This window comes from Salmo trutta, chromosome 9 (assembly GCF_901001165.1).
Source record: "Salmo trutta chromosome 9, fSalTru1.1, whole genome shotgun sequence".
NCBI classification, from domain to species: Eukaryota; Metazoa; Chordata; class Actinopteri; order Salmoniformes; family Salmonidae; genus Salmo; species Salmo trutta.
The window spans coordinates 10,407,621-10,515,559 of NC_042965.1; the positions used below are offsets into that span (position 1 = coordinate 10,407,621).

The window sequence follows — 107,939 nt, forward strand, 5'->3', positions numbered from 1 at the left end:
GAAAAGGTCTAGGGGTGTGAAGGCACTGTATGTCTATGTAAGTAAGCAGTCAGATAAACATTCTCTTCAATCAACGTGTTTGCAGCTTTTTTTTCTTTTGGCATTGAGACGATGGGAAGAATTAGTGCTCGGCTGGACGAGAAGAACCTTGCTGAGTGATGTGTGTGTGTCGTTACAGCATCTGTGTTTATTTATAAATGTGTATGAATACACTTGCATGCTTTGGGTGTTTCGGTAATATGCATGTGAGTGCATGTGTAATGCGTGTGTGTATGCACTGTATGTCTACTGTCTGGCTGGGGGCTAGGTTTTGTTCTGGGGGGACATTGCCTGCAGGGTGTTAATGGAGGACCCTGAACAGCAGAATGAGGCCCACAGGGGCCCCCGGAGGACCAGCGGGGCAGTTAGGGAATTAGGGTTCGCTTGGCAGGTAGAGGCCCGTGCTGAACTGCCCATGACAAGCCATTGTCACGCAGTCAGAACCCATAGCAGGGAACAGACAGGGTCACACTCATACACGCAAAGGTCAGTAGTGTTGGTTTTGTTGGGTTGGGGGGGGGGGCCTGGTCACTAACTGGCACTTTCTAAAAAACTGTATTCCACTGGTTTCCCTTCCACTTGTTTCTCTTTCAGTTATGTCTTCTGGTGTTAAATATGTTGAATATACAGTACAGTGTGTCCCAGCAGCTGTCAATAAAAAATATTTTAAATACAAATTCAGATCCAAAATGCGCTTCTCTGCTGTTGAGTGTGAGAAGGTAATTTTGTTCCCCCTAGGTTATGAACTTATTTTTATATACCAATTTTTATGCTTGTATTCTATTTTGATACAGCGTGATCTTAGAGTGGACTGGGTCAATCAGGCACTTTATGGGTTATTCTATTTCTAAATTAATATTCTACTGGTGTTGTTGCTTTATTATTTTACCACTTCATTATTTTATCACTTTATTATTTTATCATCATTTTTGGTTGTCTTATTTCTCAAATAAATATAAATCTGTCGTGTCATCTGAGTTTAGCAGAGCTGGTTCAAGAAAATATGACGATCAAGACTAGAATGGTTATGTCCCATGAGCCCGTTGGTGCTACGTGTTCTGTTTTCTTTTCCTCCATTCTTCTCAGTCCTCTATATGTTGTTCTGCTCCGCTAATTCTTTTAGAAGTGTTTAAAATATCACCCTAGCTGTAAAGTATGTTCTCTGTTTCAAACTTTATTAATTGAGTCGGAGTTCTGGTTGTTTTAGAATGTTATCTCCCACTCCTCTTTCTATTCTGGTTAGAGACAGTTTGCTCTGTTCTGTGAAGGGAGTAGTACACAGCGTTGTACGAGATCTTCAGTTTCTTGGCAATGTCTCGCATGGAATAGCCTTCATTTCTCAGAACAAGAGTAGACTGACAAGTTGAAGAAAGTTCTTTGTTTCTGGCCATTTTGAGCCTGTAATCAAACCCACAAATGCTGATGCTCCAGATTCTCAACTAGTCTAAAGAAGGACAGTTTTATTGCTTCTTTAATCAGACAACAGTTTTCAGCTGTGCTAACATAATTGTAAAAGGGTTTTCTAATGATCAATTAGCCTTTTAAAATGATAAACTTGGATTAGCTAACACAACGTGCCATTGGAACACAGGAGTGATGGTTGCTGATAATGGGCCTCTGTACGCCTATGTAGATATTCCATAAAAAATCAGCTGTTTCCAGCTACAATAGTCATTTACAACATTAACAATATCTACACTGTATTTCTGATCAATTTGATGTTATTTTAATGGACACATTTATTTATTTTTTATTCAAAAACAAGGTCATTTCTAAGTGACCCAAAACTTTTGAATGGCAGTGTATGTATATATAATCATGAAACAAAACCCTTTGCCTTTCTATTTCCAAGAGACTTCTTTCTTCCTGTCTGCTTGATAGACGGGGATCCCCGCTTGCTGAATGGATGAAGACAATATATCCGGAGAGGGCCATGATTCCGTAAAATAGAGTATGTTACACTCCAGGATGTCTCTCTGGAAGGAGATCCTTGCCCTAAGCTTGTCTACTTTATTGTCCAGGTACTGAACGTTAGCGAGTAATATACTCGGAAGCGGTGGATGGTATGCACGCCACCTGAGTCTGACTTGGACCCCATTTCTTCTTCCTCTTCTCCAGCGTCGGTGTTTTGGTGGAACACCCGGGATGAATAAAGCTGCCTCAGGAAGTTCAAACAAACAAAGTTTCTCCTCGTATTTCTGCTCGTACATTTCGTATGAGTTTCTGCTTGTACATCAAAGAGGAAAACACAAAGCATGAATATGTTGGCTACATGAAGTAGCTAAAAGAAAACATTCAATGTAGCCAAAGAGAATAGGGTCCCCTAGGAAACATTTATCAACACTTTTGTTCCTACCCTGTCACAATAACTCCTCACTGGCATTTTAATTCGTTGTCATGTCAAACAACACTGTATTCAAAGTGCCCACTATTATATTCTAACTATTTAGAAAAATCATTATATTTTCATGATTCCGTGTGTAACGTCCAGGGCACGTTTACAGAGCACGTGCAAAGCAGCTGGCAGGCATACTCACGGTAATTGTTCAAATCTCCTTGGCCCAGTCTGTAATTTCCACGTTTTAAAATGACTACCATCATTCCTGTCCCCAATAACTCCAAGGCTTCATGCCACAATGACTACCACCCTGTAGCCCTCACTTTTGTAATCATGAAGTGCTTTGAGAGGCTGGTTATGGCACACATTAACTCCACCATCCCAGCCCCCATAGACCCACTACAATTTGCCTACTGCCCCAACAGATCCATAGATGACGCAATCTCAAATGTTCTCCACACTGCCCTCACCCTCCTAGATAAGAGGAATACCTATGTGAGAATGCTGTTCAATGATTACAGCTCAGCGTTCAACACCATTGTCCCCTCCAAACTCGTCACCAAGCTTAGGACTCTGTGTCTGAACACCTCCCTCTGCAACTGGATCCTGGACTTCCTGAGAGGCCACTTTGAAGAATTTCAAATATAAAATATATTTTGATTTGTTTAAACTTTTTTGGTTACTACATGATTTCATATGTATTATTTCATAGTTTTGATGTATCACTATTATTCTTTAATGTAGAAAACAATAAAAATAAAGAAAAACCCTTGAATGAGTAGGTGTGTCCAAACTTTTAACTGGTACTGTACACTGAACAGAAATAGAAACAACATGTAAATTGTTGGTCCCATGATTTTTATGGGCTGAAATAAAAGATCCCAGACATTTTACATACTCCCAAAAACTGTATTTCTCTGAAATGTTGTGCAGAAATTAGTTTACATCCCGGAAGTATTTCTCCTTTGCTAAAATAATCAATCTGCAATCTCCATAGACAAACATTGGCAGTGGAATGGCCTTACTGAAGAGCTCAGTGACTTTCATAGTGGCACCGTCATAGGATGCCACCTTTCCAACAAGTCAGTTCGTCAAATTTCAGCCCTGCTATAGCTTCCCCGGTCAACTATAAGTGCTGTTATTGTAAAGTGGAAAGGTCTAGGGGCAATAACGGCTCAGCCGTGAAGTGGTAGGCCACACAAGCTCATATAATGGGACCACCGAATGCTGATGCGCGTAGTGTGTAAAAATAGTCTGTCCTCGGCTGCAACACTCACTACTGAATTCCAAACTGCCTCTGGAAGCAACTTCAGCACAAGAACTGTTTGTCGGGAGCTTCATTAAATGGGTTTCCATGACCGAGCAGCCGCACACAAGCCTAAGATCACCATGCGCAATTCCAAGCGTCGGCTGGAGTGGTGTAAGGCTCACTGCCATTGAACTCTGGAGCAGTAAAAACGCGTTCTCTGGAGTGATGAATCACACTTCACCATCTGGCAGTCCGACGGACAAATCTGGATTTGGCAGATGCCAGGAGAACACTAGCTGCCCGAATGCATAGTGCCAACTGTAAAGTTTGATGGAGGAGGAATAATGGTCTGGGGCTGTTTTTCAGGGTTTGGGCCAGGCCCATTCCAATGAAAGGAAACAACGCTATAGCATACAATGCCATTCTATACTATTCTGTGCTTCAAACTTTGTGGCAACAGTTTGAGGAAGGCCCTTTCTTGTTTCAGCATGACAATGCCCCCGTGCACAAAGCAAGGTCCATACAGAAATGGTTTGTCGAGATCGGTGTGGAAGAACTTGACTGGCCTGCGCAGAGCCAGAATGCTGCAGAGATGGTTGTCCTTCTGGAAGTTTCTCTCATCTCCACAGAGGAACTCTAGAGCTCAGTCAGAGTGACCATCAAGTTCTTGGTCACCTCCCTGACCAAGGCCTTTCTCAACTCATTGCTCAGTCTGGCCGGGCGGCCAGCTCTAGGAAGATTCTTGGTGGTTCCAAACTTCTTCCATTTAAGAATGATGGAGGCCACTGTGTTCTTGGGGACCTTAATGCTGCAGACATTTTCTGGTACCCTTCCCCAGATCTGTGCCACAATACTGTCTCGGAGCTCTACGGCCTATTCCTTCGACCTCATGGCTTTGTTTTTTGCTTTGACATGCACTGTCAACTGTGGGACCTTATATAGACAGGTGTGTGCCTTTCCAAATCATGTTCAATCAATTGAATTTACCACAGGTGGACTCCAATCAAGTTGTAGAAACATCTCAAAGAGAAAGCAAAGCAAAGAGAAACGACAGTCCATCATTACTTTAAGACATGAAGGTCAGTCAATCCGGAAAATGTCAAGAACTTTGCAGTCACAACAACCATCAAGCGCTATGATGAAACTGGCTCTCATGAGGACCGCCACAGGAAAGGAAGACCCAGAGTTACCTCTGCTGCAGAGGATAAGTTCATTGGAGTTACCAGCCTCAGAAATTGCAGCCCAAATAAATTATTCACAGAGTTCAAGTAACAGACACATCTGAACATCAACTGTTCAGAGGAGACTGTGTGAATCAGACCTTCAAGGTTGAATTGCTGCAAAGAAACCACTACTAAAGGACACCAATAAGAAGAAGAGACTTGCTTGGGCCAAGAAACAGGAGCAATGGACAATAGACAGGTGGAAATCTGTCCTTTGGTCTGATGAGTCCAAATTTGAGATTTTTGTTCCAACCGCCATGTCTTTGTGAGACGCAGAGTAGGTGAACAGATGATCTGTGTTGTTCCCACCATGAAGCATGGAGGAGGAGGTGTGATGGTGTGGGGGTGATTTGCTGGTGACACTGTTGGTGATTTATTTAGAATTCCAGGCACACCTAACCAGCATGGCTACCACAGCATTCTGCAGCGATATACCATCCTATCTGGTTTGTGCTAAGTGGGACTATAATTTGTTTTTCAACAGGACAGTGACCCAACACACCTCCAGGCTGTGTAAGGGCTATTTGACCAAGAAGGAGAGTGATGGAGTGCTGCATCAGATGACCTGGCCTCCACAATCACCCGACCTCAACCCAATGGAGATGGTTTGGGATGAGTTGAAATGCAGAGTGAAGGAAAAGCAGCCAACAAGCGCTCAGCATATGTGGGAACTCCTTCAAGACTGTTGGAAAGCATTCCAGGTGAAGCTTGTTGAGAGAATGCCAAGAGTGTGCAAAGCTGTCATCAAGGAAAAGGGTGGCTACTTTGAATAATACGTTTTTTGGTTACTACATGATTCCATATGTGTTATTTCATAGTTTTGATGTCTTCACAATTATTCTACAATGTAGAACTAGTAAAAATAAAGAAAAACCCTTAAATGAGGAGGTGTGTCCAAACTTTTGACTGGTACTGTACATATATATTTTTGCCCGTTTTGCATGTTATTTTGGCATTAATACATGTCATATATCAGTTTGCAAACAATGTAAAAAACTTGTTGAGTTAAATAAGCCGCATACAAACTTGGTCTCTTTTTTTCTTGAGTGAGTGAGGCAGCTCCAAAACGCAGGTGTTTCAGCCTAGTTTAGTGCTTTCTGTGGAGGTGAATCAGCCAGCTGAAAATACGGAGCATAGAGTTTGGTAATGTTTTCTAGTTGCGCAGTGATTGTCTCAGTGTTCTGTCACTCATGGGGACCCTACGTCACATCAAAATCTATGGGGAGACCTCGAAAATTCAAGCCCCTTGGGTGCTGCCGTAGAGTTACATTAGAAGTGCCCATTCAAGAAGGCTCAAAGTCATTGGCCACAGATAAAATTACGTCAAATCACGTTATGTCTACAGTAGCTTTGATTGGACTGATCATGTCAACGTCATACTTTCAAAATCCTAGTTAGCATGCTAGCAGTCATCGTCATGAATCAAGTTGACAATCTACTGGCAAATCCTTTTCAATATTTGTCATATGAAGAGAAATTCTGAAGAGAAATTATTATAGATTATAGATAAAACGTATCGGTGCTCATCAACCATTGGACATAAACATTACACAACAAGTTGGAAATGGCAAATTCAACAGAGTGGCTTGGAAGGATTCAGTGGTAACTAGAGAGTGCAAAACAATCACTAGCCTGCTATTCAGTGGAGTGGATGTGTGGTCCAAGTCTGGGTTTAAGGGTCTCTTTTCCAAAAGGGACCAATATATATATATATATATATATATATATATATATTAGCTCTGCCCCACATGCCCTGAATGATGGGTCGCCACTGCTCATTATCCTATTCCAGCAGGCTATTGGGCAACGGAAGCACTTCTTACCTTGAAATCACCTCGCTGTTCTTGTTAAATATATGAGTCTGTCAAGCAAGCTGCTAAATCGTTCATTTTACATTTTGTCTACTGTAGGCTATCTGAAATTAGATGTAGGCCAATCCGTGGCTATAGGCTACCTGCATCTAACTAACCATACCATGGCAAAGTTGAATTACAATCAAAAACCCTGATTTTAGTCAGCAGGCCTAGCCTATGCCTATTGAAATAAAAAGTAAATCTTGCAAATAGGCCATTTATAACGGTTTGTAGTCTTACCATCTGGCACATAATACCTCATCATTTGCTCAATAACATTCTGGAAAAAGGGTTAATTGGCTAAATGTGGCAACTCCTTTCTTGCTGCAAAAAAACCAAGACATTTTTGGGCTAGTTTTCAGATCTTGTGGCAGGGTTTTGAGTAGTCATTGGGCTAGAAATTTTAGCTAGACCTGGCAACCCTGCAAGAGGCCACCATTCTAAAAGCATAGATGTCTGATCTTAACTGCTGATGGTCATTAGTAGCCTGCCAAACTTTCGAACTGTTCCCCTTAAGGGTTTACCAACTTCTTCGGGATCGGTGTCCCTTCCAATGGACGGTTGAGCTAACGTAGGCTAATGTGATTAGCATGAGGTTGTAAGTAACAATACAATTTACCAGGACATAGACATATCTGATATTGGCAGAAAGCTTAAATTCTTGTTAATCTAACTGCACTGTCCGATTTACCGTAGCTATTGCAGTGAAAGAATAGCATAATATTGTTTGAGGAGAGTGCACAGTTTTGAACATGAAAAGTTATTAATAAACAAATTAAGCACATTTCGGCAGTCTTGATACAACATTTTGAACAGAAATGCAATGGTTCATTGGATCAGTCTAATACTTTGTACATACACTGCTGCCATCTAGTGGCCAAAATCTAAATTTCAGCTGGGCTGGAATAATGCATTATGGCCTTTCTCTTGCTGTCACGGTTGTCGTCGGTGAAGGAGGACCAAAACGCAGCAGGCATGCGGTTGTTCATTTTGAACATTTATTAAATCAAAACGAACATTCCAAAACAACAAAACGAAACCACGAACAACAAAACAGTCTGGCTAGGCCCAAGGCTAAGCACAAAACAATCTCCCACAAAATACAAGACAAACACACCCAACTAATATAGGACTTCCAATCAAAGGCAACACCAAACAGCTGCCTTCAATTGGAAGTCCAACCCCAATTAACTCAACATAGAAACACACACACTAGACTAACCATAGAATACATGAAAACCAAACAGTGCCCAAAAACCCTGGAATACTTAAATCAAATGCCCCTTCAACAAACACACCACCCCGAACCACATAAAACGAATACCCTCTGCCACGTCCTGACCAAACTACAATACCAATTAACCTTATACTGGCCAGGACGTGACAGTACCCCCCCCTTAAAGGTGCTAACCCCGGAAGCACCTTACAAAAACAAAAAACAAAAAACAAACCACAACCCCAAACAAAACAAAATGTCCCCTCTATTAAAAGGGAGGGAAGGGAGGGTGGCTGCCGTCAACGACGGCACTGTTCTACACCCCCCCTCCCCAACCCACCTATATCAGGAGGTGGCTCCGGTTCTGGCCGTTCGGGGCAGTCTGGCCAGTCTGGCAGCTCGGGACAGTCTGGGCAGTCCGGCAGCTCGGGACAGTCTGGGCAGTCCGGCAGCTCGGGACAGTCTGGGCAGTCCGGCAGCTCGGGACAGTCTGGGCAGTCCGGCAGCTCGGGACAGTCTGGGCAGTCCGGCAGCTCGGGACAGTCTGGGCAGTCCGGCAGCTCGGGGCAGTCTGGGCAGTCCGGCAGCTCGGGGCAGTCTGGGCAGTCCGGCAGCTCGGGGCAGTCTGGCCACTCCGGCAGTTCGGGGCAGTCTGGCCACTCCGGCAGTTCGGGGCAGTCTGGCCACTCCGGCAGTTCGGGGCAGTCTGGTCACTCCGGCAGTTCGGAGCAGTCTGGCCACTCCGGCAGTTCGGAGCAGTCTGGCCACTCCGGCAGTTCAGCGCAGTCTGGCCACTCCGGCGACTGTTGACTGGCGGGCAGCTCCGACGACTGTTGACTGGCGGGCAGCTCCGACGACTGTTGACTGGCGGGCAGCTCCGACGACTGTTGACTGGCGGGCAGCTCCGACGACTGTTGACTGGCGGGCAGCTCCGACGACTGTTGACTGGCGGGCAGCTCTGACGACTGTTGACTGGCGGGCAGCTCTGACGACTGTTGACTGGCGGGCAGCTCTGACGACTGTTGACTGGCGGGCAGCTCCGACGACTGTTGACTGGCGGGCAGCTCCGACGACTGTTGACTGGCGGGCAGCTCCGACGACTGTTGACTGGCGGGCAGCTCTGACGACTGTTGACTGGCGGGCAGCTCTGACGACTGTTGACTGGCGGGCAGCTCTGACGACTGTTGACTGGCGGGCAGCTCTGGTGACTGTTGACTGGCGGGCAGCTCCTGCCCCGTCAAACAGCCCTTGTGCCCCCCATAAAAAATTATTGGGGGTGCCTCTCGTGCTTCTCCCTCAGCGCGTCAATGGCCTCGTACCTCCGCCTCTCTGCCTTGGCTGCCTCAATTTCCCACTGCGGGCGGCGATAATCCCCAGCCTGGTGCCAAGGTCCGGCCCCGTCCAGAACTTCCTCCCAGGTCCATTTCTCCCGCCAGTCCAACTCGAAGTCCCTCTGCTCCTTCCTCTGCTGCTTGGTCCATAGTTGGTGGGAGATTCTGTCACGGTTGTCGTCGGTGAAGGAGGACCAAAACGCAGCAGGCATGCGGTTGTTCATTTTGAACATTTATTAAATCAAAACGAACATTCCAAAACAACAAAACGAAACCAAGAACAACAAAACAGTCTGGCTAGGCCCAAGGCTAAGCACAGAACAATCTCCCACAAAATACAAGACAAACACACCCAACTAATATAGGACTTCCAATCAAAGGCAACACCAAACAGCTGCCTTCAATTGGAAGTCCAACCCCAATTAACTCAACATAGAAACACACACACTAGACTAACCATAGAATACATGAAAACCAAACAGTGCCCAAAAACCCTGGAATACTTAAATCAAATGCCCCTTCAACAAACACACCACCCCGAACCACATAAAACGAATACCCTCTGCCACGTCCTGACCAAACTACAATACCAATTAACCTTTTACTGGCCAGGACGTGACACTTGCCTTTCAAAGATGATGGTACAAAAAAATACAAAAGAACAGTTGTTTTTTTCTTTGTATTATCTTTTACCAGATCTATTGTGTTATATTCTCCTACATTCCTTTTACATTTCCACAAACGTCAAAGTGTTTCCTTTCAAATGGTACCAAGAATATGCATATCCTTGTTTCAGGGCAGTTAGATTTGGGTATTTCATTTTAGGCGAGAATTGAAAAAAAGGGGCGTATCCTTAAGAGGTTTTTAAGGATTAACTTTCCCTTGACAAAGGGAATTGTTTTAAGGGTGTTGCTTAGAGCCCCTCAAATATTTCCATGGAGACGACCTGATTCACTGACTGAACATCTCTTCGAAGAGATCTCATTTATTTTGGAGGATCGCAATATAGAACTTCTACATTCAAGAGAGGAGAAACAAATTGATTCAGAAAATAATAAAAAAAGTTTATTTTAGTTACTTTTTTCTCAACTTGTTTCTATTACTTTCTAGCACGTCAAGCTAATTTACAGAGTAGGTAGCTAGCTAGCCAGCTAGCTTTGTAGCCATGGATTATGCACCTTCCATGGTGCACCTTCCATTGTAGCAAGCTAGCTACCTAGCTAGTTGGTGGATATTTTCCTTTTCCAGGGCAGAGGAAAGCAACAATCACCTCCACAATTACTGTTTACGTTGATATCCATACTGCATGAAGCACTTAAGGGACCTCATGGGCACCCTTAACTTTTTCCACTTAATTTAAGGGGGAAATTTGCCCTAAAATGTTTTGTGCAACTTACATAAGGGAAAAGATAAGGGTAAAATGAACTTAAGATGTTTTATGCAACTATTGTCCCTCTAATCACACTGACATCAATGCAAATGTAATCAAATCAAACACTTCATGAGAGCCCATGAGCTCATGTTGCACTACATTTCTATAGGCTATGCAATTGTGTGAGAAAACAGAGTTTTGATGGCCATTATTAAAAATAGGAGGATCCCATCAGCTTTCTATAGGCTAGGCCTACTATATTTATTTCTCAACTTTCCTAATATTAAGCACATGGCTTCGCTTTAAAACAGGATTATAGCCTATGTGTCTGGCATGAAAATGAGCCATGGGAAAAGCTTCCTCTATTCGCTATTTACTGTAAGTGGACAGACATGTATTTCGTTTCCCCTGCCCCTGTTCCAAGACAGGTGCACGGTCATGGTCCATTCTAAATCAAAACTAATTTCACACATATATTATTTAGTATATGTAAAGACCAGACTAAATGAAGAATAGTCTGATGGGGACAATATTAGCCACTTGTGAATGATGTATTATCACGCGTGAATGATGCCCAGCTTGTGTGCAGTAAGGCAAGAAACAGCGTATGCCTTTTTAAAGATTTTTTCAAATCATAGACGCACATCTCATGTAGCCTAGGCCTTAGGTCTATATGTTTTGATAAGGTTTGTATCACAACTAAAGTGGCCAAATAACTTCTCAAAATTAAGCACATTAATCCACTTTACAACCGGTGTAGAGCCTAACTGATGTACGCGGCACGTGAGTTTCAAGTTTGGAGAAGATCATATTCACCATAAATGCACCTTTATAGTAAAGCATTCCATGCATAATTGCATTCCCGCTAATTGATTGCAATTTGGAACATTCACACCAGGGGCGGAAATCCCGGGGGGGACGGGGGGGACACGACCCCCCCATCCTTGGAAAAATATGATTTGTCCCCCCCCAATATATCACTGAAACATAACTATGTAATTTAAATAATATTAATAATACGCAATGAAAGCAATTGTGCTGATTATAGACACTTAATAGCGCGTTTTTAAGTTTCAAAAGATTGCGACCCCCCCACCCTTTGCCTCACAATGTTTTGATCCACTGCCAGTTCCTTAGTTGGCAAGGTAACAGAGGGGTCGTATCTACTGTCTGAAAGGCACTCAATGAACGTAACTGAAGTGAGGTTAATCCAGTCAATCGCGCACACACACACTAGCTGACTATGCAGAGCTAGCGCGCAAATATTAACTATTAAGCTAGCTAGTACCTATTCCATTTATGTGGGCTCGTCAAAGATGGAATCTTTGCTATCGTCAATTTATTCCAAGATCAGCATGCAGATGATGTAAGTTAGTGCTTCAAAGTCCCTGCGATAAGGTTAGCGATAAACTGAAGTCCAAACTGAACAGAACTCTTCTACCATTGTCTTAAATATATTTAATGGTCTCGTTGCAAAAGCTAAATTGTCGCAAGGGAACTTTTATTTATTTATTTTATTTCACCTTTATTTAACCCGGGTAGCAAAGATTATAGCAAACACCACTGAAACGGAATTGGTGCTCGCTAGCTTCGCAAAATCAGCTATTGTTGGAAGCCAGCCAATATGAAACAAACGATTAAAATTACAAAAGGTTGCAGCATATGTTGTGTAAATGGTGAACTCATACAGCTGTCAACTCTTGTCATTTTAATCCGTTTCACATTTGCTAGCTACCTTTTAGATTGAAGCCCAAATAGAATGATAAAAGATAAGATGATAGAAGCCCATCTCCTACTGTAAATAACCTACACACTGTGTGTGTGTGTAGCCAGCCAGCCAGGTAGAAAAATGGCAGAAAAATAAAAGACGGACATCAGAGTATTTTTCAGTACACCAAAACGCAAAGTAAGAACCCTAGTAGCCTAATATCTCAAAGACTAGTTGATAAAATGTTCATAAGAAAGAAATGAAATTCTAATGGAAATGTTTCACAATGATGTCATTAGGCAGAGCAGGCAACAGATGGCACACAGACAGCAGAGTTGGGGACAGATATGCAGGGACAGACTGGCAGAGACAGGGAGTCTCAGGTAAGTTTGTTGAGTCTTTGTTTGGCAACATTATGAAAGGTTCTCCATTTTTTTGACTTGTAAAATAGGAACATAATTGGAAAATGCCATGGATACCCCCACTCTCAACTTAAACTGGTGACTGAACTAAGATTTGTTAAAGGCAATGGTATTGCTGTTGTGATTAGTTGTGTAGTTTTGGGTACCGGTAGTTAGGAGTACGGCAAACACCTTATTTCTTTGGTTCCTCAATATACATTTACCATATTACAATGTAGGCTATGTGTTACAGCACTACTTTTGGTGTCCCCCTCAGGAATTGCTCTTGAGAAAATTTAATGTAATTGTCCCCTCCAAAGTTGATATCAGATTTTCACCCCTGATTCACACTTATAGCCTGCTAGCGTGTGCGCATTTCTGCGCTTATAATGTGAAGAAATAGCCTAATGGTTTATCAACATTTTAAGCTAAACGTTCTGATCTGTTGCATCAGCCTTATTGCTTTCAAAAGGTTATTTGATGCGAGTGGTTGCATTAATTTAGGATCTATCACATCCCACAACTGTCCCAGAGTGTGTTTGGAATATTTATTTCTCGCACAGAAGGACAAGTTCACCAATAGAATAGGTCAACTTTTGTACTATGAGGGATAGTAGATGGACATAGGCTAGTGCTTCTGCTGTTCGTTAGGCCTACTCATCTTGTTGACTGACGAAAAGTAAATGCGGACAGTTCTTCTAACATCTTCAATATGCGCAGAAGCGTCCTCAATGTGGCTGTCTTCACTTGGCTGTCTGCACTTGTAGTCTACTTCGGGGCTGAGATGCCTGTGAGAAGGACCCAATCACGTGACTGCATTGGCTAATAAGAATTGAGATATCTGAGAGAGCCATGTGAGTAAGAGGTGCTTCGGTGCATGGCTGCAGGGAGAGGGGAATTATAATTATTATACTTTGGCCGCAAAAGGCCTGGATTTTTAAGGGGGTATTATGGCCACACAAGGGGGATGCCGCAGGAAATTCGAGGCCTGGTGAGAAATGTATGAAGTGCTTGTCAAATTGTGAAAGAGAGACTGATGATGTGTGTGTAGTCTGCACAATAAAACAAAGCAGAGCTCATGCCTTTCATGTGACTTAGAATGTATTAAAAATCAAAACACAGACCAACGTTTCTATCACAACTAAAGTTGCATAAATAACTCTAAATTAAGCATATAGGAGAACCTGTTTCTTTGTTAACACAGAATAGCCACATGTGTGCACTCCCTCAGGAATTGTTCTATTTTATTCAGTTAGGTTCTGTTGTATTCTTAATACTATAAAATAATTTAAAATAATGCTACGGAATTCTAAGCAAATCTTGTCTGCTTAATGAACTAGTTTAGCCCACAGCCATAACGGCATAGCCAGATCAGGGCCTAACATAAGGACAACTCAGAATATACTATTCTGTTCTTCTGAAAATAGACTACTTTTTCTTCATATCATGTTTCTTTAGACCTGTGTAAAATAACTAATGGATTTATTGTGATGGTGTAGACTATATTAAATGGATTTATTAGACTTTTTAAAATGTAGATGTTCCAAAGTGGCTTGTAGACTATGCACGGAAGCCAGGAGATGCTAAATGTGTTTATGTTAATAAGTTGTTCCGATGATTAAAAATCAGAGGGTGAACACATCTTGAAAGACTTTGGTTACAAGCAGGACTAATGCCGCGTTCACATGCTAGTTCACATGCTAGGAACTCGGAAACACTGAGAGTCGGACATTTCAGAGTTTCCTAGTTCCGATTAGCATGTGAATGAGGCATAGCGTAATGCCGACGTCATCTTTTAGGGAGAGGTAACCAATAATGTTTGCAATTGAGATCACCTGTGCAGGTGAATTTATTGCGTATTGCTGGTTTAATATGACATCATATGGCGATAATCCAGTGCCATCTATGGTTGCAATAGGCCCCTTGTTATTTGATTATATTCCAATGCAAACTGTTGGCTACCCGTTAGCCTATCCATTGTCACATCATAAAAGTTGTGAAAACCAGTAACAGGCTACTGCTTGTTTCCCTAGCTGAGTTGATGAGCTGATTTGGGCCATCAGTTGATTGACAGCTGATTGAACAGCTTGTTGAACAACTGATTTCACCATTCCCACTCCAGCAGTGCGCGCCATCCCTGTCTCTTTAATCATGCGACAATGACTGGATATTATTATTCAAGAATCTGTCTCTTTTCCGCACCCATGTGTTGTTACAATCCTCCCACTGTTAAATGACATATTATTAGACATAGCCTATATCGTCATTATATTATACAAGCCTATTATTATTCTTAAGGGTATTTTTTAAAGTAATGGGAAAGAGAGTGGAAAGAAGGGGAAGGTAAGGCAAAGGGCCAGATTCGAACCCATATCGACGCTGTTATATGTGTGCTGGGGTCAGCGGCTGTAACCACTGTACCACACAGGCACTGAGGCCACCAATAATGAATTCTGCTTATTGCTTTCTTGAACATATAACAGGGTCCCCCTCCTTTGATTTGAATCAGATGTGTAGTGCTAAAGCAAAAACAAAAATGTGCACCCTTTTGGGTCCCTACGGGACAAATTAATGAGTGCGGTGCCATGACTACAATGGTTCAAGCCCAGGACGACACAAAAATGGGTATGGAACTGAACTGGCAGCTGGAAGTCTCCCATGTACCATCTCCTGACATTGTGTCCTTGAGCAAGGCACTTTACCCCCTCAGAATTGCTCTCTACCTAGGGTTGCTGCACTGCATGGTGTTCGGAAAAGCAGAAGACACATTTCCTTTCTAACCCATGAACAAAAAAGTATCTATTCTCTCCATGTTCTTGTCACAAGATGACTCTTTCAATATCTCTACACCGACACCGCTGTTAACTATATTGCACTACTGTACAAGTATTCCTGGTATTCTACTACACTGCCATTACTGTATGTAGGGCTACTATTTAATTGTGCAATGTAAACTATCCTGTACTATGCCTACTTAAATATTTCACACTGTGAAAGACTAATGTCGCTATTACTATGCCTACTTTGAATATTATTGTGAATTACTTGTTTATTGTGAAATACCCTGATATTGTGAGATACTAATATGTCACATTATAACATGTTTACTTTGCCATCAATTGAGAGAGCTGAAATGAGAGGGATAAAACAATACCTTTGAACTTGAGATGGGTTAAATGGAATTCTAACTGAAATATGAACACTGACAGGCCTGTAACATCTCACATGTAACCTCATATGAAATTAACTCCTGCAGAATTAAGTATTTCTTGCAGTACAATGATACACCAAATGTTATTTTTGTCTCGGGAAAAAGGAGTGGAGCAATATGGTAAGATGTATTTCTTTCAGTATTTCGAGCAAATACGAATCCTTCAGAGGACGTGGGCTACTTGGCCTGGAAGGTGGTGAGAAGCAGCGGGCTGTTGTAATGCGATATATTCGTTTCTCACAATATCACAATCGTTCACAATAAACAAGTCATTCACAATATACTCAAAGTAGGCATTGTAATAGAGACATTATTCTTCACAGTGTGAAATATTTAAGTAGGCATATGTGGGTGTCTAATTCAGTGATTGATCATTTTACATAACAGCTGACAGTATTTCAACCACGTAAAATGTGCATCAGAAACATGGATTTTCGCTGGTTTTAATCTGAAAATGTTTGCAAGGGAAGAATATGTAGGCTACCCTGTTAGAGCCCATTTGTTTTCTCCCCGGGCCCATCGAGAGGAGTAACATTGAAAGAGAAAGCTTTACAGGTGTCAGCTAGATGATTGACGCGTTCATTCTAGTATTATCATTCATTTGTCTTCTAAGGCAAGAAGTTATGAGGGAAGAGAAGCTGCAGGCCTAGTGTAGGCATATTTGACTAGACAAGTTGACTAAAATAGCCTATCAAATTTTGGAAATTATAAGCAGATAAATATAAAAATGTGGCTTCAGAGTATATTTTTTCCTACAGCCCTATGAAAAAATGTGTCCCAACATCTCTGCCTGTCATACAAGGAGTCTAATATCTATGGAGGCGACAGTGTCCGCTGCACACCTTCCCAATACAGCCTGCTGCTTCTCGCCACTATCCAGGCCAATTGGCCCACATCCTTTAAAGTATCTGGCTAGCTAGCTCCGCCTCCAACTTCTCCACACACTGACTAAGCTACATGTAACCCTGCTTTTCTGTCTTTATATGTAGACCTTGTTTACTTCGCTGCTTGTAACATGCACTTGGCAGCTAGCTATCCGGAGGTAGAGTGCATTCTAGAGTGCATTCTAAATGAGTTTGTTATTCTTTACCTTCCCCAAAAGGTCTATAGCTTAACTCAGCTGCCCCCTGGCGGCGATTCTAAATATGAAATATTTATTAAAATCCTTCTGCTAAAGGATTATTTTCCTCCTGTGGTGAAATGGGTCAAATTAAGATCCGATATCTGTAGACCTCCCTTTGTCTTCAATGGGGCGATCCTAATTGCTCAGTATTTTTTAAACCATACTGTACCCCTCAAGTGTTTTCTGCCGCATTAGCCTTCTGATTCAGTTTGTGCATTCCTGTTGTATTGGCCCAATCAGATCAGAGCTGCTTCTACACATGCTCACCCTAGTTTGTTATTCTTAATAACTCCATAGTTTAATAGATACTGTGAGCTCTGCTGACTAGAACTAAGTGAGAGACAATTGGGTTGATCAGAGAGCAGAGGGAACAGGCAGAGAAATTGGGTAAGGGTAGGGGGGGTCGCGTTCCCTGGAGAGTATGGCAGCTATTTTGCTGATTAACAACCCTTATTTCACCCGCCCAAACGATCTCTCTGCTATAACAGACATAGTTGGAGTCTCCTATGACAGCACAGAGGCAAATTAATTACAAATGTGGGTAAGTCAAAACAATTCTAACTGCGTGACGGAATCGGAGGTACGAAAGCAGACGATGCTCCCTACTCCGGAACACACAAGCCCCTGTCTCTATGGGTTCAAGCCCTGTATCGGCCACTTCAGTCTATGCCCTTCTAAACTTTGTATTTTCCTCTCTCCATTTCCGGATGTCCTTTCAAATAAAATAAAAAAATGCTCCTAAACTGCCATGCTTGTACGTTTTGCAATTCAGAGAACATGCATTTCTCTGGCTGTTGGAACTCGGACAATGTGAGTGTTTGTTATGAGATCTAGCTGAATATCCCGGTGTGCCTATACTGAGGTCTGAGGAGTGGTTCAAAACGTTTTTTTTCCCCCAAACTACATATATTTACCTCGAACGTGGTCAAAAGTTGAGTTGCGTCCATGCTTCACTCCAACCATGTTCATTCATTTATCCTATGGCGCATATAACAGGATTTATCATGGAGAAGATAGCATGGAGCCTGAACATGAAACCAGTTCAATTTTGAGTTGTTTCTTGAAGAATATTATTCATAGATGACTTGTGCTTATACAGCTGTATTAAAGCTACAGTCTGGGTTTTGAAAAACAACAAAATGGCCGCCCTGCCACTTGTTTTGGTAAACAGCTTAGGGATTGGGTGGAGAGATTTAACCACTCAAATTCATAGACAGGGCTTTGGAAACAAGGACTGATCATCTATGACATTTTTTTAAGCTATAGAGTGTTTGTTAAAAATTACTGTTTTACAAATAATGGAGTAAAACAAGTTTATATTTTGAGGCAAGTTATCTTCTTAAAGAATTAGTCTTTGCAAACAAACAGTGCTTTAAAATATGTTCAAAAAATGTATCTCAATCTATGATTTTGAGTGGTCACATTTCTCCAGTCCCATCCCACTGCTTTATAGCAAAGCATGGTGTATACTGTTGTCTGAAAAAGGACATGTCTTTCAAATTTTACTTTATTTTATTTTATTTTATTTAATCTTTATTTTACTAGGCAAGTCATTCTTATTTACAATGACGGCCTACCCAGGCCAAAACCGGACGACGCTGGGCCAATTGTGCACCGCCCTATGGGACTCCCAATCACAGCCAGATGTGATACAGCCTGGATTTAAACCAGGAACTGTAGTGATGCCTTTAGCACTGAGACGCAGTGCCTTAGACCGCTGCGCCACTCGTGAGCCCCAAAATGGCTTCACTGCTGTGACATCCGTGAATTATTCTCTAAACATATACTGGAAATCAGATACTCATCTTATTCAAATGTACTGTCATGGCTTTTCAGTTCTAGTTTTCTCTAAAAAAATATATAATATTAAAATAGAACATCACATGATCCAAATTTGAATTTCTCAGACGTGTGTCTTCTGTCCTCTTAACCTCCCTGGAATAAGTCTGATAGATCCAAAGAGTGTGTCTAATCGGTCTGTCGGAGAGACGGGAGAGCATATGGTAAAAAGGCGCTTCTACTCTATCTATGAGTAGCCCCGGCAACTACTTCACATGGGGATTGGGGAGAGAAAGGGAGATAGAGAGATCTCTTTAAACCCCGGAGTTACAGATGGAGAGGAGGGGAAGAGTGAGTCGGGTAGGAATGAACCCTGAGTGAACGCTGCGTGGTGCCCAAGGCTCTGATCACTTATCTAAAACAACACTCCCTGTCTTCCTAAGCATTTAGTTGTGATTAAGAACCAGATAGGGGTTTAAATAAAAGGCATTTCTAAACTCATTCCACTTGATGAAGGTAGAAGGACCAATCACCATCCCTAATAGTCAAAATAATACTTGGGATGACCCTGTACAATACACTTTTCCAAATCTTGGAATGTATAGATATTCTAACATTGTATTCAGATATCATAAAAGTACTTAAGTTATATATAGAATAGGCCTATCCTAAACCACTACAATAGCACATAACATGCTTCTAGGTAAATATCAATATCAATCAATTTCATTACCAATGAGGAAATGGCTCTGGACAAATCCTTGGATATGGCTGCTCACTTTGTATCGGCTCAACTCTGTCTTGACTCTGACAGCTAGCAACTGTGTTTGCATTACAGTGACAATGACGCCACTGCCAGGTAGAGATGTTGTGTTCAGTCTGTATATTAGTTATGTTTTGGTGTCTGAGTAGCCATGGTTTCTGTGCGTTATGATGGTGTGGGCGAGGTGCTGCCCAGTCAAGCCAGTTTTGGCCTTATTGTAGTTGACGCCGTATGGCTTAAAACCGGTTGGAGTAAAACGACAACCAACCAGTGATGACCACCACAAGAGAGTTGTGTTCATTAGGGCACACAACGGAAAATGTTTTCCAACTTTGAAACAAAAATTTGCATTTCTTATTTTTTTATTTACTCCTTTTTATCCCCAATTTCGTGGTATCCAATTGGTAGTTACCGTCTTGTCTCATCGCTGCAAGTGTGTTTTGAGACGCATACAGATAACACTCACATGTCATGATTAACTTGATACTGATTGACGAAGACACGTGTCCTTAGGAATGAAGTATGCATTGAGTGTGACGTTTTCTGTGGTACTAAAGGGAGGAAAAGAAGGACAAAAGAGACCAACTGGGTGAATAGCAACATTCCATTCCCAGAGCTAACACTTTGATCTGCACATACTAGCAGACAGGCACCATGCAGAAATAAACATTACAAGTTGTTACTGTAACTGTTATCAGAGCCTCACCAGTGTGGTATGGTGAAGGGGACGTAGGATACGTGATGGAACACCTTGTAAATGAAGGCCTCGGTAAAAGGCATCTTGGTCTTGTCCACAAACCGATGGAGTCTGGCAGGGCCAATGTGGTCGCCTAAACCATACAAAGGCAACATACTGAATGTCTCAGGTGAAGACAACAAGATACTGTACCTGAAAGTGAAAATGCAGAGTAAAGGATCAGATACATAGCCGAGTCGATCAGGAAAAGTGAGACCCAAGAAGAAAGAAAGACTGTTGGATTAGTGCCATCTATTCTGGAATTTCCATCTTCAGATAAAGGGATGATTTGTGTGGTTGTGATTCACGTACGGTGCAATACCCCTGTGTGTGATCCCCTTTGTGTCTGTCTGAGTAGACTGTCCAAGTATCCAAAATCTCTCTCTCTCGCTCTCTCTCTCTGAATGCATCGTGCCTACTGAACAGACTGCACCAGTTTTCTCAGCCCACATCAAAACTAGCTTTGTCTTTAGCAAATTAGAGTGACCTTTTGCGTGTCACCCTGGCAAGCAATGGTCTCTAGCCATTGAGGACAGGATAGAACGGGGGGGGGGGGGGGGGGGGGGGTGTTCTGTCTATGAAAGATTAGATCGTTGTATGGAACTGCAAGGACAGCCCATCTACACCATCAAACTGTCAAACTGGGCGGTACTGCAGGAATCTCTGCTCATTAGGACATGCTGTTTGTCAGGAATGACCGTTCGTTCATAAAACAGCTGAACTCTCATCCATTTTTATAAAACAAAGGAATTATTCTTAGCAGGTAAAGTTGCAGGTAAAGCAGACACCCAAGCAGACATACAAAGAGACAAGGTATGATGAGACAATAAGACCATATAGCGCTACAAGGGCATAAGGTATTAAAGTTTTCTATAAGAAGTGCTGTTCAGTCAGGAGGAGTCAGGAGGTGTTGTTCCTATAAAGAGGATCTCCTGGTGTATTTTGACCTGGATGTCAGGAAACTTGATGAGGTAAAAGACGCTCCACTGCAAACCAGCTATGATGGTATCGAGTCCTGAAATGTAAAAGTTTAATAAAAATTGTAACATCAGTTACAATCGTCTTTATTACCATCATCATATCCATGGTATGATGAACGGCAACTTAAAGAGATTTCTGTAGTATTGGTCTGTTCAAAGGTATTCTTCAACCCATCCCTGCCAGGCATGGAGATCCTCCAGAAAAAAATGAACTCATCTGGATTTGAGGGAGTTGGACAGCACTGCTGTGTCCTCATCCTCCTGCCGCTCCTCACAGAGTGCAATCAGAGCATCTGTGATGTCACGGATACAGTCCTGGAAACACACATAATCATCAAAACGTTACATAACACTTTACTTTGACTGCAGCTATTAAGATTCCGATTAAATGCGCAGGACGAGTCCTAACCTTGCCACTCCAGGTTATATCCGGGTCCTATATACATCCATTACATTTCCATATACACTCACAATGAAATGTAATCCTTTCAAAACTTTAGCACACGACCCGCTAATCAAATGTACCCTCAAATTGTGAGAGTGAGACTGACTGTAAAATGGCAGCATCTTCTAGAAAACATGTGAGCACATGTCTTCCACCAGATTAATAATTCCTAATTAAAGAGTATGCGCGGGCGTTTTAGACACTGTGCACAAGAACAATGCCTCGTTCGGTATATATTAGCCTGGTCTGCCCTGTCCTAGAGTATAGGTCTCTTATACTGTAGCTTCGATTTCAGCTTCTAACTATTTCCATTTTTCACATATACAACCCGAAGAGGCAAAATCACAAGCAAAAATATGTTTTCCAATAAGTAACCTTGCTTTTTTCCACATGTACCTCTCCTCAAACTCTCTCTCCCTCCCTCTCTCCCATCTCTTCCTTTCTTTTACCCCTGCGTTATTCCTTTACTCTCTGTGTATCCCCCCCCAGCGAAATCAATCCCTCTGAAACAAATCCCTCAATGGCTGACTGGTTTTCTGTGCCTCTGTACCAGCATCTGATAGCACTGATCATATCTAATCTAACAGTTTACTAATCTACTAAATTCAGCCTAAAAGTCACACATGAAAGCTGAGATTTCTCTCCAGGTTGAGATGTCTGCAAAAACTATCCTCGTCAACTCGTTTTTTTCACTGTATACACATGATAGATTATCCAGCTGTAACAGTAGAATGGCTGAATCCCGTTGGATATGTTACCATACATCAATATTGCGATATATCATACTGTCTGTGTTCAGGGTCTGTTCATCCCAAAAAAGTTGATTTTAATATATAACAAGTATACTTAAATATACAAAATATTAAAATAATATACTTTAAATACGAAAGGTATTTTTGTTTAATTAGGAATTATTAATCTGGTGGAAGACATGTGCTCACATGTTTTCTAGAAGATGCTGCCATTTTACAGTCAGTCTCACTCTCACAATTTGAGGGTACATTTGATTAGCGGGTCGTGTGCTAAAGTTTTGAAAGGATTACATTTCATTGTGAGTGTATATGGAAATGTAATGGATGTATATAGGACCCGGATATAACCTGGAGTGGCAAGGTTAGGACTCGTCCTGCGCATTTAATCAGAATCTTAATAGCTGCAGGCAAAGTAAAGTGTTATGTAACGTTTTGATGATTATGTGTGTTTCCAGGACTGTATCCGTGACATCACAGATGCTCTGATTGCACTCTGTGAGGAGCGGCAGGAGGATGAGGACATAAAAGTGTACTTTAAATTCATTGTTTTTCAGTCTTTAAGTTCACTATCATTAAACTTATTGGGAGAAAACTGAGGATGGATCAACAACATTGTTGTGACTACAATAAAGTAATACTGCAAAAAAAACTTTTGGGGCCTAAATGCAAAGCTATATGTTTGGGGCAAATCCAACAGAACACATCACTGAGTAACTGCCTCCTTATTTCAAGCATAGTGGTGGCTGCATTATGGTATGGGTATGCTTTTCTCCGGGATAAAAAGAAACTGGATGGAGTTAAGCACAGGCAAAATCCTAGAGGAAACCCTGCTTCAGACACTGGGAGAGGAATTCACCTTTCAGCAGGACAATAACCTAAAACACAAGGCCAAATCTATACTGGAGTTGCTTACCAAGAAGACAGACTGTTCCTGAGTGGCCAAGTTACAGTTCTGACTTAAATTTGCATGAAAATCTATGGCAAGATTTGAAAATTGATGTATAGCCATGAACACCAACATATTGACAGAGCTTGAATAATTCTGAAAATAATAAAGGGCTAATGTTTCATAATCCAGGTGTGTAAACCTCTTAGAGACTTACCCATGAAGACGCTGTAATCGCTGCCAACTGTGTTTCTAGCATATTGACTCAGGGAGCTGAATACTTATGCAACGACTATATTTTAGTTATTTCATTTCTAGCAATCTTTTGAAAACAAATAAATATAAATCTTCCACTTTGACATTATAGCATTTTGTGTAGATTGTTGTCAAAAAATTACCAATTACAATTACAAATCCATTTTAATCTCACTTTGTAACAACAAAATGTGAATAAATCCAAGGGGTATGAATACTTTTGCAAGGCACTGTAGTTTCAGTGCCAATAATGAGTTTTGAAGTACTTTCTGAAATTCTGTTCAGAAAACTGCAGAGTTCACAATGATAACGATTGTTTATTGCACAGTGGAGGAACATGCTTCCAGAGAGTATAGTTTTTCATATTACAAAAAAATATACTTAAGTATACTTTCAAAAAGTATATTTAGCTTAAATGTCCACAAAATATATTTAAAGTATACTTTCAAAAACGCATTGGCACAGAAATTTGCATATCCCCCAGAATCCTTTTCTGTTGAAGTTTAGATTTATAATATGATATTTTTCCTCATATTTATCTCATTCAAATGTAACACATTACACATTTTATTTAAATGTTAATTTATTACCATTATGTGAACAACTAAAGTGTGAAATGTGAATGGTGCACAGTTCTCAAAAGTGTTACTTGTAAATTGCTGCTCCAGCCACAACTGCTTTGTAAATGGCATGTTAACGTTGGCTGAGAAGATGTCTTGGTCAATCAAGGTAACTTTTACATGGCTAATTACAATAGTTAATGTGGTTAATGAGTAGCAGTGTATTTGTAAAACTAAATTAAAAATACACTTTTTTGTAAAGAAAATACAGGAATTCTAATTCAAATACCATTTTAGTATATTTATCATTTATGAGAAATCTAAATAAAATGTCTTTAAGGTGTATTCAACGTATATTTGCTTTGCTCTTTATCTAATATACTAAAAATATACTTAAGTACAAAAAAGTGTCCCAATTTAGATAACTTTACATTTATTTAATATACTTAAATGCCAATAAAATTAAAATAAACTGGACATTAAATGTATTCAAAATTGTTCCAATTTAGATAATTGAAATATACTCATGAAGTATGATTTAAGCATATTTTTTAAAAAAAATTAAAAATCCTATTTGGGATTAGGCACCAAACAAAAGAAAACTGACTGGAACAGGGAGTGACTACAGGGAGTGATGCAAAAAGAAGCACTCGTGTTTTGTTTTCTGTTTTAAACAATTTCCGTGGCATGCTCTAATTTACATGACCCAGGTGTGGCTCATACCTTTTCAAAAGGTCTACAGGTGCTCCTCGATGTTGTGTTCCATGAAGCTGTTCATTCTCCTGATGTGCTCGACCGTCTTCCTCAGAGATGGGCTCGGCAGGTAGCGGGACACAGGAAAGAAGTCGGCCAGGTTTCCTGCAGCGAAGATCCGCAACACCTCGTTGTTGATGTGCACAATAGTGAGGAACTCTGTGTCATTGTAGTCATTCCTCTTCCACATTTGCCACCGACGTGACCAGCGGGACCACAGGGTCCAGACCTAGCCCCTCGCTCCCCTCTGAGCGCTCCCAAATGACCTCCACCATACCAGCCGCCTCGGCGCACATGTGCTCCTTTAGCAGACAGATGGTGCCAGGGCCCCGCGGCTCTGCCTGCAAGAAGGAGCGCAGGGTGTTCTTGCACAGCTTCTTGTGGAGCACGCAGGCAGCGCCGTACTCACTGAAGGTCATGCTGGTGCCATTGGCCACGGCAGAGAAGGTGAAGAGGTCAGGGTGTCTGGCGAAAGCCTCCCCATGCCGTACCGGCGCCTGTTTAATGGTGGCATAGCCTTGCAGCACCACCACCACAAGGGAGCCCACATGTATTTGGAAGACATCTCCGTACTGCAGACGGAGACACGTCAGTGACAGGTGGATCTGGTCTCCCATCTGGAACAGGTTACCCACCAGGGCAATGGGGTCGGCCCTGAAGGGCAGAGTGCCTTTTGGGGCCGCTCCCGCCTTCTCGCTTTCAGCCCCTGAGAGCCACTAGGAGCAGGGTGAGGGTACAGAGAGCCAAGGTGATTCCAGAGAAGGTTATACAGGAGCCATCCTTTGGGAATATCCCAAACGTCAGCCTCATATCGCAGTCTCCCAGCCAGGATACTGTATGTTACTCACCGGATTCCAGGAGTGGAAGTTCTCTAAAGTTGGAGACTGGTCTAATGAGTGCAGTTTGACCCGCAGCAAAGCAAATTGCCGCAGGGTCCGATGACTGGATATACTCTGCGAGAAGACTGGCACTAGGCAGGTCCAAGTACCATGAGAGGCAGTGACATATCAGCCTATTTAAGCATAGACTGCAAACCAGCGGGCAGTCGATTGAACAGCTACAAAGAGCTTGATCTAGCGTTCCATTTTCTTCTTGTTCTTTGCGTTGTTTTAACAGGATGAGACATTATTGTGCGTGCCCAATATGCATGTCAAGTGCTAACTATGTGGTCCACGGTAGCTTAATTCTCTCATCATTTTGTGTACCAGCGGCTGCAGACCGCACACATTTGGCAGTGGCCAAACATACACAATTATTGTAAATTGGTGTTTGAATTTGCTTACTCTAAAAATGTATGGACTGTCTGACTAACTGCAATCTAGCCTGCCCAACATGAAGATAGAAAATAACATGAGTAATCTAAACATCAAACTTTTGATATTTCAATTCATAACAATTGAATTCCAGAAAACAAAACATTTATGTAATTTGACAAACTAATGAATACTTTATAGCACACCATGGAACAGAGGCCCCAGGTGTTCATGAAATTCATTAAGTCACATACTATACTACTGTACATGCCACAAGGTGGCAGACTCAAAGTACGTATTGACTAGCACTTGCATTTCAACACTCCACACTAGCTTTCCCCTCATTTGGCTGCTTGCAAGCTAGCAAGCATGTTCGGTACTGCTAGGTTATCCCCAATCAATCCAGTAGGGTCTGGAAGCTATAGTGAGCTTTGATTGGTCAATAGCACAGCAATGTCACAGCGTATTTGCATAAAGTTCAGCTTTCCCAAACTTTGGTCACGCCCTGTTCACATCCCTCGCCCGTGCTCATATTGCCTAACAGTCCCCCTGCCCACTTCACTTCTTCCCATTGTAAATGAATGCTTTCCCAAGTTTCATCGCCCATGTCGTCTTCAGTTAATATGTTCTGTAAGTCAGTGAGATTCAGCTGTGTAGTAGTAGGCAATGACAGAGCCAGTAGTTTGAACCACTGGTTGTTTCGAGCCTACATGGCCCTTAGAGCTGGTCCAGCTCATGGTACTGATATGTACTTACTGACAACATGTAACTAATCCCGTGACACTGAGCAAGTGTGCGAAGTGAGTGTTGAAATCCATAGTTTTGGATTCAAAAAAAGATTTCTACGAGGTCTCTGCCAAAATTGCATCAAGGGAGCCGCAGAACAACCCAGGAAGTTGAGCTTACATAGCTACCTGCTCCACTGGGGGTGTAGCAAAATATAAGATACTATAACGACATTGCTGACCTGCAAAAAATACTAACCAAAATCAAAAATGATCCTAACCTTAACCAAACCCTTAACCCTGACCCTATCCCTGACCCTTACCCTTACCCTAACCCTACACCCCCAACTGTGGAAAAGGTCCCTGTTGATTGACAATGTTCTGTGTGTTGTGTAATACATAGGCACAGACACATGCATACAAACACACGATAACATACGCACTATACACACAGGTACACATGGATTTTGTGTTGTAGATATGTGGTAGTAGAGTAGTGGCCTGGGGCACACACTTAATGTGTTGTGAAATCTGTTGTAATGTTTAACTGCCTTAATTTGCTGAACCACAGGAAGAGTAGCTGCTACCTTGGCAAATACAAATATCTATGCTATGTGTTTTGTTTATTATACCTGCTTTTCATTGCTCATGTAAATGGTTGTTTCCTCCTTCAGAAGTAAAACAAGAGAAATTAAATATTAACTTAGCTGGCAGATCTGTATAATGTCACCCTAAACAATAAGCTGAAAGACTAAATGGCTTAAAATGTCAAGAGTTACCATGAAAAGACTGGCTCTGGGATCAAATGATTCAGTGACAGCAGCATATATGACCCTGGACTGAGTCTTGCAGCATAGAAACAGCACACATTTGGGAACATTTACGATTTGTTTTCAGATAAGGTACAGATGTAAGATCTTAATTTGACCAGTTTCACACAGCAGGAAAATAATCCTGCAGCAACAGGAAATGTGAAATATTGTGTAAATTACAATTACTTTACATTTTTGTAGGGGTCAATACATTTTTAGTTAGGGCAAATCAAGCCTGAAATGTTTGAGGAAATTATAAACTTTAGAAGCCTTTTTAAATATTGAATACACTAAGTTTCTATGTCCAGCTGTGCAGGATATTTGCTGCAACAACAGGGTGATCAAATTAAGATCCTACATCTGTATGTTCCTCTGGTAAATCTCAGGATCCTTGGAGTTGGAATATAATGTGTTGACCTTGAACAAAAGTTTTTGGTTAAGAACCAATAAGGAGTTATCTTAGACACACATACACTACCTTTCAAAAGTTTGGGGTCACTTAGAAAAGTCCTTGTTTGAAAGAAAAACAAATTTTTTGTCCATTAAAATAACATTAAATTGATCAGAAATACAGTGTAGACATTGTTAGTGTTGTAAATGACTATTGTAGCTGGAAATTGCTGATTTTTAATGTATATCTACATAGACGTACAGAGGCCCATTATCAGCAACCATCATTCCGGTGTTCCAATGGCACATTGTGTTAGCTAATCCAAGTTTATAATTTTAAAAGGGTAATTGATCATTAGAAAACCCTTTTGCAATTATGTTAGCACAGCTGGAAACTGTTGTCTGATTAAAGAAGCAATATAACTGGCCTTCTTTAGACTAGCCATTTTGAGCCTGTAATCAAACCCACAAATGCTGACGCTCCAGATACTCAACTGGTCAAAAGAAGGACAGTTTTATTGCTTCTTTAATCAGACAACAGTTTTCAGCTGTGCTAACATAATTGCAAAAGGGTTTTCTAATGATCAATTAGCCTTTTAAAATGATAAACTTGGATTAGCTAACACAACGTGCCATTGGAACACCGGAATGATGGTTGCTGATAATGGGCCTCTGTACGTCTATGTAGATATTCCATAAAAAAATCTGCCGTTTGCAGCAATAATAGTCATTTACAACATTAACAATGTCTACACTGTATTTCTGATCAATTTGATGTTATTTTAATGGACAAAAAAATGTGCTTTTCTTTCAAAAACAAGGACATTTATAAGTGACCCCAAACTTTTGAACGGTAGTGTGTACAATATCATACAAGAACGCCAGTCTACACAAGATAATGCAAAGAGGAAGACTGCAAGAAACAGTCTTTTCTATTTCATGATACAGTATCAACATTGAAAGCAGGCCACCAATCCAGACTCAGCATTTTGTCTCTATGCTGCATGTTTACTTTATTTGTAACTCTGACTTGCCTGTGCAAATCCTCTCTCTCCATATCCCTCCATATCCCTCTCTTCCTCTCTCCAATGGGTCGTCGGTTCCACTCAGGCTCAATTGTGGGACACCCGGTGCTGTCAGGCTGCGACGCCTCCTTTGACCGACCTAGGCCCAGTCCCAGTCCCAGTCCAGGCTGAGCGATCCGGCAGTCCCGCCACTCCTCCTCCCTCCCGTCATTAGCACAGCCACTGGGGCAACACGTGTCACGGAGCCATGGCGACAACCAACACAGACTAGACTCACTGGAGACACCGCCAAGGAACCTCCCAGGACCCTACCATACACACAGGCACGCACACACAAACATATACATTACAACACACAGCAGATACAGATGCACACATACTCACACACACATGCATGCACGCATGACATACATAGAGCTGATTAAATGTCTATTGGGTTGGGATGCGGTCATTAGTTGCAATTAGCACTGATGGGGCTTTTGTTGCTTCTTTCTGGCATACAGATGTTCAGTTTTATAAGACACCATCGAGCCTAATTTCATTGTCAAGGATGTCATCCTCATCATCATCCTCATCACCACTGCAATTGGCTCAAAGAATCAGCCTACTAAGTGAGTCCAAAATGTGTGCTGAGTTTGCGATAAGGAGAAAAATACATCAGCGTATGGCTCTTTTTCACGGCACATTACAACACTCCAAAACGCAGCTCCGCTGTGCTTTTCATTATTTAACTAGGGTTAATTACGAAGGTTATGTTGTCTAAGCCCAGGGGTAATTTTCAAAGGACTTTGCGTCTTTCCAGACAGGCTACACCAAAATAGAGCCGCACCAGACACAGTTATGCGATGGTATTGTTCCTGGGAGACAGCGGGCCAGCAGGGGGCCCTTATCAAAGCTAAAATCTTCCCAATTATTACGTTTACCGCCTCCAAATCGGGCGTGCAATAACCCAAAGTGGTGTAAAACTAGTCCCTTTTTTAAATTTCCCTTTCGGCAGAGATAAGTGGATTGGACCGATGCAAAGGTGACGGGGAAAGACAAGAGGTGACCCTCACATCAAAAATGACATGCTACGTTTCACGGTCATGGAAGCTGAGCGGTATGCGTGCTTGCCTCGCGGCCAGTGTACAACAAGCGTGGTGTGTAAAGTGGAAAATAGGGATTGGTTCTGTTTGAACAGTGATTAGCGTATGGGCCCAAAGGCGTGGGTCCCTGGTGGGTGCGACAGCTACGTGGTTCTCTGTTGGTCCCAGTAAGAAGTGGGGCTTTTTTTTACCAGTGAGTGCAACTATATAAGAAGGGTGGTGGGTCTGCGTTGGGTACTTTTGCCTTTCTCAAATTTGGGGCTGCAGTGAGGAGAGTTGAAGACATGCCGGTGATTGGAGTTGAGAACGTTCAATCTGCAGGTGCACCATCTGCATGCACAGGTAAGACAGCCAAACTCAGGTCCATATCCACTGCGTCCAGTCATTTATTTGTTTCTCACAGTCTGCTAATGCCATACGTCACAAGTCAAGGTTAATTAAGTTATAATAAATGTACATTATTCTTGTGTAAATAACCTGTTTTTCTTCTCATACCATAATTATGTTGGGTATAAAGTTTGGATTTAGAAACAATTTGGATTTCATTTTAAAATGAAACTAAAAATACTTTTCACATCAAGTGAAGACAGTAAAATAACGTTAACTTTATTCTTCAGGAGTACATGCAAATGGTTCCGTTTTTTGTATAGGTGACTTTGATTTTGTAAGAATGTCAGCCGATTATGAAAAAGGCTGCTGTGAAATATTATCTATTAAATATAATAGGCTAATACATTTTGAATTCTGTGTATTTCTCAAGTAGTGCTTCAAAATGCAGAATCAGTTAGAATCAGTTAGAATCAGAATAATGTTCATGTAAACACAATGTCAATATGATGCATTGTTTCTAAAGTATTTTTTCCAAGTAAACTTTTTTAAGACACAATTTTAACTGATGGTTAAATTGAAAATGTTACACACATGACTAGCAATGAAATCCCGGGTCACTAAAATAGTCAAATGTTATTGTGTTAAAAAAATGTAGGTTACAAAAAAAACAGCTCTATCAACATATTTGCCAACTACTGTCCGACAAGATACATTTGTCATTCATGTCCAATAACTAAACAGTGGTGTGTTCATTAGGAGACACAACAGGTAGTACCTCCCTGTTTCAGTCCATGTGATGCCAAAAGAACGCAACCCAGGTGACATGATAATGATGGTTGAAAAAGTGGACTGAAAACATTTTCAAAACATTTTGCAATGGAAAACAAAAATCAGCATTTTGTCCAGGTAGTTCCTCCATGTTTCACTCTGTTTTGTTTAGTTTAGTGCCTAATAAACATGACCCTGCTGTCCTCAGGTTCCCTCTGTAGCCTAATGAGATGAGATCAGGGCTCTGGAGCCGGCACCGCCAGCCCCGACTTTATGGTGCCAGTCGCGACCTCTGACCCCTTAGTGTGAGGCAGTAGCAGATGCCAATATCTCATTTGGCACAATTTTCATATGGTATATTCTGTTATGGAGACAATTATATAGGGATGACAACATTTGCAAACTTGCTCTTGCGAGTACTATGCGCGCTCACACGGGCACACACATTGCTTGTATTGCTTTTAGTAGATTTTACTGTGTCATTTTTACTTTCGTGTGTTGCCTTTCTCTTTTTGTAGTTTGGAAACTTGATTGGTCGGTTTGATTTACTTAAATGTCCACCAACCACGTCTCTTTGATAGAACCCGTCACTGTGAAGTTCTCACAGGTTCTCACCATCCCTCCAATCAGGTTGAACTATGCAAATCCCCCCCTTCCACAGGTTTGCCTATTGTCCAATCAGTGCCTCTCAATGAGAGGAAGGGGCAGGAGACGGTAGGTGGGATGGGAGAGGGGCATGTGTTCAGCCCAGTGTCATACAATTTCACCTATTGCTGTCCCAGTAGGAAAACAGGGCAACATGAGCTCCGAGCCAGGAAACTGCCAGAACCACCAGGACCATGATCCGGACCACGGAGACGCCGGGCCAGCCAAACAGACCATGCCCATGCCCGTCCCTGACCTGGAGGTCCAGTACACTAAGGTCAGCTGGAACAATCTTTATAGCTAATGTAGTATGTCATTATGTTTGTGTAGGTTATGTATTCTCTTTTGCTTTTTGTTTTAAATGTTGAATTTTGTGGAGTACTTTGCTGCTAAAATCATCTATGCATTATTAGTTTTAGGAGTATTTTGTAGTATATTTGCTGGTGAAAAAGCTTTTGCTACAGTGAATATTACACAGTATGTTGTGAAGTCCAGTCTTTTTCCAGATGTCCCCTCTCTAAATCTTCAGCTACAAAATGCTGTCTAAACTTCTACATGCTCTGATGCGTTTAATTTATAATGGCATATTTCATTAATAGTTCTTCATGAATACTTTATGTTTGTGTGTGTGTGTGTGTGTGTGTGTGTGTGTGTGTGTGTGTGTGTGTGTGTGTGTGTGTGTGTGTGTGTGTGTGTGTGTGTGTGTGTGTGTGTGTGTGTGTGTGTGTGTGTGTGTGTGTGTGTGTGTGTCTATTGGAGATGTAGTAGAATAAGTGTGGTATTTACATCCCTTTGGCAAGATGGTTCCCAGGAGCAGAGGAAGTCAGTAAACTGTTTACTGTGATCTTATCAGAAAGTTTATTACAGTAGAGCTACCACGATTTATTATTTTAATATATTGACTTACTAACAACACTCAGATGCATCTAATCAAGTGAAAGGATTTAATCAAAGGTTCATCTTTCTTTTACAATAAACAGAGATCTGGTCAGGACAAAGCTATAAAACATGCTCTACTGAGGATAAAAATCTAACTCATTGTTATGGAGTCTGTTCCCTGAAATGGAAAACTATGCTCTCTGCCAGAGGCCCGTGGTCATGGATGACGGGAGGGCGTTCATTAGCCTGGTCCCAGATCTGTTTTCTCTAGATAGCCAACTCCCATGGTCGCTGTTTTGTTATGTTTTGGCATGTCAATTCCCATAGTTGGCAAGACAACACAAACAGATCTAGGATCAGGTTAGGAGTTCATTGACACGGGAGTGTTTTTGTGTAGCGTACAGTATGCGCTGAGTGTACAAAACATTAAGGACACCTGCTCTTTCCATGACATTGACTGACCAGGTGAATCCAGGTGAAAGCTATGATCCCTTATTGATGTCACTTGTTAAATCCACTTCAATCAGTGTAGATGACGGGGAGGAGACCAGTTAAAGAAGGATTTTTAAGCCTTGAGACAAGTGAGAGATGGATTGTGTATGTGTGCCATTCAGAGGGTGAATGGGCAAAGGGGAGCTGCAACTCAATATTAGGAAGGTGTCCTTAATGTTTTGTACACTCAGTGTATAACACCAGCTTGGGGTTTGTTGGGTCTGTGTGCATGGCATATTCATTAGTGAGGTTTTTACTAACGCCATCTGTTTTGCTGTTGTGTCTTTATGTGATTTGGGGAGAACAGATATTCATTGATAACGAGTGGCATGAGTCCTGCAGCGGACGGAAGATGCCAGTTCACAACCCTGCCACTGGAGACCTGCTGTGTGAGGTAGAGGAGGCAGACACCGTGAGTGACATTGTCATTTAGTCAAACAATCAATCAATACATTTTTTTGTGTGGTTCTTTGAGTACGGTTGAGAAAGAGAGAGAGAAAGGGGGGGTGTGTTCGTGCGTTTGTATCTGTTTGCGTGCCTGTGTGACTTTCGTATGTGTGCCTGTCTGTGTGCATGTGTGTGTCTAACTTTACTTCCGTACCCAGGAAGATGTGGACAAGGCAGTCCAGAGTGCTAGGGCAGCCTTCCAGCTGGGGTCTCCATGGCGATGCATGGATGCGTCCGACAGAGGGCTGCTGCTCAACAGGCTGGCTGACCTGGTGGAGAGGGATCGTCTCCGACTGGCTGTGAGGAACACACACACACACCTTCTAACACTGCAAGTGCTCAACAGCCATATGTCCCACATGTCCCATACCTGGGCTCAATGTTTGTTATGCATTTGCTAGATGTTGCTGAGGAGTTCTTCATGAGTCTGTTTAATGTATATGTACTCAGACATTGGAGGCTCTTGACTCAGGGAAGATCTTCCTCATGGCGTACTTTGTGGATCTGATGGCCACCGTTAAAACCCTGCGTTATTATGGAGGATGGGCCGACAAGATACAAGGCAAAACCATTCCTGTGGGTGAGTTAATCCGCAAACACTTTAATTTGACCATCTCACAAATATGAGATCATATCCACCTGATTGACATGAATATATATCTATTGTATTAGATTATGTGTATTAACAATTGTATTTACATACAGTACCAGTCAAAAGTTTGGACACACCTTATCATTCAAGGTGTTTCTTTATTTTTATTATTTTCTACATTGTAGAATAATAGCGAAAACATCGAAACTATGAAATAACACACGGAACCATGTAGTAACCAAAAAAGTGTTAAATAAATCAAAATATATTTTAGATTCTTCAAAGTAGCCACCCTTTGCCTTGATGACAGCTTTGCACACTTGGCATTCTCTCAACCAGCTTCATGAGGAAGTCACCTGGAATGCATTTCAATTAACAGGTGTGCCTTGTTAAAAGTTAATTTGTGGAATTTCTTTCCTTCTTAATGCGTTTGAGCCAATCAGTTGTGTTGTGACATGGTAGGGGTGGTATACAGAAGATAGACATATTTTGTAAAATACCAAGTCCATATTATGGCAAGAACAGCTGAAATAAGCAAAGAGAAACAACAGTCCATCATTACTTTAAGACATGAAGGTCAGTCAATACGGAAAATTTCAAGAACTTTGAAAGTTTCTTAAAATGCAATCCATCAAGAGCAATGATGAAACTGGCTCTCATGGGGACCGCCACAGGAAAGGAAGACCCAGAGTTACATCTGCTGCAGAGGATAAGTTCATTAGAGTTGCCAGCATCAGAAATTGCAGCCCAAATAAATGCTTCGAAGAGTTTAAGTAACAGACACATCTTAACATCAACTTTTCAGAGGAGACTGCGTGAATCAGGCCTTCATAGTCAAATTGCTGCAAAGAAACCACTACTGAAGGACACCAATTTCAAGAAGAGACTTGCTTGGCCAAGAAACACGAGCAATGGACATTAGACCGGTGGAAATTTTGGAGTTTTGGTTCCAACCGCCATGTCTTTGTGAGACGCAGAGTAGGTGAACGGATGATCTCTGCACGTGTGGTTCCCACCATGATGCATGGAGGAGGAGGTGTGGGGGTGCTTTGCTGATGACACTGTCAGTGATTTATTTAGAATTCAAGGCACACTTAACCAGCATGGCTACCACAGCATTCTGCAGCGATACACCATCCCATCTGGTTTGCGCTTAGATGACCCAACACACCTCCAGGCTGTGTAAGGGCTATTTGATCAAGAAGGAGAGTGATGAAGTGCTGCATCATATGACCTGACCTCCACAATCACCCAACATCAACCCAATTGAGAAGGTTTGGGATGAATTGGACCGCAGAGTGAAGGAAAACCAGCCAACAAGTGCTCAGCATATGTGGGAACTCCTTCAAGACTGTTGGAAAAGCATTCTATGTGAAGCTGGTTGAGAGAATGCCAAGAGTGTGCAAAGCTGTCATCAAGGCAAAGGGTGGCTACTTTGAAAAAACTTAAATCAAAAATGTATTTTGATTTGTTTAACACTTTTTTGGTTACTACATGATTCCATATGTGTTATTTCATGGTTTTAATGTTTTCACTATTATTCTACAGTGTAAAAAATTGTAAAATAAATAAAAATCCTTGAATGAGTCGGTGTGTCCAAACCTTTGACTTGTACTGTAACAATGATGAAATACTTTCAAAGGACAGAACAGCAGACTTATTGTCTAAATTCCTTCATATGTCATTGTCTTCAGATGGAGAGTATTTTACCTACACACGGCACGAGCCCATAGGAGTGTGTGGACAAATCATTCCAGTAAGTAAATCCCCTTTGTGTGTGTGTGTGTGTGTGTGTGTGTGTGTGTGTGTGTGCGTGCACATGCACGTGTGTCCTCAGCTCTCATATAACCCATACCTTTGCTCCTCTGAATGCAGTGGAATTTCCCTGTGATGATGTTTGCCTGGAAGATTGCTCCAGCTCTGTGCTGTGGAAACACTGTAATCATCAAACCAGCTGAACAGACACCACTAACAGCCTTGCACATGGCCTGCCTTATCAAAGAGGTAGACTACACACACGTAAACACGCACATCCACCTCCAATACTTCAGAGGACTTCTCACAACACATTAGCCGTACCCTCAAGATATGTTTCGCTTACCTCAACTACTATTACTCACCCTCAACCTCAAGGATGAAGTGTGTTTTTTTCCCGTTTTAATCTGGCCCTGCTCTTTACCCTTATGTGAAACCTTTGAAGTTACGCCTAACTCTATCCCTAGAGGCTCCTGCGGTCATTGTAGTCATTGCCTTGACTAGCTCAGCCAGGTCCCCCATTATGTAAGTCAGTATTCGACGTCCATCCATGTCTGAGGACGTCGGGAGATGACGTGGAAACCGGCCACTAGGGCAACAGCGAGCGCTGTTATCTTCAAGTAGGTTTCGGCGTTATGGACGGGGATGGTGGATGGACATAAGCATCTGCCTCTGATTCCAAAGGTTGCAAGTTTCAATCAAGTGATAGAAAGTTGTTTTTGATATCCCAAACCAAACCTTAAACCTTACCTTAACCTTACCTTAGTTAATGCCTAACCTAAAGCATTTCCAGTTCATGTCTGAACTTAACCCTAACCTTAAAAATAATGCCTAAACTTAACCTTAAACACTTTGAAATTTAACATTTGGAAGTACTTCGGAATTTGACGATTGAGAAACATGGATGAACATCTAATTCTGAAGTGAGACTGTGAGAGCTGGTAGAACTAGCTAATGGCATAATGTTGATGAGGCACGTCCATAATGAATGATTCCAAAATCAGACATTTTAAAGTATAGACCTGAGTTAATAAGATCATGTTGTGTTGGTCTCTTTCATTCTGTCTGTGTGTGTGTGTGTGTGTGTGCCTGTGTGTGCCTCTGTGTGTGCGCCTGTGTGTGTGTGCCGGTGTGTGTGTCCAGGCTGGTTTTCCTCCGGGTGTGGTGAACGTGCTGCCAGGATACGGTCCAACAGCAGGCAGTGCCATTGCTCATCATATGGACATTGACAAAATAGCATTCACTGGATCAACTGCTGTACGTATTCAGAGAATGACCCATTCACTTTCAATCGTGACACATTTCACTGATCACCCAACCCTTAGTTCACAATCTCCTTTCTGTTAGACCAGATTCTGACGTAATCTGCTATCTCCTAAACCACCAGCCCAGTGCCCTCCCCATTTGGTGTGAATGGTTGCCAGATAGGATGGGGGTTTTGGTATTAGTTATGTTGTAAATTGAGCATTTTTCCCTGTGGTGGTTTCCAGGTAGGGAAACTCATCCAGAAGGCTGCTGGTGACAGCAACCTGAAACGTGTCACTCTGGAGCTGGGCGGCAAGAACCCCAATATTGTCTTCGCAGACTGTGACTGTGAGTGTGCGTGTGTTTGTGCATACGTATGCTTGTCTGTCTGTGTGTGTTTATGTTTCTATGTTTTTTGGGATGCGTTGAGTTTGTGTCTGTGTATACAAGTAAGTGTTCATGAACATGAGTGTGTATGTGTGTTGTAGTGGAGTATGCGGTGGAGCAGGCCCACAGTGGTCTCTTCTTCAACCAGGGCCAGTGCTGTCTGGCTGGCTCCAGGGTGTTTGTGGAGGACTCTATCTATGAGGAGTTTGTTTGTCGTAGCGCGGAAAAGGCCCGTAACAAGGTCTTGGGAAACCCACTGGTACCAGGAGTGGACCAGGGACCACAGGTAAGTTATTGTGGTAGAACACACTGTTATTCCTCAAATGGATAACAATAGCAGTACAGTTGCGGGGACCTGAAATATTCGTTTTCCTGCCACCCTCGCCTTGATGAAGGAGACGTGCCGTGTGGCAGCACGTACATCTGTAAATTTGAATATCATCGAACATTTCAGGACAGTCGAGTGAGTTTTAATATCAAAGTCGCAAGATGTGAGGCTTTCATATTAACACTTTTAGAATGACAGTCAAAGCTTGTGTGGTGATGATTTGTCGGATGTTCTCCTTGTTGGTGCAGATAGATCAGAAGCAGTTTGATAAGATCCTGGAGCTAATCGAGAGTGGGAAGAAGGAAGGGGCCACACTGGAGTGTGGGGGGGGGCCCTGGGACCGGAACAGCCTCTTCATCCAACCCACTGTCTTCTCTAATGTCACTGACGACATGCGTATTGCCAAAGAAGAGGTAAACACACACACACACACACAACATACTCTTTCTCGCACACACACACACATACATACGTGCACGCATGAGAATGCACAAATGATCTGTCTCACTCTCTTTCTCTCCCCCTCCTCTCTTTCTCTCTCTTCTCTCGCTCAGATCTTTGGACCGGTGCAGCAGATCATGCGTTTCCGCAGCGTGAATGAGGTAATTCAGAGGGCCAACGCCACCCATTACGGCCTGGCTGCCGGAGTTTTCACCAATGACATCGACAAAGCCCTCACCGTGTCCTCAGCTTTGCAGGCCGGCATGGTGTGGTATGTATGGACACCTCCAAAAGCTTTTGACCAGTTCGGGCAACATTTTCATCTGGCAAAAGAGCACAGGTCTGTGCAAATATTGTAAACCTCATAATAATCTGGCAGCGTGATTTCATATGAAACACCTCTTCAACACTGTAGGTTATAAGAAAGTGATTATTTATGGATTATTCACTTTACTCAAATGTAGTTCAATAATCACATCCTTAAAACGCACATTGTTGAAGGACTGTTTCAAATGAATTTACGCTGCCAGATTTTGTATTTCAAAGGTATTTGAACTGGTCCTTTTATTTCCTCTTTATCATAGGGTGAACTGCTACAATGCCATGAGTACCCAATGTCCCTTCGGAGGGTTTAAGATGTCCGGGAATGGGAGGGAACTGTGAGTGATACCAGATTTCCAGATTTCTCGAATAAGACCAACATTAATTTATTCAATTAGTTTATCTTAGTTTCCTTATTGTTTGTACCATGTGTCTGGGTTTCAGAGGGGAGTATGCCCTCCAGGAGTACACAGAGGTCAAGGCTGTAACTATCAAAGTCTCACAGAAGAACTCCTAAGATTTGCTGTACGGTACCATTCAAGTATTTCAGTAGGACTTCCACCGAAATTCTCTATGGACCAACTGGGAATTCTCAGCAATGACCCACAGACTATTGTATGCTATTAGACAAAACAGGGAGTCACTTTCTGTTTAAAACAGCTCTCACAGTGCTCAAGGTTGCCCAAAATTATCATCACTATTAGACGGGACAGCACTTAATCCGAAACAAGTTTGCATGCACAATCGGTTAACTTTGTCATCAATTTTAATCATTGATTTATCAGATAAACTGCATCCCACTGGTTATTGTGGTCCAATTCGACAGAAAGACAATGTTTTTGGTATAGTCTATCATTTGTACACTGTATGTGATCAATTTGAACAGTCCAGTAGTTTGAGATCCATTGGAATCATAATTGTGTGGTTTATAGTACATACTGTCTTGTCGTTGTTATTGTCAATGGATAGTGACTGTGTATTTCTGTACATGTGTGTGTGTTTGCTTTTGTAAATCTCCCATAAGTAAGCATATAAAACCTGATATATCTGGCATAGAGATTCGTAGACATATTTTGTAACTCTTGTATTTTATTGGTTGTAATACCAAAAAGGTAGCCCTTTACATTCCAGGTTGGTAAAAACAGCCTAATAACATGGCATCCAATCCTTTTCTAACTAGCCAATGGTTTTGTATCTGGAAACAGAGATGGTAGTTTCTATGTCATAACGCTGAATCCGTGCAGGAAAATGCAACATTAGACATTTCTCTTTAGTTCTACTATTATATCCATTCCGCATAAACGTGTCATGTGGCCTTATTTAGTGTAAAGTGACACCAAATTTCCGGCCAACCAATAGCTCAATAACTCATTCTTTGAGAAGTCTTTTTCCTATTAGTTAAGTTACAGCACGTCACCGAATGTCACTTGTCATATCTTGTGCATATCTTTTTTATCAATAAAGAAACCTCTGATTATGAACTGGGCTTTGTTTGTCACTTGAACACTTGAAGACACTACACTAAATAAGGCCACATGACAGTTTTATGGGGAATAGGTGTATCAGTACAGAACTAAAGACGAACAGGTAATGTTGCATTTTCCAGCACTGATTCGGCGTTATTACATAGAAACTTCCATCTTCCTATTAACAAACCATGGGCTAATTGGGAAGACAGGAAAGGATTGGGGGGAAACTACATTGGTAACTACTACTGTAGTTAAAACATAGTTATTACCCTGTTATTAGCAAGTGTGAATGTAAAGTGCTGGCACAAAAAAAAGTACTACAAATGGATATCTTACAAACTATTAACGTACGATTTCAGACTGAAATGAGTAGAAGTTTAGATCTCTGCTGAGACAAATAAAAAGAAATAAACGTTCCCTAAATTGGTCACAGAATATCTGATCATGTTTGTTTATAAATGGGTTTAGGATGCTGTTATGTCATGATTGTGAGGGTGTTACAAATACTACCTACAGGCTTTAGATCTTTGGCCAGATTCATATTGTCATGTTCATTAGGATATGGAACGCAAACTTTTTGCAATGGAAAACAAGGGACTTTTCTTATTGGAGTTTCGGTCTGTTTTCTTACGTTTGGTACCTAATGAACACAACCCTGCTTGTCTACAGCCTGATTTGTCAGGGTGGTATTGACATCCTAGCACCCTGGTTTTCACCTTTTTAGCGTCTAGAGGGAGGTGTGCCCCTCCCTCTGCCCCTCGCCGGCCCTGGGGGTGGTCCTCTGGCGTTTCCAGACGGCCCCCTTGGGCCTGGGGGATGGGTCACAGCTGCTTTGGGGTTTGATGTAGCCAACAAAACATCCTTCTGAAGATTAACCCCCTTGCCATTGGCTGCTGCTCCTGGACGTTTTGCCCCTTTGGGAGATTTGCTTCCCTTCTCGTGCACTTTCTCTGAAAAGGCGAAAAACGAAAAACAGAGTGGATGTGCATGTACACCTATATACATGTAGCTCTGCTGAGGGGCGATATTATGATACAATTCGCTCAAAACAAACTGTTTCTTAAGTTATGTTCATTAAGTGGGTCCACAGTTTTTGCGAACGCCCAAAAAACATTCAGCCACTAGGTGGCACTGAGTGGAAACGGTAGATAGGTAGGTAGGTAGGTAGAGTAGGCTATATGACCTGACCTGGTGGGGGCTTCTCCTCCTCTGCAGCAGCAGCAGCAGCAGGGGGGAGCAGAGAGCGGTTGGGCAGAAGGTCTTCCAGGTCCTGCATCACCTGGTTGGTGTTCTCTTTGTTGTTCCTCCGGTTCTTCTCCTCATCTCTAGCCTAATCACAACGCAGATAATACTGTTGGTGTTTCTACAATCACCACATCAGCATTGTGTGCAGGCATTGACCAAGTACTTAGTAGGATTACATTGTTTACAGTAAATCATTTAAGTCTTGAGAGACAGCAGTTTAGTTGATAATGCTCATTTACCATTTGCATCTTCTTCTTCAGTTCCAGGTTGGCATTTTGATAGTTTTTAGAGGTCGCATTCAGATAGTAGATGGCCAACCTGCCACAGGATCACAGAAAACTATTTAACCCATTTTAAACATGGCATGTATTATGATGAGCGTGTGTATTTTACTATGACCATATGTGGGTTGCTGTAATGTGTGTGTGTGTGTGTGTGTGTGTGTGTGTGTGTGTGTCTCTCTGTGTGTGTGTGTGTGTGTGTGTGTGTGTGTGTGTGTGTGTGTGTGTGTGTGTGTGTGTGTGTGTGTGTGTGTGTGTGTGTGTGCATACACCATCAGCAGCACTGCTGGTAAGATCAGCCCAGGATTAGTTGCGTAGGTGAAGATATTCCCAATGAATGCTGGTAGGTCGTTCTCTATAGTCTCCATGACGACATGATACATTTGCTCCCTTCCGCTGGTAGACAAGAGATCAGCATTAGATGTGTGCCTAGTGTGTGTGTGTGTGTCTGTGCGTGTGTATGAGAGAGACCTGAAGGGGCCACAGTCGAAGGAGGGCGGCAGGGTCATTATGGTGTAAACCACGGGCAGAAGGCTGAGGAAGAGCACCAGGAGGAGGAGGCCCATGTAGAAGTTGTTGGATTTAGAGGCCTTGAAGACCCTCTCATGGGGAACGTTACAGCTCATCACTGCCCAGCACTGGTAATACATGGAGGTGAGGAGACGCAAGACGTTCAACCCTACCAAGCCAGGGGCGTAGAACGCACCCATCCTGAAACAAACACAAATACAGAAATGTGACTCTTATCGCAGATCAACACAACTTACAGGGTTTGTGGAAATGCGTTGATGGTTTATGTGGTGTCTCATATTTACTCACCAAATCATTCCTTGATTGAAGATTAATCCAAGCACGTTGCCGCTGATGTCAAACTCTCCATAGGACGGCTAGAATCACATACAAAAAATATTGCAAATCATGTTAAATAATGTAAACGTAATTCTATTCTCTCTCCCTCTTCCTCTCCCATAGTAATTAACTTAACAGGGCAGTGTCCTGTGTCACTATGTGAAGGATCACCTATCTTACCGGATGTCACTGTGTGGTATCACTGTTCATTTTGTCAGCATTTTTGGGTTTTAGTCTTAGTCGTTTGACTAAAATACATTTTATTCTTAGTCCCATTTTAGTCCTTACATGCTTCGTAGTTTTAGTTTATCAGTCGATTAAAACTCAATTTTAGTCTTGTTTTAGTAAAATTTTACTCTGTGCATCTTTTGCCATTAAATAATTGATATTTACCTCTAATTTCCATCACGTGCACATAGCCTTGTCCAACTAGGCCTACTATCCCCTCATATAGCTGGCAACATTGCTGTTGTGGCAGATTTTAACCAATGCCAGCCATGATTTACTATACTGTATAGGCTACAAAGCCTTGGCTACAGGTTAAACAATTTAGGCCTAAAGCTCTGATTTTCTCCCCATCATAACCTTGTGATGGGGGGTAAATAACAGCGATTCCCTTAAAATGGGGAATCTTTCCAACAATGCCAGAATTATTACTGTACTCCCAATATTCAGCAAATAACATTAGCATTTCCAATAGCCGACCACGAGAGCGGCAACACAGATTAACAAAAGCGCACATAGTAATTGAGCTTCTGATGTGATCAAAGCAAAAATAGCCAATATGAAAGTAAGAAAGAGTTAACATCATTTTTTCTAGTTGAAGTTAGTTACAATCTGCATCCGTTCAAAGGTGAGACGAGTGACTGAAGTGACTGCCTGGTAGCTTTGTGCGTGGAGGAGGGCCAGAGGCAGTTTAGCTCATGCAGCCCGCGCAACTGAAAGACCAATGAGAGGATTGTATTATATTCTGCAAAGGCACGTCCATTAGTCTCACATGGAAGTCTCGTCTCGTTACAATGTCATCAACTAAAATGAAAAGTATTTTGTAATAGTTGTCTTTTTTTTCAGGGCATCATGTCTCGTTATCGTCATTAGTTTTCATAAGGAAAAATAGGTTGTTGCTGAATATTTTCTGTCATAGTTAGTGTTGACGAAATGAACACTGTGAGGTATCCAGTTTACTTGGAACAAACACATAATGTACTCACACTTACAATAAGCAAAGAAAAACACTAGTATTGAGTATTTACATATGCGGTGTATAACCTTGAAATAAGAATATAATTACTCACAAATGACGGGGTAACTGTGGAGAATGATGTATTGATATTGAGTAACTATACCTTGTTACCATACTATTACCATGTTATTACCACTTTATCCCATATTGTAATGTAAAAGGCAGCAGGTAGCCTAGCTGGTTCAAATCCCCAAGCCAACTAGTTGAAAAATCTGTTGATATGCCCTTGAGCAAGGCACTTAACTCTAATTAAGTGTCTGCTAAATGACTAAAATGTGAAAAATGTAACGCTCCCAAAAACGATTAAAATAAAATGGGAACACACACACACACAGCAGAATGTCAGTGTTCTGTTATGCTTTGATAGACTAGCACGTACAAATCCAGCCTCCAGGTCCCAGCACCAGCAGTAGTTGAGGAAACGCACAATCATGGCTCGCAGGAAGTCACCAATCAGGATGGTCATATACGTCACCTGGATGTCAGAGACGGTGAGCTTCACAAACTCCTAGAGATACAGCACAGAAAGAAAACTAAACATGAAACACACAGCACGTCACAGACAGCCTCAGTCATATCACTGATGCACAATGAAGGGAACTTTTTCTTTCTCAGGTCAGGTGGAGGAAAAACCAGGATGAAAAACTCAGTGACAAAGGGGAAACGGAGGAAGAACGCATGGAAGCCTCACTATGCCAACGGCGGTCTCCCAGCACGGCCCTCTGATGACATCAGCAGGGTGGATGTCTGGAGGGGGGATGTCAGTAGTGTTGTGGTAGGAGCTATAGTTGGAATAGTACTCATTCAGACCCCAGATAGTGGCATTCCTAATAGACTTCTCCTTTTCCAACTGTACACATGTTAACACACAAAGACAGGTTCAGGTGAGTACGTCAAATATACATGCATACAATATGTACTGAACACACCATCACACACACACAGTGGCAGTTCTAGCTTGTATGGCTAGAACCGCCTGCTTAGCTCACAAACTAGAATCAGGGCGCCCACTCCGACAAGGTTAAATGACCCACAGTCCCACACGGTGACATGATATCATTGACGTGCAAATGAGCACTAGAAAACCGATTGCGCAAATGTCACCATTCCGAATTTTGGGTGGGAGCCCATCTTGCCTATTCCTAAATCCGCCACTGCACACACACACATATACAGGTGAATAAACACACACATATGCATTTGCAGGTACATGCCACTGACATACTGTCTGGTACCTTTGCGTTGACTTCGTCAAAAAGGGCGAACAGAAAGGTGTAGAGGTTTCCGAGGAACAGGGCAAAGATGCGGCCCAGCTGCCACTTGAGGGCAATACGAGGGTGGTACTCCTCCAGCTCAGCAATGGTCTCAAAGAGAGGGGGGCACACCAGCCCCAGCAGTGACATCACAAACTCCACCTGGAAGGTAAAACACAACCAATCATTGGGATGAAGGCTGGAAAAACACTTTATTTGTAAAGAGATATTAGCATTCATTAGCATTTTAAGCCTTAAATTCATTAACATTTATAACATAGCCTATATCATTTAATTTATAAAGTATTTATAACATTTATATAAACATGTATAAGCATTTCAATGGCTTATTCATTAAAGATATTAAGTGTAACCGAAGCGTGGTAACACTTTACAGGGTAAAACTTCATTTTAAGTGGTCCTTATTTCAGTGTAATCACATATGTAATTTGAAATGCATGGAAGCTTATTGAGCGCTATGGCAAAAACGGGGGGTTTACATAAAACAACATTTTTAATTGTTAAATCATTTAACGGTACATTTGACCAGGATAGCAACAGTAGCTAATGAGGATGGGGCTTGACAATGGGTGAATGACTTCATTAACCACCAATCAAACATTTTTAACATATTAATAAACAGTTTTGGATTAAATTGTGAGAGTCATTCAGTGCTTTGTGAGCGTAATGACCCTTCACCATTCCCCGCCCCAGAATTCTTTCTAGCAATCACAGCGCTCCAATGGATAGCAACTGTTGTCAAGTCCAACACCTCAGACAAGCTCACGTTTCAAATGCATGAAAACTGGTGAGCACAATGGCAAAAACTGAGTTTTCTGTAAAATAATTGTTTAAATGGCTAAATAATTTTACCTTTCACCAGGGGTACTTGTTACTGTGATTCCTGAAATGCAGAGCCTGCTGATGGAGTATTTTTTTATATGAAATTATACTTTTGTTATATTGTTTGCTAGCTCAGCTAGCTCTTAGTCTCATTGACCACCAAACGTTGCTAATGCTAACTAGCTAGCCACTTAACATATATATTTTTTCTCAAAATGTATATTAGCTTGCTAAGTTACCCATGTTGTGAATACAACTCCCATCTACTGTTGACATCAGGATAAGATTTGAGAGCACTTGTTCACTCCAAAAGTGGTTAGTAGTGTAGCAACCCGCACAGACAGTTGTGGGTTATGTGTTAGGCTATGAGTGGGTTGTGTCGTACTTACCATTGTTCGCGGGTTCATGCCAATCAACCTGCTATCTGCCAATCACGGGAATGCCTGGAATGTTCTGATACCGGGCAGCCTGGTGGTTGGCGGAGTGGCGTGAAGGGGTGTTGGGCAGGGGGATGGAGCTTTGACTGCTTGATGACAGTGAATTCAGAGCCATTCAGTGGCTAGCCACACTACACACATAATGTAACCAGGTTCCCGTGAAGCAGTTGTAATGACAGTCATTAGCAAGGGGTAGTCTGTGTTCATTGGCGACCTGTCATTCAGGGCAGGTAGGGCAGAGACCCACATTTTTTTGCACAAAAAAAAATGTGCTAAATGTTATTTTGGCATTAATTCATGTCACATATCAGTTTGTAAATAATGTCAAATAAAATATATGTCATTGAGTTAATAAAGTCGCATACAAACATGGTCTCTTTTTTGTTTTCTTGAATAAGGCAGCTCCAAAATGCAGGTGTTTCAGCCTAGCTCAGTGCTTTCTATGGTGGTGGGGCAAGCCAGAAGAAAATACGGAGCGTTGCGTCGTGATTGGCTCAGTGTTCTTTCACTCATGGAAACACTACGTCACCGCCAAGTCTAAGGGTAGAGTTAAAAAATTCTAGCCCCCTAGGTGCTGCCATAGAGTTACATTAGAGGCGCCCATCCAAGAAGGCTCAAGGTCATTGGCAACAGATAAATGACGTCAAATCACGTTATATCTACAGTAGCTTTGATTGGACTGATCATGTCAGCATCATACCTTCAAAATCTTAGCTAGCAGTCATCATGAATCGAGACGACAATCTACTGGCAAATCCTTTTTAATCGTTGTCATATGAAGATAAATAATGAAGAGAAATTATAAATAAAACTTATTAGTGCTCATCGGCCATTGGACATAAACATTACACAATAAGTTGAGTGGTTTGGAAGTAATCAGTGGCTAACTGCAAGCACTGCAAAGCAATCATTAGCCTGCTATTCAGTGGAGTGGCTGTGTGGTCCCAAGTCTAAGATTAAGGGTCTCTTTTCCTAGTTTAAAATTATGCTGTCAATGAAGCAGGATTTGTGCCGCGCTCAAAACAGCTGTTAACTGCAAACTGCAAAATCTGACTTTAGTGCGTTCAAGACAACTGGGACCTCAGGAAAAACGAGCTCCGACTGGGAAAATACGTTTTGAACTTTCACCCAACTCGGAATTGTAAATCAGGAACCCGGGCCTCTTTCTAGAGGTACGACCTGAAGATCACTGACGTCATAATGATTCAACCTTTTTTTTCTTTGCATTCTCAGTTGTCTTGAAAGCACAATAAATCCAGGGAGTGCCAGACTTTGATGACAAAGTTTGATGACAAAATTTGCCCACGAAGGACCGCCACGCCACCTTCCTGTTCAAGTGAGCACAGCACAACAAGGTGAGTCCAAACATGTCTTGTATGCTGCTGCATAAATGATGTAATATGCCAGGGAAATATGTATACTGGAGCTAAGAAAGTAATACTAAATGTATGTTGTGTGGTAAGCTGTTAGTAGGCCATGTGCCTCACCCTAATAATTTGGTCTATTTTCACCTCATAATTTCGCCTACCGTTCTGACTTGGTGGTGCACTTGTAGCCTACAACCTGTTTTTGAGAAATGTAATCATTGAATATTGTAAGAGCTTCCATTGTCTGCTTATATGCCCCCTTTATTTATCCTACATTTCTGACTTGGTGTACAGGTAGAACACTGTAAGAATGGCCCATGTTCTGAATACTTTCGCTGTACATTTCAACAGTGCTGAACAAATAGTTATATTGACTACGTCAGTCCTAGCTCGCTCATTAATGTCTTAATCGAAATTACGGTTTGCCTCTTATCCGATTGTTGTCCCCTTATGCCATAGTTTGTACATCTCAATTGTCAGTAGAACCCACATTTGTTTAAGCAAGTCAGCCATATCAACTATGTTTTTTTAAAAGGCAGTAAATGATGCTGAATGAACTGTTTCACTGCCAGACAAGGCGCCGCTGATATCTAGGTGTAGCAGTGGTATAGTGCAATTAATGTATTATTTAGTGTTGTGTTGTGTAGTGGCTTTGCTGGCATGCATCCCACATTTAAAAATGTTTGCCCCACCAAGATTTACATGCTAAAATCACCACTGTCTGTGTTTCATTTGACTGTGTATTAGAAACACAGTTTGAGGTAATTGTGAAGGGATTTCGCCAGCGGTTTGAGTGTTGAATTGGGCTTCCCGGGAAAATCTTGTCCGAGGTTGCAACAGTAACCAAGGGGGAGGGGCTTAGCCAAGTGTCAATTAATACACTTAAAATTGTCAGAAGACAAAGCTTATTTCATCATGTAACCTTGCAATGGTTTCACGGTTGAAGAACATTCTAACTTTTGGACAGTATGCATTTGTGCACTTATTTATTTATCCCAGGAATTAAGGCATAATGTCAAGATCCATCTGCACAATGAGTTCGAAATAACGACGACCTCGAACATGCCCACAATTTGTGTTGACACGGACGCCATAGTAATAACCGTGCGCAAAGAACCTGAATCAAAATCCAAACATAAGCGATTGGCACAAACTAAAAAAAGTGTTGTAAACGAGATAAAAACACCCATACATGTTAGAGAAGGTAGGTTTTCCATGTTTGTTTAGCTTTTTGGATACAGAAATTGTGCTGGACGATTTAGTATAGGTAATCATCTAGGCTGGTAAGCTGGAAACTAGCTAGCTAAATTGTCCAGCAAAATACCAAGAACTAGCTAGCAAGCTAGCTAGCAAACGTTAGCTGCCATTTTTGGTAGGCCAACCAACTAGTCCAGCTAGCTAGCTAGCTTAGTTAAAATCTACAGAATAGACTAAAGTAGAAGCTCATATTCTCATAGGTAACTATATATGAAGGTAATATACTATGTATGTACACAATAATTACAAGTAAGTACCCCTCAAGATACACTTCATTTTAACTAGCTAAATCCTGTGTAACACCTAGTAATTACATTGTACTTAGGCAGATATTTGACACGTTTCACGCATCACTACTTTACAGGAGATGCATTTGAACGTAAACACTTATTTTTTATCAAAATGCATTTTTGGCCAGAATTACCTTCTGGAACATGTGAAATGTCATGTGCTTTAATAACAAACGTGTATGCAATCTGTAAATACGAATACAATTGTTAAATTATGAGCCTAGTTGACTTAGCCACGGAAAAAGACAGGAACCTTCCTGCCAGTCATGATTGGCTGAGATAATGGATGGGCTGGACATGCCGAGAGATGAGTTTGGATTGATTTGCTATGTAGCCCGCTTCCGCCTAGAACATGATGAGCTGCTCAGTATGTGTAGGTAACCCTTTCTAACGTGGATATTAAAGATATCACGAAGAAATGCATACGTGTTGCTAATACTCGCCACTTTCTTGAGGAGTTTTTAAATCAGTGGAATGCCTGGCGGAAGCAGAGTATGATAGCTAAGGAGATGGAGAAAATTCTGCCATTTGATTGCAAATAATGCGGAGGGAGTCGAAAAGAGAACACAGAGAAGAAGGCTGTTGTATAAAATATCTGTCTCCGGATTACATCTTCAAACTGAGGGCAACCATGGTATCCATGACAGAGAGGGAGTAGCGTTCATCAATGTATATGGGTAAGAGAGTTTAGCTAGCTCCATTTTCAGATATTATAATTTTCAAATTTTGTCAGAAAGTCGTTTTCATTGCAAGTTAACGTGTACTGTTAGCTAGCTAGCTAACTTTAGCTGGTTGACTCGCTAGCTAACGTTATGTGTATGATCTGTGTATTAATATCATTCATATCTCAGAGCCATTTGCATTGCTAGTTATAGCCTAATGTTATCTAGCTAGCTAACATTGAACCTAACTAGTTGGTTAGCTTTAGCTACCAGCAGAAACATGCAGTGTAGTAAAGTTATGAGTTGGGATAATGGTACATTGTTTAGATAGGTAGCTGCATGTCTAAACAAAAGACTCCACCATGTAAGTAACCATTTCACTTTACCTTTTACACCTTCTGTATCCTGTGCATGTGACAAATAAACTTGAGCGTGTGTTTACCAGAGACAGTAATGTGAAGAACAACATTACCTGCACCAAAGTCAAATTAGGATATACAGTAACGTTAGGTCAACTAGACAGTGTCCAAGTTCTAAAATTCTCCAGTAGAATGCCCTGCTTTTATTTCATCACACTCACAAGAGTAAGCTATTTTCTGTAATTAGCTCCAGGTCGGTCCCATATTACATGTACTTTGTGGTGTACTAGTGTGTTCATCCTCCCACTTTGATGGTGCTTCCGGAAGCCTTAAAATGAGGGCCAGGTTGTCAGGATGGGTAATGTACTATACACATTCATTACAATAAGTACCCATCAAGATGCACTTCATTTTAACTAGCTAATCCTGTGTAGCATCTTGTAATTACATTGTACTTAGGAAGTTATTACATGTACTCTGTGGTGTACTAGTGTGTTTATCTTCCCACTTGGATGGTGTTTCCGGAAGCCTAAAAATAAGGGCCAGGTTGTCAGGACGTCAGGACGAAGTTAACCCAGATGGTACACGTTTTGTTCCAGCAACAACATTTGAGTGGAGATCTAGAAGAGTGCATTCACAGATAGGTAATTAGAGCCTATTGAGCCTCCAGCATTAGTAATCTCGGTCATCTAGCACATCTGTCCACGAGAGATGTACAACCTTGTGACAGTTACTGAATCGGATGCAGCTGAGAAGAAGCGAAACATTAAATATGTAAATTTAGTGGAAACTTGCACATATGTAACAAGCACAGTAACAAGCATTTGTTGTTACACGTCTGTAATTACAGACAGCATTTACCACCAGTTATATGTTTTTATTAGGGTGTAACTTTGATTAATTACAGTTTACTACAATACTTGTTAGTGTAATTACACATGTAATTAAAATGAAATCTAGAATCGGCTTCCTATTTCGCAACAAAGCATCCTTAACTCATGCTGCCAAACATACCCTCGTAAAACTGACTATCCTACCGATCCTTGACTTCGGCGATGTCATTTACAAAATAGCCTCCAACACTTTACTTAGCAAATTGGATGCAGTCTATCACAGTGCCATCCGTTTTGTCACCAAAGCCCCATATACTTCCCACCACTGCGACCTGTATGCTCTCGTTGGCTGGCCCTCGCTTCATATTCGTCGCCAAACCCACTGGCTCCAGGTCATCTATAAGTCTTTGTTAGGTAAAGCCCCGCCTTATCTCAGCTCACTGGTCACCATAGCAGCACCCACCCATAGCACACGCTCCAGCAGGTATATTTCACTGGTCACCCCCAAAGCCAATTCCTCCTTTGGCTGCCTTTCCTTCCAGTTCTCTGCTGCCAATGACTGGAACGAATTGCAAAAATCACTGAAGCTGGAGACTCATATCTCCCTCTCTAACTTTAAGCACCAGCTGTCAGAGCAGCTCACAGATCACTGCACATGTACATAGCACATCTGTAAATATCCCATCAACTACCTCCTCCCCATACTGTTATTTTTTTTGCTCCTTTGCACCCCAGTATCTCTACTTGCACATTCATCATCTGCGCATCTATCACTCCAGTGTTTAATTGCTAAATTGTAATTATTTCGCCACTATGGCCTATTTATTGCCTTACCTCCCTTATCTTACCTCATTTGTACACACTGTATATAGACTTTTCTATTGTATTATTGACTGTATGTTTGTTTAATCCATGTGTAACTCTGTTGTTGTTTGTGTCGCACTGCTTTGCTTTATCTTGGCCAGGTCGCAGTTGTCAGTGAGAACTTGTTCACATAAAAAATAAAATTACACTGTAATAAGGAACACATAAAATGAAGCGTTACCCTTTATGGTATGATATATTTTGAACCTTTTGTTCTGAAAGGTTTTTCATCTGTTCCCATAGTTGAACCCTTTTTGGTTCCAGGTAGAACCCTGGGGTTATTCAAAGGTTTCAGCTATGGGTTCTAAATAGCACTTTTTTTCTAAGGCTGAAGAAAGCAGGACAAACACAAATGTACATTTCTGGCTCACTGCATTTGACGAGATGAACCATAACACAGCATGTACAGTGCTTGCAAACGTATTCAGACCCCTTTGATTTCTTCACATTTTATAGTGTTACAAAGTGGGATAAAAATTGATTGTAATTATTTTGTCAACAATCTACATTAAAAACACTGTAATGTCAAAGTGGGAGAAAAATTCCTGTGCTTAGCTCCACCGCGTTTTCTGAAAAACTCCTTAGTGTTTGCCGATGTCAAGTATACCCATACCATAATGCAGCCACCATCATACTTGAAAATAAGGAGGCAGTTACTCAGTGATGTGTTGTGTTGTATTTGCATTTATGCCAAAAAGTGTATTCCTTTGCTTTGATATGTTGCAGTATTACTTTAGTGCCTTTTGGAATATTTGTATTCTTCTTTTCACTCATTTAGGTCATTGTTGTGTCACTACAATGTTGTTGATCCATCCTCAGTTTTCTCTGATCACAGCCATTGAGCTCTGTATCTGTTTTAAAATCATCAATGTCCTCATGGTAGCATCCTTGAGCAATTTCATTCCTGTCCTGCAGCTCAGTTCAGACGGATGACTGTATCTTTGATGTGTCTGGGTGGTTTAATACATAATCCGCAGCATAATTATTAAATTGACCATGCTTAAAGAGATATTCAATGTCTGATTTGTTATTGTTACCCATCTACCAATCATTGCCTTTCTTTATGAGGGTTTTGAAAAGCTCCCTGGTCTTTGTAGTTGAATCTGTGATTGAAATTCAACTCTTCACTGAGGGACCTTACAAATGTTGTATGTATGGGGGACAGAGGAAAGGTTAGTAATTCAAAAATCATGTCAACCCCTATTATGTCACACAGAGTGAATCCACGTAACTTACAGTGGCAAGAAAAAGTATGTGAACCCTTTGGAATTTTCTGGATTTCTGCAAAAATTGGTCTTTAAAGTCACAACAAGAGATGAACACAGTCTGCTTAATGTAATAACACAGAAATTATTGTATTTTTCAGGTCTATATTGAATACATCATTTAAGCATTCGCAGTGTAGGTTGGAAAAAGTATGTGAACCCCTAGGCTATTGACTTCTCCAAAAGATAATTGGAGTCAGGAGCCAGTTAACCTAGAGTACAATCATTGAGACGAGATTGGAGATGTTGGTTAGAGCTGCCCTGCCCTATAAAAAACACTCACAAAATGTGGGTTTGCTATTCAAAAGAAGCATTGCCTGATGTGAACCATGCCTCAAACAAAAGACATCTCAGAAGACACAAGATTAAGAATTGTTGACTTGGAAAGGGTTACAAAAGTATCTCTAAAAGCCTTGATGTTCATCAGTCCACAGTACGACAAATTGTCTATAAATGGAGAAAGTTCAACACTGTTGCTACTCTCCCTAGGAGTGGCCGTCCTGCAAAGATGACTGCAAGAGCACAATGCAGAATGCTCATTGAGCTTAAGAAGAATCCTAGAGTGTCAACTAAAGACTTACAGAAATCTCTAGAACATGCTAACATCTCTGTTGACAAGTCTACGATACATAAAACACTAAACAAGAATGGTGTTCATGGGAGGACACCATGGAAGAAGTCTTCCCTGTGGCTCAGTTGGTAGAGCATGGTGTTTGCAATGCCAGCATGGTGTGTGCAACGCCAGGGTTGTGGGTTTGATTCCCATGGGGGGCCAGTACAAAAAAAAATGTATGAAATGTCTGCATTCACTACTGTAAGTTGCTCTGGATAAGAGTGTCTGCTAAATGACTAAAATGTAAAAGAGCATCTGGATGTTCCACAGCGATACTGGCAAAATATTCTGTGGACAGATGAAACTAAAGTTGAGTTGTTAGGAAGGAACACACAACAATATGTGTGGAGAAAAAAAGGCACATCAAAACCTCATCCCAACTGTAATGTATTGTGAAAGGAGCATCATGGTTTGGAGCTGTTTTGCTGCCTCAGGCCCTGGACAGCTTGCTTTCATTGATGGAAAAATGAATTCCCAAGTTTATCAAGATATTTTGCAGGAGAATGTTAGGCTATCTGCCAATTGAGGCTCAACAAAAGTTGGGTAATGCAACAGGACAACGACCCAAAACACAGAAGTAAATCAACAACCGAATGGCTTCAACAGAAGAAAATACACCTTCTGGAGTGGCCCAGTCCTGACCTCAACCCGATTCAGATGCTGTGGCATGACCTCAAGAGAGCGGTTCACACCAGACATCCCAAGAAAGTTGCTGAACAGACACAGTTTTGTAAAGAGGAATGTCCAAAATTCCTCCTGACCGTTGTGCAGGTCTGATCCACAGCTACAGAAAACATTTGGTTGAGGTTATTGCTGCCAAAGGAGGGTCAACCAGTTATTAAATCCAAGGGTTCACATACTTTTTCCACCCTGCAATGTGAATGTTTACACGGTGTATTCAATAAAGATGAAAATGTATAATTATTTGTGTGTAATTAGTTTAAGCACACTGTGTTTGTCTATTGTTGTGACTTAGATGAAGATCAGATAAAATGTTATGTCCAATTTATGCAGAAGTCCAGGTAATTCCAAAGGGTTCACATCATTTTTCTTGCCACTGTATGTGATTTGTTAAGCCATATTTTGCTTCTGAACTAATTTAGACTTGCCTAAACAAACAGGCTGAATACTTTATACTTTGCAAGCACTGTATCTGATCAAAACAACTGTACCTGCCTCATTCTTTTCAAACCAGGAAAGCTCATCCTGATCGAGGTTGGCAAACTCCTGAGACCTCCTGACCACAAAATAGATGAGGAAGCCGCTGCCCCCCAGGCTGCAGAGGATTAAAAAGTTGGCTAGAACCCGCAGGAACCTCCGCAAGTGGATGTTCTCATCCTTCTGGTTCTCCTGTTCGTCTACTATGGATTCCTACCAAGAACAGTCCGGTCAGTGAGAAACACAGAGAATACTTTGTTTGAAGATAGTAAGTGTGTAGGCTCCTACATGGAGTACATTTTATGTGCATATGATTCTTGGGAGATTGAAGATAAGAGCAGGAGAACGGATATTTGCAGAACAATGTTATGGGGAGATTCCATGCCAGGATAGCCCAAAAACATTTTAGGTATCTCAGATTGTTCTGGCAATTTTCACATATAAACTTCAATGCAGGAAGATGTTTGACATCATTGTTACATTTGTATCAAGAGTCATCTTTCAGAAAAGAATGATAAAAGTGTCAATTTTAGACCCTTTTCAGACCTATACATGCCTCCTGTAAGACCCTATGATCTGTGATCCGTACATGATACAGACAACTTTGTGGTGCCATTGTTCTCCTTATAGTGTGCTCTAACATATGGAGTATATCTAGATTATGAAATACAATTAATCACATTCTGTCATGACTTCCGCCGAAGTCGGTCCCTCTCCTTATTCGGGCGGCGTTCGGCGGTCGATGTCACCGGCCTTCTAGCCATCGCCGATCCACTTTTCATTTTCCATTTGTTTTATCCTTGTCTTACACACCTGGTTTCAATTCCCCAATTACTTGTTCATTATTTAACCCTCTGTTCCCCCATGTTTGTTTGTGAGTGATTGTTTATTGTATTGCGGTCCGTTATTGTGGCCTTGGATTTATTTGACGTGTATTGTGATTATTGTTGAGTAAAATTGCGTACATTACTCATATCTGCTGTCCTGCGCCTGACTCATCTACACCAGCTACACACAGACACATTCCTTTATTCAAAGTTGAAACTATTAATATTAATCTCAAAAGTAGCCTTTTTGATTTTGTTAATTTTAAGACACATTGTTTGGAACAATATACTCTACAAGTACATCACATTTCCAGAGTGGGCTCTCTGCTTATTTTGAAGTTATAATACATTTTATCAGCACCACCAACACAGTGTATGGGAAAATGTATTCAAATGGAACTCCTTCTGCTAGTGATTTGCTGAATGTGCAATCCTAAAGGAGGGCTGTGATTGGTTAGTTACATAAATGTCCATTTCTATGTATAAAATGGGTCATACATTTATTTTTTCAGAATGTTGACATACTCCATATGTTAGAGCACACTATAAGGAGTATAATGACACCAAGGTGTTGTCTGTGTCATGTACGGATCATATGGTCTTACAGGAGGCATATATAGGTCTAAAAAGGGCTTAAAATGCCCCCCCCCCCAAAGAAAAAAGGGATCTAAGATATCTAAGATCCTTCCTCCCAATGAAGTTTCTATTATAGCAATGTGAGATAGCCAAAATATTTCCAGGCTGTCCTGGTGTGGAATCGTCCTATGTCATAAACAACAGGGTCAAGATAGTAGAAGGTAGGCCTACTAGCTATGGATAAGAATTAGCTTCTGCTGTGTTTACCTTAAAGCTGGTGGTGATGGAGGCATACTTGTTGTCGGCTGTCTCTGGGTTGCCAATGAGGTAATCCCAGCTGGTGAACATCTTAAATGCGAAGGTGAACTGTCCGTCATCCCCACCGTCTCCTCCCTCGTCCGAGTTACGGGCCATCCTGAGGAACACAGAAGATGGATGTTACATACACTGTACTGGGGGGGGTTAGAGATGTGGGCAAGTAACTGGAGGGTTGCTGTTCGAATCCAAGTGCTGACTGGAAAAATGCGGAAGGAGTGAGCTGGCAGTGGGAGGGTTGTTAGCATCAATATTTTAGATACGGGGTGTGAATGTGGATTAGTATTTACTGTGTGCACGTGTGTGTGTGTGTGTGTGTGTGTGTGTGTGTGTGTGTGTGTGTGTGTGTGTGTGTGTGTGTGTGTTTTACCCACGTTCTAATGACCACCATCAGGCTGTAGCCGAAGATGCCTACACCAACTAGTAGGTAGGAGAGAGGCAGTCTGAACTGGAGGACACCGATGGTGCGCTCGTCATTATAGAAACCATAGAAGAGAATAGAGTACTTGCAGTAACCCTGTTGAAATAAACAAAAATAATTATGGATGTATGAAAGCAATCCATCTCAAAGAAAGCTGATGTAGATGCAAAATAATAGTGACAGGTTCTTATGCCTAGGGCCAGCCCTGCCAAACACATTACACACCAGCAAACCAAGCACATAGGCATATGACAAACCCAATCAAAGAATGGCAGGATCAGATGGCGATACAGTGGTCTATGTATAGTTAGCAGGACCCCGCTATTGTGTGGTGGATATGACTGGATTCCTTTCATCAACTGCAGGGCATAACATTGTGTTTAATATTCTAATCAGCAATACCTCTGTCATTACCAGCCGACAGAGATCTGAAATACAGGGAGAACCCAACCAACCAAACTGCCTGCAAAACCATCCCACTGAATAACTTATCAAGGGTCCATCAGAAAAGAGTCAAATACAGAGTTGCGTTCATTTGGACAACTTCCTCGACTTACTTTTCACTGCTGCCTGTTGTCAGTCGATGTTACTGGCACAGAGATAAGATAGCAATTAACATTAAGACTGGGCAGGTTTGCTATGTGCTCGGTTTGCTTGGCAGTTACCCTGACATGGTCCATTGTAGCTCAGTTGGTATAACATGGTGCTTGTTACGCCAGGGTAGTGGGTTTGATTCCCAGGACCACCACTATGTAAAATGAATGCCGCATGACTGTAAGTTGCTTTCGATAAAAGTGTCTGTTAAATGGCATATGTTCTTACTGAAAATGTGTAACACTTAACTTAAAGCCTGCAAGTACAGTGCATTATCATGCAGTTATTCATGAACATGTATGACACCTTATGTCTTAAAAGTACTGTATGACATCACATTTTATGTATGTTTTTTCATAGCTATAATCATGTCAAGTAAACCTGAACCTGAAGTAGTTTAAGTCTAAACAAGGTTTCTAAATGTGACATCACAAGGCAATTGCTTGGAAGGAAGTGTGTCACTCCAAAGGAAGTAGTAAGTCATTCCCAAGATACTCACACCAAAATCAAGGAGGACAGAGATGTCCATGGCTCTGTCCTGCTCTGCTCTGGGAACAGTTTTTCTGGGAATAGACCCATACGGAAGACCCATCATCACCTCCGGACAGTAGGAAAAGAGAAACAAAAAGAGAGGGAAGTGGGGATAGGGAGAATGAGACAGTGAGTCGTCCTTCGATATCTCTCCATATACTGACCAAATGTACTACAACAGTATTGCAAAACAATGGACTCTGCGCTTAAGGTAAAAAGCTGCTCACCTCTGGGAGAACCACAAGACCAAACATGAACGCAAACAGGACCAGGTTTAGACCGTACATCCACCGCAAGAAGATGAAGTAGGAAGCCACAGATGACCCAAAGTGACCTGAGGGTTAGAGGTCAAACCCCAAAAGTTACATGATGAATAGATAAAACTACATGACATGAGCAAGATAGTAACTCAAATAGCTTTAAATAACGGTACACACTCTCAACCTCTTTTATCTTTCTTTCCCACGGAATACAGGCCGTTTTGAAATTGTCAAAGTCACGGTTGAACTTGATCATTTTCTGAGGAAATAAAAAGGTTAGGAGAGAATATTTGAAAAGATAAGTTTATCACAGAAGTATAGTTCCTGACTAACATATCAGGTTGTAACTGATGAGGGCAACAAACATTCTGCTAATGATATGGTCATGAAAAGTTACCTTAGCCATCATGACTTTGTAGGCATAGAGCTTCCTCCCTTTGCCCTTTCCCAGAGCCCCCTCAAACTTCTCCACAAACGCCTGGCATTCCCTACAATTCCAACCCATAAAAAAGGATGACCCGTCAACCAACAAAAAAAAACCATATCAATCACTGGCATGAACAACACCAACCAATGAATGAACTTTTCAAATTTATAACAGGTGCATTTTATTTACCTTTATTTAACTAGGCAAGTCACTTAAGAAAAAAATCTTATTTTCAATGACGGCCTAGGAACAGTGGGTTAACTGCCTTGTTCAGGGGCAGAACAACAGATTTCTACCTTGTCAGCTCAGGGATTCGATCTTGCAACCTTTCAGTTACTATTCCAACGTTCTAACCAGTAGGCTACCTGCCGCCCCAATCATGAATTAGTCATGATTAAATTAAGTAGATGAGAAAACAACCAATCCATCAATCAAGACTGTAAATTACTAGTCAGGGAAATGTGGAGGAGGCCATGTGATGAAAGATTATCAACCTGGAAAGACCAGTGATGAGAGGGAATTGGCAAGCTACAGGCAGCTACAACTGCATGCATATTAGACAGTGTTGAGCTCATGAAAAAGTCAAGGCGTCTCATCTGTCTTAATACTGTACAGTGCTTGTGTCCTGACCTGTAAGTGACTGCCAGCTCACAACCCTGGCTGGAATACAGTGTTTCTTCAACACAGGTCCCAGAGGGCACAAGTCCAGCAGGCCTTGTTTGTTTTGAATGTAACCCAACACTGTTAGAAACAAAAAAAAAATTCTAAAAGGGTTTTGTGTTAAGTTAAAAGGATCTACCTGGAACCATAAAAGGGATCTGCTACTGGGACAAACTGAAGAACTTTAAATGGTTCCGGGTAGAACCCTTTTATGAGTGAATGATAGGTTAATACTGGTCAGTGGAGATACACTCACGTTGGTGGAGATACAAGTGAGAAACTGTCTAAATTCAAAGAACATCAATCAGCAAAGCCAATTCACGAAACTCCTAAAAACTTCAAAAGGTGATGGACAATCTAACTACTTTGTCGTTCCACAAAGTAGTTTAAAGGATTTCACACGCACTCAAAAAATAGGAAAATGTATCAGGCAATGTAGCATCAGAAACAATTAGGCTTTAATTAAATTAAACAAAAACATAAATATCACAAATAAGATGATAAATAACACACTGGTTGAATCAACGTTGTTTCCACGTCATTTCAATAAAATTACGTTGAAACAACGTGGAATAATGGCGCCGGAGGAGATGGCTGTCGTTTTACGATCCCCTAACCAATTGTGCTATTGTGTGTGTTTTCTTGCGTTATTTGTAACTTATTTTGTACATAATGTTTCTGCCACCATCTCTTATGATAGAAAAGAGCTTCTAGATATCAGGACAGCGATTACTCACCCCATACTGGAATAATTAATTTTTTTCCTTAACGAGTCTGACGCAAAAGATTTACTCCAGACACCCGACAAGGCCCTCATCCCCATCATTCGCAGGAGAAAGAGACGGAGATATCGGGGACGTAGGTCTGGGTGCCTTGTAAGGATCTGATAACGAGTGGGTAATCTGCCTTTACCATTGATCCTATTAGCCAACGTACAGTCATAGACGAGCTACAAGCACGTATATCTCACCAATGGGACATTCAAAACTGTAATATCTTATGCTTCACTGAGTCGTGGCTGAACGAGGACCTAAATAACATACAGTTGGCGGCTTTAAAACATTTTCGGCAGGATAGAACAGTTGCCTCTGGTAAGACAAGGGGTGGCGGTCTATGTATATTTGTAAACAAAAGCTGGTGCACGAAATCTAAGGAAGTCTCGAGGTTTTGCTCACCTGAGGTAGAGTATCTCATGATAAGCTGTAGACCACACTATTTACAAAGAGAGTTTTCATCTATATTCTTCTTAGCTGTCTATTTACCACCACAAATCGAGGATGGCACTAAGACAACACTCAATGAGCTGTATACGGCCATAAGCAAACAGGAAAATGCTCATACAGAGGCGGCGCTCCTAGTGGCCGGGGACTTTAATCCAGGGAAACTTACATCCGTTTTACCTAATTTCTACCAGAATGTTGAATGTGCAACCAGAGGGGGAAAAAACCTAGACCACCTTTACTCCACACACAGAGATGCGAACAAAGCTCTCCCTCACCCGACATTTGGCAAATCTGACCATTATTCTATCTTGCTGATTACTGCTTACAAGCAAAAACTAAAGCACCAGAGACTGGTCAATAAAAAAGTGGTCAGATGAAGCAGATGCTAAGCTACAGGACTGTTTTGCTAACACAGACAGGAATATGTTTTGTGATTCTTCCGATGGCATTGAGGAGTACACCACATCAGTCACTGCCTCATCAATAAGTGCTTTGATGATGTCATCCCCACAGTGACTGTACGTACATATACCAACCAGAAGCCATGGATTACAGGCAACATCCGCACTGAGCTAAAGGGTAGAGCTGCCGCTTTCAAGGAGCGGGACTCTAATCCGGAAGCTTATAAGAAATCCCGCAATGACATCAAACAGGCAAAGTGTCAATACAGTACTAAGATTGAATCGTACCACACTGGCTCCGACGCTCGTCGGATGTGGCAGGGCTTGCAAACTATTACAGGCTACAAAGGGAAGCACAGCCAAGAGCTGCCCAGTGACACGAGCCTACCAGACAAGCTAAATTACTTCTATGCTCGCTTCGAGGGAAGTAATACTGAAACATGCATAAGAGCATCAGCTGTTCCGGACGACTGTGTGATCACGCTCTCCATAGCCGATGTGAGTAAGACCTTTAAACAGGTCAACATTAGGAAGACAGCAGGGCCAGACGGTTTTACCGGGACGTGTACCTCGAGCATGCGCTGACCAACTGGCAAGTGTCTTCACTGACATTTTCAACCTGTCCTTGACTAAGTCTGTAATACCAACATGTTTCAAGCAGACCACCATAGTCCCTGTGCCCAAGAACAATTAGGTAACCTGCCTAAATGACTACCAACCCGTAGCACTCACGTCTGTAGCCATGAAGTGCTTTGAAAGGCTGGTCATGGCTCACATCAACACCATTATCCCAGAAACCCTAGACCCACTCCAATTTGCATACCGTCCCAACAGATCCACAGATGATGCAATCTCTTTTGCACTCAACACTGCCCTTTCCCACCTGGACAAAAGGAACGCCTATGTGAGAATGCCCTCAAAGTTCATCACTAAGCTAAGGACCTTGGGACTAAACACCTCCCTCTGCAACTGGATCCTGGACTTCCTGACGGGCCGCCCCCAGGTGGTAAGGGTAGGTAACAACACATCCGCCATGCTGATGCTCAACACGGGGGCCCCTCAGGGCTGCGTGTTCAGTCCTCTGCTGTACTCCCTGTTCACTCAGGACTGCATGGCCAGACACGACTCCAACACCATCATTAAGTTTGCCGATGACAAAACAGTGGTAGGCCTGATCACTGACAATGATGAGACAGCCTATAGGGAGGAGGTCAGAGACCTGGCCGTGTGGTGCCAGGACAGCAACCTCTCCCTCAACGTGATCAAGACAAAGGAGATGATTGTGGACTACAGAAAAAGGAGGACCGAGCACACCCCCATTCTCATCGACGGGGCTGTAGTGGAGCAGGTTGAGAGCTTCAAGTTCCTTGGTGTCCACATCACCAACAAACTATCATGGTCCAAACACACCAAGACAGTTGTGAAGAGGGCACGAGAAAGCCTATTCCTCCTCAGGAAACTGAAAAGATTTGGCATGGGTCCTGAGATCCTCAAAACGTTCTACAGCTGCACCATTGAGAGTATCCTGACTGGTTGCATCATTGCCTGGTATGGCAACTGCTCGGCCTCCGTCTGCAAGGCACTACAGAGGGTATTGCGTCCGGCCCAGAACATCACTGGGGCCAAGCTTCCTGCCATCCAGGACCTCTATACCAGACAGTGTCAGAGAAAGGCCCTGAAATTTGTCAAAGACTCCAGCCACCCTAGTCACAGAGTGTTCTCTCTGCTAACGCACGGCAAGCGGTACCAGAGCGCCAAGTCTAGGTCCAAAAGACTTCTTAACACTTATTTTACTTAAAACTGCATTGTTGATTTAGGGTTTGTAAGTAAGCATTTCATGGCACATGTGACAAATACAATTGTGTGCCAAGTGACGGTATAAACCTTCAGGAATGTGTAAAGTATTATAGGAAAGAGAAAAACAGCAAGAGCAAGTCCCTATGGGTCATGAAGGCAATCAACCAATGGGAAATTGGCAGAGGAATGCACATGTCATGTGAAATGCGTCCATTTTGTTTACTTGAGGAGTTTCAGCCTCCTCTTCATGCGCCACGGTTTGTTCCTGAGAGTGGCTATCAGCTTCTTCTTCTCCTCCACCTCCTCCTTCAGAGAAGCCATCTCCCCCTCCGACAGAGAATCCTCGTCCCCTGACTCGCCCGAAGAAGAAGAGCTGTCAGAAGAAAGAGCTGTCACCAAGTGCCAGGGGTCAAGTCAGGGTCAATCATGTGTCAACCAGAGTAGAGTTCTAGTTGAGGTGGCCAGTGGCTTTACACAGTGCCACATTATCATGGTACAAACTCAGAAGGACTTTGGACTTGTCACATAATGTTGAAAAGCATCTGGAAGACCAACAGAAAATACAAAAAGAGAACAGAGCGAGAAATGAAGCGACAAGAGGGGGTATACAGTATGCAAGTCAAATGACAGACATATCCTAGAATTATCCAGTAAGCATGTCTATCCATTGAAACAACCAGACATTAAAGCTAGAATCCTTAGTTGCGACATCTATTTTTGGACTTATAAATGAATGATGTTTACCCTCTGATTTTTTGAAGAAAATGTAAAAAGAATATAACTTATATACAGTGCATTCAGAAAGTATTCAGACCCCTTGACTTTTTCCCAAAAATTTTACGTTACAGCTTTATTCTAAAATGTATTAAATAGTTTTTTTCCCTCATCAATCTACATACAATACCCCATAATGACAAAACAAAAACAGGTTTTTAAAAATGTTTGCAAATGAAAATATTACATTTATGTAAGTATTCAGACCTTTTACTCAGAACTTTGTTGAAACATCTTTGGCAGTGATTACAGAGTCTTCTTGGGTATGACGCTACAAGCTTAGCACACCTGTATTTTGGGAGTTTCACCTATTCTTCTCTGCAGATCCTCTCAAGCTCTGTCAGGTTGGATGGGGACGTCGCTGCACAGCTATTTTCAGGTCTCTCCAGAGATGTTAGATCGAGTTCAAGTCCGGGCTCTGGCTGGGCCACTCAAGGACATTGAGAGACTTGTCCCGGAGCCACTCCTGCTTTGTCTTGGCTGTGTGCTTAGGGTCGTTGTCCTGATGGAAGGTGAACCTTCGCTCCAGTCTGAGGTGTTGGGCGCTCTGGAGCAGGTTTTCATTAAGAATCTCTCTGTACTTTGCTCCATTCATCTTTCCCTCGATCCTGACTAGTCTCCCAGTCCCTGCCGCTGAAAAACATCCTCACAGCATGATGCTGCCACCACCATGCTTCACCGTAGGGATGGTGTCAGGTTTCCTTCAGACTTGACGAGTTTAAAGTTTAATCTCAGATCAGAGAATCTTGTTTCTCATGGTCTGAGAGTCTTTAGGTGCCTTTTGGCAAATTCCAAGCGGGCTGTCATGTGCCTTTTACTGAGGAGTAGCTTCCGTCTGGCCAAGCTACCATGAAGGCCTGATTGGTGGAATGCTGCAGAGATGGTTGTCCTTCTGGAAGGTTCTCTTATCGCCACAGAGGAACTCTGGAGCTCTATCAGAGTGACCATCGGGTTCTTGGTCACCTCCCTGACCAAGGCCCTTCTCCCCGATTGCTCAGTTTGGCCGGTCGGCCAGCTCTAGGAAGAGTCTTGGTGGTTCAAAACTTATTCCATTTAAGAATGATGGAGGCCACTGTGTTTTTGGGAGCCTTCAATGATGCGGTACCCTTCCCCAGATCTGTGCCTCGACACAATCCTGTCTCGGAGCTCTATGGATAATTCGTTCGACCTCATGGCTTGGTTTTTGCTCTGACATGCACTCTCAACTGTGGGACGTTATACAGACAGGTGTGTGCCTTTCCAAATCATGTCCAATCAATTGAATTTACCACAGGTGGACTCCAGTCAAGGTGTAGAAACATCTGAAGGATGGTCAATGGAAACAGGATGCACCTGAGCTAAATTTTGAGTCTCATAGCAAAGGGTCTGAATACTTATGTAAATAAGGTATTTCTGCTTTTTATATTTTATACATTTGCAAACATTTCTAAAAACCTGTGTTCACTTTGTCATTATGCGGTATTGTATGTCAAGTGATGAAGTTTTTTTTTATTTAACACATTTTAGAATAAGGCTGTAATGTAACAAAATGTGGAAAATACTTTCAGAATGCACTGTAAATGCCCCATGAGCTTAGTTCAACTGTCATACCCCATCAGAACACAACATATAAGCTTGTTTTTACTCTTTTACTTTTTTAAACAATGCACATTTTAACCAAAACTGTATTGCCTCAAAACATGGTCAACACTTTAATTGTGATATCATAGATGGTCAGTCTTGCATCTAAGAATTTGGGTTCCGACTAGAGGGTGTACAACTACAACTGGAAGTGACTTTTTCGTAGCAGGTTAGGAGAATTTACACAGCAGGTTAACGTGGCAGGTTAGGAGAATTTACACAGCAGGTTAACGTGGCAGATTAGGAGACTAGCAAAACAGAGGCGGGGTACCGCTTTGTTATTGTTTCAATTAAGGAATCTAGCTTAAACTCCAACCCCATTCTGACCATGTTATCCCTCAACTCAGTGCTATGACCTAACACTACCCCATGTGTGAGCAAGCACAAATACCACTACAACCCAACTCTACTCTGGTAACAAATTCTGGTTGCCTGTCCCTTTCCAAAACTTTAGTTGTGACATTTTGATAATGTTGACACGTTTTTAACCAAGGTTCCCATGGATGTCCCTAGGGATGTTCCCATCACATGGCTATAACGATTTCTCCATAAACGTTTAGTTAACACATTCTAGAAATGTAAAAAAAACAACATCATTGGATAATTTCCCCAAATGTTCTTAGAACCATTACAGCATGTCCTTCTACTAATGTTTATCAAATACTGTTTTCCGGCGACATTTAAAAAATATGTCAGGGACGTTGTCATGCTAGTGTTAGCGGCAAACCATTGGACTCAATCAGGACTCAATCGAAACGTTACCTGACGTTATAGGATCGTTCACTGTGTGAAATGTATTTTTTTCTGCCGAGTGCCAAATAGTAAGCTTGGGTCATTGTCGTAGTATTTTGGAACACTTTAGCGCAACCCCATAACCCAATTTCATAACTCAACTCCCTGAAGCAATAACTCAATACAATGAAGGGGCATATACCAACAGAGTCTATCAGAGTCCTCCCTCATACATGAGGGTGCGTGGAGTGTGGAGATATGTGAGAGAGATGGCCCTCTCAAAGGATACTGCACCTGCTGTACTTTCCATTCTTCTTTTTCTTGTCTTTCCCTCCTTTGCCTTTGGCATCACCCTTCTTTTCCTTGTTCTGCTCGTCTTTCTGCTTCTTGCTAGTCACTTTTCCGCCTTTCTTTTTCTTCCCTCGTTCCTCCTCCTCCTCCTCCTCACTCTCCTCCTTGACTGCCTTTTTCTTTATGCCCGCAGCCTTTGTGCCCTTCCGCTTGACGCTTCTGTCATCTTCCTCCTCCTCTTCCTCGCTGTCCTGGGCACTGGCTTTCTTCTTACGAGCCCTCTTCCTCGGTGCCTCGTCCTGATCCTCTTCCTCTTCGTCCTCAGTGGTGGCCGGTTTGCCGTTCCGTCCCCCGGCTCGTGGAGAGGCTTTGGCTTTCCTGTTTCTGTCCCTCCACCTGGCCTCATCTGATACACACACACTCACGTATATATCTCACACAAATATTAACAGACAGACAAAGGCTTCATAGATCCGTAGATTGCATTCAAACCTGAACAATAAAACAAACATATAAATCAGGCAGGTCGGTAGCCTCCCACTTCCTTTTTGATGTTTGTTCCATAATTTTGACAACTAAATGTTATCATTTTGACAAGGTGTGTTTCCCCTTTGGAATGTCATATTTTTCAAAATAATATATTTTTAAATATCAACAATCAATCGAAGTGAGCTTGACTGTACATACACCCACTTGCAGGAAGTAAGCAAACTCACATAAACACACATCAAACACTTTCTCCATCTTCTGACTTACCCTCACTCCCACTGTCTAACTCTCCATCGATTTCAATTCCCACTATAAAATAAAAAAAACGTTGTGATGCAACACCACAGTCGTTCAGAATATCCACAAATGTTGTATTTTGTCTTTCAACCAACAAAAATCCCATAATCTTACTGTTCCTTTATGGTTTAACAGAATGGATTCTGTTACAGGTTATAGAACATCTAGTAGTACATCTATGTACTACTTCCATATTTACCACAAACACCTCAAAGAAAGTGAAGAACTGAATATTCTTCAGTATTCAAGAGAAATCCAAAATAAGAAAAAGGAACAGAATAAATCCAACCCACCATCTTCCATTTTAATTACAATGTCATTTTTCTTCTGAGAAGGCATTTTGTGTTGTGTTGTCCTCTTACTATCTTCTTTGGGTCAGCCTGCTCTCTCCCTCTCAGGCCATGGAGACCTCAGCTAAGCAGATAGCCATCACACCTGTGGAGGCACTCACATACTCCGACAGTTACACCTGTGTTTGGGCTACTTGACTGGCTGTTTCCCTGACAACCACCAATGATATTGCCCAAGAGATGATCATCTTTAAACCTGAAGGAGAAAGACAAAATCTAAAGGGACAATAAAGGGGTACAAAAGAGATGTCAATAAAAAGAAAACATCAGTTGATATGACTTACAGCATGCGTGTTGACACACATAAAGTACACACACCAACATGCACACACATATTCCAACTGAATGCTTTCATGGGTGCATTACAACCATTAGTCACCTGTTTTGCAGCGATAATTCGTTTTGACCAACAGTTGGAAAACTCACACCAATATATTCCATCATGTACTGTACGTAACTCTGACCCTGAAATTCGAAACCAGAGCACAAATGCTGAAATAAAGGACAGTTCTCATTAAAATTCAATGAACTCTTAAGTACTGTAAGCTTGAGGGGAAAGTGAAACAACAAGCAGCCTCTATGACATGATCGTGCTATACAAATACTATCATGGGCTCTTGACATGGTAATATCGCTAAAGTGAAGATGGAATTGGGCTGAAAAGAATGAGGGTTGCAACATAACCATTAGTGATACATCTTGGACAGAACTAGTTCATGCCATTGTAAGATTAGCGTAACATGTCTATAAATGCATTTCTACTTTTGATGCCAATAAGTCCATTCAGAACATCTTCTGGAAACGGTGCCTGAGGAAGGCAGGCAGCATCATCATGGACCCCACACACCCCAGCCACGAGCTGTTCTCTCACTTACCGTCGGCCAGACGTATCAGAGCATGAGGTCTGATACCAACAGGCTCAGAGTCAGTCTCTGTCTACAAGCCATCAGACTGCTGAACACTTGAACTGGACTGACCACCTGCACTGATTCCCCACACCTTAGCACACATTCACTCACTCATGCCCCCCCCCCACACCTTAGCACACATTCACTCACTCATGCCCCCCCCCACACCTTAGCACACATTCACTCACTCATGCCCCCCCCCCCCCCCACACACACACACACACAGTAGATACATTCATGCTACGCACACATAACAACTGCTGCTACCAGACTTGTTATACTGCTCAATTTATACACTTGCCCCATCCCCCAATACACGTGTATATATTGGACTATAAATGGTGCCTTGCTGTATTATACTTATGCTAAAATGTTTATTCTATTCTACTGAACCATTCACTTTCTGTTCATATTCTTATATTTTATTATTTATTATTGTTGTTGCATTGTCAAGAAGGAACCTGCAAGTAAGCATTTCGTTGGATGATGTACACCATGCGTATCCCATACATACGACTAAAAAACTTGAAATTGAAAATTGAAACTAAACAACGAATACACAATGCACTCGCGCATTAAGCTTCATCCTTCACTGTTAATAAGAATAGCTTGTGTGCTTATGGTGACATGTCAGGGATGACCTGGTGAATAATGCATGGCAACCGGAGACATGTAGCGAAAGCAGCTAATGCCACTCTTCCTGTGATTATGTGGGAATTAATAGGGCATGATGCTGAAACCTAAGCCCCGCTGTATCCCTCCTTCTCTGGGTAATTCTTCTTCTCCCATCCTCTGCACTTCTCAAGTTCCTGTCGAGACGCGCCACTGTAGAGGAACAGTACAAACCATACAGTGAGCCCTTTAAGATCAAAAGAGGACAGCAAAGCTGCTGCATAAATGATGTAATATGCCAGGGAGATATGTATACTGTAGCTAAGAAAGAAATATTAATGTGATGTCTGCTTCCAGCTCACGCTCTCAAACACCTAGATCCCCTGAACGCAGCTCACTCTCCAGATCGCAATCACCTGAATTCTAATCACTTGTTCACACACCTGTATGTCATTATCACACACTATTTAGTTCAGTTCTTTGCACCCAATCACTGTGAGGAATTGGTTGTTTTGTGACACACGTCTTTCGGTACGCTGGGTTTCCCTGTGATTTACTCCTCCCGTGTATGATAGTTTTGGCCTGCCTCACTAACGATGCCTTTGGCCTATTCCCTGCCTGTACTTTAGCCTATCGGATTTCCTGTTATCTACCTATTGCCTGATCTCCCGGACTACGTTACTCGCCTTTTCCCTGCCTGTACTGTTGCCCTTTTGGACCCCCTGTGTAGGATCTTCTGCCTGCCCCTGGACTCAGCTACCTGCCTCCTCCAGTGGTCTTTTGCAATAAACACCTGCTGCGCCCTGCGCTTGAAACCAGCTCTTTGTCTCCTCTCGTGTTCATTACAACTAAGTGTATTTTGTTAAGTAAGCTGCTAGTAGCACATGTGCATCACCCTAATCATTTGGTTCCTTTCCCCCTCATAATTTAGCCTACTGTTCTGACCTGGTGGTGTACATGTAGCCTATAGCCTGTTTTAGAGAAATGTCATCATCAAATATTGTAAGAGCTTTCATTGCCTGCATATATGCCCCCTATATTTATCCTACGGTTCTGACTTGGTGTACAGGGAGAATTCTGTAAGAACGGCCCATGTTCTGAATTCTGTCGCTGTATATTTCAAAAATGCTGAACAAATAGTTATATTGACTTTGTCCGTCCCAGCTCGCTCATTAAGCTCTTAATCCAAATTACAGATTGCCTCTTATCCACTTGTCGTCACCTTCTGCCAGAGTTTGTACATCTCAATTGTCAGTAGAAACTACATTTGTTTCAGAAAATCAGCCATATCAGCTATGTTTTTTTAAAAGGCAGTAAATGAGGCTGAATGAACTGTTTCACTGCCAGACAAGGCTCCGCTGATAGTCAGGTGTAGCAGTGGTAAGGATTCACTACATAGTGCTGAAAAGAAAGCTCTGCTGTTGGGACAGCTTTATGTAGGCCCTAACAGTTTGTGGGCACCATTTGGCACCGTTATAGTACAATTAATGTATTGTTTAGTGTTGTGTTGTGTAGTGGCTTTACTGGTATGCGTAAAAAAAAAATGGGGGAGTTTCCCCTACCAAGATTGACATGCTAAAATCGGCACTGGCCTTAAGTAACTACATAGGACACAATAAAGGAAATCAATTACTGGTCAAAATCTAAATACTGCTCATAGGTTGATCAAAGCTCAGAATACTTATAATCTTGATCTGACTGAGTTCTAATCACGTTTGCCTCTTTGTGAACCAGTTGAATCATGAACAATGGTTTGTTAGTTATGTTCGAATTTTCCTCCCGGATTTGCCTTTTTAGCAGTACATTCACCACTCTCTCAAACGGCTAACTCCGACCGCTCGCGGCTCAGGCCGAGGGCCTACGTGAAACAAACTACCCCAGCTCGTAGTTGGTTCAAAAAGGCAGCTAGAGATGCTGCTGACAGTGTGTCTACAGACATTACCCAAACAAACAAAAACCGACTCGGAGAATGAATGCACAACTGGGAAATAGTCACTTATAGATAATATGTCAGTCAGGTGGCTAGCTGCCGGCAGAGACTTCCATTGCAGTAAAGTTCAAGGGCTCTGTCTAGAAGGTTGAAGCTAGAAGGATGAAGAATGAAGCCAACTTTAAACGGAGCAGGAGCAAAAAATACACTACTAAGTTCTCATACACTGAACAAAAAATATAAATGCAACATGTAAAGTGTTAGTCCCATGTTTCATGAGCTGAAATAAAAAATCCCAGGCATTTTCCATGTTGTGCACAAATTTGTTTACATCCCTGTTAGTGAGCATTTCTCCTCTGCCAAGATAATCTATCCACCTGACAGGTGTGGCATATCAAGAAGCTGATTAAACAGCATGATTAGGAGTATGTCTGTCTGTAATAAAGACATTTTGTGGGGGAAAACTCATGCTGATTGGCTAGGCCTGGCTCCCCAGTGGGTGGGCCTATGCCCTCCAAAGCCCACCCATGGCTACAACCCTGCCCAGTCATGTGAAATCCATAGATTAGGGCCTAACACATTTATTTCAATTGACTGATTTCCTTATATGAATAGTAACTCAGTAAAATCGTTGAAATTGTTGCATGTTGCATCTATATTTTTGTTCAGTATAATAACTTTGCTTTACAGAGAGTAGGTTACTGAGGCAGACAGTGATGTAGCGCTCAGTGTTGATGAGGCTGAGGCAGGCTGCAATGCATGCAGGATGAAGCAGAGGAGCCAGAGAGAGAGAAAGAGGTTAGTACAATGGTTCCCAAACTTGGGGCCCATGTAGCATCCCCTGAGAAAATCTGTACTTATCTTATGAAAAAAGTTTGGGGGAAAAAATGACGTTTCCATATGAACATCTCCATATGGCCTATCTTCCCTATAGGCCCACATTAAAATGCAATCAACATGTAAACAATACAGTTCTAAAAATGTCAACTGTACGTGTCAGTGAATCATTTCTCATATTTCCCCCCTTTCAGGAGTATAACATCACAATTGTATAGCTAATAGGCTAAGTGTTTATAGATGGACTGAGGTGAATGAACCTACAGCAGCCAAGGTGATAATGGCTGGGGACACTTCCGGACCTGACTAAAACTCAAACCCTGGTTAGGGCCCTGTAAGGACAGTATCTATCATGTAAGGAGGAGGAGGATGATGATGATGAGCGCGAAACTAAGTAAGGTGTTTGCCAGTGTTTATTGAAATCTTAGGATTAAGTGGTCTCTATAAGTGGTGTAAAAAACCTTGCACATGTAGGCTTGTTACCATTTTTTAAATGTTGTTTATTTCACCTTTATTTAACCAGGTAGGCAAGTTGAGAACAAGTTCTCGTTTACAATTGCGACCTGGCCAAGATAAAGCAAAGCAGTTCGACACATACAACAACACAGAGTTACACATGGAGTAAAACAAACATACAGTTAATAATACAGTAGAAAAATAAGTCTATATAAAATGTGAGCAAATGAGGTGAGATAAGGCAAAGTAAATACAATATAGCAAGTGAAACACTGGAATGGTAGATTTGTAGTGGAGGAAAGTGCAAAGTAGAAATAGAAATAATGGTGTGCAAAGGAACAAAATAAATAAATAAATACAGTAGGGGAAGAGTAGTTGTTTGGGCTAAATTATAGATGGGCTATGTACAGGTGCAGTGATCTGTGAGCTACTCTGACAGATGGTGCTTAAAGCTAGTGAGGGAGATAAGTGTTTCCAGTTTCAGAGATTTTTGTAGTTCGTTCCAGTCATTGGCAGCAGAGAACTGGAAGGAGAGACGGCCAAAGGAGGAATTGGCTTTGGGGGTGACCAGAGAGATATACCTGCTGGAGCGCGTGCTACAGGTGGGTGCTGCTATGGTGACCAGTGAGCGGAGATAAGGGGGAACTTTACCTAGCTAGATGTAGATGACCTGGAGCCAGTGGGTTTGGCGACGAGTATGAAGCGAGGGCCAGCCAACGAGAGCGTACAGGTCGCAGTGGTGGGTAGTATATGGGGCTTTGGTGACAAAACGGATGGCACTGTGATAGACTGCATCCAGTTTATTGAGTAGGGTATTGGAGGCTATTTTGTAAATGACCGCCGAAGTCGAGGATCGGTAGTATGGTCAGTTTTACGAGGGTATGTTTGGCAGCATGAGTGAAGGATGCTTTGTTGCGAAATAGGAAGCCAATTCTAGATTTAACTTTGGATTGGAGATGTTTGATGTGAGTCTGGAAGGAGAGCTTACAGTCTAACCAGACACCTAGGTATTTTAATTACCCCCTTAACAATTACCCCCTTAACCCTTATTGGAGCAGTAGTTAGCAGGTCTGGGGATGATTAGGTGGCCATGATGGTATGAGCAGCAGATTGGGAATTTAGCCAGGACCATGGGGTTAACACCCCTACTCTTACGATAAGTGCCATGGGATCTTTATTGACCACAGAGAGTCAGGACACCCATTTTAACGTCCCATCTGAAAGACGGCACCCTACGAAGGGCAATGTCCCCTTCACTACCCTGAGGCATTGGGATCTCCTTAGACCAGAGGGACGAGTTCCCCCTATGGGACCTCCAACACCACTTCCAGTAACATCTGTTATCCCATCCAGGGACCGACCACGACTGACCCGGCTAACTTCAAAGGCAAGCCAGCAATTGGATGCAGGGTGATTCCTGTTCAACATGTTTTCCTGGACCAGTTGATCTGGGGATCATGGTTCCATTTACTAAAAGTTCTTAACTACTGTTTATAGACTTGTTGAGTCATGGACCTGTTGAGGATGTATGAAATTCTGCACACAACCTCATGTCTAATTGGACAAGAAAATAAAGTAGACAGGAGGCCAGGTGGGAGAGAGAAATCAGTGCCTGTGATGCTCTGACGTTTCACTCTGCCCTTCATTACCGGTGATTGTACTATAACATTGAGATATCCGGTAATCGAGAACCATGCGGTCACGGTTCAGATATCCTGCCCATTGTACAAACATGGCGGGAGACTGGGAGGTAGCCAAACAGAGCAAGGTTGGATTGAGACAGCGGGCACAATGCAATGGTAGCTGATTACCCATATTGGGGGTAAGGTAACTGTGCCTTTGGATGATCCAGAATATACTATACTAACCTTGCGAATGAGCTCAAGAAATGCATGAACCACGCTTGTGTCTTCTGTTGTGACTAAAGATAAAAAAAAACAACCGGACCACCAATCATTTAAACGTTTGTGTGGAAAAAGCATAAGGGCCTTGCGGTTTCTTAAGATCTCAAATAACTCAAATGAATACTTAATGATAACTGTCTATGAATTGAACATGAGCATTTGCAATGTTAATGGGTTGTACTATGCGCCAGTTCTGGAATGAATAAATGTTAATGGCATTATAGGATTGCTTTCTCATGGTTCCTTTGAATTGGTTGAGTTGGGGATGTTGACTTGGATACTAAAACATTTCAGAGAAGCAATGCACAATAAGTTTGTGTTTGACTGTTTGGGATGAAGATCAACACCTTCAAATGAAGGTTTATAAAGCCATGCAAGCTACAGTAATTAGATGTTGGTAGCTATATTACCCCAGATCTCAGAGGAAGAATGACAGGATGATTAACAGATAAAAACCAGTGTCCAATCAGTGCACCAGAGTTAATGATATTGGGACACTCAATATGTGGATCTGAGCACAGGGACACTCAATGAGTATGTGAAACTTAGACTACTACAGAGATACTTGTTCAGGCCTTTGGTAAAGTTAACTGCGGTTCATGTCCAATGTTTCAATTTGTGGGAATTGTGTCCTTGTTTCCTTAATAGGTTTGGTTGATGGGAGCTTTCTCTAATTACCAAGTCACTGAAAACAGTCAGCATTTCAAGTTGATCATTGTATCCTGTTTTGAATATACATGTACAAAGTGACATACATTGAATGATATGTAACCCTGCAGTTAAAATCAGAATTGGCGGAGGGGGAATTATTCCTATAATCTGCTCATAGACAACTTCTAAACTGCTGGCCAACCAAGAACATTCCCTGAATTGATTTTCTTTCAGTGTTTAGTGCAGGTTTTCCCAAACTCAGTCCTGTGGACCCCAAGGAGTGCACGTTTAGTTTTCTGCCCTAACACTAGACAGCTGATTCAAATTATTAAAGCTTGATGATTAATTGATCATTTGGATCAGCTGTGTAGTGCTAAGGCAAAAACCAAGATGTGCACCCTCGGGGGTTCCGAGGACAGAGTTTGGGAAACCCTGGTTTAGTGCTTTAATAACTCTCCACAATGTAAGGTCTAAAACTGGACAATGTAATAACACAGGATATTATGTATGAACTCATCAGGTCCTGTCAATGCCAAATACATTTTATGTTGCTTGGTGCGCAGAATAGTTAGTACAAATTAATAAGAAATTAGAAAGTATAAATGAATCTATCACTAATTCAAAAAGTTACATTTTTACAGTCACAATTCACATAACACTGTTTGAATAAAGGTCCATTAGAACTGTAATGTACAACCTGGTAATAAGGAATCAACTATTACCAGTCATGATACCTCTGGTGTTAAAGTCACTTCAGCAGTCTTTTACTTTCAGTCTGCCTCTGAAATCAGAGTGATGCTTGTATATTCAGGATGGTGTGTGTCTGTCTATAAAGTGCTTGCCATTTCCACATCTGTGACAGCAGTCATACTCAGTGTCTCTGGGAGTTTGGAACCCTCTGAACACTGGGTGCTGGTTGCCGCTGGTTACCTGGTAGGGGCCCAGGGATTCTGTGGCCCCTCGGGGCCGGGGGGCTGGTGACAGAAGTGGGAATTTGAAGGTCGCTCTTTAATTGATGTGCTCTGTGTTCCCCACCCTTCTTTTCTCTATCTTCTTAGAAAGGGACAAGGGGAGAGGAGAGGCATGATGACATAACTTGGTGTGAATCAAATTTTCAGATACTAAACAAACAAAAAAACTGCTAACTAAATGTCCTGTCACAGTATTCTTCTCACCCCTATACGATTGCTGAGAGGCGTTGTTGTTTCTCTGTTGCCGCGGTGCTTCTGACCGAGCGTTTTGAGCCTCCTCTAAATCCATGGCAGCTTTCAGTGCTGCCATTTTAGTCTTCTTCTTGTTCTCTTCATTTTGCTGGAAGTAAAGAAGCAGCTACTATACAGGAATGGCCCCAAACTTTCTGATCGAGATTACAGGGATCACGGAATGTCGAGTTTAAGCAGTGTGGATGTGGATCCATAACTGCCTCTAATTCCCCACCTGAAAAAATATATGACTGGCCTCTCTGCCTCCTGCTTATGTTTGTGATATTTGTAATATTGTAGCTTAAATATACTCTCATATCCTAAATATCTGGCACTTCCCTATAACATTTTGAAATGTTTATTGAAATCGCAGCAAAATGGGCTGTCCGTCAGATAATGTAACCTCAGCTGCATGCAGGAAGGCTGTGGGACCCTTGTTATTGACAAGTGAGTGTGTAGATTTGATCCGGTTAGAGAAATTATATACTCTGGCAATTGCTGCTCTCTGGTGGACAGACTATGTCAGTGCAAGTACCACACAGGGAATATTAAAGATACTGTATCAGCGTCAGAACCTTATTGATGGTATGACTTACGGTTTGAAGTTTCTTCTTTAACTCCAGGTTGGCTTGCTTGTAGCTTTTGGATGTAGACTGCAAGTAATAAATGGCCAAACTGTGTGGGGGGGAACAAATACCAAATATTTTATTTTACATCGTTACCTTGTATATAGCCTGGGGACTGCCTTGTGGATCATTAGCCCTGACTACTCACACCATCAGCAGTAGGAAAGGCAGCACCAGGCCAGGGTTGGAGGCGTAGCTGAACACCTTCCCAAACCAGGCAGGGAAATCAGATTCCAGCGTCTCCTGGATCACATCAAACATGCGGCTCTTCCCACTGTAGTGGAGAAATCAGAGATGAGAAACGGTCATCACACAACAAACAACTGGAGTGTGTGTGTGTGTGTGTGTGTGTGTGTGTGTGTGTGTGTGTGTGTGTGTGTGTGTGTGTGTGTGTGTGTGTGTGTGTGTGTGTGTGTGTGTGTGTGTGTGTGTGTGTGTGTGTTTACATGCATGTCTTGTCATATACAGAATGCAGGTGTTTATCTGTTACCTGAAGGGGCCACAGTCGAAGGAGGGGGGGATAGTGACTATTGTGTAGATGGCGGGCAGCGTTGAGAGGAAGAGGATGACCAGTAGCATAGCCATGTAGAAGTTGTTGGAGCCTGAGGCCTTGAACACCCTCTCCTGGGGAACATTACAGCACATGACGGCCCAGCACTGCAGGTACATTGACACATGCAGTCTCAGCACGTTCAGAGCAGGCAGGCAGGGGGCATAGAACGCACCCATCCTAGCAGAGAGAGAAAGGAGGGAGTTAATCCTTGGGAGGGGGGGGAGTTATTTTAAGATTGTCATACCAAGGATCATTTAGCTATTTGATTGTGAATTTTAGGACCCTTTAAGTATCCACCAAAAAATCTATTCAAAATATTTAATGAAACACTGAATTTGGCCTTAGTGCTATTAGCCCATAGAAACACATTTTATTACAGATTCAGAAATGGAAAAACAGATAAAGACTTTGAGTATGTGACTGCAGAGCGCAGAAGCCACAAGGCATAAGCGTGTATTGCACCCGCGGGCGCTCTGGTTTGAATATACAGTCGTGGCCAAAAGTTTTGAGAATGACACAAATATTCATTTTCACAAAGTCTGCTACCTCAGTTTGTATGATGGCAATTTGCATATACTCCAGAATGTTTTGAAGAGTGATCAGATGAATTGCAAAGTCCCTCTTTGCCATGCAAATGAACTGAATCCCCCAAAAACATTTCCACTTAATTTCAGCCCTGCCACAAAAGGACCAGCTGACATGTCAGTGATTCTCTCATTAACACAGGTGTGAGTGTTGACGAGGACAAGGCTGGAGATCACTCTGTCATGCTGATTGAGTTCGAATAACAGACTGGAAGCTTCAAAGGGAGGGTGGTTCTTGGAATCATTGTTCTTCCTCTGTCAAACATGGTTACCTGCAAGGAAACACGTGCCATCATCATTGCTTTGCACAAAAAGGGCTTCACAGGTAAGGATATTGCTGCCAGTAAGATTGCACCTAAATCAACCTTTTATCGGATCCTCAACAACTTCAAGGAGAGCGGTTCAATTGTTGTGAAGAAGGCTTCAGGGCACCCAAGAAAGTCCAGCAAGTGCCAGGACTGTCTCCTAAAGTTGATTCAGCTGCGGGATCGGGGCACCACCAGTACAGAGCTTGCTCAGGAATGGCAGCAGGCAGGTGTGAGTGCATCTGCACGCACAGTGAGGCGAAGACTTTTGGAGGATGGCCTGGTGTCAAGAAGGGCAGCAAAGAAGCCACTTCTCTCCAGGAAAAACATCAGGGACAGACTGATATTCTGCAAAAGGTACAGGGATTGGACTGCTGAGGACTGGGGTAAAGTAATTTTCTCTAATGAATCCCCTTTCTGATTGTTTGAGGCATCCGGAAAAAAGATTGTCCTGAGAAGACAAGGTGAGCGCTACCTTTACTGACTTTATTGTCCCCATGGGCAAATTTTGTTGCAGTGTCATGTACACATTTAAAGTGGCGTTTAAATACAAAACAAAATTGACAATACAACTTTCATAAAAGTTACAAACCAATAAAAATATAAAAAATATAATTATAATAAATAAAGAAATAAAACATTTTTTTTAAAAGACTAGCCTGCTGGCCTTACAGAGTCGATAGGAACATTAGCCCGAGCTATTTAGGAGGGATATCACACCTGGCACAAATGATTGTATAGTTCTGTTTTTCATGCTGAGGGGTGCCCTATACCTGTGCCCAGAGGGGAGCAGTTTAAAGTCCAGGTACAGGGGGTGGCTTGGGTCTAAAATGATTTTAAAAAATGAAATAACATCTGTGAGTTCATCAAGATCAGAGCTGCTGTCCTCAAATACCTCCCACATGGTACAGTCAAAACACCCCTGGAGACCAAATTCCTCCCACATGGTACAGTCAAAACACCCCTGGAGACCAAATACCTCCCACGTGGTACAGTCAAAACACCCCTGGAGACCAAATACCTCCCAAATAGTACAGTCAAAACACCCCTGGAGACAAAATACCTCCCACATAGTACAGTCAAAACACCACTGGAGACCAAATACATCCCACATAGTACAGTCAAAACACCCCTGGAGACCAAATACCTCCCACATAGTACAGTCAAAACACCCCTGGAAACCAAATACCTTCCACATAGTACAGTCAAAACACCCCTGGAAACCAAATACCTTCCACATAGTACAGTCAAAACACCCCTGGAAACCAAATACCTTCCACATAGTACAGTCAAAACACCCCTGGAGACCAAATACCTCCCACATAGTACAGTCAAAACACCCCTGGAAACCAAATACCTTCCACATAGTACAGTCAAAACACCCCTGGAAACCAAATACCTTCCACATAGTACAGTCAAAACACCCCTGGAGACCAAATACCTCCCACATAGTACAGTCAAAACACCCCTGGAAACCAAATACCTTCCACATAGTACAGTCAAAACACCCCTGGAGACCAAATACCTCCCACATAGTACAGTCAAAACACCCCTGGAGACCAAATACCTCCCACATAGTACAGTCAAAACCCCCCTGGAGACCAAATACCTCCTACATAGTACAGTCAAAATCCCCCTGGAGACAAGTGATACTGTTGTCATTCCAGATCTGGACAGTTTTAACTGTGTGTTTCTCCCTCTCCAGGAGCCGACAGTAGGTTGGCCTGAGGTAGACCACATTGTGGTCTGATGTCCCCAGGGGAGGTCTGGTGGTGGCAGAGAACGCCTTTGGTATTGTCCCATAGCACAAATCAAGACTCCTATTTTTCCTAGTGTGACATTTCACATACTGGTGGTATGTGCGCAGGACTTTGTGCAAGGTACAGTTGTTAAAATCCCCTAAAATAAATGTGGGTGCTTCGAGGGAGATTCCAGTTTCTGTGACAGATTATAAATAATCTCTGATGCCTTTGTTATATTAGCTTTCGGTTGAATGTACACAACATTAACAAACAATTGGGGGAACTCACGGGGCAGATAGTAAGGTCGCAGTGACACAGAAAACAGTTCAATGTCGGAGGTACAGAGTCTCTCTCTTACCAGGATCGATTTACACCACTGGTCCCTGACAAGCAGGCAGACGCCCCCACCGTGAAGTTTCCCTGTGACTGTCAGATCACGGTCCGCTCTGACCAGAGCCGGCCGGCTCCACTTCTCTGTCCGGGACTCAGTCATCCAGCCAAGTACCATCAGTCCTGTGTCATGCCAACAGTAAAGCATCTTGAGACCATTCATGTGTGGGGTTGCTTCTCAGCCAAGGGAGTGGGCTCACTCCCAATTTTGCCTAAGAACACAGCCATGAATAAAGAATGGCACCAACACATCCTCCGAGAGCAACTTCTCCCAACCATCCAGGAACAGTTTGGTGACGAACAATGCCTTTTCCAGCATGATGGAGCACCTTGCCATAAGGCAAAAGTGATAACTAAGTGGCTCGGGGAACAAAACATCAATATTTTGGGTCCATGGCCAGGAAACTCCCCAGACCTTAATCTCATTGAGAACTTGTGGTCAATCCTCAAGAGGCGGGTGGACAAACAAAAACCCACAAATTCTGACAAACTCTAAGCATTGATTATGCAAGAATGGGCTGCCATCAGTCAGGATGTGGCCCAGAAGTTAATTGACAGCATGCCAGGGCGGATTGCAGAGGTCTTGAAAAAGAAGGGTCAACACTGCAAATATTGACTCTTTGCATCAACTTCATGTAATTGTCAATAAAAGCCTTTGACACATATGAAATGCTTGTAATTATACTTCAGTATTCCATTCTAACATCTGACAAAAATATCTAAAGACACTGAAGCAGCAAACTTTGTGGAAATTAATATTTGTGTAATTCTCAAAACTTTTGACCACGACTGTACAAAACGTCACACGGCAAAACTGCTGTCAAATGTCCTATAATTCCTTCAAATGCATGACCAGGTTGCCTAAATGCAAGGCACATTTGCAGCTCCTAAGTTGTTGCTGAGAAGCTCTTGCCTTGTTTTTAAATGGATAAATATCTATTTTTGTACATCAGCCCCTGTATGTGTTCATTTAATTCTACATACCAGCGGGACACCTAGCCTTACTTTACTATCGGAGGACCTCTCATACGTGGAGGTGCCACAATAAGATTACAGCAGCAACCGCCTACCATATCATGCCTTGGTTGAAGATCAGGCCCAAGACATTTCCACTGACATCAAACTCTGAGTAGGAGGGCTTACACAAATGAAAACAAGAATAGTCAATGTCTGTGCAATTCATCAAATCAATGACCAAATCATAAGGTATTATAAACTGGGTGATTCGAGCCCTGAATGCTGATTGGCTGAAAGCCGTGGTATATCAGACCGTATACCACGAGTATGACAAAACATTTATTTGTACTGTTCTAATTAAGTTTATAACAGCAGTTTATAATAGCAATAAGGCACCTCAGGGGTTTGTGGTATATGGCCAATATACCACGGCTAAGGGCTGTATCCAGGCACTCTGCGTTGTGTCGAGTATAAGAACAGCCCTTAGCCGTGGTATATCGGCCATATACCACACCCCCTTTGGCCTTACTGCTTAATTATAACACATCTCTGAAACCAGTCATGACACCTTAATGGGCGTTTCAGTATCATTCAAAGCAACCTTCATCCCACATTTATTCAACATCATTCAACAGACCAGACTTCAAGTAAAGTGTTACCCCAAAAGCAATATCAATGTAAGTCAATGCAATGACAAAATGGATTTGAAGTGTGGCTTAAACAGGCTTCAAGCCTAAATACAGAGTAGAGCAAAGTGGTCAATCCAGAGACTCACAAATCCAGCCTCCAAGTCCCAACACCAGCAGTAGTTGAGGAAACGCACCAGCACAGCACGCAAGAAGTCACCGATCAGCAGCGTGATGTAGGTTGTCATAGTATCCGACACAATGAGTCGGACAAATTCCTACATATTACCAAAGTATATTAGATGGCAAATAATACACACATCACCACAGTACATTTACGCTGTAGAAATGATACTAAACATACACAAAATAATCATGAATGCATTCCCCCCCTTCCAATTCACCCAAACAAAAAGCTATTTATCATTACCAGACCTGGATTCAAATAGTATTTTACCATTCATTACCTGTCCCACCATGGTTTCCCAGCAGGGTCCTCGTGGAATGTCGGCAGGGTGGACGGTGATGGGAGGAGCTGTGCTATTCGCTCCCAGGGTCCCGTTATACAGACTGGCCTCCCATATAGTCATATTAAGCTTCAGCACCTCCTCCTCCTCCCGCTTCAATCAACAAAAACAAAACATTTAGTGCTCAATTTAAAGACAGGTGTCGTATCAGCCTGTTTCCCCATCTACAGTAATAGTGGGTCGATACTTGCGTATGAAAACCTCAGGTTTAAACCGGAGGTTTAACCCAGCTGCAGGTTAAGACTAGTAACTCATTTGTTACCTTTGTGGAAATAAAACAAAGGAACATGAGAGGGTTACACTTGTTCTAATAAAAGTGAAAACTAGATGATGATAAAACGGTGTAAAATAATCATCTGAAAATAACCGTAGAATACGTTTTGGGGTCATTCGTATTCATATTGTTAAAAACTCTTTACAAAGTGTTCAAGGAACCCTAGAGGGTTGTTGGTGGAACCATTAGAAGATAAAGGGGTTTTAGGTAGAACCCTTCACGGGGGTACATGGTGTAACTAGCCACAGGCTTCCAGATTTACTTTGAGGTTGATCTCATCCATGAGTGCGATGATGAAGGTGTAAAGGTTCCCCAGGAATAGGGCGAAGATGCGTCCCAGCTGCCACTGTAGAGCAATGCGGGGGTGATAGTTCTCTAGTGCACTGATCACATCAAACAGCATGGGACAGAACATCCCCAGGAGGGACATCACCATGTTCACCTGACAGACAATAACACGCACACAATACAGTATACTGTTATTTACACCTATGAATAAATGAATATAAACTCAATCACACAGACACGCAAGAGCATACAGATCGCACAAATAAACATAATCAAGGTACTGACATGTAAATCAGAAAGGGCTGGTGGGAGGAGCTATATGAGGACGGGCTCATTGTAATGGCTGGAATGGAATCGAGGAAACGGAGTAAAACAGGTCGTTTCCATATCTTTGATGTGTTTGATACTGTTCCATTTATACCATTCCAGCCTTTAAAATGAGCCCATCCTCCTATACTTCCTCCCACCAGCCTCCTCTAAGTCAAACACACACACACACACACACACACACACACACACACACACACACACACACACACACACACACACACACACACACACACACACACACACACACACACACACACACACACACATGCTTGTACCTCATTCCTCTCCCACCAGCTATGGCTCTCCAGTCCCTCTAAAGCAAACTTCTGGGAGCGACGCACCACAAAGTAGATGAGATATCCACTTCCTGCTAGACAGCACAGCACCAGGAAGTTGGCCAGAACCCGCAGAAAACGAGTCAAGTGGATGTTGTCATCCTTCCTGCTCTCCTGTTCCTCCAGAATGGCCTCCTAGGAAGTTGGAATCACAAGGGCAGAGAACACACACACACACAGACACACACGCACAAACACACACACACACACACACACACACACACACACACACACACACACACACACACACACACACACACACACACACACACACAGAGACAACCAATCAAACATTACCATACATAACTAATGTATAACAGGGTGGAGGTGCCTTTATTAAAGTATACAGAGTTGTCATGTGAAATGTGTATGCTTTCCTATTGGTCCGTTTGAATTAATTGCTTGTGTGCTCTGATTTGTTGCAGGAGTGGCTCTGGAGAATGCACATCTACCTGTTTCTATAAAATGGTACTGCCTTTCCTGAAAAGGATAGAACTTCTGTTGCCTCCGAGTCCCACACCAGACCTATGGTAGCTGCAAACTGACATTCATTCCCAGTTGACAAATCTTCTGTCCAGTCTCTGTGTTGCACATGTGTTCATTGCAAAGGGTCTATCAGAGTACCAAACGTGTACACATATGCAGCAGTGTTCTAGAATATTGGACGGTTGGCATTCCTACTTTCGAATTATCAGCGCAGCTCAAGCAATTTCTGGCAACACATTGAAATGAATAGAGGATGCTTACTGGGAGACGCAGACGGTGGATTCATACCTACCTCACAATGGGACTCCGAACTATCTCGTCTCAGCGTCTGTGGACTGTGATTTACATATCCTGAGTACAACTTGTGTTTGGTAGCTGTGGGGACTTGGAGACAGTCAGCAAAGGTGTTGACTGTGTAACTGTACAAGGGCTTGATTACGTATTGCATAAAGCACTTTAAGTCTTTACAACCCTTTTGATATGTACTCTTACTAGATGCGTTGTGTGAAGTTTGCTGTGCTTAGACTTGTTATCCTGATATGTGCTGTACCTGAGCTACACTACCTGAGAATTGCATATTGCATGTTACACTGAAATTATTACATCTGCCTTTTGATTGCCACTTTAAGCCCGTCAGCCTATACAGCTTGTAATCTATTTTAACCCTAGTTGTTTGAAATAAACAATATTTTTGATAATCCTGTCCATACCGGTACCCAGTGCAGAGGGGTATCCTAGATCTACTCAGGGAAGGGCCAGACTACCACATTTGGGGTGTGTTTATTAATACACAAGCACCTTTTCCCCATGCCTATCACTATTTGTATTTTATTAAGTCATACAAAAGTTACATTGCGTGAATTTTAAAGTGCATTATTTCATTACTAAATGTGTCATATGATATTTTAGCATGACTATTTTTAACACACAAAAAAAAAACATTTAATTAAATATTTTATCAGTCGTCTTCCTCAAACGAAGGGGATGATGACACAATCTTTGCGAGAGGGACTGAGGGGGGAATCTCATTTCATTGGTCCTCTACTTGCAGCTCAGTCATTTCATTCAGGGTAAGTGGAGTCAGTTGTGAGTTAGCCTGCCCCGGAGCGGTTAGTTCTGAACGATTCGTTGCCATAGAAATGTACATGGCTAAAAGGTGAGCCACTTTTGTATGACTGGTTATCCCGAGTTGAACTCAAAGTTGACCAAAGTTACCTCGCTAACTCCTCAACCCTTTCGTATGATATCCCCCTAGGTCTCTATTGACCCTGCCCTATCCTAGTACCTGTGGTGGTTACACTAACATGTGTTTACCTTAAAGCTGGTGGTGATGGAGGCAAACTTGTTGTCGGCTGTCTCAGGGTTGCCGATGAGGTAATCCCAGCTGGTAAACATCTTCCAGCTGAAATTGAAGCTGTTGTTGTCTCCACCCCCATCCTCATTAGCATTCCGGGCCATACTTTAACACATTTCATAATAAATAGAAGAAGCGTCAAACAATAACAATCAGAAATCATCAGACTTGACTGAGACTCTATCTGTTTCTCACTGGAAATGTGATCAATGTTTAAAAAATGTTTTTGTCACAATTGGCAGAAAGTGCACACACCAGGGTCATTTTAATTTGGCACCAAATGGAATACAACGGACTGAGACAGAGAAGGACCTGGACTTGTCCAATATAAAACGCTCATTTTAATTTCCTGTTTTTGCACAACCTTGTCGAAATCCCCTGGTGTGTGGGGGAGGGGGGGCTTTGAGGACCACTGAGAGACCAGTAAACATACAGGTACTCACGTCCTTATCACCACCATATAGCTATAGGCCACAGTTCCCACGCCAACCAGGAAGTAGGAGAGGGGCATGCGGAACTTGAGCCAGCCAATGGCGCGCTGGCTGTTGTAGTAGCCATAAAAGAGGACAGAATACTGGGCGTAGCCCTGAGACACACACATGATTCAGATTTCATTCAGTATTAACAACTTCTTGACAACTTTAAAAACACCATGCGCGCTGTGCGGCACACACACATAAAGAGTCATGTTAGTGGTAAAATTACACAGTGGTCACGTTACACAAATAAACAATTATTAATGACCCCAAAGTCCCATAGGACAGCAAAGTCCATGGCGTTGGCTTCGTCAGCTCTAGGGACAGTCTTTCTGGGCATGCTACCATACGGCCTGCCCATCAGAGCCTAGACAGAGATAAAGAGTTAAAGCATCTGTAGGTACTTGAGATGCTACTAGAGCCTGACCACTAAGACATCATTTCAATGTTAAGTTTTGATTTACATTTGGTTGAGTTGTCAACTAACATGAATACAACCTGAAATCAACATCAAAAATGTCACCATGTCATTGGATTTAGGTGAAAAGTTGGGAGAAAAAAATATGAAATTCCCTTACGTTGATTACTTTTTGCAAATCCAATCAGTTTTCTACATTGATTCAATGTCATCTCATTGAATTGTTTTATTGAAATGATGTGGAAACAACGTTGATTCAACCAGTTTTTGCTCAGTGAGTGGGGCCTCCTTTATAAATAAATACAAATTCTTCATTTTTATATAAAATTACTGTATATGAGGAAATGTGAATTATATCATGTCTACACCGAAGCCACAAAATGTTGGCCTTAAATTCTGGCCCGAATTCTGATTTGAAGATCAAATGGCCCCCTACCTCTGGCACCATGACCAGGCCAAACGTCAGCCCAAAGAGGATCATGTTGATGCCATACATCCACCTCAGGAATATGAAGTAGGAGGCAACCGAGGAGCCAAAATGGCCTGTAGGAGGCACAAAAACACAGTCATGGTACTGTGTTTCATCACACTGAGGAGAATTACATAAATCAGTCGATCACAGAATGACTTCCAAGGACTCCAAGGGGGTCGGCAAGAGGGCCCCAGGGTCCTCAAAGAAGTGACACACAAATTAGAGAAACAGGGCGTAAGGAACAGAGGTAGCTAACTGTGTGCTAACCTTTTCAGCGAGGTTGAAAAAAAAGACAACCAGGAAGCACCAACAAAACCTTGTAGGGATACAAAAGCAAGAGGTAAGAGACATACTTACTCTCAATCTCTTTGATTTTCATCTCCCATGGAACGCAAGCAGTTTTGAAGTTTTCAAAGTCCCTCTGAAACTTCATCCATTTCTAACAGCAAAACCAGCAGTGTCATGAAATAGATCCCACATAGGCTTGCTGACTATACTTGTGTTGTAAAGGATCATAGATAACTGGTAGCATAAACATGACACAATAAAGAACACATAAAAACATTGGTCCAAGTATCGACAAATCAATGCCTTTGTCACCTATAAGAGATGACTGTCCTCACCTTCAACATCATGACTTTATATGCATACAGTTTTCTGCTCTTTCCTTTCCCAAGAGCTCCCTCATATTTCTCCACAAACTCATGGGACTCCCTGTGAAATATGAGGCAGGATTAGTTACTGGTACCGGTACTGGTAAAATAAATATAATCATATTGCACCATACTCCATGCTCTGGCTACTCTGTGCTCCTCCAACATGCTAAACAAGCTTCCTGGTTCCATTACATACCAACAGCTACATTAATACCCTTTTCACACTACTGAGCCGAGCCAAACAAAGCCGAGCTGCAATGTGCTGGCCTGGCTATGCATCGACTATAATTGCAGGGACCATGCTGGAAAGGACAATGTGACTGGGAAATATCTGAGACCACACAATATGTTTCGGAATCGAGACATACTGTAGAGATGGATAGACTTGCCACAAAGCCTGTTTTAGCATGGACAGTGCCGTGGAAGGCTTTAACCATTCTACATTAGTCAACTGGGTGAGACTTTCCATGGGTTAAGGAAGGATCACTCAATTCCATCCAGGTCAGCGGGAGAGATCAGCCAATGAATCATACTCCTGGGCAACCCTCCCAGCATTGCAGGTGACAGTAAATTACTAAACTAGGCTTTATGCCTGTTCAGACTATGGCCTTTTCTCAATTGCATACTCCTCGATTCCTCTCTACTCATCTCTTTCTCAAAGTCCATTGGATGAGAAAGCCAGATGTCCCTTTCAGTTTGTTTATTAACCGCCAATTAATCCACAGAAGTATAAGAAATGGACAACATTAAAAAGGCGATAGCACTCAATGGCACTGCCCACTGAGGCGTCTAATGACAAAGATAGGTGTAACCTCTTTCTATTTTTATGGGTCAGCTCGACACAATAGTGTGAAAGGGGTAATAGTTTAGGCGCTGGGGAAATGCATTTGCTTTAGAGTTGGGGTGATCTCAGCACCGTAGAGTTAGTAGTTTTTTCCTCATGGGCCAAGGCTTTCCTCTTAGGGTTGAGATAAGTTTCTTCCTCTCATCCACTTCCTCCTTCAGCTTCTCCAACTCCTCGGGAGACAAGACCTCTGGTTTCTCCTCTCCCTCTTTCTCTTCCTCATGCTCCTCTTCCTCTGATGACTCATGCTCTGAACTGAAACAGCAAGAAAAGTAGTTTTGTTTTTGTTTGTAAGGTTGGTGAAGGTAGAGGGCAACATTTTTGTCACGCAAAAGATAATTATAGAGATTCTTATCTGCAATCCGCAATTTAATGTGAAACTTTTTTAAACAATGTGCATCATGATGAGCCGATTATTTAACCATGCCTAGTTTAGTACTTTGCACAAGGAATGTCATGATGACATGTGATGATGGGTTGTGAGCTGTATATAAACGTGTAATGAATAACTCCAGAGTGGCTCAATGGTCTAAGGCACTGCATCTCAGTGCTAGTGGTGTCACTACAGACCCTGGTTCGATTCCAGGCTGTATCGCAACCGGCCGTGATTGGGAGTCCCATAGGGCAGTGCACAATTGGCCCAGCGTCGTTAGGGTTTGGCCGGGTTAGGCCGTCATTGTAAATAAGAACATGCCTGGTTAAATAAAAAAACTTCACTGCCCTTTGCTCATATAAAATGTTAGCCACAATGTTTTGAAATGCAATGCAAGATTGTACGCTCAGGACCTTACCTTGTCTCAACCCGTTTTTTCTTTTGTTTCTTCTCAACTTTCTCTCCGCTTCCATTGTCCTCCTTTTTCTCATCTTTTTTTGAGCGTCCATTTTTCCTCTTCCCCTCGGTATCCCCATCCTCCTCTCCTACAACCTCCATCTCTTTTTGCTCCAGTTTTCTGGTGTTTTCATTGCTGAAATCCTTTTGAATTTTAGCAACCGTGTCATTCTTTACTTCTTCCTGCCTCTCATCCTCTCCCCCTTTCCCTTTCCCCTCCTTATCCCTCTTTTTTCGTCCTCTCCTCTCCTCTCTTTCTGGTCTGTCCTCCAATTCCTTTCCTTCTTTTCTTGCACTGGAAGCTCTTCTTGTTACATTTCTTCTTCTCTTTCTGTCCCTCTCTTTCTTTCTCTCCTTCACTTTTGCCCTCTCCTGCCTCCCATCAGAGTCAATAACTGTGTCCTCTTCATCTGCAGTAAAAACAAAAAATAGAGGCATGGCAGTCGTCATACTAATATTTTAACCAAACAATAATATTAGAATCCAACAATTCGAAACAGGAAACAAATGAAGGGCTATCTCCTGCCACCTAAAGTTTCTTTGAAAATACATTTACTGCTAGAATAAGATGAAAGAGGGAAAAGAGATAGACATGCCAGTAGGTGACAGATAACCAACCCCAAAATGACCCCTAGCCCTGTGAGATCTGAGTGGAATTTAGATGTTCATTTTATATTCGCTCCACCTTGCCATCTGATAGGCTAGGTGTAATTTTCACCATATGGCTTTTACCTGTCAAATCCTCTCAGATCTCCACAATTTCATAGAGGTAGGGTCTTGACTGGGGATTGGGCACAAGAGTCACTTCTGAAATGGAAGATTATTTTGTGATTTGTTGAGGGACAGGCACAGGCAGCATTTCAGTTTAGTAGGCACTCGCACTCAATCAAACCATAAAAAGGAAAAAACTGCTAATTTCTTTGTTCAGCCTTTTTAGCACTTTGCACTGTCACCTTTTGTATTATTTCGGGCAGGGAATTCAATTTAAATATATTTTTGCATCTCGGCTTCCTTGTTTTTTTTTTCCTTTTTATGGTTCGAATGCAAGTACCTACAGAACTCCACAGATATTTTTTCCCTCACACACCAGCCCCCATTCAGTCCTAGCCTGAGCACAGACCTTCACACTGGCTTTCCACAGGTAGCAATTCAGCCACGTTTCATACACAAGATACTGTATCTTATCAACTGTGACTCCTGTCCATGTTGGTCACTTTACTCTATTTCTTAACATACCACCCACTCTGCTCTCTTCCATCCTTTTTGCCCTCCCTCCTTCCCTCCTTCTGATGCAGGCTGTTGTCAGAGAGCCCTATTAATCCGGTGGTAATTGGGGACACAGGTCGTGAGAGGGGGACTGAGGAGTGCACAGGGTCGTGTGACGAGGATTTAGGCTGTAAGAGTGGGGAGCAGAGAAGGAGAGTGTTTCCTGACTTGGACACAATGCCACATGTCAACACCTCCAGCAGCCCCTGTCTAGTATTCCCCAGCCAACCCAGCCCCTGATAAAATACTGTGAAAGCTTGTATACTTTACATAGAAATAGAATGACTAGAAGTTTGTGTAAACCAGAGGGATTGACATGTCTTGCCAAAGCAGGTGACCTTCACTAGGGCAGAAGAGGAGAGACTGGGTGGAATTCAACCGTAAAGCATTTCCATTAAGAGCAACAAATCTCCGTGTACACTGCTTCGCATTTTATCCTTGTCTGTGAGATCTCACCAAACTTTTTCAATTTGTCGTTCGAATTCAACAGTTGTACAGGGCAGGTATGCCAAGTTTACATTTTGTAGGCTTGAAAATGCAATTTGTTTATTCTCCTCCAGCCTTGGTGAAGTGAAAGCTATTCCATCATTTTACTGTACTTGCTGAAGCAGAGAGTAAAGGTATGCTGCTGCATGTGATTGACAGTTGGAAGAAGGTATCAACAATCACCCAGCCCAAGGATCTACTCACCTGCATCCTCCAAGCCAATGCTGACTGTGGGTTGAAGAGAAACAGTCATTCAAAACAGTTGTGTATCTCATATGTTATATTCATGGACATGGTGGAGATGACAAAGACGAGGATATCTAAACAACTGAATCCATTGCAAACATTCACAGTGCAGTGCTCCCACTGTATCATTTTACCTACCACTTATTAACAACCTCAATAAGGGACAGGTAAAGTGATGAGGGAGGTGACAATATGAGGACCTCAAAGGAAGTCAACTGGAGGAGAGGGCTCAAGCCTGTATTCATAAAGCGTCTCGGGACATAGGAGTGCTTATCTAGGATCAGTTGTAAGATTGTAAGAACAGGGAGGACCTGATCCTCAATCAGCACTCTTACTCTGAAACATGTTGTGAATATGGGCCCAGGAGAATCTGGGTCAGACGAGAAAGCTGCTGACGTTTGACAGGATTCAGGCTGCCTGTCCCCCTCCAGGCTGAGGTGTGTTACTGCAGAGAGTGACTGTCCCCCTCCAGACTGATGTGTGTTAGTGCAGAGTGCCTGTCCCCCTCCAGGCTGAGGTGTGTTACTGCAGAGTGCCTGTTCCCCTCCAGGAAGAGGTGTGTTACTGCAGAGAGTGCCTGTTCCCCTCCAAGAAGAGGTGTGTTACTGCAGAGTGCCTGTTCCCCTCCAGACTGAGGTGTGTTACTGCAGAGAGCCTGTTCCCCTCCAGGAAGAGGTGTGTTACTGCAGAGTGCCTGTTCCCCTCCAGGAAGAGGTGTGTTACTGCAGAGTGCCTGTTCCCCTCCAGACTGAGGTGTGTTACTGCAGAGAGCCTGTTCCCCTCCAGGAAGAGGTGTGTTACTGCAGAGTGCCTGTTCCCCTCCAGGAAGAGGTGTGTTACTGCAGAGTGCCTGTTCCCCTCCAGGAAGAGGTGTGTTACTGCAGAGTGCCTGTTCCCCTCCAGACTGAGGTGTGTTACTGCAGAGAGCCTGTTCCCCTCCAGACTGATGTGTGTTACTGCAGAGTGCCTGTTCCCCTCCAGACTGAGGTGTGTTACTGCAGAGAGCCTGTTCCCCTCCAGACTGAGGTGTGTTACTGCAGAGAGCCTGTTCCCCTCCAGACCGAGGTGTGTGACTGCAGAGTGCCTGTCCCCCTCCAGGAAGAGGTGTGTTACTGCAGAGTGCCTGTTCCCCTCCAGGCTGAGGTGTGTTACTGCAGAGTGCCTGTTCCCCTCCAGACTGAGGTGTGTTACTGCAGAGTGCCTGTCCCCCTCCAGGAAGAGGTGTGTTACTGCAGAGTGCCTGTTCCCCTCCAGACTGAAGTGTGTTACTGCAAAGTGCCTGTTCCCCTCCAGGAAGAGGTGTGTTACTGCAGAGTGCCTGTTCCCCTCCAGGAAGAGGTGTGTTACTGCAGAGTGCCTGTTCCCCTCCAGGAAGAGGTGTGTTACTGCAGAGAGCCTGTTCCCCTCCAGACTGAGGTGTGTTACTGCAGAGAGCCTGTTCCCCTCCAGACTGATGTGTGTTACTGCAGAGTGCCTGTTCCCCTCCAGGAAGAGGTGTGTTACTGCAGAGTGCCTGTCCCCCTCCAGGAAGAGGTGTGTTACTGCAGAGTGCCTGTTCCCCTCCAGGCTGAGGTGTGTTACTGCAGAGTGCCTGTTCCCCTCCAGACTGAGGTGTGTTACTGCAGAGAGTGACTGTCCCCCTCCAGGAAGAGGTGTGTTACTGCAGAGTGCCTGTTCCCCTCCAGACTGAGGTGTGTTACTGCAGAGTGCCTGTCCCCCTCCAGGAAGAGGTGTGTTACTGCAGAGAGCCTGTTCCCCTCCAGGAAGAGGTGTGTTACTGCAGAGTGCCTGTTCCCCTCCAGACTGATGTGTGTTACTGCAGAGTGCCTGTTCCCCTCCAGACTGATGTGTGTTACTGCAGAGTGCCTGTTCCCCTCCAGACTGATGTGTGTTACTGCAGAGAGCCTGTTCCCCTCCAGACTGATGTGTGTTACTGCAGAGAGCCTGTTCCCCTCCAGACTGATGTGTGTTACTGCAGAGAGTGCCTGTTCCCCTCCAGACTGATGTGTGTTACTGCAGAGAGTGCCTGTTCCCCTCCAGACTGAGGTGTGTTACTGCAGAGTGCCTGTCCCCCTCCAGGAAGAGGTGTGTTACTGCAGAGTGCCTGTTCCCCTCCAGACTGAGGTGTGTTACTGCAAAGTGCCTGTTCCCCTCCAGACTGATGTGTGTTACTGCAGAGTGCCTGTTCCCCTCCAGACTGATGTGTGTTACTGCAGAGAGCCTGTTCCCCTCCAGACTGATGTGTGTTACTGCAGACAGCCTGTTCCCCTCCAGACTAAGGTGTGTTACTGCAGAGAGCCTGTTCCCCTCTAGACTGATGTGTGTTACTGCAGAGAGCCTGTTCCCCTCCAGGAAGAGGTGTGTTACTGCAGAGAGCCTGTTCCCCTCCAGGCTGAGGTGTGTTACTGCAGAGAGCCTGTTCCCCTCCAGGAAGAGGTGTGTTACTGCAGAGAGTGCCTGTCCCCCTCCAGACTGAGGTGTGTTACTGCAGAGTGCCTGTTCCCCTCCAGGAAGAGGTGTGTTACTGCAGAGTGCCTGTTCCCCTCCAGACTGAGGTGTGTTACTGCAGAGTGTGCCTGTCCCCCTCCAGGAAGAGGTGTGTTACTGCAGAGAGTGCCTGTCCCCCTCCAGACTGATGTGTGTTACTGCAGAGTGCCTGTTCCCCTCCAGACTGATGTGTTACTGCAGAGTGCCTGTCCCCCTCCAGGCTGAGGTGTGTTACTGCAGAGTGCCTGTCCCCCTCCAGGAAGAGGTGTGTTACTGCAGAGTGCCTGTTCCCCTCCAGACTGATGTGTGTTACTGCAGAGAGCCTGTTCCCCTCCAGACTGAGGTGTGTTACTGCAGAGTGCCTGTTCCCCTCCAGACTGAGGTGTGTTACTGCAGAGTGCCTGTCCCCCTCCAGGCTGAGGTGTGTTACTGCAGAGTGCCTGTCCCCCTCCAGACTGAGGTGTGTTACTGCAGAGAGTGCCTGTCCCCCTCCAGGCTGAGGTGTGTTACTGCAGAGAGCCTGTCCCCCTCCAGACTGATGTGTGTTACTGCAGAGTGCCTGTTCCCCTCCAGACTGAGGTGTGTTACTGCAGAGAGCCTGTTCCCCTCCAGACTGATGTGTGTTACTGCAGAGAGCCTGTTCCCCTCCAGACTGATGTGTGTTACTGCAGAGAGCCTGTTCCCCTCCAGACTGAGGTGTGTTACTGCAGAGTGCCTGTCCCCCTCCAGGCTGAGGTGTGTTTCTGCAGAGTGCCTGTCCCCCTGCAGAGAGGTCCTCCAGGATCCTCATGACTGACTTAAAAGAGGAGCTAAATATCTGACTTAAAAGCCCGCTGAGTCGATCATGGGCAGAGAGGTGTATGGTCTTCCACCCCTGAAGATAGCTGCCCACCTTCCCACAGGAGGGGGCACTGCCCAGCTAAGGAAGCCAATACGTAATGTTAGAATAATTGACTGGAGGGGTGGGCAACATCGAGGCTCGAGAGCCACATTGGGATTTCAAAATTCATATCATGTGTCTGAATTCATATAAGCTGTTAGTGTTCAACCTTCCTTTGGTCGAAGGTATACAAAATAAAACATAGTCAAGCATCAAAGCTAGAATCCTTCATTGCTACATTCTTTTTGGACTTATAAATGTATTATATTTACCCATTGGTTCTTAAAGAATATAACTTAGAAATGACTCATGAGCTTAGTTCAACTGTCTTAACCCATCAGAACCCAAAATATAAGCTAGTTTTACTCCAACGTTTGGAAACAAAGTAAATGTAAACAAGCACTGTATAGCCTCAAAACACGGTTAAAACTATGTTTGTGATATCATGGATAGTCAGGATTTCAGCATTAAATGTGGATTGTTTTGCGTGGTCATTGTCCTACACTGTATTGTTCTGGATAAAGGGGGACGTCTGACAGGGTGAACAGATGTCACTGGACAGGCTTTATTTGGTTTGTATGTGTGTCCGCGGAGTAACCGGAGTGGCGAGCGATACAGGGGTCATTACAGACATACAGAGCACATAAACACAAAGGACCCAATGAAGCCTAATGATGCATGGCCTGCAGCAAAAGCAGTCCAGGAGAGAAGGGGAGCAACTAGGGGTCAGAGGGCATTACACCACCTGCCCTAAATTCAGCCTCATCACCTCTGTGCGTGCGTGCGCGCGTGTGCGTGTGTGTGTGTGCGAGGATAAGCCTGTGATCCTCTTCTAGTCCTCGGCTTACTGCAAAAGGTGATCACATTCTGAGGACTGAATGAATCGTTTTTTTAATTGCTCATGACTTGATGTGATCGTGCAAATGATCATAAAACAGGCTCTGATAATATGAGTTGGTTTTCATTGTAAAATCTAAGTTAAAAAAAAATGTAAACAATAACATGATACTGACATTCAACAATATAGGGCCATAGGCATCATTATAGACAACATATTCCACAAACACAATAGCAAATGGATCCCAGTTTTTAAGCATATAAATCTCCTTAACATTTTACCATTTGAGTAAGCTTGGAAATAGTATATATCATTACAAATGTCGCCTGGGTCCAGGTGACATGCAGTCGGAAAAATTTGAACAGAAACAAATTCGGGAAATCTTACTGTCACTCTCTGAGGTGATTAGACTCTCCCGTGGCATCCTCTTTTTGCTCCTCTTCCTCCTCCTCCTCCTCCTTAGTGGTCCAGTACGACTGTAGCTTAGTGTGTGTCCCACATGTACCTCTCTACACCTACCTGCTGGTTCCTCAGAGGGGGAGAAGAGCAGCCACCCCATCCCGGCCCACCCTGACCCAACCCAAACTGGGAGGGGAGTGAGGAAGAGGAGGGGGGAGGGGGCCATGATAAGGCATCTCGCATGAGGAGTTCACTTTTCCCCCGCCACTCAGCAACCCAAGGCGGGGACAATACAAGGCCCGAAACCCTAGAGCCACGCAATTTCACTACCTGTGAATAATTAATACACGAGTTATGACTGCCTTTATACAGGGAAGGAGAAGGGAGATGCTTTAAAAAGGGTTGCCGATGGAACACTGTGGGACGTGTTGATGGGAGCCACATTCTCAAACGCAGCCAAATTCATAGATCTGTCCGAAAATCCATGTGACAGTATTTTCCCTATTTTGTTCCCTCTGAACATGTATTATCAAATGAGTTACATGTAACATTTCCACCTGCAACTCACACCAGATGTCAAATACATACTTTACCAGTAGTAGCAAAGGAATAGAAATCCATGAAAGTGAAACATACTTTTTAGAACACAGCGCAACCTGCGAATTACCGTTTTTACCTCTAACTGGCCATTTTATGCTTTTCTAAGCAGTGTCCATCAAAAAAACATGAAGAAATCAAATGTATGGGTTTCATGTTGCTCCTTAGTCTATCAATTCACAATCACCTCTGTAATACATGGTTCTCTCTCAGACACAGCATGTGTTTAAAATATATAACATTTGTGAAACGGGTTAACCTGGGCCCAGTTTTTCAAAACTTTTCTGCTCGGATTTCAGCAATCAGATTGAATTAAATCTTATAATTGGGTATTTCAAAACTGAAAGAAGAAAATCTGATCACCCGTATTGGGATTCGGTTTGGTATTCAAATTTGACCTTTAAATTAGATTAAATGTTTTTTCAAAACTCAAGGGTAGTGAATAGGATAGTTCTGATGCTGAAAATCTGGATAATCTTGATCCCTTTGGAAGCGTGGATTCAGAGTGGATTTAGAGAGGTGAAAGGCACTACAACCCAGATATATCAATGTAACTAAGGTAGGGAGGTTTTAAAAAAACTTTCTTACATCTGAAAACCAAAGGTTAATTATGTTAAATTGACTGAAGTACAGGTATTTGATCATATATCAAAAAAATGCTTGAACTTTTAATTGATACGCAGGCTCTATATTTTTTTATACTGTATTGTACTGAACAAAAATATAAATGCAACATGCAAAGTGTTGGTCCCATGTTTCATGCGCTGAAATAAAAGATCCCTGAAATGTTCCATATGCACAAATAGCGTATTTCTTTCAAATTTCTCAATTCCACACAAATTTGTTTACATCCCTGTTAGTGAGGATTTCTCCTTTGTCAAGATAATCCATCCACTTGACAAGTGTGGCATATCAAGAAGCTGATTAAACAGCATGATCATTACACAGGTGCACCTTGTGCTGGGGACAATAAAAGACTGCAGTTTTGTCACACAACACAATGCCACAGATGTCTCAAGTTGAGGGAGCGTGCAATTGGCATGCTGACTACAGAACTGTCCACCAGAGCCATTGCCAGAGAATTGAATGTTAAGTTCTCCACAATAAGGTGAGCATCTGCCCACTGAAGTCGATTACGAAACCGAACTGCAGTCGGGTCAAGACCCTGGTGAGGACGACGAGCATGCAGAAGAGCTTCCCTGAGATAGTTTGTGCAGAAATTCTTCAGTTGTACAAACCCATAGTTTCATCAGCTGTCTGGATGGCTGGTCTCAGACAATCCCGCAGATGAAGAAGCCGGATGTGGAGGTCCTGGGTTAGTAAGGCTACACGTGGGCTGCGGTTGTGAACGTACTGCCAAATTCTCTAAAACGTTTTAGAGAATTTGGCAATACGTCCACAACCACAAACTGTCTCAGGGAAGCTCATCTGCATGCTTGTCGTGCTCAACAGGGACACTTGACCCGACTGCAGTTGGTTTCATAACCGACTTCAGTGGGCAGATGCTCACCTTTGATGGCCACTGGCATGCTGGAAAAGTGTGCTCTTCATGGATGAATCCCGGTTTCAACTGTACCGGGCAGGTGGCAGACAGCGTGTATGGCGTTGTGTGGGCGAGCGGTTTGCTGATGTCAACGTTGTATTGACACTAGGCGAGACCCAAATGTAGACACAGGAGGCAAATGGTTGGAGTTTAAGATGTTTAATAAATCCAAAGGGAGTAGGCAAGAGAATGGTCGTGGACAGGCAAAAGGTCATAACCAGATCAGAGTCCAGGAGGTACAGAGGGGCAGGCAGGCTCGAGGTCAGGGCAGGCAGAATAGTCAGGCAGGCGGGTACAGAACAGACAAGGGTCAAAACCAGGAGGACTAGAAAAAGGCAAAGCAGGAAAACAGGAATACTGCTGGTAGGCTTGGACATACAAAACAAATTGGCACAGAGAGACAGGAAACACAGGGATAAATACACTGGGGAAAACAAGCGACACCTGGAGGGGTGGAGACAATCATGAGGACAGGTGAAATAGATCAGGGTGTGACATGTTGTGAAAAGAATGCCACATGGTGGCAGTGTGGTTATGGTATGGGTAGGCATAAGCCACAGACAACAAACCCAATTGTATTTTATGGATGGAAATTTGAATGCACATGAAGGCCCATTGCTGTGCCATTCATCCACCGCCATCCCCTCATGTTTCGCAAGGGTCTGTACAAAATTCCTGTAAGCTGAAAAGGTCCCAGTTCTTCAATGGCCTGCATACTCACCAGACATGTCACCCATTGAGCCCGTTTGGGATGCTCTGGATCGACGTGTACGACAGCGTGTTCCAGTTCACGCCAACATCCAGCAACTTCGCACAGCCATTAAAGAGGAGTGGGACAACAGCCCACAGACCACAATCAACAGTCTGATCAACTCTATGCAAAGGAGATGTGTCGTGCTGCATGAGGCAAATGGTGGTCACACCAGATACTGACTGGTTTTCTGATCCACACCCCTACTTATTTTGTAAGGTATCTTTGACCGACAGATGCATATCTGTATTCCCAGTCATGTGAAATCCATAGATTAGGGTCTAATTAAATTATTTAAATTGACTGATTTCCTTATATGAATTGTAACTCAGTAAAAAAAAAAAAAATGTTGCTTGTTGCGTTTATATTTTTGCTCAGTGGTCACTGACGGTGTAGAAGTAGTAACATGGCCTGTCCAGTAGAAAGCAGTGTGATAGTTTAAAGAGCTAAAAGTAGCATGAAAAAGGTTGCAAAGCTAACGGTAATTTACTAAAGTTTCCAGAATCTTCAGTAATTTTGGTAATTAACAGGTAATATAAGGCAATCTATGAGAACTTTGGTAATTTAGACTTGAATCACTTTAAAAAGTGTATCACACACACACACACACACACACACACATATATATATATATAAATAATGTGTGTCCAAATTGTCCATGAGTTTCTAGTGGCTATACCATATGATTCAAGAGAAATGAAATGAAAGAAACAATTGCAACTATTCCCTTTTTTCACAACTGCCACCAGTTTGCCTCCAAAACATGTACAACAAAGACATGTTGACATAGTCAAATAAATAAAAGCGTGTAAAAAATATATAAAGGATGTTTCATGCTGAAACTCATTAAACACTAATGGTATTCACTAAATTGATGGTTTATACTGTATTTAGGAGAAATGATGCCTGTCTCTCATCTGTCTCTCACATACACACAAGAGAGAGAAAAAGGAAGGAAAGAGGGAGAGTAGGGGGAGGGAGAGAGACAGAGTAATAGGCAGGGAGGGATGAGGAGAGAGAGCTAGATAGATGGGAGGGAAGGAGCGGACCACTGGCTGATAATTGCCCTCAGCAATCACTAGCAGTCATTCGCGCGCACACACACACACACACACACACACACACACACACACACACACACAGTTTATTAGCTGTGTAAAAAGTACAGATGCTCATAAATGCTTAGTTAAATAACGGTTACATTTAAAATATATATATATATATATTTAAATAGGCCTGTATTCTTTGCACTTGTGGAATTTCAGTTGCTAATTCTGTTTTCGATTGTTTGATATTAATAGGCCTGTTTTCTTGTCATGTTTTTAAAAAACAGAGTCTATTGACGCACCGGTGCATCAATCTAAGTAACATAATAAAAAAATCCCCATCAAAATGTGTCAGTTTAAGCTAGATATATCTATTTATTTGCATGGGCTGTGTCTCAATCCATCGCATCCACCTATGGCGGCCTTCCGCAACTCACAAAAACGTCTGAGTCCGAACGGTTTGGCCTACAAACTACAAACATGACGACTCTATGGAAAAATTTGACTTACGAACACGATAGTGTTCTCCGACCCCCACAAGTGTCACTGGACTCATCTGAAGTCAGTACCGTCGATGTGCCAACATCTGTTTGTAGCATCTGAACCGTTTGGGCTACAAACTAATGCGACCCCACTGTGGAAAGGGAAGATTGTCACGAACACGAGTGTGTTCTTTGTTTTGACCAGTTACCTGGGACTCGTCTGAAGGTAACCGGTACCGGTTTTAAAAAAAATTATGGATCATGTAGGTAGTTTTGTGCATACCCCAAAAAAGTTAAATACGTGTATGATACATTTTTTTACTGTATTTTTTGCCATTTATGAATGTGTTCTTAATTTCTATGAGCTATAATAGTGAAGGCCAGAGTCAATATTTTATCCTAAAATTCAAAATCAAATAGCTAAATGATCCATAGCATTAACATCTTAAAACAATTCCAAATGTCAGCTTAGAACTAAGAGTATGTGGAGTTGAATTACAGAAGTGTTCATCTGTTACAAGCACACTAAAACCCTAATAGTATTACTTCTGGTTAGTTCAGTAGCATATGTGTGTGACTAATTGCATTTGTAGTTTAAAATAAATAATTTAGGTGGAAAAAGACTCATCTGTCAATGATTTATTGCGTCCACATGAAATATGTGCATAAATTAACATTGAATTAGCATATTATTAACTTTCAACTTGCACATGTATATTTAATTCTATTTAGTTTTAACATTCTCATATTATTGTATAACCTCTGAAAATGTCATGACATTCCGATCTTGAGATAGTTTAGTTTCTGTTTGTTAATCTTAGTCCACATTTGTAATTTTGGTGCCATTTTTGGAAAAGGCTTTGCCATTGACCTGTGCATTATCTCCTGTGACGTTTGACCCAGAATTCGGACACACAAATTGTAATATTTCAGTAATGGTAAGGCTTACTGACATGAAACAAATTGCACTGGGCTTTGAGAGTCTGATGTATCAGTTCAGCTTTTTAATTCAATGTTTATTTTACCCCGCCAACACCCTACATTAGGTCTACTTACCACTATGTTTAGCCAACTGTACAAAGTTTCTACTGGTAGCTTGCAAAGTAAACATTATCAGCTTACAGTAGATCGGCAAATATGCCCTTCTGCTGCTTGACAGGCAGAGCCCACAAAGGATGGGGAAATGAACCTAAACCACTCATAGTATAGCCAATAGAGAGATGTCTTGAGGCTACCTTCACATATCTGAAATTACATGATTGATGTTTACTGATCAGGAAAAGCATGCAGTTACTTGCTGTACAACTCTGATGATAGAGCTAAATGTGCACAAATGTTTTGCATGGAAGAATCAGAAATTTGTAATTCTGACTATGCTCTTCAAAAGGTAATTAAATTACAAACAAATAGTCATAATTTATTTAACAATGCATTAAAAGGCACACAGTTGTCAATGGTTTTAGCAGAGCTGGGGGTCTCCTAGCAAATAAACGCTCTGCACCTTGTGATGTTTTGTTGGTAATGACCTATAGCTTACACTTTCTCGGATATGGCTTCATGACAATGATCGCAAGAGCAGGTGCTCACGGCTCCAACACAGTTCCATCCTGAAACCACCAAAACATCAGCTATGAGGGTGTCTGCTATCCCCGGTTAATGCTGGATCTGATTGAATCTAGGCCTTAGTGGTCAGTTTGAAAGTAAGCACCTTCCCGTTATCTTCTATCCCTATCTTCAACAAAGATCTGTCATAAACTCCATGTCACAATATTTTGTTTCCTTGACACTTATGCTATTATTTAAAGTAGGTTCTACCTCGGGCTCAGCGGGCACAGTCCCCAGACACCAACTATGCCTAGGCTACATCATAGGCTACCTATTGTAAGAAAAAGCTGACCAACACTTAAAAGGCTTAAAAACAATAACTGAGATAGAGATTCAAAATTACTTAATTTATTTTAAAAGTCGCAGAGCAAGTAAAACCATCGGCGGTAAATACATCACCTTGCTTGGAGGACCACCGAACACACGTTCCTTCATTAGGAAAAATCATGTACCCATGTCTCAGTCTGCCAGCATAAAATGAAACAACAAATCGGAACACAGAAATGGAGGAAAGATGTCACGCCCTGACTTGAGAGAGAGGGTTTGTTTCTCTATGTGGTTAGGTCAGGGTGTGGGGTGGGCATTCTATGTTTTTGTATTTCTTTGTTTTGGGCCGAGTATGGTTCCTAATCAGAGGCAGCTGTCTATCGTTGTCTCTGATTAGGAATCATACTTAGGCAGCCTTTTCCCCACCTGTGTTTGTGGGTTTTTGTTATTTCTGTGTATATACGCCACAGTTGCGTTACGTTTCTTGCTTTATAACTGTTTATTGTTTTGGTTCGGTTTTCTTCAAATAAAGATGTGGAATTACCGGCACGCTGCGCCTTGGCTCATATATGACAGGGAATTTGAAGATAGAGAACGTGACAAAAGAAGGCGGAGGCATTGTTTGAGTCGGATGGCGCGTTGTCAAGTTAATGGAAATGAGCGAAGTTGAAGCATTGAAGAACGGAGGCAAACGGGCATAAGTTGTTAATGAAGATAGGCCTCAGTCTAAAAATGCCTCGTTCTTTGTTGGAGTACATTTCATAGACAAGGATGTGTTTTTGGGAGATCCATTTGTAGTCAAGGAAATGGTGGAGGACGCATAAGGAAAGGTGGAGTCAAAGTGATCAGGAGAGTTATGGTGTTGATTTATTGTATGTCAGAAGAACAAACGGAAAGTGCATCGTGTATCAGGGAACTATCGAAGTATGAAGAAGAAAGTTTCAATTTTCTGAACAGGGTACCGTTAAAAGGTGTCATATCTGGCATCAAGGTGAAATTGAGGCTGAAAATCTAAAGCACCACATCCCAGGAGTAGTTGATGCACGTCAATTGAAGCTTATGGTGAATGGAAGGAAAGAGGAAAGCCTATTGGTGCTATTGCTATTTGATGAAGAGTCTCTTCCGACACACAGCTGGGGTATATGAGCTATGCGGTGACAGCTTATGTGAACAGACCAATGTAAAATACAAAACGTTTGGCCACGTGGCAAGAGTCCGTGGATACAAGGTGCTGCAATTGTGGTGGGAACCACATTCCTGAGTTTCCGGAGTGCTCTGTAAGGTGAAGGGGGGTCGAAGTAGCAAGAATCCGGGCTGTCCATCAGGTCTCCTATGCAGAGGCAGTGCAAATAGCTGAAAGTGAAAGTGAAAATTAAGGACGAAATGGCAATGGATGTCTCGCAACCTGCAGAAAGTGTTGTTTATCAGTTGAGGGATTCTGAAGTACTGATAGTGAAGGTGAATTTTGTTGCATTTATTGAGCAGGTGATAAACAAATCGAAGAAACTTGACAATTGTGAATGCAGCAAAAAGGTTTTTAGATCTCCAGGACTTTATGGCTGAAACACTGTAGGGAATACTGTCCGAAGATGTGCTTCCCTCTCAGGCCCCAGAGCCCGTAGGGATCGGAGTAGACATTAGAATCTGACTGAAGCAGAACATTGAGAGACCTGGCTGTGTGGTTCCAGGACAACAATCTCTCCCTCAATGTGATCAAGACAAAGGAGATGATTAGGGACTACAGGAAAAGGAGGACCGAGCACACCCCATTATTATTGACGGGGCAGTAGTGAAGCAGGTTGGAGCTTTAAGTACCTTGGTGTCCACATCACCAACAAACTAACATGGTCCAAGCACACCAAGACAGTCGTGAAGAGGGCACGACAAAACCTATTCCTCCTCAGGAGACTGAAAAGATTTGGCATGGGTCCTCAGATCCTCAAAAGGTTCTACAGCTGCACCATCAAGAGCATCCTGACTGGTTGCATCACTGCCTGGTATGGCAACTGCTCGGCCTCCGACCGCAAGGCACTACAGAGGATAGTGCATATGGCCCAGTACATCACTGGGGCCAAGTTTCCTGCCATCCAGGACCTCTATACCAGGCGGTGTCAAAGGAAGGCCAAAAGAAAAGTCAAAGACTCCAGCCACCCTAATCATAGACTGTTCTCTCTGCTACCGCATGACACGTCGTACCGGAGCTCCAAGTCTAGGTCCAAGAGGCATCTAAACAGCTTCTACCCCTAAGCCATAAGACTCCTGAACATCTAATCAAATGGCTACCCAGACTATTTGCATTGCCCCCCCCCCCCCCCCACTGGTACTGTCTGTTATTATCTATGCATAGCCACTTTAATAACACTACCTACATGTACATATTACCTCAATTACCTCGACTAACCGGTGCCCCAGCACATTGACTCTGTACCTGTACCCACTGTATATAGTCTCGCTATTGTTATTTTAATGCTGCTCTTTAACTACTTGTTACTTGAATTCTTATTCTTATTCATATTTTTTTAACTGCATTGTTGGTTAGGGGCTTGTAAGTCATAATTTCACTGTAAGGTCTACAGCTGTTGTATTCGGCGCATGTGACTAAAACAATTTGATTTGATTTGAATGCGACTTTCCCGAATTGGATCCTTTGTTCGTACCCCCCAGGGCAATTTAACTTATCCCAGAGAATGCTCCAAGATGCCTCCTGTGGAGAAGAGGTATTCAGAGTGGACTTCTAGTCAGTCTCAGGAGGCGCTTCCGAGTATATTACCTGCTAATGTTCAGTCTCTGGACAATAAAGTAGACGAGCTCAGGGTGAGGATCTCCTTCCAGAGAGACATCGGGGACTGTAACACAGAATCATGGCTCTCTCCGGATATACATTCCCCATCCAAACAGCCAGCTGGGTTCTCAGTGCATCATGCAGACAAGAATAAAGAACTCTCCTGGAAGAAGAAAGGTGGTAGTGTACGTTTCATGATTAACTACTCATGGTGTGATTGTGATAACATACAGAAACTGATTACCAACAATGATGAGACAGCCTACAGGGAGGAGGTGAGGGCCCTGGCGGAGTGGTGCCAGGAAAATAACCTGTCCCTCAATGTCAACAAAACCGAGGAGCTGATCGTGGATTTCAGGAAACAGCAGAGGGAGCACGGCCCTATCCACATCTCTGCGACCGCAGTGGAGAAGGTGAAAAGCTTCAAGTTCCTCAGCATACACATCACTGACAATCTGAAATGGTCCACCCACACAGACAAGGTGGTGAAGAAGGCACAAAAGCGCTTCTTCAACCTCAGGAGGCTGAAGGATTTCAGCTTGGCCCCTAAGACCCTCACAAACCTTTACAGATGCACACTTGAGAGCATCCTTTCGGGCTGTTTCACAGCCTGGTACAGCAACTGTACCACCCGCAACCGCAGGGCTCTCCTGTTGTGTGTGTTGTATGGCATTGAAGCTCATTTGGAGGTTAGTTAACACAGTGTCCAAAGAAGGGCCAGATATATACAGAATGGTGTCATCTGCGTAGAGGTGGACCAGGGAATCACCCGCAGCAAGAGCAACATCATTGATATACAGAGAAAAGAGTCGGCCCGAGAATTGAACCCTGTGGTACCCCCATAGAGACTGCCAGAGGTCCGGACAACAGGCCCTCCGATTTGACACAATGAACTCTGTCTGCGAAGTAGTTGGTGAACCAGGCGAGACTGTCATTTGAGAAACCAAGGCTATTGAGTCTGCCGATAAGAATACGGTGATTGACAGAGTCGAAAGCCTTGGCCAGGTCGATGAAGACGGCTGCACAGTACTGTCTTTATCTCCTGCCTCTTGTCTACCTCTTCAGTCCAGGGTGATTTGCTTGGTGCCGTTGCAAATGTCAGACTCAACTCTGCAAGGCACATCTATCTGGTGAGATTGTAAAGTCCTAAATTGATAGTGCAGTTTCTTTTGGGAGATTTTACCGCTAACAAGCTAATTCACATGCTGATATTGACTTCCGTATTATTGCTTGTTTGCTTGCTTGCCAGTCAGCCAGCCAGCCCATAGAGCGAGTATTGCATTGGGGGTTTTGTAGTCGACTTGAGCTGCAACAGATTTCCACATGTTGCTACCAAATTTATTAAAACAACAAATTAAACATTTGTTCACAAAAAATATTGTTCTCTCATATTAGTGTTATTTAACACTGTAAATTATAGCAATTTGGGGTTTTGGGTAGATTTTTCCTTTAAGGCTTAATTCATTGTTAGATCTTTTGAGCTCATTTGTTCTAACAATGAATTTAGCCTTAAGATGCTTGTGGAAAACCGGGTACAGATCTGTTATAGGGAACAGTTTGCCCTGTAGGCATTTAAGTGTTTGTTGAGGAGATAAATCTTACAGAGGAAGCTCTTGGTTGAATTACAAACAGTCTAGTTTTTCTGAAAAAGTCATATCGATTACATGGTGGGAGGAAGAAAATGTTCCCATGTGCACAACTTAGAACTATCTTACTGACTTTCTCTTTGATGTGTGTTGAATAAACGTCAACAGAAAAGGGAGGTGTGTGTGGTGTACACAGATTGCAAGAAAACTGTGTTGCATTCATTAGGGCACACAATGGAAAACTTTGGAAACATTTTGCCAATGAAAACGAAAATGAACATCTCTTGGATATTTTCAGATAGACCCTCCCTGTTTCATTCCATTTTCTTCCGTTTGGTGCCTTTACAGCAAAGTGGTGGGGCTGCTGTTGGGCTGAAATGTAAATGAAGGATTGCACTTATGTCTGTTTCTGTGTACGTGCATGTGTGGGTCTGTGTTTCTTTGTGTGTAGGGAGCTCATAACCAGTGACCTTTTACTGTGCAATAGTGCTACAGAGTTGTTGACACTAAACATGAAGAAGCAGGGAGGGTTTCAGTCCGGGGGAAAACAAACTCTGCTGTTTGTTTCTGGAGAGACAAGTTCAGTGAACGGTAGAGGTGTCTCAGGTGGGGGAAGAGGTTTGGGTGAGGGTTGAGTTTCAGGCATGGCACACATTTTTCCCCAGGGCTCCACACATACTGCTCTTGTAAGAAGTCAGAACAATTGATGTGTTGTTTCAGCATGACATCATTTATTTTCCTCTACAGACAGTTGCAAAGAGTCATTGTGGCTATTATGGGCTTGGCAATACATTTTTATTTTATTTTTGGTTTTATTTAACCTTTATTTAACTAGGCAAGACAGTAAAGAACAAATTCATATTTACAATGACGGCCTACCCTGGCCAAACCCGGCCAACTCTGGGCCAATTGTGCAGTGAATACATACAGATATTAACGGTGCCTTTCAGTAAGTTCTGTTGTCTATTGTTAATGATAACTTAGTAGCATAGTTGTTTTGGTATTTCAGTCTCTCCAGGATTTCACCTGAATTTTTGGTGATATTTACGGGGGGAAATGCTTGACTGTGCAGCAGCAATTCTGACTAAGCAATGATTTTGTCCAATTTGACGTGGAAATCACTAACAAGGGAAAAAGTTGGTAAATGTGGTAAATGTGCAGTGATTGTTTGAAAGTGGGAGCCCACTTTTTGTACTGTGGTGATGCTCAATTACAAAATTACATTGGTTTCTTTACCCTGTAAGCAGTCTATAGACAAGGAATGACAACAACCCACGCTTTGGTTTTGTTTACCTGGCCACTGTTTCAAATGCTAACTGCATTTGTGGCACAAATCCAAT

The 107,939-nt window shown here is 42.5% G+C and overlaps 4 protein-coding genes across 5 annotated transcripts; 1 reads left to right on the top strand and 3 right to left on the bottom strand.

Moving 5' to 3' along the window:
* Positions 1–20,068: 20,068 nt before the first annotated feature.
* LOC115199613 (cytochrome P450 1A1) lies at positions 20,069–25,790 on the bottom strand. The gene is given in 9 exon segments (XM_075074292.1): positions 20,069–20,105; positions 20,107–20,157; positions 20,313–20,439; positions 21,271–21,395; positions 21,552–21,634; positions 24,942–25,158; positions 25,160–25,607; positions 25,610–25,678; positions 25,681–25,790. Coding segments are annotated over 9 exon segments (1,260 nt in total). The 5' UTR covers positions 25,784–25,790.
* Positions 25,791–30,411: 4,621 nt separating this feature from the next.
* LOC115199852 (retinal dehydrogenase 1) lies at positions 30,412–40,794 on the top strand. 2 transcript variants are annotated; one of them, XM_029762344.1, is made up of 14 exons: positions 30,412–30,605; positions 32,144–32,283; positions 33,685–33,789; positions 33,983–34,123; positions 34,275–34,404; positions 36,111–36,172; positions 36,292–36,420; positions 37,315–37,428; positions 37,662–37,764; positions 37,905–38,089; positions 38,380–38,544; positions 38,686–38,843; positions 39,157–39,231; positions 39,338–40,794. In XM_029762344.1, the coding sequence occupies exons 1-14, from the start codon at positions 30,548–30,550 to the stop codon at positions 39,408–39,410; spliced, it is 1,638 nt and encodes a 545-aa protein (XP_029618204.1). In that variant the 5' UTR covers positions 30,412–30,547; the 3' UTR covers positions 39,411–40,794. The 2 variants fall into 2 exon arrangements, with proteins under 2 accessions (XP_029618204.1, XP_029618205.1); XM_029762345.1 differs by having other exon boundaries at positions 32,147–32,283.
* On the bottom strand, positions 40,779–67,374 carry LOC115199577 (transmembrane channel-like protein 2-A). Its single transcript, XM_029761912.1, has 17 exons — positions 67,347–67,374; positions 66,634–67,036; positions 63,437–63,586; positions 59,103–59,193; positions 58,414–58,512; positions 57,274–57,416; positions 56,852–56,999; positions 55,200–55,394; positions 45,216–45,395; positions 44,672–44,830; positions 44,360–44,488; positions 42,708–42,775; positions 42,360–42,599; positions 42,159–42,284; positions 41,847–41,925; positions 41,551–41,692; positions 40,779–41,312 (listed from the first exon to the last, which is right to left on the bottom strand). The coding sequence occupies exons 1-17, from the start codon at positions 67,372–67,374 to the stop codon at positions 41,083–41,085; spliced, it is 2,610 nt and encodes an 869-aa protein (XP_029617772.1). The 3' UTR covers positions 40,779–41,082.
* An 8,154-nt stretch (positions 67,375–75,528) lies between these two features.
* Positions 75,529–91,300, bottom strand: tmc1 (transmembrane channel-like 1). Its single transcript, XM_029761913.1, has 20 exons — positions 91,295–91,300; positions 90,582–90,732; positions 89,301–89,748; positions 88,582–88,764; positions 87,633–87,723; positions 87,367–87,448; positions 86,974–87,080; positions 86,388–86,486; positions 86,087–86,229; positions 85,604–85,748; positions 83,744–83,938; positions 83,113–83,292; positions 82,517–82,669; positions 82,199–82,327; positions 81,537–81,604; positions 77,383–77,622; positions 77,041–77,166; positions 76,863–76,941; positions 76,240–76,375; positions 75,529–76,117 (listed from the first exon to the last, which is right to left on the bottom strand). Exons 1-20 carry the CDS (start codon positions 91,298–91,300, stop codon positions 75,936–75,938), a joined length of 2,943 nt encoding a protein of 980 aa, XP_029617773.1. The 3' UTR covers positions 75,529–75,935.
* Positions 91,301–107,939: the final 16,639 nt, after the last annotated feature.

Bases quoted from the DNA above. Each gene is read 5' to 3' on its own strand.
- LOC115199852 (XM_029762344.1), top strand. From the start codon at position 30,548: ATGCCGGTGATTGGAGTTGAGAACGTTCAATCTGCAGGTGCACCATCT. The intron at 36,173-36,291 runs GTAAGTAAATCC...CTCTGAATGCAG, and splicing joins TGTGTGGACAAATCATTCCA to TGGAATTTCCCTGTGATGAT. The intron at 37,765-37,904 runs GTGAGTGTGCGT...TGTGTGTTGTAG, and splicing joins TGTCTTCGCAGACTGTGACT to TGGAGTATGCGGTGGAGCAG.
- LOC115199577 (XM_029761912.1), bottom strand. From the start codon at position 67,374: ATGGAGAAAGTGTTTGATGTGTGTTTAT. The intron at 59,194-63,436 runs GTAAACAAAATG...TTGGAATTGTAG, and splicing joins AGGAGGCTGAAACTCCTCAA to GGAATGCCAGGCGTTTGTGG. The intron at 58,513-59,102 runs GTAACTTTTCAT...TACTGTCCGGAG, and splicing joins ACAAAGTCATGATGGCTAAG to GTGATGATGGGTCTTCCGTA.
- tmc1 (XM_029761913.1), bottom strand. The intron at 86,230-86,387 runs GTCATTAATAAT...TGTGTGTCTCAG, and splicing joins CTGTCCTATGGGACTTTGGG to GGCTACGCCCAGTATTCTGT. The intron at 77,623-81,536 runs GTAGGCGGTTGC...TCTCTCTGCTAG, and splicing joins TTCAACCAAGGCATGATATG to GATGGGTGCGTTCTATGCCC.